This window comes from Pipistrellus hanaki (genome assembly GCF_964339955.1).
Source record: "Pipistrellus hanaki genome assembly, chromosome: 2".
Taxonomy (NCBI): Eukaryota; Metazoa; Chordata; class Mammalia; order Chiroptera; family Vespertilionidae; genus Pipistrellus; species Pipistrellus hanaki.
The window spans coordinates 164,770,709-164,881,755 of record NC_140504.1 but is presented as its reverse complement, the minus strand read 5'-3'; the positions used below and the strand labels follow the sequence as shown (position 1 = coordinate 164,881,755).

General features: G+C 40.5%; 3 protein-coding genes across 6 annotated transcripts; 2 read left to right on the top strand and 1 right to left on the bottom strand.

Annotated features, from left to right (window-relative positions):
- Positions 1-30,708: 30,708 nt before the first annotated feature.
- On the top strand, positions 30,709-70,486 carry EFCAB14 (EF-hand calcium binding domain 14). Of its 2 annotated transcripts, XM_084874306.1 has the most exons (10): positions 30,709-31,868; positions 34,091-34,239; positions 40,329-40,474; positions 50,212-50,310; positions 53,568-53,678; positions 54,709-54,813; positions 57,472-57,558; positions 59,536-59,647; positions 62,769-62,894; positions 67,082-70,486. In XM_084874306.1, the coding sequence occupies exons 1-10, from the start codon at positions 31,687-31,689 to the stop codon at positions 67,255-67,257; spliced, it is 1,293 nt and encodes a 430-aa protein (XP_084730432.1). In that variant the 5' UTR covers positions 30,709-31,686; the 3' UTR covers positions 67,258-70,486. The 2 variants fall into 2 exon arrangements, with proteins under 2 accessions (XP_084730432.1, XP_084730433.1); XM_084874307.1 differs by lacking the exon at positions 57,472-57,558 and having other exon boundaries at positions 30,722-31,868.
- Positions 70,487-73,227: 2,741 nt separating this feature from the next.
- On the bottom strand, positions 73,228-73,958 carry TEX38 (testis expressed 38; the record flags this gene model as incomplete). Its single annotated transcript, XM_084871799.1, has 1 exon — positions 73,228-73,958. Exon 1 carries the CDS (start codon positions 73,918-73,920, stop codon positions 73,228-73,230), a length of 693 nt encoding a protein of 230 aa, XP_084727925.1. The 5' UTR covers positions 73,921-73,958.
- Positions 73,959-77,823: 3,865 nt separating this feature from the next.
- Positions 77,824-106,225, top strand: ATPAF1 (ATP synthase mitochondrial F1 complex assembly factor 1). 3 transcript variants are annotated; one of them, XR_014793979.1, is made up of 10 exons: positions 77,824-78,255; positions 81,482-81,590; positions 84,898-84,948; positions 85,716-85,778; positions 89,792-89,842; positions 90,949-90,996; positions 94,599-94,694; positions 96,631-96,738; positions 103,382-105,362; positions 105,982-106,225. XR_014793979.1 is itself a non-coding variant. In XM_084872378.1 (9 exons), exons 1-9 carry the CDS (start codon positions 77,924-77,926, stop codon positions 103,574-103,576), a joined length of 1,053 nt encoding a protein of 350 aa, XP_084728504.1. In that variant the 5' UTR covers positions 77,824-77,923; the 3' UTR covers positions 103,577-106,225. The 3 variants fall into 3 exon arrangements, 2 of the variants coding, with proteins under 2 accessions (XP_084728504.1, XP_084728505.1); XM_084872378.1 differs by having other exon boundaries at positions 103,382-106,225; XM_084872379.1 differs by lacking the exon at positions 77,824-78,255 and adding an exon at positions 78,387-78,692 and having other exon boundaries at positions 103,382-106,225.
- Positions 106,226-111,047: the final 4,822 nt, after the last annotated feature.

The following is a 111,047-nucleotide window of genomic DNA, read 5'->3' as shown; positions in this document are numbered from 1 at the left end:
CCCCCCAACCCCCATTGTCCATGGCCACTGGCTAGGCCCATATGTATGCACACAAGTCCTTTGGTTGATCTCTTCCCCTTACCCCCATCCTCCCTTACTTTCCCTCTGAGGTTTGAGAGTCTGATTGCTGTTTCTCTTTCTCTGGGTCTGTTTGTGTTGTTCATTATTTCCTCTAGATGTGTGAGATCATGTGATCCAAGAAATACCCTTATAAGAACCTAAACTGCAACAAGCCATAATGGTTATGCTGAGAGGCAAATGAATCAGTCTATAGTGAGTTCCTTTCTGGGCCAACAGTTCTTTTGAGTCCCAATTTCAATGCCAGATAGTTCCTTATGTGTACATGCCAGCCATGATATTTCAGATCTGGTTGGTGGACAAATTGCGGTAATGCAGGTCCGCCCGTCTCTGGTTTGGTCCTGGGCATCCTTCAGCAACCCGCAGCTGCTGTCTGCTGGTATGCTGAGGCTTCGTCAGCATCTTTCATCTCTGAATTGTGTCTCTTCTGTCTTCATGGCTGGAGTGCTTCTGTCTATTCCTCTCTGTTACAGGATTCCAGATGGTCAAGGAGTTGTTTTCTGAAAATATACAAACATATTCTCGACCAAAAGTTAATAAAGGGATATTTTCTTTAAATTTGATTTGGGATTCTTTTCCATTCCCCCCCTCCCAAATGATTTTCCCCTGGCTTGTTTTGTCACCATGTGTGTATTTTCATGGGTATCTTGCTATTAGTGTTTCGAATGAAGGTTAATTTTCTAAAGCACAAATTTTTTAGATGTAAATTATTTTCAGGATATTTTTCCTTACATGATATTCTTCCACTGTCACTCCCTTTTTTACTTTAAATAATAGGAAACTTTTGGAAATTTTATACTGTAGTCTTGATAGCTTTTCCATTTTAACTTATTTGCACTACACTATGACTACTTTAAGTTCATAACATGTTGTGCAATTTTACCGTGGGACGCTCTGCCAATAAGAATTTTTGTTAACCCTTTAGGAACAGTTTTTTGAACAGTACAATCAGGTGTTGTTTTTTTTTTAAGAATATTTATTTCCATTAGCCACAGTACTTTCCTCTGAGAAATAGGCTACCATTCATCTGTCATACTCAACACTCTAACATCAATCTCATTTACCATGTGTGTATTAGTGGAGTTGATTATTTCCCTTCTTGAGAAGGGCCTGAGCATTCCTGCTGCTAGGCTGGACTTGGATATTAAAAACCCACTTGCCCACACCATGGGTATGAGACCTCTCAAATAAATCTTATTGCAGTGAGAGGGCAGTGGCTGTCAGCCAAGTCTCTGTCTGTTACCTGGGTCTAACTTTGAGCTGTGCATGGGAAGCGAAGCAGCCAAGGGGGCAGGAGACCTCCCTCAGAATAGGAGAAGGTTTAGGTGCCTGCCATGTTGCAAGGGGGGTTGGTAAGGGTCTGTGCCCCACCTCTGTTGACCCTCAAGTTCTCTCCTGATGGCCCCTCTGTGACTGTGCCTGTCTTAGGTTGTTCTTTCCTTGAGGAATCATACCCATCTCTGGCTAACCAGCCATCCTCCGGGGCCAAGCAGGGTGATGTGAGGTTTAGTTTTGTCTCCTTGGTAGCCTATGCCCCCATGGGCTCCATACCCAGCACCTGCCTCAGGAACCCCTCACCTGCTGGCGGGGCCCAGGCATTGATCTCATATTTTTGGGAACCCATGTTTGTTTTCCAGAGAGGACCCAGCTCCCCTCACTGGGTGGGCAAGAGATCCGTGGTACCAGCCACCATGGTGCTTCAGCCTTGGCATGAACTGAAAGGTCAGGCAACAATTGTGGGCACCTGGACCACAAGAAGAGGTTCATTTTTGGCCAAAAGGGCAAGATGGGCCAATATAGAATGCTCAGGTGCCTTCCCAGGGGGCCCTCTGTATAGTGGAAGGGATGAAGTCCTTTCATGTTGTTTTTAAATTGCTGCCAGACATTCAAAGGATTGGTTTGTATGTTTGTTTGAGAAAATTTTACAATGTGCTGTTGTAATTCTAAAATATCTAGAGCTGTGTTACCTTTGTCTCCAAGCACCATCTTGATTTTTTATTGATACCCCATGGTGCAAGGTACTATTATACTATTATAGGTAATGGGGATAACCCAGATGTGGGAAAAATTATAGTGACCTTGTGGAATAATATCATGTAAGGATATTCTTTGCTCTAGGCCACACATGTCAAACACAAGGCCCGCGGGCCAAATCCGGCCCGCCAGGCCTTGCAATGTGGCCCGCACCGCGCTGTCATCACTGCACTCCGCTGTGTTCCATCACAATGACACGCGGTGACATAGGAGGCTTGTGATCTCGCCGGCAGCTATACTTGCTATCTATTACGCATGCGCATAGATAACAAGTCACGCGAGATTCAGGAGGCGTGACCTATAGTCCAGCATCCGATGTGGTTGTGCGGGTGGCAGAGCAGAGGAGAGAGTGAGTGTGCGGGCATAAAAAATACACAGCAGAAGCTGCCAGTTCCTGGCATAAAGTGCAGGCATAAAAATCGCAACAGAATCTGCTATCTGTACCCAGCCAGGCATTTATTGACTGACTTTTTTTTTTCTCCACTCCATCTGCCAAATCAAGCTATCCCTGTGCAGTTTTCAACTTTTTCCTTCTAACGCAGATTTCCAATAAACTACATCTTTTACTGCCAATATTGATCCCAAAATGTCCAGGAAAAGAAAAGTTGACGGTGAAGGCAGACAATTTAATGACAAATGGGAAAATGAATACATGTTTGTGCTTAGAGAGGGCAAACCAGTGTGTATATTGTGTTATGAGACAGTGTCAGTGATGAAAGAGTACAATATACGTCGTCATTTTGTCACCAAACATAATGTTAAGTATGGCAAATATACTTTGGAAGAAAAGCATAAAATTGTTAAAGAACTAAAAGGCAAACTACAATCACAGCAGCAAATGTTTACAAAGGCTACAGCGAAAAATGATGCTGCAGTGAAAGCAAGCTTTATAGTGGCTGAAGAAATTGCCCGTACTTCAAGGTGTTTTTCAGAGGGTGCCTTTTTGAAGCAATGCATGCTAAAAGTGTGTGAGCAAGTATGCCCAGACCAGATACAGAGTTTTCAAAATGTCAGTTTGTCAAGAAACACCATTGCAGATAGAGTTCAAGAACTCTCAGGAAATCTATCATCACAGCTGGCTGAACAGGCATGCAGTTATCTCGCTTTTTCACTTGCTATCGATGAAAGCACAGACAACAATGATACAGCGCAGCTGTCCATCTTTATACGTGCTACGAAGACCGACCTCTCTGTCACTGAGGAACTTTTGGATGTAGCTGCCATGCATGGGACGACGACTGGTAGAGATATATTTGAGGCTGTGGAGAAATCTATAAATAATTTTAAATTACCCTGGGAAAAGTTGGTGGGGCTAACTACCGATGGCGCACCTTCAATGTGCAGAGAAAAGAAAGGCTTGGTTGGACTAATGAAGGAAAGAATGCAAAAAAGTCACTGCCACACACCCTTGATTACTTATCATTGCATTATCCACCAAGAGGCTATGTGTGGAAAAATTCTGGACATGAATGACATAATGACCACAGTCATTAAAACTATTAACTTTATACGGGCACGTGGCCTGAATCATCGCCAGTTCCAGCAGTTTTTACAGGAGGTGGGTGCAGAGCATGGAGACGTGCCATACCACACAGAAGTAAGATGGCTGAGCAAGAGCGCAGTCCTCAAAAGATTTTTTGAGCTCAGAGAACAAATTGCTCTTTTCATGGAAAGTAAAGGAAAGCCCTTGCCTGAACTGTTGGATCCCGCCTGGCTATATGATTTTGCTATGATGTGTGACATATGCGAGCATCTCGCCCAACTGAATCTGAAGCTGCAGGGACGCAAACAAGTCATCACGAAGATGTCTGACATGATCACAGCATTCCAGCGTAAACTTCAACTATGGAAGTCCCAACTGGAACAGGACAATCTTGCCCACTTTCCCGTTTGTTTGAGTATCTCAACCACTATTTCTGGTACTTTTCCTTGCAGTCGGCTGGCTACCAAAGTTAGCCGTTTACTAAGTGAATTTGAGCGGCGCTTCTCTGACTTTAGAACACAGCACTCAGGCTTTGACATCTTTGCCAATCCTTTTACAGTTGATGTCAACAATGTGCCCCATCACCTTCAGATGGAGATAATCGAGCTTCAGTCTGACAGTGGCCTGAAATCAAGGTTTCAGGATGTTGAAATTGAGGACTTCTACCCTCTACTGCCCCCTGACTCAATGCCAGAGCTCCGACTTCATGCTGCCCGTATTCTATCCATGTTCGAGAGCACCTATCTTTGTGAACAGATGTTTTCAATAATGAATCTGAACAAAAACAAGCACATCACGCATTACCAATGACAACCTCCATGCTGTTTTGCGGGTTGCTACAGCCCAAGAAATAAAACCGAACATTGACTCATTGATCCGGGGAAAACAGTGTCAGACATCTAGCCAGAAAACAAAACAATGAGCATTTTAGGTACATTCCAATATTACTGTTTTGCTTGATACCAATATTACTGTTTTGCTTGATAGCATGTGAGTTGGTTAACAGCGCTGTTAAGGAAAAGATTGTTCCACTCATTTTAAATTCACATTTCTGGTTAACATTGTCAGTTTATGACTGTTCAGTAAACCATTCGGCCCGTGATTTAGGCTGGATTTTAGATTTTGGCCCCTTATCTGATTGAGTTCGACACCCCTACTCTAGGCCATGGAAGTTCCATTTTAAACTGGCTATCAATTTCTTTTTGTATAGACAAGGTCTTTGTTTCATTTTCTACACCTCTCCCAGAAGGAAGGAGTGATGATCCCTTCCTTTGGTGTCCTCACCAGCTGGAAACCTCTGTTTAATTTTACACACAAAGGAACAGTGGTTTAATTTTGTGTCATACAGAAGGGGAGATAGGTGGTGACCCCTATGTAATTATACTTTTTTGTCCCACCTGTGGTCCTCCTGGATGACCAAGGTGTTTGGTGTCATCAGTGACTACTTTGGGCAGGAGGATCAGCCCAGGTAAGGGCTCCCACCAGTGAAGGATTAGGAGTTTAAGTCCAGAAATACTTACCCAATAGCCCTAGGTTATATTACCGTACAGCTGATGCCTGTTAGCATGGCAGTAAAGGCGTTTTCAGGTGTTCTTGGGGTTCTGGTTACTTCACACTTCTCTCTCTCTCTCTCTCTCTCTCTCTCTCTCTCTCTCTCTCTCTCTCTCTCTCTCTCTCTCTCTCTCTCTCTCTCTCTCTCTCTCTCTCAATAATATTATGTGTTCTTATCCCCCCCCTTATCCTCTACCCTTCACTCATACTCCACCCCCATGTTATCTGTGTAGGGGCAGGATCTTTGACCACATGGAGGCAGCCATCTTGTGTGTTGGAGTGACAGTCAATCTGCATATTGCTCTTTTATTAGATAGGATAGAGGCCTGGTGCACTGGTGGGGGCTGGCTGGTTTGCCCTGAAGGATGTCGCAGATCAGGGTGGGGGTTCCCTTGGGGTGTGGGGCTGCCTGAGCGAAAGGCCTGTGGTCTTTGCAGGCCAGCCACACCCCTTAGCGACCCAAGCAGAGGCCCTGGTATCTAGAATTTATTTACCTTCTACAATTGAAACTTTGTAGCCTGGAGCGAAGCAAAGCCTCATGCTTGCTCTGTGGCAGCAGCCATTTCTGTTTGGATTTGTTTACCTTCTATAATTGAAACTTTGTAGCCTTGAGTGCAGGCTTAGGCCAGCAAGGGCAGGCGGAAAGCTTGGCTTCCTCCATTGCCCGGGAAACGCCTCCCTCCTGCTCTCTGTGGCTGTAGCCATCTTGGTTGGGTTTATTTGCATACTTGCTGTGATTGGCTGGTGGGCGTGGCTGGTGGGCATGGCTTGTGGAGTTAAGTGATGGTTAATTTGATTATTAATCTTTTATTAGATAGGATTAATTAGGTAGGATTACATATGTACGTATCTTCCATTGCCACCTCACCCCACTCCAATACATGCCCTCACTCCCCAGTGTCTTGTGTCCATTGGTTATGCTTATATGCATGCATACAGTCCTTTATTTTTATTTTTTTAAATATATTTTATTGATTTTTTACAGAGAGGAAGAGAGGGATAGAGAATTAGAAACATCGATGAGAGAGAATCATCGATCAGCTGCCTCTTGCACACTCTCTACTAGGGATGTGCCCGCAACCAAGGTACATGCCCTTGCCTGGAATCGAACCTGGGAACCTTTCAGTCCACAGGCCGATGCTCTATCCACTGAGCCAAACCGGTTCCAGCCATACAGTCCTTTAGTTGATCTCTTATCTCCCCTACTGTTCTCTAAACTTCATGCTGTAATTTTACAGTCTGTTTGATGCTTTACTGCCTCTGTATCTATCTTTTTGTTCATCAGTTTGTAATGTTCTTTATTATCCACAAATGAGTGAGATCATGTGGTATTTTTATTTCATTGACTGGCTTATTTCACTTAGCATAATGCTGTCCAGTTCCATCCAGGTTGCTGCAAATGGTAAGAATTCCCTCTTTTTTAAAGCAGCATACTATTCCATTGTGTTGATGTACCATAATTTTCTGATCCAGTCATTTGCTAATGGGCACCTAGGCTATTTCCAAATCTCAGCTATTGTAAATTGTGCTGCTATGAACATAGGGATGCATATATCCTTTCTGATTGGTGTTTCTAGTTTCTTGGGATATATTCAAAGAAGTGTAATTGCTGGGTCAAATGGGAGTTCCATTTTTAGTTTTTTGAGGAAAGTCCATACTGTTCTCCACAGTGGCTGCACTAGTCTGCATTCCCACCAGCAGTGCACAACGGTTCCTTTTTCTCTGCATCCTCGCCAGCACTTGTCATTTGTTGATTTGTTGATGATAGCCATTCTGACAGGTGTGAGATGGTACCTCATTGTCGTTTTAATTTGCATCAATCGGATAACTAGTGACTTTGAGCATGTTTTCATGTATCTCTTGGCCTTCTTTTTATCTTCTTTCAAAAAGATTCTATTTAGGTCTTTTGCCCATTTTTTGATTGGATTGTTTATCTTCCTTTTGTTAAGTTGTATGAGTTCCCTGTAAATGTTGGAGATTAAACCCTAATCAAAGATAACATTGGCAAGTATGTTCTCCCATACATGGGGTTTCTTGTTTGTTGATGGTTTCTTTTGCTGTGAAAAAGCTTTTTATTTTTATGTAGTCCCATTTGTTTATTTTCTCTTTAGCTTCCATTGCCCTAGGAGCAGTATCAGTGAAGAAGTTCTTTCAGCATATATCTGAGATTTTGCTGCCTGTGGATTCCTCTAGTATTTTTATGGTTTTCCATTTTATGTTTAAGTCCTGTATCTATTTTGAATTAACTTTTGTGTATAGAATAAGTTGGTAGTCTAGTTTTATTTTTTTGCATGTATCTGTTCAATTTTCCCAACACAATTTATTGAAGAGACTCCATTGTATGTGCATGCCTCTTTTGTCAAATATTAATTGAGCATAGTGGTTTGGGTCAATATCTGGATTCTCTATTCTATTCCATTGGTCTATATGTCTATTCTTGTGCCAGTACCAGGCTGTTTTGAGAACAGTGGCTTTTTAATACAGCTTGAAATCTGGTATTGATCTCCAGCTACTTTATTCTTCTTTCTCAGGATTGCTGCGGCTATTCGGGGTCTTTTTTTTTTTATTCCAGATTAATTTTTGGAGAGTTCTATCTAGGTTTGTGAAATATGCCATTGGTATTTTAATGGGGAGTGCATATATATTTCTTTGGGTAGTATGGACATTTTAATGATGTTGATTCTACCAGTCCATGAACATGGTGTGTTCTTCCATCTGTTTACATCTTTCTTTATCTCTTTTTTTCAGTGTGCTGTAGTTTTCCGTGTATAGGTCTTTTAGCTCCTTCATTAAGTTTATTCCTAAGTATCATCAATTGATATGACTGTGTGATTTTTATCTCTCAATTTGTTTATGTGATGTATCACATTTATTGATTTGAAAATATTGTACCATCCTTGCATTCCTACTTGGTCATGGTGTATGATCTTTCTGATGTACTCCTGGAGCCAATTTGCTAGAATTTTGGCATCCATATTCATGAGGGATATTGGCCTATAATTCTCTTTCATTGTGTTGTCTTTATCTGATTTTGGTATTAGGGTGATGCTGGCTTCATAAAAGCAGCTTGGAAGTGTTCCTTCCTCTTAAAATTTTTGGAATAGTCTGAGGAAAATAGGTTTTAGTTCTTCCTTGAATGTTTGGTAAAACTCCCCTGTGAAGCGGTCTGGCCCCAGGCTTTTGTTTGCTGGAAGCTTTTTGATGACTGCTTCAATTTCTTCCATAGTTATTGACCTATTGAGCTGTTTAGATTCTTCCTGATTGAGTTTTGAAAGGTTATATTTTTCTAGGAATATGTCCATTTCCTCCAGGTTGTCCATTTTGTTGGAATAGAGTTGTTCATAGTATTTTGTAACAATCCTTTGTATTTCGGTGGGGTCTGTTGTTATTTCACATCTTTCATTCCTGATTTTGTTTATTTGGGTCCTCTCTCTTTGCTTCCTGATGAGGCTCGCTAGAGGTTCATCAATCTTGTTTATCCCTTCAAAGAACCAGCTCTTGGTTTTGTTGATCTTTTGTATTGTTTCTTTGGTCTCTATGTTGTTTATCTCTGCTCTGATTTTTATTATTTCCTTCCTTCTGCTTACACTGGGATTTTCTTATTGCTCTCTTTCTAACTCTTTGAGTTGTAGGGTTAGATAATTTATTACCATTGTTTCTTGTTGTTGTTGTTTTTTTCCAGTAGGCTCATAGAGCTATGAACTTCCCTCTCAAGGCTGCTTTTGCTGTGTCCCATAGAATTTCGATTGTTGTATTTACATTGTCATTTGTTGCCATGTTTTTTATTTCTTACTTGATCTCTCTGATAACCCAGTCATTGTTTAATTATATGCTATTTAGTCTCCATGTGTTTGATTTCTTTGAATTGTTTTTATTGTAGTAGATTTCCAGTTTTATGCCTCTGAGATCTGAGAAGATGCTTGATATGATTTCTATCTTCTTAAATTTGAAGAGACTTTGCCTATGACCCAAAATATGGTCTATCTTTGAAAATGACCCATGTGCACTTGAAAAGAATGTATATTCTGTGGCTTTGGGGTGAAATGTTCTGAAGATGTCAATTAATTCCATCTGGTCTAGTGCGTCATTTAGGATAGCTGTTTCTTTGCTGATTTTTTGTTTAGAGGGTTTGTCCAATGGTGATTGTGGGGTATTTAAGTCTCCTACTATGATTGTATTGCTGTCAATCTCTCCTTTATATCCTCCAGGAGACTTTATTTTGTTTTGTTTTGTTTTTTGTTTGTTTTTTTTTTTAATGTATTTGGGTGCTCCTGTGTTGGGTGTATATACATTTACCAGAGTTATTTCTTCTTGTTGGATTTCTCCCTTTAGTATTATGAAGTGGCCTTTTTTAGCTCTTGTTATGTCCCTCACTTTGATATTTGTCAGATATAAGTATTGTTAGCTCAGCTTTTTTAAAATTTATTTCCATTCACCTAAAAAATCTTTCCCCACCTTTTCATCCTCAGTCTTTGTGCATCTTTTTTTCTGAGTGGGTTTCTTATAGATAGCATATATATGGGTCATGTTTTTTCATCCAATCAGTTACCCTGTGTCTTTTGTTTGGGGCATTTAATCCATTTATAGTTATTATTGGTAGGTACTTATTTGTCACCATTTTTATTCTTTACCCTTGTGTTCCTTCTTCACTTCATTTTTTATTTTTATTTATTTATTTTTTTTTTACAGCAGATGCTTTAGCATTTTTTGCATTGCTGGTTTGGTGGTACTAAATTCCCTTCTTGGATTTGTGTGGGTTTTTTCTTCCTATATCAGGAAAGTTTTCTGTCATTATTTCTTCAAACAGGTTTTCTATTCCTTGCTCAGTTTCATCTCCTTCTGGAAACCCTATAATGCAGATGTTGTTTTGTTTCATGTTTTTCCAAAATTCCCTTAGTGTCTCCTCCTGCTTTTTAATTTTTTTCCCCCTAGAAGCTGCTTTATTTGGGTATTTTTTCCCGTCTTTTCTTCTAGCACACTGATGCTGTCCTCTGCTTCTTCTTGTCTACTCTTGATGCTTTCTATTGAGTTCTTTACAGCAGCAATGTCATTTTTCATTTCATCTTGGTTCTTCATTTTCTCTTGGTTTTTACTCATATTGTTGAATTTGTCTTCCATACTTTTCAGCCTTATGACCATTTCTCTGAATTCTTTCTCTGACAGGTTGCTTGCCTCCATTTCATTTACTTCCTTTTTGGTGATGCCTGTATTTCTTTCATATGCAGCTGTTTCTTTGTCTCCTCATGGTCTCTCTTATGTAGTTCTCTCTCTTATCCCAGGCAAAATCTGACCTTTCCATGGTGGAGTGTAGAGCTCCTCTGAATCTGCGTTTTTGTGCCAATTGGGGACCAGTGTTCTGGAGCTTGCAGCTGTTTGGTGGGTGCTGTAGTTGTAAATTTTCAGGCTTCTGATAACATTTACTTTCCCCTTCAAGATGGTGCAGTCTCTGCAGCCCAGCTGATGGCTCCAGGAAGGAACCCAGCAGTAGTGGGAGCTGCCTGGTCAGGAGAGCCTTGTCCAGCAGTCCTCCACCTTCTCCTGGAGTATAATTGTCCCTTAACTCACCAACAAACATTCTCCATGTGACCCTCAGCTGTTCTCTCTATCTGCTCTGGGACAAGGCTCGGGACATGTCTGTCTATTCTGCCACCATTTTTTTTCTCCATTCCAGTGTATTCTTGATGTCAAGTATGGAATTCTTTATTTATGACTGGTTTTTGTTCATAGTTTCTGTTTCCATTTTCATGCTATTGTAGTTACAGCTAAGATCCTTGTAATTCTCACTAAGTTCCTTTAGCATCCTTATAATTATTACTTTGAACTCTATATCTGATAAATTGCTTGCCTCCATTTCATTTAGCTCTTTTTCTGGAGAGTCCTCTTTTTCTTTCATATGGGATTGTTTCTTTGTCTTCCCCTTTTTGCTGTCTCTTTGTGTTTGTTTCCATGCATTAGATAGAGCTGCTATGCATCCCAGTTTTTGTGGGGTGGTCTTATGTAGTAACTGTCCTGTAGGGCCCAGTGGTGCAGTATCTTTGATCTTCTGAGATGGATGCTCTAGGAATGTCCCTTGGTGAGTAGGCTCCAGATGATTCTATTTGAGTAGCAAAGGACAAGGTGATCTCAGAGGCTAGAGGACTTTGAAGAACCCAAGGCAGTAATACCAGATCATCTATCTGACACTCCTCGTAGACAGTAAACTCACCACCCTCTGCCCTGGGCATTGGAAAACATTGGTAAATAAGTAACCTAGGGCAATTGGAAGTGTTCAGGGTTTGTTTCCATGGCATGCACATGGAATCTGATAAATGTGTAACATTTATGATACGTAAGGAAATCTTGCTACAAGAGAGGACACAGTAATTTCCAGGCTTGGGAACAAGCATCTGAAATTGACTTTGGGACTGACACAGACTTTTCTTGAGAAACCCAGAGCTAGTAATATTTCCTCCGTTATCAAAACCTCCAAACTACATCAGGCAATTAAAATCAGCACAGATAGATTAAAAAGTGAATCCCTCCATACCATGATTAATGTCTAATAATAAACCAATTAAATTATATGTATTACATATGTGAATGGAGATGACAAGACAAGGGCAAAAGATGTGAATCCAGTTCTGTCAAAAGAAGACAAAAAAAGAAAAGGAAAGAAAAAGGTATGGGGTTGTCATCTCCAGCTGTCTCTGAGGGCACTCCCTAGGGAAGATGCTGAGGATTCTGGCAGTAGATCATTCATCCCCTTCCTTGCAGCATGTGCTGAAGAGGAGGAATTACTTCTTCTTAACCAGTGCTTGCCACTTCTTAAGAAATGAAGCCCTAGAATAGAAAGGCACAGGTTGCCCCCCCTTATTCACAATATTGTTTTCCGAGGTTTTAGTTAACCACAGTTAATCAAGGTCCAAATATATTACATGAAAAATTCCAGAAATGAACTATTCATAAGTTTTAAATTACATGCCATTCTGAGAAGCATGATGAAATCTCACACCATTTCCTTTGTGTCCTGTCTGAGATATGAATCATCCCTTGTCCAGTGTATCCACACTGTATGTACAGTACAGTAATATATTTTCAGATGCCACATTTACATAATTTTATTATAGTATATTGTTACAATTATTCTGTTTTATCATTAGTTGTTGTTATTAATATTTTGCTTGCATAATTTATAAAGTAACCTTTATCATAAGTACGTATAAGAAAAAAAATAATTGTATATATAGGGTTTGGTATTATCCATGGTTTCAAGCATCCACTGGGGGGGGGGTCTTAGAACATGTACATGGGTATGGGGGGACTATTGTATTACCCACTCTCTGCACCTTCACTATCTGCTATTTCCAACCTCTTTCCTTCTCTTCTCTCATGATAAATGACATCAAAAGAGGGTGAGTAACGTGGGAGGCTAGAAGCTGTGCAGAGACTTTATAAAGACTGTGGACAGACCTTTGGAGAGGGAAGTTGCTGGGGAAGATGGAAGCAGGGAATGTGCCTCAAAGCTTATGACAAGACAGAACTTAAAGGCAGGGTCTTCCTCTGGCCATGCTAGGATGGAGTGGGAAATGTGCCTTTATTGTGGAAGGATGTCTGGAAGAAGGGGCTATCTGATCAGAGCAAGGACACTGAAGCTAGGTCATTCTTTATACAACTTTGCACAGTTTTCCTATAATCTCAGAGGAGACTAGAACAGCAGCAACCTGAAAGCATCAGCCTGAGCAGTTAAGCCATCTGAGATCAAGGTCATGCATTCTACAGACACCCACTAAGCTACTACTGTGTGCTGGGCCCAATGCGGAGTACTGGGACACAGAACAATCTCAGACATGGTTCCTGCTGTCCAGAAACTGTGAGACAAGTGAGAGAGAAAGAGACAAATCAAATTAGGATGGTCACGTGTTTTTGGTGTTGGAACCACAGGGAGGGGAGTGGAAAAAAGAATTTGTTCTAGCTAGAATGGAAAGCAAGGCCATGGAAACTTTCCCAGGGGAGTCATCACTAGAGCTGAGTCTGGAAGGAAATAATGTGGGTGGCTAAGGCCACTGAAATGGGGGACAGCTGGACAATTGTTGGAGAAAGCTTGGACACTGGGCAGGAGGTTGGGGATGATTGATGGAAGAAGATGGAAAGGGTTCCCAAGCCCAATTCATGCCCTAGAGGCCATGGGGAATGCTAGTTTTGAAGGAACTGAGGCATTGTCGGCAAGGCCCACTCTAGTTTTGATGTGAGGATTAATGTGGGGAGATAGAAAGGTCTGGTGGATGGGGGAGCAGGAGGAGGCTTATAATAGGGCAGTGACCATTAAGGGTCACCTGAATGTGGGACTATAGGGAAGGACAGAGGCCAGAGGTCAGGATCTAGTCTGATCAAATGTCCCAGATTCTAGTTCCCAGCTCTTGTTTTCTGTGTAAGCTTAGAATGGAAAAGAAGCATTAAAGATACCTTGAAAAAGAAGAGAGAGGGATACAGTTTGAAGAGAAACCAAGATGGCAGCATAGGTAAATACCTGAACTTGCCACCTCACACAACAACTTCAAAACTACAACTAAAAGACAAAATGGGCATCATCCAGAGCCACAGGAAGACTGGCTGAGTGGAAATTCTACAACTAGAAAGGGAGAGAAAAGCACACTGAGACTCAGAGGAGCTGTAGAAGTAAAGCTGCAGAGATATAGAGCTGTGTGCACGGATAGGGCTGGCAACTGAGTACGTGGCTGGCTTTTTTCAATCCCCAGGGAGACAAGCTCCCAACTGCTCTGACCTCCAGTTCTGGAGGCAAGAATCTAGGGACCCAGACTCATATGGGGAGAAACTGGACTGTCTGGAAGTGGGCAGAACTCGAGGGTGGCTTTCTCTCAGAGGTGCTTGCAGCGATTACTGCTGGAGACTGAGACCTGGGGATCTCATAGGGCAGGGATTACAGGAATCCATTTATATTTTCTCCGCTCTGAGACCCCACCCCAACCCAGCTGTGTGGAGAGGCTTTTGCATATGAGTAGCCTGGTCCTTTGAAATCTAAACTTACCTATCAAACTGCAGCTGAGTCAGAGAGACCCAGAACATCCAAAAGAGGGCCCAAGGCCCCACAGCAGCTTGCATTGCTTCACAGCTGGGCCTCATCTGGGCATCTCCAAAACCCAAACAAAGATAAGGAATCTGCAAATCTCTATGTAGTTCCTGCTGGGGGGGCCTTAGGCAGAAGCTAAATTAGCACCTCCTTGGAGATCCAAGAGCCAGTGAATTAAGGGGTCAGAGTAGGACCATCCAGATTACAACTTCTCAGATCCATAAGTTACACACTCAGAGAGCATACTCAGTGAGCACCAAAGCCCCACTGAAGCAAGTCTTGCCTCATAAAGATGTCTCCAGCACAGACATTCTCTCATCATAGACACAGATGATCCTCACAGCAAATTGGCCTGGAGGTCAATTCCTCCCAGTGATACCAACAACATTCAAGGCTTAACTACAACAAGACTGTGCATACAACCCACAAAGGGGTGCACCAAGAGTGTCCACCTCAGGTAACTAGGGAGGCTGAGCCACTGGGCCCTATAGGATACCTAGCACACAAAGCCACACTATCAACTCAGGGAAGCAGCCAAAATGTGGAGACAAAGAAATAGATTACAAATGAAAGAAATAGAAGAAAGCAAACTACTGGATATAGAGTTCAAAACCATGATTATAAGGTTATTCAAGAATATTCTAGAAAAGGCCAATAAATTAGTGAGACCCTTGATGATATGAAAAAGGATCAACTAGAAATTAAGCATACACTGACTGAAATTAAAAATAATATAAAGAGATCTAACAGCAGACTAGAGGATTGCAAGAATCAAATCAAAGATTTGAAATACAAAGTAGCAAAAACATCCAACCAGAAAAGAAAAAAGAAAAAAAAGAATAAAAAACTATGAAGATAGTGTAAGAAGCCTCTGGGACAACTTCAGGTTTACCAACATCAGAATTATAGGGATGCTAGAATAAGAGAGAGAGCAAGATACTTAAAACCTATTTGAAGAAATAATGACAGAAAATTTCCTCCACCTGGTGAAAGAAATAGACTTATAAATCCAGGAAGCACAAAGAACCCCAGACAAAAGGAATAAAAAATAATAATAATCCAAAGAGGACCACACCAAGACACATCATAATGAAAATGCAAGAGCAAAAGACAAAGAGAGAATATTTAAAGCAGCAAGAGAAAAACAGTTACCTACAAGGGAGCACCCATATGACTGTCAGCTGATTTCTCAACAAAAACTATGCAGGCCAGATGGGAGTGGCAAGAAATATTCTTGATGAATAGCAAGAATCTACAACCAAGATTATTCTACCCAGCAAAGCTATTATTCAGAACTGAAGGTCAGATAAAGAGCTTCACAGATAAGAAAAAGCTAAAGGAGTTCATCAACACCAAACCAGTATTATATGAAATGCTGAAAGGTGTTCTTTAAGAAGAGGAAGAAGAAGAAAAAGGTAAAGATAAAAATTATGAACAATAAATACATATCTATCAACAAGTGAATCTAAAAATCAAGTGACACAATAGAAAATGAACTTAAAGCAGTCATATTATAGTGCAAAAAAAATAAAATTTAGTAGCTATCAAGACTACATTATAAAATTTTCAAAAGCCTCCTAATATTTAAATCAAAAAGTGGGGAAAGTAGAAGAATATCATGTAAAGAAAATATCCTGTAAGTAAATTACATTTTTGAAAATTTGTACTTTAGAAAAATAATTTTAATGCTAAAAGCAAGACATCCATGAAAAACACACATGATGTCAAAACAAGCCAGAGGAAAAAACCATTTAGGCAAAAAAATGAAAAAGGATCCCAAGTCAAATTTATTGAAAATATTCCTTTATTAACTTTTGGTTGAGAATATGTTTGTATATTTTCAGAAAACAACTCTGAGACCATGTGGATTCTGGCAACAGAAAGGAATTGACAGGACTACTCCAGCCATGAAGACAGAAGAGAAGCAGTCCAGAGATGGAAGACGCTGATGACGCCTTGCCATAATAGCAGTCAGTAGCTGTGTATCACTACAGATTCCCCAGGACCAAACCAGAGAGGGTTGGACCTGCATTACCACCATTTGTCCACCATCCAAAACTGAAATATCATTGCTGACATACACACATAAGAAACTGTTTGACATTGAAATTGGGTCTCAAAAGAACTGTTGGCCCAGAAAGAAACTCACTACTGATTCATTTGCCTTTCAGCATAACCATCATTGCTTGTTTCATTTTCAATTCTTATAAGTATATTTCCAGTAGGAGATGATCTCACTCATCTACGGTAAATGGTGAACAATATAAACTGATGAATAAGAACAGACCCAAAGATAAGGAGCCATGAGTCAGACTGTTGTACCTCAAAGGGAGGGTGGGGATAAAAGGAAGAGATCAACCAAAGGACTTGTGTGCATACATATGAGCATAACCAGTGATCAAGGACAATATGGGGGTGGGGGCATGAGTGGGAAGGGGTGGAGGATTTGAATGGGGGGTTGAGGACAAATATGTGATACCTTAATCAATAAAGAAAATTTTTTTAAAAGACAAAAAAATAAAACAGATCAAAGCAAATAAAAAATAAAATCAAGTGAATAAATAACCTGATGAACAGAATAATCTGGTAAATATAATAGAATCAGGGGCATAGAAAGGGGGTAGACTGACAATCCTTGGGGTGGAGGGGGAAAGGGTGTGGGGTTTGCGGGAAGAGACTGGATAAAAATCATACACCTGTAGATGAGAACAGTGGGGGGTGAGGAAGGATATGGGGAGCCGTGAGGTGGGAACCGGGTGGAAGGCAGAAGAAAAAAAGAGAGAGAGAGAGAAGGCATTTGGGAGTCATCAGGTAGTAGCAGATTGAGAGGTAGTAGCCAGGATTAGCATGATTTCTTCCTTGAGCTGGGGATCTGCACTCAGCCCATGCAGTGTTGACTAGAGAAACACAATGGCTAGGAGGAGCAGGGTATCTGGGAAGCGGGGGGATTCTGCTTTGACTTCATTCAACAAGATCATTCAACAGACATTTGTGCTGGGCCTGCTAAGGTTGATGCACTAGTCCTTTGGGACCAGCAGACCTAGTTCAAATCCCAGGTATACCATTTACTAACTCCATGGCCTCAAGCAAGTGAGCCAGTTTCCTTAGCTGGGAAATAGAGATGGCCATCCCTCCCATGTCTAGTTGTTTTAAAGATTAGAAATAATAACATATATATAATTGTGGCACTTAACTGTAAATAGCAGTCATTATATTTGCTTAGAACTCTGCTGAGGTTTTAATGTAAAGTGGGAGTGGTCCCAAAGGAGTCCTAGGCTTCAGAAAGTTCTGTGTTTTGATGCTTCCCTCTGCTGGCCAAAATGGGAAGATTCCATTGAGAAGAAAAGCACAGCATGCTACTGGTAAGACCAGACAGAGATCCCTGTTTTCTCACTCATAAGTAGGAACCTTCCTATTCCGAGCGTCCCACATGAGAATCCCTCTAGAAGCTTCAAATAGGGTGTAGCATATAGAACCAGCCATTTACCAGCACCTCTCTGAGCCTCTATTTCCTTGGCTATAAAATGGGATGATGGTCCCTGGCATGTTTTGCAGAAGAGCTGTGAATCCCAAATGAAATCATACCTGTGGAAAACTTAGAAAACCTGAGCTATCCCACAAATGTTCATGGCCAAGCATGTTCTGATGCCCCTTCCCCACCACGCTGGGTGCTGGGAGCTCCAGGGTGACACAAGAAGCTGGCTCTGCCCTTGAGGAGCTCCATTCTTGCTGGGAGAAACAGTCATGCTTTAGGCAAATAGGGTGGGATGCGGACTGTATGTGCCTGGAGGACTCAAGGAAAGACCTGCTGTTATGTTAGGTTAGCCTATTCCAAGGACCCAGCTTTTCAGGCTTGAAAAGAAAAAGACTAAAACCAAGTCCAGAATAACCTGCAGGCTTCTAATCATCGCATCTCTTGGCATAATCCTTCTTTCTTTCTTTTTTAAAAAACTTTATTGTTTAAAGTATTACAAATAGTATTATAGTATATATGTTTCCTTTTTTCCCCCATTGACCTTTCCCCAGCCTCCCCTGCCCCCAGCCACATGCCTTCTCCTTCTCCCCCAGTGTCTTGCGACCATTGGTTATATTTATATCCATGCATACAAGTCCTTCGGTTGATCTCTTACCTCCCCTTCCCAATCCTCCCCAGCCTTCCTGCTATAGTTTGACAGTCTGATCAATGCTTCTCTGCCTCTGTGTCTATTTTTGTTCATCAATTTATAATGTTCTTTATTATCCAAAGATGAGTGAGATCATGTGTTATTTTTCTTTCACTGACTGGCTTATTTCACTTAGCATAATGCTCTCAAGTTCCATCCATGCTGTTGCAAATGGTAAGAATTGCTTCTTTTTTACAACAGCGTAGTATTCCATGTATAGATGTACCATAGTTTTCTAATCCATTCATCAGATGATGGGCAGTTAGGCTGTTTCCAATTCTTAGCAATTGTAAATTGTACTGCTATGAACATAGCAGTGCATATATCCTTTCTGATTGGTGTTTTTATTTTGGGGGGATATATTCCTAGAAGTGATATTACTGGGTCAAATGGCGGTTCCATTTTTAATTTTTTGAGGAAACGCCATACTGTTTTCCACAGTGGCTGCACCAGTCTGTATTCCCACCAGCAGTGAAGGAGGGTTCCTTTTTCTTCGAATCCTCTCCAACACTGTCATTTGTTGATGATAGCCATTCTATGGTACCTCATAGTTGTTTTGATTTGCATCTCTCAGATGATTAGTGACTTTGATCATGTTTTCATATGTCTCTTGGCTTTCTGAATGTCCTCTTTCAAAAAGTGTCTATTTAGGTCTTTTGCCCATTTTTTTAATTGGATTGTTTATCTTCCTTTTGTTAAGTTATATAAGTTCCCTGTAAATGTTGGAGATTAAACCCTAATCGGAGATAACATTGGCAAATATGTTCTCCCATGCAGTGGGCTTTCTTATTGTTTTGTTGATTATTTCTTTTGCTGAGCAAAAGCTTTTTATTTTTATGTAGTCCCATTTGTTTATTTTCTCTTTAGTTTCCATTGCCCTAGGAGCTGTATGAGTAAAGATATTGCTACAACAAATATCTGTTATTTTACTGCCAATGGCTTCTTTTAAGATTTTTATGGTTTCCCATCTTACGTTCAAGTTTTTTTATTTGTTTTGAGTTTATTTTTGTGTATGATGTAAGTTGTTGGTCTAGTTTCATTTTTTTGCAAGTGTCTGTCCAATTTCCCCAACACCATTTATTGAAGAGACTGTCTTGTCTCCATTGTATGCTCTTGCCAAATATTAATTGAGCATACTGGCTTGTGTCTATTTCTGGGTTCTCTGTTCCACTGGAACTATATGTCTGTTCTTGTGCCAGTACCAGGCAGTTTTGAGAACAGTGGCTTTGAAGTATAGCTTGATATCTGGTATTGTGATCCCTCCAACGTTGTTCTTCTTTCTCAAGATTGCTGCAGCTATCTGAGGTCTTTTTTTATTCCAGATTAATTTTTGGAGAATTTGTTCTAGGTCTTTGAAGTATACCTTTGGTATTTTAATGGGGATTGCATTGAATTCATAGATTGCTTTGGGTAGTATGGACATTTTAATGATGTTGGTTCTACCAATCCGTGGTATATTCTTCCATTTGTTCATGTCTTCCTGTATCTCTTTTTCAAGCACCCTAAAATTTTCCGAGTATGGATTTTATGTCTCCTTGGTTAAGTTTATTCCTAGGTATCTTAATTTTTTTGTTGCAATGGTACATGGGATTGCTTTTTTAATTGCTCTTTCTGTGAGAGAGAAATTATTGGTGCATAGAAAAGCCATAGACTTCTGGGGGTTTATTTTGTATCCTGCTACATTTCCATATTCATTTATTAAGTCTAGTAGTTTTTTGATGGAGTCTTTGGGATTTTCTATGTACAATATCATGTCATCTGCGAATAAGGATAGTTTTAATTCTTTTTTTTTCTTTCAATTTGGATGCCTTTTATTTCTTCTTCTTGTCCGATTGCTATGGCTAGTACTTCCAGGAGTTGTGAGAGTGGGCATCCCTGTCTTGTTCCTGTACTTAGGGGAAATGGTTTCAGTTTTTGCCAATTGAGTATGATGTGGGCTGTGGGTTTGTCATATACGGCTTTTGTTATGTTGAGGTATGATCCCTCTATTCCCACTTTGCTGAACATTTTTATCAAGGAAAACTATATAAATGAGTATTTTCCAAACTTAACTACCCAAAATACTAATTTTTTCTAAGATGTTAATAAATTTTATATGAAAAAGGATCTCCATGATCAATTAAATGTGAGAAACTCTGAGTAAAAGGAATTTTATTGCAAGATGTTTCTGAGCCTTCAATATTTAATGCCTTAGGAATTTGCAAACAGAATGTGGGTATAGTATATGCAGTACCTTTCAGGTTTCTTTGAAGGCACATTTATTAACACCTTATGGGTGGATTTCATGAAATAAAATGTTGATATCTATTGTGGTTCACCTTATGCTTTGGCTTCGAGGGAGCTCGGTGCTAGCCATAATGTTCATTTTTAATGTAGAATGTAGCTTAGATTTTTTTTTAAAAGAATTTTTGTGAGTTGATTTGAGCCAAACTGTCAACAATTGACAGGAAGCAGTACCTCAGTGGGTTGAAATAATGCTCCCAATGTAGCTTAGATTTGCGGTTTAATTATCTCCCCCAATAATATTTCAGGACTTCTGGATGAGACATACTTTTTCTATAGCAATATAAGACAGATGTTGCTATAGATGGGAAAACATTTCCTCTCACCTATGACTACCCTTAAGCTCTATACTATTTGAACTAATATGAGTCCCTGAATTTTAGGTTTGGCTACTACCAACCTGACAAAAGCTGCACAGCTTTAGGCTGAAGAGGCAACTTTAACTGGTCTTTTGTATCGTAAGGCTAGGATCTTAGGGTGGGCCCTTCAGGGTCTTCCTCCACCTCCAGGAATTCCCAGGCTGAAGGCTTACAGGGCATCTACTGTCATAGCTAGGTGGGGGAGAGTGGGCTGCTAGGGTAGATGGTGACCCAATAATCTCTGAGGAATCAGAGTTATCTGGTCACTTTGTGGTCCATAGAAAAGTCTTAGTTCATCTCTCAAATTGACTGAATAGGTAAGGTCTATCCAAAGATAGCAGCCCCTGTGTGATGGCCTTTAGCAAATTATTGATCCCTTAGCAAATTACTGCTCCCAAGCACAGCTGGAAGGGCCCCAAATGTAATATTGTCCTCATTATGGGTTTTTTTGGAGGGGAGAAGGATCACTGGGATTTTCTAAGGAAAGCTTGGTACTCAAACCTCTTCAAGGAAAGGGGGACCCCAGGAGATCTTTCTATAACTGGCCTCTCTAAACTCAATAAAAAAATATTTTAAATTATTTTTAAAGTGAAAAACATGAAATTGAGTCGATATTTTGTTCCATACACACACATACACACACACACACAATACATTTAAGGTGAACTAAGAACCAAAATGGATAACATAAAACTTTAAAGCACTTAATATAAAACATAGGTTAATACCTTTATAACTTTAACCTAGGAAATAATTTCTTGAACAATTTACCAAAAAAAGAGCTAAAAAAAATTGAATTATATTAAAATAATTGCCTCTGTTCATAGAAGACATTTTTAAAAATATAAACAATAATTTACATACTGGAGAAAAAGAAGTATAACAGATAGCTATCAAAGGATTTATACCAAGAATTTACAAGATGCCTATAATACTCAGAGAAAGAAAAGCAATTAAAAATGAACAAAAGTCATGATTAGGATTTTCACAGAAAAAGAAACTATATCTTCAGTAAACATTTTCTCAACCTCCTTAGAAATTAGGTAAATGAAAATAGAGACAACAATGATATCCCAATTACCCTTATTCATTTTACAAAGAATAAGAATTCTAACAATAGCAAATGTAAGAGAATGGGAGTCAATCTTTCTACTATACATTGTTGGTGGGAATGTAAATTGTGACAACCATTTTGAAAAACAATTTAGTATTATCTTGTAAAGTTGAATTTTCATATATTCTACAACCCAGAAATTACTCTTCAAGATATGTATATATGTGTATGTAAGTGTGAGTGTGTACAAGGAGACATGCACCAGAAGACATGTACAATACTATTTTATCAGTACTGTTCATAATAGGAAAATAATGGAAGCAACTCCAATGCCCACTGACAGGAAAATGGATAATAAATTGTGATATATTTGCACAAAAATATATTTTTATGTATAGCAGCAAAATTGAATTAGCCACAGCCCATATTACAATTTCGATGAAACATAGTAACATACTGAAAGAAAAAAAGCAAGTTTCAGAATATTGCATATAGAATGCTTTTTATAAATTAAAAACAAAATTTAAAAGCATGGCGTGTGTGTCTGTGTGTCTGTACGTGTGTGTGTGTGGGGGGGGTGCATGTGTGTGCACGCTTATGTTTCTTTAAAAACAAAAAAATAACAAATAAAAATTCAAAAATGGTGTTTACTGGGGATGGAAAATGGAAATAGACACTTAAATGTAATTTTTGTTGGTGTTCCTTCTTGGGATGAGTTGTAAGCTTATGAGAGAGAGAGGTGGGGGAGAATGAGAGAAGGAAGAAAGGGAAGAAGGGAGGGAGGGAAGTTGGTTTGTGCAAGGACAAATGATGACAGTGTCATAAGTCAAGATTATAGATAAGCCAATTTTGTGCAGCTGGTGTTAATTAAGAGGAAAAGGAAAAAGAAAAAGGAGGAGGAGGAACAGATAAGAAGTAAAAGAGGCTAGGGAAGGAGGGGGGAAGGAGAAGGAGGGGAAGAAAGAGCACTTAGGCAACCTGGGAGGAATCAGGGAAGGCTTTCCAGAACCAGGTACACCTAAGCTGAGCACTGAAGACCAATTAAAATGTATCCGGGTAAAAGAGACAAGAAAGAGCTTTTCAGAAAAAGTTAACATCAAAGACAAAAGGCCAGAACATTTGAATCTACAGGTTGCTAAGGGTATCTGCTGAGCAGAAGGCGAACTAGGCCACTATGAGAAATGAGACTAAGGAACTATACAGGTCCTGAGCCACCTCCAACAGCCTCAACAGCCTCAACCATAGAGGGAGGATGGGAACTAAGAAAGTGACTAAGTCAGGGCCCCCATTTCCTAGGTCTGAAACTGTTCTCAATCTGTTGGACCAGCAAGACTTCATCAAAGCAAATATGGCATTGGTGATCTGAACAGAGGTGGAGCCAGACATACTGTCCAAGACCATTTTTTATCAAAACCCCATGGTCTCTGATGTAGAAAAATTGCTCTAGTAGCACTGTGGGGATGGAATGGAGATTTGGGAGGGGTGAACCTGTAGTCAGGAAGTCTAGGGAGGAGGCAAGAGCAATCATGAGGCTACATCAGGGCTGATACTCTATCTGTGATTTTCCTGTCCTTGGGCTCCTGAAACCTGGAGTGTCAAAGTCTTCAGGAATTTGTCTGCAAAAAATTCCAACTGAGTCTTCCTGTCTTGGCCTGAATTATTCAAGTCTTTATCTGTGTTACTGATTTGTAGGTCCCTCACTCCACCTCTTGAAGGCACACCTGCACTCTCATCTCAGCTCTCAGGACTGGCACAGAATCAAGCCCAGCATCATTCCACACATGAGGATGCACAAGTGGAAATTTTATTAGGTGTTAAATATTGTGAATGTTCCATTGTTAAGAGTTTAAATTTTGTTTGCTCCTTTTAAAAAATATTGAAGTTTATTTTGTTTGGGCAAGCAAGTTAGTTACTTATGGATCAGTGTTGTTCTTTTTTAAAAGTTATTAAGGTACCCTTAGAGGAGCCTATATTATTATTATCCTTTTGAGGTCTCTATTGAATACCCCAGATATTAAACAACTTCTCTCCCCTCTAACCAGCTGGAGTATGAATGTCCCCCAACCAGGTCTAAACTCTGGAAATTACAGCTCTCTGGTAATTATTTGCCCATACTCAAGGTGTCTCAGCTTGTAAATGCACATCTTAGTATCTCTACAGAGACTCGCGGGAGACCCCTATAGAGGTGTCTGGAGCTCTCAGTCACTCTTTCCTCCCTGGTACTGTTCCTTGCAAATTCTAGTTTGTCCATCTTTTCAAATGTCAGTTTCTATCCTCAATCAAAAATACCCCTGTTTTCTCCATGTTCTTTGAGAAAGTGCCTTCAGGCCTAAAGTTAGAAGGATCATCGGGCTCATTTTGTTTGTCTTCCTTTTCCAGGAATCAAGTCCTATGTTAACTGTTGTCCAATGTCTGAATATTGTTTTATATAATTGCCAAGTTTTCTAGTTATTTATGCAGGAGGAAAAGTCCAGTACAATTCATTCATGTTCATCAGCTAAAATTCCTCTCCCTTGGGTCTTTACTCAAAGGTCACTTCAGAAGTCATAGTCACTCCACTACTCTGTCTCTTTTCTTGCTTTTTTTCTTACTACTCATCATCCAACACTATATATATAATTATCCATCTTATCAGTTTTTCCCTTCATTAGAATCTAAGCAGGGATTTTTCTGTATTTTGTTCCCTGTTATAGCTCTAGCACAAAAATTAGAGATTGGATTACATTAAATACCAAATAAAAATATGGATGGATGAATGGATGAAAACTTCATTTTTTTAAAATTGATTTCAGAGAGAAAGGGAGAGGGAGAAAGATAAAAACATCTATGGTGAGAGAGAATCATTAATTGGCTGCCTCCTGCATGCCCCACACTGGGGTGTTGAGCCAACAATCCAGGCATGTGCCCTTGACCATAATAGAACCTGGGATCCTTCAGTCCCCAGGCAGACGCTCTATCCACTGAGCAAAACCAGCTAGGGTAAAATTTACATTCTTTCAAAAACTTTTCCTGATGCCATCCCTACCCTTTCCCTATCTTGTATCATAATGTTGATTATATCTTTATTGTTTATATGTCTATTATTCTCTCTCTCTCTTTCTCTTAAACAGCGGGAATATAAGATTTTAATTTTGTCTATCTGTATATCCCCACTTTCCAACATAGGAGACTTATTTATGTGAATGGAAATTGTCCCCATCCAATACATGCAGTTGTCCAAAAACAACAGCAGAGGGCAGCACAAGCCCATGCATGTCTATATTGTCTCCCTCAAGCAAGTCTCAGGAAAGTAGACTCTAGTATCAGACAGAGCCTGAGCTACAGTCTTAGGCTGGTTTAGACACACAAAGCCGGTTACCTCAGAAAGAACTCAGAGGGCCCGGGTAGCCTCCTTTTTTTCCTACCCAATCCTCAGGTGGCCTTTCTGACTCAGCGTCTCCCACCAACACCAAATGTGTGTGTCCGAGTGCGTGCACACACATACACATACACACACCCCTTCTTCAGTGAGAAGAGCCTCTCCTCCACAATTCCATCAGCCTTCTCTTCCAGACTGTGCTGCTTACATTTAAATAAAATTCCCAGAGGTCCAGAGGTGCTTCCTGGTCAACCTGTTGACCCAATGCACTTAATAATTAGAGGGCTTTACCCTCTAATTCCCGCTATTTAAATGTAATCCTTACCACAGGCACCGCCAGGAAGTGAACATTTTTAGTTTTGATTTACACATGAGAAAATAGGCTCAGAGAGGAAAAGGAACTTGTCTTAAGGTCACACAGCTAGTAGGTTGAGACTCGAACCCAAATGTGCTGGTCCCAGAGCTCCTTCCATGTCCAGTTGCAGCCCTGTCTCTGGCTCAAGCCCCAGAGGAAGGTGGGCTGGAGGCCTCCTTGCAGCTTCTTTCCTCCCAGGATTATTGTTCTCATCCTAAAATAAACCCTGTCACTCCAGACTTGCTTTCTTATTTCTTCCAGTATAAACTCATCCTGTGGCATTTGCTCCCAGGAGCCATTGCCTGCTTCCTGGGAACTTTTGCAGGGCAAAGCCTGGATATTATTGGTGTGTTTCACAGCCTCACTCAGGGTAGAGACTCCCTCAAGGCAGGAGTGTTGGGTGGGTGGAAGGGTGGATGGATGGGGTCACCAAAATGAAGAACAATGCCTAGAAGCTCTTCAGGGTTTCCACTACTCTTCCTATAAGATAATTCAGCAAACAGTTCCCCAGCATAGGGCACTGTTCTGAGTGCTAAAGCACAGTGAATAGATAGGGAAGCTGAAGCTACTACACAGCTGAGGCACCAAAGCTTGCAGCAACTCGGAGGAGGCTGTGCCTGGGATAGGACAATCCCAGCGGTACAGCCCTCACCCCTGCCCACAATAATGCTGGGAACCACTTGCTACTTCCGGCTGCCTGGGACCCACTGGGAGAGGAACCATTGTTTAGCTTGGAGCTTAGCCCCTTTCCTACCACCCAATCCTTCCCCTCCCCATTGTCCTTAGTCCTCTCCTCAGGATGCAGCTGCCAGCACAACAGCAAAAGGAATGGGGAAGGGGCCTGGGGGAGCAGATGAGGCCATCCCAGAAGGAAGATTCTTCAGTTCCAGAAAAAGGCCCCAGACTGTGGGCTCCATCAGCATGGTGCAGGGCATTGAGCGCAGAACTCAGGCTTCAGAGGCAGACAGATTCCGACTCAAGCCCCAGCATCTGCCATTGATGTCCTGTGTGTCCCTGGGCAAGCCTCTTGCAATCTCTGAGCATCAATTTCCTCCTCAATTAGAGCAGGGATAAAACACTGGCCTCGCCCAAACCGGTTTGGTTCAGTGAATAGAGTGTCAGCCTGCGGACTGAAGGGTCCCAGGTTCGATTCAGGTCAAGGGCACGTACCTTGGTTATGGGCACATCCCCAGTGGGGGCTGTGCAAGAGGCAGCTGATCTGATCGATGATTCTCTCTTATCAATGTTTCTAATTCTCTATCCCTCTCTCTTCCTCTCTGTAAAAAATCAATAAAATATATTTTTTTAAAAACACTAACCTGGTGAAGATTAGCTTAGTGTAGTGAGGATTAACACCAAAATGCTTGATACCTAAGTATTTTAAAATGTTCATTCTCTTCCTTTCCCCCTCTTTAACCATAGCAAAACACCAAGAAAGATGATGACAGAGTTCTTAAAGCAAATAAAAGCAGTCTTTTCTATTAGGTAAATAAAGACATATCGTCAAAATTATATTTAATAAGTCTGTAATAAATCACATTTAGTAATTAATTGTATTAATAGGGGAGCTGACACTTATTGAGCACTAACTGTGAGTCAGGTACATTCCCTCTTCACAGCTACTCTGTGAGCTAGATATTGTCAGGGTCAGGGCCAGTGTGTGCGACCAGCACAGTTGCACAGAACCCCCCACTCAGAAGGGTGTCCCTGCATGAAGATTTAATGTTCTGTGGTTGCCATCTTGAATTTTGTAATAATTTTATTTTTGAATTTGTGTTTTGTAAATGAAGTCCATGAAACAATAGAGCATGCACTGGGGACCTGGAGTCTCAGCTCACAGGTCATTCTGTCTCTCATCACCTCCCCACCCTCCTCTCCCCAAAATGGGTTCTCACCTGCCTGTTTCCCTGTCCTTCTATCCGAGGAAGGGGCCTGGATGCAGGGAGGGGATGCACACCAAGTCAGAGGCCCCTGAGATGATCCCCATGCCCAAGGGAGCATAATATTCATTAGTGAATAATAAACAGCATGACAGGTTGAGTCAGGAATTACAAAAGAACGAGAAATATTTTTTCTGCTTTTTAACAAAGGGCCTTGCATTTTCCTTTGCGTTGGGCCCCATAAATTATGTAGCTAGTCTGGCAGAGAGGGCAGGATCTGGCGGACCAGAAGTCATTGCAGTTGGCCAATGCATCTGTGGCCTGCCTCACTCCTGTGGTTTCCTCAGCCCCTGGCTCCCTGTTGTAGTACAGTGGCCAGTAAGACAGAAGAACTCATTTAAACTTTTTTATTCAATGTCGATGAAGTTAAATGTAAATTTAATATAGTTAGTGGCAACTGTATTGTATTGCACAGCTCTAGAATCAAAAGGAGACAATAAAAGCAATAACTGCACCATGATTTGGGGCTTCAGAAGCACTTTCTCAGGCATCTTCTCATTTGTCTGTCCTGTGAAATAGATGTTATCCCTGTTTTGTGGTTTGTTTGTTTGTTTGTTTTCAGAGAAAAAACTGAAGCCCAGAAAATTTAAATGGTTTCCATGCTGACAGAGCTAATATTATAATAGGAAGCATGATTTAATTCCAGATCTCGTGATTCCAACTCCACTCATACTTCTGTACAACTCTGCTATCTTATGTAAGTATTCATCACATACTTATCAGTTCATTGTTACTAAATGCCTGCCTCTGGGCTAGACACAGAAAGATAAATAAGACACACTGGCTTTGGGTGTGTCTCCCTGAACAAACAGTACAAATGGCACAATAAGAAGGAGCAGGTAATTGCCATAAAAAAAAAAAATTACTTTAAGCCTGGCCTGCGTGGCTCAGTGGTTGAGTGTTGACCTATGAACCAGGAGGTCATGTTTTAATTCCTGGTCAGGGCACATGCTGGGGTTGTGGTCTTGATCCCCAGTGTAAGGCATGCAGGAGGCAGCCAATCAATGATTCGCTCTCATTATTGATGTTTCTATCTCTCTCTCTCTCTCTCCCTTCCACTCTGAAATCAATAAAAATATATTTTTAGCCCTAATTAGTTTGGCTCAGTGGATACAGCATCAGCCTGAGACTGAAAGGTCCCAGGTTTGATTCTGGTCAAAGGCATGTACCTTGGTTGCGGCATCTTCCCAGTAGGAGGTGTGCAGGAAGCAGCTGATCAATGTGTCTCTTCCATCAATGTTTCTAACTCTCTTTCCCTCTCTGTAAAAAATCAATAAAATATATTAAAAAAAAAAAAAAATATATATATATATATATATATATATATATATATACACATTTAAAGATTACTTTAAGTTACTTTCTTCCAATTAGTTCAAAGCACTTTGCTTTAAATACCATCTATATCTGATACTCTCAGGTTTATATTTCAGGCTCCAACCTCTGCACCAAATTCTAAATGGATATACCAAAAAAAAAAAAAGAGCCATTTGAATATTGAATTGGCCTCTCAAACTTGCCCCACACCTCCTCTTGATCATCTCAGTAAATGGCAATTCCCTTCTTCCAGTTGTTCCACACTCAAACTCTGAAGTCCTCCATTACTCCTCTTTCTTCACACCTTTCATCTAATCCATGAGTAAATATTATTAGCTCTACCTTCAAGAAGCATCCAGAATGCTCACCATCTCATTATTGGCACCCTAGTCATCATCATCTCTATCTGGACTGGTTTCCTTTGTCCCTCCCCTTCTCCCAATTCTCTTTTCCACTCAGTATGCCAGAGTGATCTTTTAAAAATCTGAACCAAAGTATGCCTCCTTTCAGCTTAAAGCACTAATGCTTTTCCAAAGTCCACACCACCATGCATAAGGCCCCTCACAATCTGGCCCCTGATCTCATTTTCCACCTCTCTCCTCTTTGCTCTTCAGGTCCAGCCACACCAGGTTTTCCAGGTCACTCCTTCCTCCCCGCCATTGCATAACTCATTCTTCCATTTCCTCCCAGTTTTAACCCAATGTCCCCTTATCACAGAGGCACTTCCCACCCTTTTATGTTTCAATTTTTTCATAACTCTTACCATCTCCCGACATTTAATATGCATGTCTGTTGTTGCTCTCCTCCCATCAGAATATTAGCTGCAGAAATAGGATTAGCAGATAAATACAGGATACCAATTAAATTTGAATTTCAGATAAAAAACTAAGTTTTCAGTTTGAAGATGTCCCAGAAACTGTATGGGACACACACTAAAAAAAACTATTCGTTTTTTTTTTTTTCAAACCTTACTGAGTGTCCTGTATGTATTTTTAGGGGGGACAGTAGTTGTTTTGCTCATCGCTGTATCTCCAGCGCCAGAATTGCTCATGACACATGGCAATATTTATGAAATGAATAACTGTGTTCAATCAGGTCACAAACAGCCCGTGAGTCAGAGGTGCGTTGCCACCAGACTAAGTTCATAAGTTCAGTTCCATAAACTTAAAAAAAAAATACATTTTTATTGATTTCAGAGAGGAAGGGAGAGAGAGATAGAAACATCAATAATGAGAGAGGATCATTGGCCTACTGCCTCCTGCACGCCCCCTACTAGGGATCGAGCCCGCAACCCGGGCATATAGCTCGAACCCGGGACCCTTCAGTTCGCAGGCCTAACCCTCTATCCACGGAACCAAACGGGCTGGAGCAGCTGAATAAACTTCCCACGCAAGTCAAGCACCAGGTGCTCCTGCAGACCCCACGCCCAGCCCTCAGGAAACAACACTCCCTCCCTTGACCAAGTGGGCTCACGCCCCTGTGGGGGCGGGGCCTCCCCATCAGGGGGCGGGGCTTCCCCACCGGGGGCGGGGCCTCCCCACCGGGGAGCGGCCCACCCCTCGCAGGTGTCCAGGGCCCTTTAACACCCCGCCTCCCATCTCTACTAGCTCCTGTGGTGTGACGTCACCAGGAAGACGGCCAATGGAAACGCGGCTTACTGGCAGGCGGCGCTGGCAGTTGCTGCCAAGAGGAAGTGAGCTGGAGCCGGAGCGATGGCCCTGGGCTGGAACCCGCGGCAGCCTCCGCCGCCACCTGTGCGTCGGGAGCAGCCGCGGCCGCAGCCGGAGCGGGGGCCGGAGTCGCGGACGGAGCGAAGGAGGCGCTTGTGAGCTGCCAAGAGTCGCCGGGGCCGGAACACCTCACACTCCGGGCGGGAGCTCTTCAGGTGGGCAGAGCCGCTGTCGCCCTTGCACCGCACCGTGCCCCCAGGCCCAGACAGCGGGCTGGGTCTCCGGGGCGCTGGGCTGGCTCCTCTCAGGCCGCGCCCTCCGAATCGGCCTCTGGGTTTTCCTCGGCCTTGGACTTCCTTGAAACTAAGGCCAGAGGCTGGAGGACAGTGAGCACCGTCGACCCGGACATTTGCTTGTCTCCCCGACTGTCCGGACTGTAGCAACTGGGAGCCCCCCCCTGCTGCCCTCTCTCCAGCTAAGGAAGGACGAGCGCGTTCCCGCTGTCTGGTTGTGCGCCTCTCCCTTCTCTCCCATTCAAGAACAAGTTTCTCTTCTCTCTTCATTGGAAATCCTGCCCGGAAGCCCAAAGCGCCCGTCTGTGTGCCCTTCCCCAGCTCTTGGAGCACCCTTAGAAGAAACATTATCTACTTGTCAGGGCTGAGTCTCGCTCGTTCTTGACTTGGTTTTTATCCTCTTGACTGACACTTCATGCCCAGGACCTTTTGGATCTCCAGCTCCCTGGCCATATCCATGTGACTTACCCCCACCCATCAGTTCCAATTTCCTCTGGGCTACAATCCCCAGCTCCCCTCCCGGCGGATCTGGTCAGTCCCACCCTTGGGTGGGAGTGACCAGGGGGCTCTGGCCCAGGATCCCCCACCCTGGAAGGCAGCTCCAAGGTACCAAGAGAGCTGGGCCTCGGGTATGAACCTGGCAGCTCAGGAGTGGGTGCTCCACTCACCCCACACAAGAAGATGAAAAAGCGCAAAGAGCTCAATGCATTGATTGGCTTGTCTGGGGATAGCCGGAGGAAGAAGCCCAAGAAAGGCTCAGGCCACCGCCTGCTTCGCACTGAACCTCCTGCTTCAGACTCCGAGTCCAGCTCCGAGGAGGAAGAGGAATTTGATGTAGATGGAAATCGCTCTTGCTTTGTCAAGTGAGTGATGCAGTGGTGAGGGGTGGGATGGCGGAAAGACCCAGGGAGCATATTGAAGAGAAGGAGAGGGGAGTTCTTGGGGGGGGGGGGGGGGGAATCAATCGGTGTAGTCCTTGCAAGGCAAAGAGGGAGAAAGTTGTTTCTTCAGGTTCTCAATGAAGGACAAGTTAGAGAGCTGTCTGTGTACAAGGAAAAGTGCTCTAAATCTAGGGTGGAAGTGTGGATGTGGGGAATATGCTAGGAGCCCAGGAACAACAAGTCAGGAGTAGCAAAGAAGCTAAGAATAGGAACATAGGAGCAGACAAGCTTTTGGAAGTAGCCTTTTTTAAAGGTCTCCAGAAATGGGCACCTTAAGACTGTAAATTAATATATATATATATATATATATATATATATATATAGTAATTTACACTCTTGATGAGTCTAAATCTTGGTGATGGAAGAATTTGTTGAGGGACATACTGTATGAGCCTTGAGAGTAATGGAACATGGAGGACAACATGAAGAAGCAGCTTTTTCCCAAACCACTTTCAAATGGTGCAGCCATTAGACCAGTGGTCAGCAAACTCATTAGTCAACAGAGCCAAATATCAACAGTACAACGATTGAAATTTCTTTTGAGAGCCCAAATTTTTTTTTTTAAAGATTTTCTGTTTCTTTTTTCTTAATATATTTTATTGATTTTACACAGAGAGGAATTGAGAGGGACAGAGTTAGAAACGTCGATGAGAGAGAAACATAGACCAGCTGCCTCTTGCACACCCCCCACTGGGGATGTGCCCGCAACCAAGGTACATGCCCTTGACCGGAATCGAACCCGGGACCTTTCAGTCCGCAGGCCGACGCTCTATCCACTGAGCCAAACCGGTCCCGGCTTGAGAGCCACATTTTTTAAACTTAAACTATGTAAGTAGGTACATTGTTATTTATTTTTTTAAAGACTTTTTTTTTAATTTTGATTTTTTATAGAAAGAAAGAGAGAGGGATAGAGAATTAGAAACATGGATGAGAGAAAAATCCATCAGCTGCCTCTTGCACACCCCCTACTGGGGATGTGCCCGCAACCAAAGTATATGCCCTTGACCAGAATCGAACCCGGGACCTTTCAGTCTGCAGGCCTACGCTCTATCCACTGAGCCAAACCGGTTTCGGCAAGGTACATTGTTATTAACTTAATTAGTGTACATGGTATTTTGTGGAAGAGCCACACTCAAGGGCCAAAGAGCCGCATGTGGCTCGCGAGCCGAGGTTTGCCGACCACTGCACTAGTCGAACCCAGTAGTGAGTACTGAGGACATTGGGAATTAGGACTCAGGGTTGGGAGAGGGCTGGAGGGAACCTAGAAGGTGCCTTGGACCCTCTCAGGGACTACATTAAAAGAAAAGATATTCTGCTGAGCATGTGGAAGCAAGGGCTAGGCAGAAGGTTGGGGTGTTAAAAGAGTCCTTTGAGTTTGTTTAGAGTTTCTTTGTCCTATTTTGTGAAAGGAAGGATTTGCCTTCTAATGAGCTTTGCCAGGTTAGGTATTTAAGGACAACCCTATGTTTGGGTTGTGAAGATCTGATGAAATGGAATAGCTCAACTGTAATAGTACCCTTTGGGTTAGTTTAGACCTAAGTGTTGGTTGAAATTTGGTGTGAAATCTACTCCTTTCTATGCTTCCTTCTAAGCCAATAGCTAGAGTGTACCAGGTGTCCACTTCACCCTACAATTCCTGTTTCTTTCATTCCATTTGCACTAAAACTTGCTCAAAAGTTTATGAAGTTTCAATAAACTAAAACAGGGTCCCCTGGAGTGAGCATGTATTATATTTGACAGAGACAGGTAGGTAAATTACAGTGCAATGATGGAATTGCAGAGAAGCCCAGGTTTAGGCACTTTCCTAACCTGAGATTGTTTCCAAAGGCTTGAATTCGTAGTGATTGCAATGAGCTGCAGCTCCCACAGGTGCTTCCTGAGGCCCCGAGGCCCCCGGGAAGTCCCTCTGTTTCATGTGAAGTTTTAAACCTTTGTACCGAATAGAAGACCTCTTCATAGGTCATATTACTTAGTTATTTTCAACTTGCTATTCAGATTTAACTATGTTACTTGGTAGTCCCTGGTAAATCAACTGCTTATTCATTTAAAAACGTACTTGCATAGCAATACAGGAATGCTATTTCTAATAAAGCTGTGCTCATAATCACCCTTGTACTCCTGGTTGAATTTGTTCTTGTGATCAGGGGAGACTATTTACGATGCTGCAAGATCTGTTATCCCCTCTGTGCTTTTGTCATCCTTGCCGCCTGTGTCGTGGCCTGCGTGGGCTTGGTGTGGATGCAAGTTGCTCTGAAGGAGGATCTGGATACCCTCAAGGAAAAATTTAGAACAAGTAAGTGGTCGCATATTTCAGAGTATAATCTTGGATTCTTTTCTGGGATCTAGGACAAAGTGGATCATGCTGAATTAAGGGTTTGCCCACTGGTAAAGCAATTATACATTATACATTTTTCCCCCAGTATTTTTCTATTCTTTCTTAGATGTCAGCTTCAATATAGTAACAGTTATTTGTCTTAAACACAAACAAAAAACAGTGCTTGTACACCATCAGCACAAATAGTATCTGAAAAATGGCATTTTAATCAACACTTAGGGCACAAAAGGGAAGCTAAGGTCCAGTAGTCTAGAAGGTTGGTTAACCTCCACCTGTTGCCACTTTATACTTTCTCAGTGCACTGGGCTATTTCCTTCTTCCTCATAAGCCCTTGAGAAAAATTTCCTCCTTAAAAATGACATAAGAACATAGGAATGGGCAATAACAACAGCCAACATTTATGAAGTGCTTACTGTGTACCAAGTCACAAATAAATATTTCTCATGAGTGGGTTTCAAAGTGTAAGAGACTTTCTTAAGTTATGGAGTTTTATATATTCTAAATTATAAAGTTGTATTTTGCATATGCAAAGTACTTTTTCTGAAAGATGGGTTTGCATGCTGGCTTCTACCAGATTTAACTTAAATATCTTCCTTTACCAACACTGAGATCTTCATTTCTCAGTTTCAAAGATTAATTTTCTAAGCTAAGGAATCAGTTCCAAGTTAATCACAAATTCACTAACCTTAGCAGCATTCGTACATCAGGACACTGACCACCAGGCTTTCCTAAGATCTTAAAGAAATCTGGCCCCAGAACTGGAATTAGAGATGCTAACTTACTTTCCATATTAAGCCTTAGGAAATCACAACATCCTAGTTTTCCTTCACTCCAACTTCTCTTGGCTGCTGCAGTTATTGAAGTTCTGAACCTGATCTAGGAACAACTAATCCTTAGTGCGTTGATGACATTCCTAGTGATGTTGCTTGAAAAAAAAAAAAAGGCTCAACTACTAACTTTGGTTTTCTTAAAAGTTTCTGATTTAAGGAATGGCCTTGGTAAGTCATTCTCTGCCAGAATCATCCTGACTTACATGTTTTATCAACTAGTGAAATCAGTATAGTGTAAAAAAGAATGAGATTTGTATTCTAGTTGTTGTTCCTCCTTAATAGTTGTCCTTAGCCGAATTGCAAGGTGTTTCTAAGGCCAGTGTTTTCTTTGTAAGGAGTAATCATTACTTGGAAATGAAGTTTTCAGAAACAGTGTTTAGCTGTAAACAGCCCATGAAGACACCTGCCTGTACCATCATCTCCTTAATTAGTTGGACTTCTTGGGTTTGTGCTACAGCTTGTTTTGATCACATGTAGCAGTTGTTTATTTATACATTTCAAAACATTGCTCAATTCTACCTCTCCAGTTCTTTCTCTGACTCCTCTGTGCCTGTGTTTAGAGAACATCCAAGTAATTTATGCCTTTGTCAGCGAATTTCTTTGTCTAGAAATACAGTTAAAGTTTATGTGTAATAGACCTGGCAATCAACAAGTCAACAAATATTTATTGAGCACTTGTTAATCCCAATTCCTGGAAATATTATATTCAGGAGAGTCCAAGAATTGTACCCTGGACTATGAGACACAATTTATATAATTGAGCAACATTCCCCTGAGACCCTGACTACATTTATCAGGCCCCTAAATAAAGCAGATTTAGAATTGTCAGTCCAACTGCATTGTTGACTTTGGTTTGCTACAATAGAAATGCCAGCACCTATAATGTCTAAAGCAGGACTTTCTGAGGGATAGGGGCTTGTCAGTCTATGGGCATGTTGTCAGTCTATGGGCTAAGCCAATGTGAACCACTTGCCCAAGAATTTTTGTTGTTATTTTGTTTTGTTTTAATCATCACCCAAGGATATTTTTTCCATTGATTTTTAGAGGAAGAGACAAAATACCGATATAAAAGAAACACATTGCCAAAACCGGTTTGGCTCAGCTGTAGAGGGTCGGTCTGTGGACTGAAGGGTCCCAGGTTCGATTTCGGTCAAGGGCATGTACATTGGTTGCGGGCACATCCCTGGTAATGGGGTGTGCAAGAGGCAGCTTGTCCATGTTTCTCTCTCATTGACGTTTCTAGCTCTCTATCTCTCTCCCTTCTTCTCTGTAAGAAAAATCAATAAAATATACTTAAAAGAAAGAAACATTGATTGATTGCCTCCTGCACACACCCGGAGTAGGGCCCGGGCCCAGCCCCTGGGCCCTGGGCTGGGAAGGAGCCTGCAACTGAGGTATGTGCCCTTGACCAGAATCGAACCTGGGACCCTTTGGTCCTCAGGCCGATGCTCTATCCACTGAGCCAAACTGGCTAGGGTCTGAGAGTTTTTTTGTGAAAACATACCTTGAGGTCAATGAGGTCAATCTTGTAAAGCTTAAATAATCTTTCCTGAATTCTGCTTTAAATATATTTCAACAAGTTAATTTATACCTCTTGTGTTTCAGGAAAACAGTGAAGTCATTGACTTAAATAAGATCATCTGCTTTAATACTTTTCTGAAAAATTCAGAGCCCATTGTTCTTTATTTCAATAAATTTTCCAAGATGCTTGTGAGGAAAGGAGGTAAGGTTGCTGAAATAGAAAGCAAAGCAGAGAGGCTTCGTTGTTTTTTATCTTGTATTCAAGGAGTAACTTGATCCTTAAGCTGAAAGTACTGGCTGTCCTTAACTCTTAGCTCAGTATTCCAGGTACTCCAGAAGACCTCCACAGTTATTCTAAGGAACATCTATTCCTAACCATCCCTCTTTGTCACTCAACTATGGAACACTAGAATAATAGAAAAAAGAATTAGGAAAAGAAGGAAAGTATTAATGAATTAAGCATCTCCTCTTTCAGGCAGAATAGCAGTGTGGTCATTTAATACAGAACCTAAAAAAATGATCTTGTGATGAGGGTATTAAGATGTACATATTTATGGTAGCTGGAGTATACTAGAAAGAGTGCTGGTACTAGGAGTAAAAGGTTTGACTGTTGAATCCTGGCTTGCTCATTACTAATTGTTAAAAACTTGGACAAGTCACTTATTCTTTCTGAGCCTTCACTTTCCATCCATAAAACATTTTTTTTTAAATATATTTTATTGATTTTCTTACAGAGAGGAAGGGAGAGAGATAGAGAGCTAGAAACATCGATGAGAGAGAAACATCGACCAGCTGCCTCTTGCACACCCCCAATTGGGGATGTGCCCGCAACCAATGTACATGCCTCTGGCTGGAATCGAACCTGGGACCTTTCAGTCCACAGACCGACGCTCTATTGCTGAGCCAAACCGGTTTCGGCCCATAAAACATTTTTAAAGTATATGTGTAATAGACCTGGCAGTCAAGTCAACAAACAAGATGTATTTGTGCTATCAAAGCACTTTGAGCATTCCTCTGTCATAGCGTATGTAACACCATATAGTAACTGTGACAGTGCCTCATGCCTCACTTCCTGCTGAACTGAGAACTTCATGGTCTTTTTATGCACTAGCACTGAGTGCAAGGCTGGGCACATGGTAGGCACTCAATAGCAAGTTTAATAGTTACATAAAAGTTTATTGCAAACTATAAAGATATAAAAAATTGCTATCAGCTTTATATGTTCTGTCTGAAGGGTGTTTGCAGAAATCTCCATTTTTTTATCTTGAAGATCTCAGGAAGAGAGCTAAGTAAGTTTGAGTCTTAATATACTAAATTTTAAATGAGTGTTTTCCATGTTGAAAGTACATGAATAAGTAATCATTAGTTGTTTGCTACTCTTCCTCCTATTTGTGGAGTTAGAGTGCCTTGACTTTACTTGTTTCTCCTACAGGGCCCCAAATCAGATAGTGTATATGATCCCTTCTCGGCTCATACAGTCCTCAGCATCCAGAGTGTGTTCAGGGCTTATCAGTTTTATATGTTTATTAGTTAATAATTGTAACCCGATTTATTTATGTGTTTATCTTCCACTTCTGCCTTCTACTTAATTTGTATAGACTGCAGGAAAGAGAGACTCCCCCTCTCCCTTCTTCACACACACACTCTTGGGATGTTGGACCACTTGAGAATGGCAGAAAGTAACTCAGGATGAGTTACCTCACTGAAAATGTAAACTAAATTTACTGAAATGCTAAGTGTTGCATAATTTAGACTGGTAAAATGTCTTTATTGTATGAGATGGATGTGTAGTCCTACAAACCATGTGTAAACCAAATGTTACATTAAAAGATTTTAGAGAAATATACACACACACACACACACACACACACACACACATATATATATATAAATTCTTCGGTGTATATTTTGAAAGATGAATAAAATACTGATTTCTTTTAATAATTCTGAATTTTCATATAGTAGGGACACCACTAGCCAGTTTTTCTCTTCTTATTTGTGTTCTTTATGATTTTTAGTTGTTGTGTTTGTTTGTTGAGTTTTCTTTGTTTGACTTAATAGGCTAGCATTATCTCCATTTCATACCCTACAATTATTTTACTGGAAAAGTATCTAAGTTCTGTGTACTTGGCACTGCTGGGCCCTGGGAATATATGACTAATATAATTTGGTCCCTGTCCTCTTCCAGCTCTCTCAGTCTGTATACTTGTATAGCTATATACTTGTCTGTCTCAGTCAGGAGACAGACAAGTATATAGCTACAGCACAGTGTATATTAAATGCTAGGAATGATAAAAGGTGGCTGTAGTCCAAGGTGGGGAGTGCAGCTATTTGTGCTGAATCTTGAAAGTAATTAACTAGGCTAGGGTGGCAGAAATGAAAAAGGGGCAAGCTAAAGGCATCTAGGCAGAAAGAATAGAGTGTGCAGGGTCATTGAGACTTAAAGAGGTTGATATATCAGGAAAATCTGCGAGGCTAAGAAGTAGATTAAAGAGATAGGTAAAGTAGTGAGAAGTGTGGTTGGGGAGGTAAGCAAAGGCCAGATTTATTCAGTAATACTGAGTGCCTGGTATATTCTAAGTGCTAACCATGCAGAATGTCTTAGTACTTACATTTTATTAAATTGTCTTATATCTTTCCTGCGTGCCAGTTTTTTGTTTCAAAGAAAGTATATACCCTGTTTCCCCGAAAATAAGACAGTGTCTTATATTAATTTTTTCTCCCAAAGTTGCGCTAGGTCTTATTTTCAGGGGTGTCTTATCTTTTCATGCGCTGTGTCTTATTTTCGGGGAAACACGGTAATAACTAATTTGGCACTGTGTGCTTTAAAAAAAAAAAAAAAGTAGGTTTTATTCTGGAGAACCAGTCATTATCAATATTTTCCATGTAAAGGAAAAGTACTCTTCAAAATAACAAGAGAAAGCACTCTTGCAAGCCTCTGCCTTCAAGCTGATAAATCTCTAAACCATTCAGGAGATATTATTTCCCAAAGGAAAGGCCAAATATCAGCTATACTTAGCTAACATGTTCCTTTATCTTCCTTTACTTTTACTTTGAGTTTTTGGGTGGATTTAAGAAAACACCTTGCTGTTTATGAAAAAGATGTAAAAATCTTAGTCCTTGTAACAGTACTTTAAAGGGGGTAAGAACCTACCTTGCATTTGACCAATATGAAATAGAGAAAAGTAGACTTAAGCACTTAGAGTTATAACTTATGATGTCACCTGAAGCATGAATGGAGTAAAGGTGGTCAGTATTTAACATTTATCACTTACTGTATGCCTGGCCAGCTGTGTTTAGTACTTTACAGCCATTCTTTCAATTGATTGTAAAAATCCTGTAAAGTATATTTTACAGATGAGGAAACGGAGCTCAAAAAAGTTGAGTAATTTTCTCTAGATCACAGTAAGTTACAGAGCTGTGATTCAAATCTAACTCTTACTGCTGATAGTCATTACTATCATTTTTAGCCATCTGACTTTTAAAAGTTGTATTTCCAGTCGTGAATAGCCCCAGTTAAAAGCTTTAGTATTAAAAATGTACATTTAAATAAATAAAAGGATATAAATTTAGTTATTATCCTCCTAGGGTTAACGTGTTGATTTATCTTCTTTCCTACCATATATGATTTTTTTTTTCTTGGAGCCATGAGGGAACTTTATGGCTATTTATGATTATTCTTATTTTTGCTTTTAGTGGAATCTAATCAGAAAAGTTCATTCCAAGAAATTCCCAAACTTAATGAAGAACTACTCAGCAAACAAAGAGAACTTGAGAAGATTGAATCTGGAGAGCTGGGCTTGAGCAAGGTCTGGATAAACATCACCGAAATGAATAAGCAGGTAGCAAAAGTGTGATTTTATTTCTTTGTAAGCTCTGAATATTTAGTCCTATTGGGTCTGAATCTGTAGGTATAAGTAACTCCAAATTGTTTTACTTTTTGTTATGGTTTTTGCAAACTATGATTCCAACACATTAAATTCAGGTAAAACAAGTAATAGTATGCATTTACCAAATAATTAAACTTTTCTTCAAAGGATAATTTTACAAAGTAGAGTATAATTTAGAGCGAATTGGAAATACTTGAGTCAGTTCTCATAAAGAGCAGTTGTTTTTGGAAAGAGTGCCATCTAACCCCCAAGAAAAAGGATAGCATATTTTTATTAGATAATAAGAGCTTATTTTGTTTAAGAGTATACAAACTCACAGACACAATCTTGAGGTATATACTATATACTATACCAAAATCAATCTGGAAACCATTCACAGCTAATGATAGTTATTCTAGCATAGCATAGGAGGAAGTGGCAGAGTTGGTTAAATACCTTGGCCAGGCAAGCATGCCTAGAGGAAAAACTTTCCAATCCCTAAAAGGTTTTTGATCAAGGATCTTGTATTTATATAGTTGCTGCTAGGTAACTGTAGCCCTTGTCCTCAGTTTTTGCAGTTTAATTAGGAAAAATGTGCATTAAAAAAAAAACCTCAAGTAGCAAATGAATGGTACACCTGCAAAGTGCTTAAAAATAGATGTGCCATTCTTGTTAGCATTAATAGGATATTCTCTTCTTCAGAATGGAGTCACAAAGTTCAGAATAAGCCAGTGGCAAGGAGCAGCACTGTGCTAGGATAAAGGGCTTACACATAGGCTGAGTGGCCAGATTATTATGACCTCTGAACACATAATAATCTGGGCCCTCAGTGTGTGTGTGTTATTTATTTATTTATTTATTTATTTATTTATTTATGGCCCGGGGCATGGATGGGGTCCGGCCAGCCTGGCCAAGGGGAGGGGACATGGGCAGTTGGCCGGCCTGCCTACTGGTCGAACTCTTGGTTAAGTGGACAGTTTGCATATTAGCCTTTTATTATATAAAATGTACACTGAGTGGCCAGATTATTATGCATTCAGAGATCATAATAATCTGGCCACTCAGTGTATTTCTGAAGTTCCCCCACAACCTTTCAGCAGTAGTGCAGAAGCTGGGCAATTCATCAGTTAAGACCAGAGATCAATGGCCTGGTGCTGCAGCTTTAAAACGTTTGCCTACAGTAAGAAATATTTTACATCATCCTATGTAATAAAGAATGAATATGCTAACTGACCCTCATGCTGTTGCAAAGATGGTGGCGCCCATAGCCAATAAGGAGAGAATATGCTAATTGCTGCCCTGCCCTCAAAGATGGTGGCACCCACAGCCAACAAGGAGGAAATATGCTAATTGACTGTCACACCCTCAAAGGTGGCAGTGTCCACAGACACAAGATGGCAGTGCCCAGTCCCCACAGCCCTGTCAGGGTGGCAGACACACAGCAAGGCCACTCCACGCACCTGCCTCCAGAGTTCCCCAGTCCTCTCAGCCCCTGGCCACCCAGAGCTGGCCCGAGGTACAGGCAAGCCTCAGATGGCAGCTACCCAGCCTCCCAGGGGTGCCCGAGACTTAGATAATCAGGGCTGGTTGAGGCTTGCACTGCCAGCAGTGGCAGTAGCAGAGGTGTGATGGGGTGTCGCCTTCCCCTGATCACTGGTTCAACTTCTGCCCCTGAGGGCTCCCAGACTGTGAGAGGGGGCAGGCCAGGCTGAGGCCCCCCGCTTCCAGTGCATAAATTTTCATGCACCAGACCTCTAGTTATCTAATAAACATATACATATATGTAGCAAATAAAAGTTTCTGAAAATATTAGCTTACCCTTATGATGCCTTATGATATTTTATTTTCTATTCTGTTCTATTTCATTTTTTTTAGTCATTTGTGAAATAATTGATCAGTTGTAGTATTTACTCATTATGTATTATCCTTGGACTCTTAGTATTTAGGAAAAAACAAGTATTCACTCCTTTTTCTGTAAAAAGAACAGGATAAGACTGGCCTTGTATTCACAGAGCAAATGAGCAGTTTGACCAGAGATTACATCAAGTGAAAATCAACCACAGTGAAGCACTGAGAGATAATTAACATCTCTCACTAGGGCAAACCAGAGATTCCATTTAGATAGTCATGGAGCTTACAGTTCTGGGCCAAGGTGAAATCTTTCAGGATGAAGAGCCAGCAATATCAGCTACATTCCTATCTCCTTGTCAAGCAGCACAGGATAAGAGTCAAAGGGGAAGTGTGTACTTGGTGTGAGGGCACAGTTTTCAACCCTTTCCTATATGTTTTGGTTTCACAGTTCTCTTGGAATCTAGAAACAAAGTAATCATTTTATTCTTCTCCTGGCTGTTATTTTTAGTAACAAAAAGCACCTGGGAAAGAAGATAAATGGGAAAGTTTACTTCAGTCCTAGAGCTTCATATATAAAAGTAGGAGAGATTGAACTTAAACCCTTTCCATTTTACCTTCAGTAGATCTTCAAAGTTGATGGGACTGACTGATGAAACTAACCTGAGGTAGAGAAATTCTCAGCTGGCATGGGTACAGAAGGACGGGTGGTGGTAACCTAGAGCTTTAGGCTGGTCCAGAGCAAGCATGTCAAAATCACGGCCCGCAGGCTGCATGCGGCCCACAATGAATATTTTTGTGGCCCAGCCAATATAATAGTATGTAAAAAACGTTTTAATAAAAATTTCATAACTTAATTTTACAATATCCTGTTATACATAATTGTTAATAACGAACTACAACATTCCATAATGACTGATTACTATAATCATGTTGCATTCGCTTCCCTTACACACCTTATGTGCAGGCGCACCATTTCTCCACTAATACTAGCAGTGAATATTTTAGCAGCCAGTTGCCATGTCATCAGTCTTGGACTGACTTGTTTGGTGTGCACAACAGGTTTATTTGCATTATGCTTATTAATTTGTGTAGTTGTTCAGTGTCTGGTAAGTTAGTATTTAAGACAAATATTAATTTTTATTAAAATGTTCTATTATTTTATGTTAACGATTACTCATTTATTTCAACCTTTTGTATTCAGCATGTCTCTATCGAAATAAATCTACATTTCTATGAAAATTGAAGCTCTTGTTTTTTTGCGGCCTACATAAACTTAAACCTTGTTTATTTGGCCTGTGTTAGCCTTTGAGTTTGAAATACTTGGTCCAGAGGGAGTTCATCATTCTCTGAATGATTTTCTAAAACTGCTATACATTTCTTATAGAAAGACATTTGTCCAAAACCAAAATAGTTACAAAAATAAAATTAATATTTAACCATGTTTCTATATCTCAGGGTAACCCTGTCAATTAGATTCTTTTAGTGACAAAATTTTTTTTAAAGAAATCTAAAGTGGCTTAAACAATAAAAAATGTATATCAGTTAACAAGGACTGTCCTAATCACAATATGAATTGAAGTTAATGTAGCCTGAAAAAAAAAGTTTGAAATAAGTTAAAATCAAATTTTGTATTGAAAAGTCTTTTAAAAAGTATTAAAATCAATTTATTTTTCTGTGTTATTTATGAAACTTCTAATTTCATACCCATGTCCATTCTCAACATTATAGGGAGTCTACTCCCATTCTTTGAAGACTATTAATTCAACAAATGTTTAATGAGCTGCTTTTATGGAGTTAGGCCTTGGATTCCCACCCTCAAGGCTCTTACCATCAAATGGAGGAAAAATAGAAAAGTAAATAGTTATAAAACAGCCTAATAAGCAATATGAAGCTGGTCTATATGAGCACTGTGGGGGCATTTTTTAGGTATGTTTCTAACCCAGACTGGCTGGATTCAAGCCAAGCTTCTCATATATCTTGAGCTGAGTCTTGAAGGGCTAATAGGAGTTGGCTAAATAAATCCTCTAGGGTATCCTCATTAATACACTTGATCTTCATCATTTGCAGATTTCCATATTTGAAAATTCACCTACTAGCTAAAATTTGTAACCTAAAAATCTGTACGTGTGGTGCTTTTGCAGTCAGTCACTGGCAAGCATACAGTGGTGAAAAATTAGTCACCCAATAGGAACGTTTCCAGTTGAAGTCAAACAAGGCCACACATTGCCTTGTTTCAGCTCATAGTGTAAACAAGTTTTCTTTTCATTGTATTGTATTGTATTGTAATATATTTAGTGCCATGGTTTGTGTGTGTGTGATTCTGCTTCTTAAAATGTACAACTATCATGTGCTTAAGTCTTATCTAATATTGCAAAGTTCAAGAATGCTGTGTTATGACTTACAGTGAAATACATGTGTTGGATAAGCTGCATTCAGGCACGAGTTAACAATATACATTAAATAAGATGTCTGTAAAAGAAATACACATAAAACAAATATGTATTTGTATCGTATGTATTGTATCGATCAGTTGACAAAAATGTTGTGACCAGGGGACTCTTGAAACCTAACTCTCTACTTCCCTTAGGGGCAATCATTCATTCAGTGTTTGCTCTGAATTTCCAGAAAAGTGATTTTCAACCCTTTTCATCATGGCACACATAAACTAATTAGTAAAATTCTGCAGCACACCAAAAAATACATTTTTTTTTGCCAATTTGACCAAAAATATAGGTATAATTTTGATTCATTTATACCAGATAGCCATTTTGTGTTAGCTGTTGTCATTTTTTTATTTTGTCAGTGCCCTCAACTAAATAGTCAGGTATTGCATATTTTAAAAATTCTTGCAGCATACTGATTGAAAATCTATTCTAGAACACAAATATGGTGAATTGTGAGAATTGAGTATATGTGCAAAAGCACAGACAAATGAAAAACAGTGTGTTCAGGGGATTTTTGTATTGTATTATAGCATAGTTTGGTGGAAAGAGGCCAGAAGTAAGGAAGGATATGTCAGCAAGAGTCATCAAGGACCTTGAGGGCATCATTTTCTATAGTATGTTCTATGTATATTTTTTGGCACTTGGTCCAGATATCTTATGATGTGACTAGAGGCCTGGTACACGAATTTGTGCACATTGAAAGGAAATTAATTAGAAGGTGGCCAGCAGGGCAGGACTGGGCCAGACATGCCCTGGAGCCAACCTCCCGCTATCTCTCCTGGCCAGCTGCACCTGCGGTGGCACCAGGGCTCAAAGAACGTCTGCAGAATGGGTGGGGTCCCTTGGCCTGGCCTGCAGGGAACCGAAAGTCCAACATCTCCCCCCCCCCCCCCCCCCCCCCCCCCCGCCAGGGGTCCTGGAGTGTGAGAGGGAACTCTGCAAAGTTGCTGTTGCTCCGCAGCTTCTGCAATGAGCGTCTGCCCCCTGGTGGTCAGTGAGTGTCACACCTATCAGTTGTTCAGTAGGCCACTTAGCCTTTTATATATATATATAGAAGATAGTCACAGTAGTCCCTTCTTATCCAAGACCTCCAGTGAAACCGCCAATAGTGCCAAACCTTCTATATACTATGTCTTTTCTATGCATACACGCCTGTGATCAAGTTTCATTTATAAACTAGGCACAGTAAGAGATTAACAGTAACAATGAAATAGAACAACTAAATGTACTGTAATAAAAGTTATGTAACCCCAGTAATTTTTACATTTTTTAATTCAGATCTACTCCTGAATCTGTCTAACCATCTCTTTCTTTCAAGAAATGGCTGGGTGTTACTCGTTTCAGGGAACACCTTGCTAAAGTTTTCGTGGAGGCTCAGTGCTTTCTGGCATACCATGTTACCATCAATCAGAGCACACTTTGTGTTCTTGTCTCCCATCCACAAATTTAATGCCATTTCCATCTTAACTAAGCATTTAACACACACTGTGGCCATAACTATTGCAGTTTGAGGTACAACAGCAAAACTAGCACAAATTTCTTTTCCTTCACAATTTCACAAATAGATTTGTTCTTACCATAGATCTTAACAACCTCAGCATTTGATTTTTTTTCTTTCCTTATTAAGTGGAGAACTTTCACTTTTTCACCTAAAGGAAGTACTTATAGCTTCTCTGGCATATCCCAATTGCCAGCATCAGTATTTTTGAGCTTTGGGGCCATTATTAAATAAATTAAGGATTACTTGAACACAAGCACTGCATGACAATCATCTGATACCAAGACAGCTACTTAGTGACTAATGGGCGGGTGGAGTATACATCCTGGATATATTAGGCAAAAGGATGAATCATGTTGTGGTGGGATGGGTCAGGATAACAGATTTCATTACACTACACAGAAGGGCATACAATTTAAAACTTATGAATTAGTTTATTTCTTAAATTTCCCCTTTAATATTTTTGGACCACAATTGACCACAGTAACAAACCACAGAAAGCAAAACTCAGTATAATGGGGGACTACTGTATTTGTGTGTGCATCTAATTACACTAGAAGGTTGTACATGGAACTCTGTGCTTTAGGGTGATAACTGCCGTTCATTAAATGCTTTCTTTATGCAACAAAGAAAGGCCTCTATTAGAAGTACTACATATGAAATCTTTTTTTCTCCTGTAGACCTATGAAGTAGGAGTGGTATCTCCATTTTACCAACAAGAAAACAGATTCCGAGGAGTAGTTGGCCCAAGGTCGCACAGCTGTGTAGCAGTGCTAACGTTAAAATATTCAGGTGCTAGGAGCCTGTCTTTCCCAGTTTTCCTTTCTGCCTTTCATCTTTATATCCACTATAAAATGCAGTAGGTGCTCAGTAGATGAAGTTGAAAGGGTGTGATGTCAGGTTCCTACTAGAGTTCATATTCATCATTGATGGTTGCCTGTTTTAGTAACTTTTTTGCTTACTATGTAAAGAACACTTCCCCAGCCGGTGTAGCTCAGTAGTTGAGCATTGACCTATGAACCAGGAGGTCACACTTTGATTTCCTATAGGGGCACATGCCCCAGTTGCAGTTGCAGGCTCAATCTCCAGTAAAGGGGGTGCGGGGTGCAGGAGAGCCAATCATTAATTCTTATCATTGATGTTTCTATCTCTCCCTCCCTTCCTCTCTGAAATCAATAAAAATATTTTTAAAAAGAAAGAACACACTTAATTTTAACCCCAAAGCAAAAAAAAATAAAAATGAAAAACAAACAAAAAAACACACCAGCATTTCAGATATCATAGTATAAAATTGTCTACAGTAGCTATTTTTAATTTTGCTAATGAAAAGTGTAATATGCATAAATGTCATCACTCATTTTTTGGCTGAAATTTTGGGTTTTTATCTTAATGGTTTCTACTTAATGCAACTTTTTTTAGACTCTTTGAGTCAGAGATAAGTTCTGTAATGCTTGAATCCAATCTGACATCCTAGAGCAGTCCCAGTGATAATGGAGGGAGACCCTTGTCTCTCCATTCTAGTTACCCATGTAGCTTTGCTGCAGTTTTCCATAGATTTTGGCATTATTCCACTCAAAAGAAAGAAATGTTGAGAGATGAAATCCAGCTTTGCAGTTTATGGGAATATAGCTGAATGCAAGAAAGTGTGATCCAGGTCTTATAAGTGAGTAAGAAGTCCTAGGTGATGTTTGGTAATTAGAGCATTAATGGTCAGCTCTCCAGAGTAAACTCTTTGAGTGAGGCAGCTGATACCCAACCAAGCCTAGAGAGTTTGGGGCATGGGGAGAAGTGAAACAGTACCTCACCTTATCCTGCTAGCATCAGCTTTCAGCTGCTCCTCTGGTTTGGGGAGAAATAGTAACTGCCAGCCAGCCACACTGGCCATTTGTAAGGCCATTACTATTCCTGAGAAACTTAACAAATAATTACACAAGTAAATAAATCATCATCACTTTGAGAATTGCCATGCAGAAAAAGTTTTCCTGGGCCTATTAATGTTGTTGCTCCCTACCTATTACCCAATTCCACACTCACCCTTCTAACCTAAAAAGAATACCTGTTTTATTTTTATATATAAAATCTTTACATCAGACTCTAATTGGAGTCCTACTTCCATGAATTCTGTCCAGTTCAGCACGCACTGATGTTCTTTTCTTAGAACTTTATTATCACATTTAGTACTTAATTTATTTAATGTTAGTTCCCTTCCATAGAGGGATAGATCCTCTACCTCCCTGCCTCCACCTCTTCCTTCCCTCCCCCTTTCTCACTCATATTTTGTGCCTCTGCCGCCAGCCTTTTTTCTGTTCTTCAAGATATGCCAAGCTCTTTCCTGCACTGGGGCCTTTACCCCAGCAGTTCCCTCTATCCTCAAATGCACTTCATTCAATTTATGCCTGATTAATTTCTTATTATTTAGATCTGTTTAAATGCCATCTCTTTATAGAGGCTTTTTCTAATCATCCAATATAAAGTCGCTACCCAGTCACTCATCAAGTTGCCTTATTTTCATTTTTTCCTAACACATACCACTATCTCATATAACATTGTCTGTGTCCTTGCACTAAAATGTAAATTCCAAAAGATCACTGATATCTGGTATAAAATAGGGCTCAATAAATATTTATTGCAGTAATGAATGAGTAAAAGTAGCTTGGTATCCCTGAACATTTTCCTTCCAAAGGGAAAGAAGAAAAAGAGAATCTAAGTTCCCAGGTTCCTCACTGGACTCCTTGTTCAGAGTACACTGCTGCTCACCCCGGAGTTCTGCTTAATTTCTTTACATAGACCTTATTATCTGATACTTTCCTTCTTTGTTTTCTCTCACCTACTATGATGGGTGCTCCATGAAAGCAAAACTTCATGGTCTTGTTTGCCACTATCTCTACAGTGCCTGCAGCAGAACCTGACACGGAGATGCCAAACGTTTGTTGAAGTAAAGAGTAGGGGTTCAGGTTTACTTTGTTTTTATGGAATAAATGCCCAGAAACTTTAGTGGCTATTCTGTGACCCTCTGAATATAATTGCTGTTGGTATATTTGTGTCCTCATTCTCGCTTTTGGGATAGGAAAGCAGTATGGAACCAGGAGTCTTCCAAGAATGTTTGAGCCACACTGCAAGGTTGTTAGAATATGATCTATGCAGCCTGAAATTGAGTATTATACAGGCTCCCCCAGCCCCCATATAAGAGAGAAGTCCAGCTGTGTAGAATTCTACCCCTAATAGTAAAAGGGAAGACATTTTATTTTGATTCAATTCCTATTTTAATACATTCAGTACATCAGTCCACAAGTCACTGGGTATTTATTGAGAACCTTCAGGGTACAAAGTAGTGCTTTGGTTGAGCTATTGAGTTTGAAATATTAATCACATTGTTAAACCAAAACTAAATTCCCAAGTAGTTGAAAGTGCTGTTCAAGTTGGCAGGGTACAGTTTCTATAGACTGTATTTTGTGATGATGGGCTTTTACTTTATATGTTCCCACTTGGGCAGGAACAAAAGTTCAGTAAATAACTAAGGTTTTATTTTTTTACTGAAATGAAATCCTTCAGGGATCTTTGATCATTAGCTTTCTTTCTGTCCTTTTGTTGAAGGATTGTGTTGTAATCACTATTACAATCATCTTTTGGGTACTTTAAGATTTTTACATTTTGTAGCTGCCAGGAGTTAGAGTAAAGAATAATTGCCTTTCTCTCTTTGGCACTAGTGTTTAAATTGGGCAGGGAAAGAAGGGGTATTATCGCTGCCTCCCCAGTCTCCAATCTGTTCAAGAATGAGCTGAATAAGGTGAAATGTCTGGATTACAGAAGTGCATAAAATCGAAGGGTGCCTTGACATCAGCATCAAATGTAGAGACTGTGAAGGAAGAATCCACTGTGCAAATTCTGTTTTCATTGTTTGTTCCTCTTCCTTTCAGATTTCTCTGTTGAATTCTGCGGTAAACCACCTCAAAGCCAACATTAAATCAGCAGCAGATTTAATTAGTCTGCCTGCTACTGTAGAGGGACTTCAGAAGGTAAGTACTATGTATAGACACTGAGATTACCCAACTGCTGTAATTCTAGCTTCTTAGATGTTTTCTTTGAAAACCCAACATTTGAAATCATCTGCTTCAGGAGGGCAGTAATAGAGCATATCACTGTGCCCTAAAGATTTTAAAGTATCTTTTTTGGTCTGATTAGTTGGGCATTTAATTTGCAACAGGTGACTTTAGGTCTGGTTTATGTGACTTTGCACCTTTTTATTTGGTTCTCCAAGTCCCAGGATTGCTATGCTGGGACTCCTATGTTAACATATGTGGGTTCTTTTTTCATCATTTGCCTTTTCGATTCATCATCCACTTTGTCTTCATGAAAGCAGACCAGTTGTATATAAGAGTTGCTCTAAATTGTTAACTTTCATATTACCATTTTTTAGAAAGATAATTTGAAGAACTGCAAACATTTAAAATTCAGGATTTGATAAGTGTTAGCAAAGAAAACTGCTGGGAATAAAAATGGTAAAAATCATTTTGGTAAACAATGTATGTTGTTTTATAAAAGTAAAGGTGCACATCCTCTAAGCCAGGGTAGGGTACCTTTTTTCTGCCAAGGGCTATTTGGATATTTATAACATCATTTGAGGGCCATACAAAATTATCAACTTAAAAATTAGCCTACTATATTTGGGCAGACACCTAATTAACTCACCCCTAATGCCTTGGCAAGGCCAGACCAAATGATTTCTTGGGGCTTATATGGTCCGAGGGCAGGATGTTTCCCGCCCCTGCTCTAGGCAGTTTATTCAATATATGCCTTAGGCAAACAATAATTTGGAATGTCTGGGTTTTTTTGATCCCTAAGATTCAGGCCTAGAGCAGAAGGCAGTGACCAAGCAGATGGGTAATACATAGGGATCTTTAGAGCTGGGTGGGGAGAGTGGATAGGAAGAAGAATGGGCCTACTTGGAACACAAGCAACATCAGCCCCTCCAGCAGGAAATATAAGAATGGATTCTGGAGCAAGGGAGTCAAATCTAGTCTATAACTTTTCAAATTTAGTATGTGATAACTTTGATTACATGCCAGGCTCTATAAATATATAAATTTTCTCCACAAAGGAGAACTTCCTAAGCCAAAAACAGAAACAAAACTTGCCATTTTATAGTCACTCCACTTGTGAGCTCGGTCTCCATAGTTTGCTATTTGTCCAATAATGTCATCTGTTTATAACTTTAAATACAAAAGTAGGGACAACTTTGATGAGGCCAAATACTTCTTGCCATTGTTTCCAGGTGCCAAGTGGGAAAAAGATAGGCCTCTGTAGCCTTTAGCACAAAAGCGACTCTGGGAGTCTAGCATTAGTGAAGGAAACTGGTTTATTCTTGCATTCATCAATTCAGTAAACGTTTGTGGAGCTTCTTCCAGAGCCAGGCACTTTGCAGTTATCGAGAATACCAAACAAGAACTTAATATCTTCTTGCACCCTGATGGGATCATACATACAGCCAGTTAGGAGTCTGTAATAACAGAGCTTGCATAGATAACATTCCAGCTCAGAGACTTCTACCCAATGTGTTGGTGTCTCTTTGCAAATTTGTGCGTTAATAATGTCAGACACTACTTCTGTTACAAGTGGCTCTGTTTTGAAGTGGTAGTTCATCTCAAATATCTAACCTCAGTATACTCAGGCACATAAGGGAAGGCACACAGGGGAAGTGTTCCCAGGAGAAGCACCCTGCTGCAGCTGTGCTCACTGGCATGAGCCCAGTGTCTGGCAACCATCTTATCAGCTGAGCTGAGCTGCACTGCTGCTGTGGGAGCGCCCTGACCACCAGGGGGCGGCTCCTGCATTGAGTGTCTGCTCCCTGGTAGTCAGTGTGCATCATAGCAACCAGTCAGTTGTCTGGTCATGAGATAGCTTTGACTTTTATATATAGAGATTTCCCCTTAGGCAATATATGCCTTAGGCAAACAATAATTTGGAATGTCTGGGTTTTTTTGAAATTCATAGTTTGAAAATATTTGAAATAATTAAAAACACTGACCTTCATTTATTGGTGTTTAATGTAAAATGAAATCAATGATATATACACTCCCATTAGAATGGCTAAAATTGCAGATACCAGTGTTGAGGGTATGAAGTAATTAGAATTTTCATACACTGCTACTGGGAATACAAAATGGTATAACATTTTAGAACACAGTTTGGCAGTTTTTTAAAAGTTAAGTATACATCTACCATGTGATCTGCCATTTACCTTCTAGGTATTGTGATTATAAGCATACTAGAAGCCCGGTGCATGAATTTGTGCACTGCTGGAGTCCCTCAGCTTGGCCAGCGATTGGGGCCAATAGGGACCAGCTGGAAGGAGGGACCTCGGGATGTTGACCAACTGCAGGAGGTTGGCTGTGGGAGTACACTGACCACCAAGGTGCACTCCTGCATTGAGCGTCTTCCCCCTGGTGGTCAGTGTACATCATAGCTACCAACTAGTCATAACAGTCACTTAGGCTTTTATATATAGATATAGATATAGATATAGATATAGATATAGATATAGATATATAGATACCCACATAAAGACATGGACACAAATGTTTATTCGAGCTTTATGTGTAATAACCAAACACTGAAAACAAACTAAATGCCCATCAACAGGGAAATGAACTACAATATATCCATACAACAGAATGCCACCCAGCTATATGCTGAGTAGCTACAGCATAGGTAAGTTTTAAAATAATTGTACTAAGTGAAAGAAGTTATCGTTTTTAAAAAGTGCATACTGCTTCTCTCTATGAAATTTATTTTCTTATTTTTTTTCTAAATATATTTTTATTGATTTTTTTACAGAGAGGAAGGGAGAAGGATAGAAAGTTAGAAACATCAATGAGGGAAAGAAACATCAACCAGCTGCCTCTTGCACACCCCCTATTGGCGATGTGCCCACAACCAAGATACATGCCCTTGATCGGAATCAAACCTGGGACCCTTCAGTCTGAGGCTGATGCTCTATCCACTGAGCCAAACCAGTTAGGGCTCTATGAAATTTAGAAAATGCAAATTGATATGTAGTGATAGAAAGTAGATCAGTGGTTGACTAGGGACAGGGATAACTTGGGGGTGATGGATGTGTATTATCTTGATTGTGTTAATACTTTCACAGGTATATGTATGTCAAAAGTTACATTTTGAACATGTGCAGTTATTGTATATCAGGTACCTCTTAATAAAACTAATACAAATTTTTAAAAAGGAAAAAACACTAACCTTACTACATGTTTATGTTCAGAGCGTGGCTTCCATTGGCAATACTTTAAACAGTGTCCATCTCGCTGTGGAGGCAATACAGAAAACTGTGGATGAACACAAGAAAGCCATGGAGTTACTACAGAGGGACCTGGTAAGGAAATCTACGAGCACTATGGAAAGTCAGCACTCTCCTGCCTCCTCTTTTCTGAGCAGTAATAGTAGAGATACCCACTTTCCATTTGTCTAAACAGACCCTACTATGCACCTTTAAAAAAAATACAGTAAGCAGTGTTTATTGTTATTTTTACAATCTGTAAAATAAGCAGTTAAGGTGGATAGAATTAAGAGCCTCAGTCTTTTGCAAATGTGCTGCAGGAGACACTGAAATAAGATACCTGAGGATGGAATGGGAAGAAGGAAAATGGAAAAGAATGAAAGGAAAGTGGGGAGGTGTCTCCATTGTTTATTGCTACATAACTAATCACACCACAACTTAGGGCTTAAATCAGCACTTTATTATTTCTCACTTTTCTGTGGGCCCAGAATTTGTCAGGGCTCTTAGACTAGGGAATGGTAAGAGGCCATGTGAAGGGGGCTCCAGAGGATGAAAGGCCATCTTGGATGTTCATGCTCCCAATAGAATGCAGCCATTTGTGTGACCTCAGCCTACAACATGTGAAACAGAATATCCCCACCCTGCTGAGCCTACACAACCCACAGAATACTGAGAAAGAATAAATTACAGTTCTTTTAAGCCACAAAATTTTGGGATGATTTGTTACACAACACAGATAAGTGAAACAAACAACCCCTGCAGTGCTCAGGGGTTGATTTCAAATGTCTCTCCACACTGTGCAGATGTAAGCTGTCTGCAGTTATTTGGAGGCCTGAGTTCATCTCCTAATGGGTATTCGGCTCCATTCAGGATTTATGAAGGCTGAAAAGGATAGCACAATCTCTGCTGTCATGCTGTGGAGATGAGTTATATGTACTTGAAATTGGGACTATTCAAGGTGTACAAAAGCTCCCTAGCTTCTCCACTCATTCCTAGATCTGTCCCCCATGTTGATGAATCTGTGGAAGCCCCAGTGAGAAGCTAGAATGTTCTGAGATCATGGCAGATGGCTAAGTAGGCTTAGTAATTACTTATTGCCTATACTAATCTCCATTCCTGTTAACAGAGTCAGTACTCTATGAAGGAGACCAGTAGAAGCGGCCAGATTATTCCATCACCTTCAGCTCCATCAGAACTTGACAATAAATCCCACAGCAAGAATATGAAACAGGTACTTTTTGTATCTGGCTTACCTTCCTGTGACCACAGTAGATTCTGGAGCAATCAGAGTAGTTTGTGCTTCGTGTTGTGGTTCCTCAGCTGACATCTCATGCATATTTGTGCCTGTGTGAGAGCTGACCAGAGAGGGGTTGGATAGGGATCCAAGATGCTGTCCTATCTCTTGTTTAGTAATCTGTGTTTTTTCCCCCTGCATGTCAATCAGTGGAGTAAGTTTATTTTCACATCTTGAAAGATTGAAAGACATAGAATGACCAGAATATCCTGAAACTCTTTATGAAAAACAGCAATCTGAGCAAGTTAAAGATGGATGGATAGCAGATTAACTCAGAGTGATGGCTGTTTTGAGTCACAGTAAATTCTAATAATGTTAAAAAGCATATCCTTACAAAGTTAAGATTCTCAAAAGACTAAAACAAAGAAGAAAAGGGATATTGAGTTCAGAATCATATTGAAGAAAATAAAGGAAATCTTCACTAAGAATAATTCCTGTCCTGAGTCTAATGCCCTTTAAAACCTATAGTCATCATTTCTATTTAAGTAGTAATCAGTAACTAAAGGATGTCAATAAAAATAATTGAGTCTTGTACTAAATAATGCACTACTTGTTATAGTTTTGCTACATGAGCCAATTCAGTAATTGGTATTGTTCCTAAGGTAGTTTTTTTCTGACAAATCAGGCAAATAGATGTTTCAGTTAATAACCCAGCAAGCTTTCCTGCCAGCAGGTGAGGTAAACATTGGGAAATCAATTCCCAACCTCTCAGCTTCCTGGGACCAGAGAGTGAATCATGTAGGTAGTCCTCTTCTCTTTCCCCCTCCTGTCTAGCTGAGGCCGAACAATTCCAGAGGGAGTAAACTGAGAGCAATTTAGAGTAGAGGGACAAAGCAGAGACAGACAATCAATGGTCTAAACCAGGAAAAGGAGTTTACTTCCGTAACTTGACATAATAATGGTTGTTCAGTGCTGCTGGCCTGCTTGTCTAGCATACATCTTTAGCTGGATTCCACAACTTAATTTATTTCCACTCCAGAATATCCTGTACCTCCACAACTCTTTAGAGGAGATAAACAGTGCCCTCGTGGGGTACCAGAGGCAGAATGACCTTAAATTTGAGGGGATGAATGAGACTGTCAGTAATCTTACCCAGAGAGTCAACTTGGTAGAAAGAGATTTGGTTGCTATGAGCAAGCGAACCTGTCCGTCAGCATCATAAATCTTTTCAGATCTTTTGTGACGTGTCTGTGTCGCAATGTCTTTTGTCTGTACGTGGCTGACATTACACCACCTTTTGGCATATTTGAGAGGCTACACATTTGTATTATATTTAATCCTCTAATCCTACACTAGCTCTGTGATGTGCGTGGCACAGTCGGTGTTGGTCCTGATTAGGAACGGAAATGTAGAGAGGTTTAGTTGCTTGCCCAAGGCTCACCACAAGTTGTTGGCAGAGATAACAAGCCTCCTATTATGTTACACGTGACCCATCTGGTAGGGAAGCTCTGGCACATGTTTCTAAGTGAGGTCTTCTTGATATTTTTTAAGTTGTTAAAGGGTAGGAGCAAAGTCAGTGGCAATAACTGAAGAATTTTTTGTCATTTCACTAAGCCAGAACTTGGCTTTCAGATTTACCCTGCTCCATCTGCACTTATACTTTTGCATATAAGATCAGGAAAGCCATTTAAAACAGATCAGAACTGGCCAGCTCCTCAATTTAAGAGATCATTGAATCCAGCTTCTCATTTTACATGTGAGGAAACTGGATGACCTACTAAGTCACCAATGCTAGCTGTCCACGTGGTTTACTAGTTTTCACATTATTCTGTGTTTCTTTAATCAACTTTCCTTTTGCTGGGATCCATGTGGATTTTTTTTAATAGTTGCAAGCCTCACCTTTAAAGATTTCATACAGCAAAGATATAGGCATATATAAAGAAATGGAAACCAAGTATAGGAAATTATACTGTGAATTTAAATAACCACCAAAGCTAGAAAAAACCCACAAATATAGTCAAATTCTGGCACATGGAAAGCAGTGTTTGAACTGGCTCTGTCATACTGGATCGTTGGCAGGTTGCCTGGAGGCTTGGAGGGTGGAGTAAGACTGTCCCTCTTCTGTTTTACAGGGATATGTAATTGACTACAAATCTGCAAAGATTAATTACTGCAAAAGGGAGTCTTGCTTTGAACTCTGCTTAACTAAACAGGGGCTAGGAATTTTGGATGATTTGTTGAGTAAAAGGCCTCTAAGGTTTTCGAGGCTTTTGTGAAAATTTACTATCCCAAACTTCCCCTATTCTTCCTCTCCTCCCCACTTTATTTTTCTCCAGAACAGAAAATTGTTAATAGTAAGGTCTGTCTTACTGCTTCTTCTACTAGTATCTCAACATGCTTCTAGATTAAAATTCTCTCGCTTTTTATACTTCAAAGTTTTAAAGTTTGAATGAATCAACTAGACTAAGCACCATTTTCAGCTTTGTATCTTGGTGGCCTTTCTCCCCCTCTTCTCTCATTCTTCTTCTGGTATTTCCACTGAAAGTGTTGTGAGATTTTTAAAATAAGTTTGACCAAATTGCTTAAAAAGTGCTAGATATTGTGTAAGTTTTAATGTTTGCCTTTAATCTTCTCTTGTTCTTTTTACCCTTTAAGATAGGTGATAGAGCTGCCACTTTGAAAAGAGAGTCTTTGCATCAGGTGACCAGCAGAATAGATACATTAAAAACCCAAAGCATAAAGGTAAATAACAGGAAGCTTGCTCTGACATAAAGATAAACGCATCTGCATCTTTGTGCTTTTGAACTGCTGCTGCTTTCTCAAAGGAAGCACTTTAGTCTAATTTGCTAAAACTTCAAGACAATTAGTATATTGAATAAGTGAAGAGTTTATCAGGCACCTGCCTTGTGCCAAGCACTCTGCCAGGAGCTGGGGTGACCATTCTGAGTAGGCTAGACACATGAACCCTCTTCTGGTGGAGCTCAAAGTCCATTAGTCAGAAAATCATTAACATGTAATTGAACAGATAATTAATCATGAGTGTGATAAATGCTAGACAGGAAAAGTATAAGATATGATGAGGGCATTAGCAGAGATGAGAAAGGCTTTTCTAAGGAAATTACTTTTAAGCTAAGACAGGAAGTTAAATGTACTAATGATGGGGAACAGTGGCTTAGATAACTTAAAAACATTGTCTAACCTAAAAATTATTTTTTATTTTTAAACTAGAGGACTGGTGCACAAAATTTATGCACTGGTGGGTCCCGAGGCCTGGCCAGCAATCTGGGCCAATCAGCTTTCCCACCTCCCTGCCTCCATGCCTCCTCCTTCCTTCTCTCTCTCAGCACCCCACTGCCATTGCCGCTGATGACCCGCTATGTTCCGTGCCACCCCCTGGTGGTCAGTGCACATCATAGCGAGCAATTGAACTCCTGGTCCCCCAGTCGAACTCCCAAGGGGACCCTTTGAATGTTAGCCTTTTATATATATATATATATATATATAGATTGCAGTCTCAGAACATGTATAATCCATTTAAGCCTCAGCCAGTTCCCTTCTCCTTGTACCTTTCTGTTTTATTGTTCATCCCAGACATATTTACAAGATAAGCAATTTGTGATATACTCTGATATCCCAGAAAAGAAAGTCTTAGGGTATCAGAATAAAATACAGCTAGTACACATTTTTACCTAAATTTATTAGCTTTACTTTTAGATCCTTTGTTTTTTTTAATTATCTCAATATGAATCCCTTTCTGCCGCCTCATCTAAGCATCCTAACCACATACCATTTCTCTTAGCATAAATTCTTCAAGCAGTTAGGACCTAGTTTTAGGTATATATGCCCATATATTAGCTTCCTAAATAAACCAAGAGTGATCTATATACTAACAGTATAGAAATAAAGGCAACAGAGAAATAATTAAATATATATTGAACAAAACAAACATGTAATGAGTTGATATTCTAATTAAGCACAGGATCAGGACCTTTCACCCTAGTTAGAAACAGGCCTCATAGAAACCAGACTTCTCTCTTTTTATAATTAAATTTATTTTTATATGCCACTCTAGATCATCCTGGAGATGAGGCAGGGTATAAGGTAAAAATTTTTTTAAAAAGATAATAAATAAGACTTTGAATTAGAAGTATTAGAGCTTCTTCTTCGTGTTCATACAGTTCCTGCCACTAGTTGAATGATCACCATGAGTGGAGAGAAGGAAGATCAGGGGAATATTTGTGGTTTGGTTGCTTTTTTTTTTTATGTGATAAGAGCATAAAACTCTACCTAAAGTGGTCTAGTCAAAAGGTGAAGTAATATATTCAGGAAAATTATTTAGTTAGTGTGAAATCATTCCTAGAAACCAATATGCTACTCATTTAGGAAATAGGTGTCGTAGAGGCACCTGAGCAAGGGGGCATTTCCTTTACTGCTGACACAGGCATGCCTTCCCCCATCAGCCAAATGTTCATAGTGAATCAGATCATCTCTAGCATAATGTTCCCTTAATGGTCTAGGCTCAAATCCAGCTAGGCCCTCATCAACACTGAGTACCGAAGATATCTCTAGTATTTGTTGATTCATTCCTTCATTGCCTGTACTGATAGGGAACCTCCTGGGGGTCAAACACTACATGCTAAATAGGCGTTGGGAATATAATAAAGAATCAAATGAAGTCTTGCTTCCGCGTTAAACCTCTGTGATCTTTATTTTGGACAGAAAGAAGATAGTTCAGATTCTCAGGTATCCAAGGTAAGGGAGAAACTACAGCTGATCAGTGCTCTCTCCAACAAGCCTGAGAGCAACAGGCCTCCAGAGACCACCCATGAAGGTGAGATATTCAGGGCTGGCTTCTGAATATTTCACGCAGGCTTGAGCAGCTTGCCTCCCACATGGAGTGGAAAGGTGTTTCGGCAGGACTGATCGAACCCAGTGAATGATGCCTGAGCGCACCGAGATGAAGCTGATACACTTTGCTTTCATTTAGCAAAAGCCCATTTGGTACATGATTTGTACTCCAGTCTATTAAGGGAAGAGGGTAATGTTTAGCTGGAAATAGACTTCTCCATGCTGTCTGCATCCAATTATAGGCAAAAAAACAACAAAAACATTACTGTCATAGCATGTATTAAAGCAGCTAAATGTTTATGGAAGTCTTTTCAATTTTTAAGTGCATAAAATTTACTTTAAAATAATTATTAGTCCTTCTGAAATACCATTAACAAATGATGATGGGATCATTGAATTGGAAAGGCCCTTGGCTTTAGGTAGGGACATACCTACTCAATATTGGCAAATATATCAACCTCCACTGGTTTAAGCTCTAGGAGGACATAATCCTAAGGCAATCTTAAGGTAGGTGGCTTTGACACCTACCTTCCACAAGTATTTTTTATTTTTGAGAAAGCAATACAACCTCTCTGTTCTCTTTAGGGTGGGATACAGACTACAGGAGGCCTTGTCCTAGCAGTCTGCTACACAACTGTATCGTAGCAATCTTTTAGCACCAGCTCATCTGGTGGCATATACCCCTGATCTGCTCATAGCACAGCTCTCAGGATATCAAATATCCAATGCTGTTTTCACTTGCAGCTTAAACTCTTAACATCTTAAACATGTGCTGGTGCTATAAGACCACAGGTCCTACTGAGCCATGCCAGAGACCACAGTTTTAAACCTTAATGTATAATATTGATTGATGTTCACTTAGCCCTAAACATGTTGAGTTTATGCCTTTAACTCATTCAGTCACTGTGCTACTTAATTCTCTGTTTTTATTTTATTTTTATTTATTTATTTATTTATTTAATATATTTTATTGATTTTATACAGAGAGAAAGGGAGAGAGATAGAGAGTTAGAAACATCGATGAGAGTCATCAATCAGCTGCCTCTTGCACACCCCCTACTGGGGATATGCCCGCAACCAAGGTACATGCCCTTGACCGGAATCGAACCCGGGACCCTTCAGTCCCCAAGCCGACGCTCTATCCATTGAGCTAAACCAGTCCCGACTTATTTTATTTTTTAATTACAGTTGGCATTCAATGCTACATTAATTTCAGATGTACAATATAGTGGTTAGACAACCATGTAATTTACATATATTTCAAGTACCCACCTGGCACTATACATAGTTATTACAATATTATTCACTGTGTTCTCTATGCTGAACTTATATTCCCATGACTGTTTTTGTAATTACCAATTTGTACTTCTTAATCCCTTCACCTTTTTCAGCCACCTCTCCAACCCCCCTCTCTTCTGGCAATCTTTTTTGTTTTCTCTATGAGTCTGTTTCTGCTTTGTTTGTTCATTTACTTTGTTCTTTAGATTTCGCATATAAGTGAAATCATATATTTCTCTTCCTATGCCTGACTTATTTCACAGCATAATACCCTCTATGTCAGTGATTTTTCAACCATTTTCATTTCATAGCACACTTAAACTAATTACACTAATTTTAGTAATCTTAATTACTAAAATTCTGCAACACAACAAAAAATATTTTTTGCCAATCTGACCAAAAAATAGATATAATTTTGATTTATTTACATAATCCTCTAATAAAAGAGAAACATGCAAATTGACCACTAGCCAATCAGGGTGAGTATGCAAATTAACCCAACCAAGAAGGCAGTTAATTTGCATATCCAGGCCAGAGCAGAGACAAAAGTGAAAGAAGTCAAGTGTTGCAAAAGGGAGTGAAGCTGCAGAGAAGCAAGCAAGTGGGGCAGTGGAGAAGGAAGGGAAGCAGGTGGAGTGAAGAGAAGGGAGAGAAGCCTGCAGGGCTGCAGAGACCGCAGCAGGAAACCCTATTGCAGGAATCTTCCTGCAAGGGGCCTCTAGTAATAATAATAATAATAATAGTTGCCTATTCTTTTTACTCCAAAGTGATTTTTAAAAAAACTAGGTGCCTATACTTGTATATAAAGATTTCTGGTATCACTAATTAACTAATCAACCTTATTATGTGATGTGACCAGTAAGGTGCAACTCTACTAGTACATGACCTACATATTCATGGTTCAAGCAGGGCATCCACACCAGACAGCTATTATTGTGTTGGCTGTTTTCATTTTGTTTTTAATTTTATAATTTAAGGGAGAAGAGATCGGTGCCCCTCACTAAATGGTCAGGTATTTCATGTTTTAAAATTTTTTTGCAGCACACCAGTTGAAAATCACTGCTCTAGGTCCAACTGCGACATTACTAGATTTCATTATTTTTATGGCCTAGTAGTATTTCATTGTATATATGTACCACAACTTTTTTATCCAGTCTTGTATTGATGGGCACTTGGGTTGCTTCCATATCTTGGCTATTAAAAATAACACTGTAATGAACATGGGGGTGCATATATCTTCTCAAATCAGTGTTTTGGGTTTTTTTTTTTGTTTTGTTTTTTGGATATATACCCAGAAGTGGAATTGCTGGGCCCATTTTTAATTTCTTGAGGAATCTCCATACTGTTTTCCATAATGGCTACAGCAATCTGCAATTCCACCAACAATGCAAAAGTTTTCCTTTTCCCCACATCCTTACCAACACTTGTTTTTTGTTGATTTATTCATGATAGCCATTCTGACAGGTGTGAGGTGATATCTCATTGTGATTTTAATTTGCATTTCTCTGATGATTAGTGATATTGAGCATCTTTTCATATGTCTATTGGCCATCTATATGTCCTCTTTGGAAAAGTGTCTATTAAGGCCCTCTACCCATTTTTTAAATTAGATTGTTAGGTTTTTTTGGTGTTAAGTTGTATAACCTCTTTGCAAATTTTGGATGTTAACCTCTTACCAGATGTATCTTCTTTCATTCAGTAGGTATTTTTGGCACAATTTTTCTTAAATTAAGTATATATGCATTTATCCTAAGAGATAAACTTCAATGCTGGTTTAACTTGGTGTCAGACTTGCTAATAACTAAAACCATGTGTATTTGTTACAGAACAGGTACAGAGTTTCACATCAAAGCCATCAGCACTTCCAGAATTTCCACAATCTCCTGGAGATGACATTGAGAAAACAACCCAGCTAAGATCTGTCTCCATACCAGGAATTGCTAGCATCAAAGGTAAATTTGTATACCATGGAGTAATAAGGGAAATGTTTAAAGTTATAAATTCCTAATTTTTTTAACTTGCAATAAAAAGAAATATATATAAATCTGGGCCAATATTTGATATACATTTGTATTATATAATTCTGAATAACAATCCAGGGAACATAAATATTCATGTATGATATTCATTTTACTAATAGGGAAACTGCCTAAGTCCACACAGCAAATAATTAATTGAGGCAAAATTCATACCAAGGCAGTCTGACACCAAAGTTTATACTCTTAACCAATGCACTATATTATCTCTCTGGTAATGTTTTTAGAGTTTTCATTCATTCATTGAATACCTAATTATACCCAGTGCTAAGCAATAACAATACAGTATAAGGAAGAGTCTCACATTCCTCACAGATATAAAAGTCTAGTGGAGAAGGCAAACAAGAAAACATAATAAATACTGTAAGATTAGGAAAAAAAGTAAAAGTTGACCCTATTTGTCAGGGCCCTCCAAAAATGAGGAGTCCTTTAGCTGAAAAGCAGTAAGATAAACATTAGTAAAAAGAATATGATTCTTAGAAAAGTATTACCTTACTCCCAACAGTGAATATTCTGTCCCTCACTGTGATATTTGGGTCTCCTGATTTTGCATTTGCTAACAGCCTGGAAAAATCACCCCATTCCTGTTCATTGCCTTTGCCTAGCTCCTCACCTCAGCTTAGATACCATTCCTCCAGGGAACATTTCCTTACCTCGCAGGACCAGATAAGGTTCCTTCTGTATATGACCTCTTCTGTTTAATACCTATCACTCTGTTGTAATTTCCTCGGGAGACATAAAATTTAACTTCACTCCTAGCCCTTAGCATAGTGGCTGGTACACATGAATATTTGTTAAGTGAATGAGTTCTCTACAGGCTACAGTTGAAGCATAGAAGACCTAAATTTATTTTGCCATTTAAATGCAATTATTTTTTTCCCATTGCAATTTTTTTCTTTCTGTTTTCTGGGGAGATGGGAGAATGTTAAGTTGTGTTTATTGTCAATACAAGTTGCCTTCTACTCTCCATTATTACTTCAAGAATTGATGAAAACGAATGGAGTTGAAAATCTGTTAAGAGCAGATTAAAAACAAGCCATCTTAACATTTGTACCTAACATAGATTTTACATGCTTTTGAATGGCTACACTTTTGAAATGATCTGGAACAGCAATTAGATTTTTATTGAAGTACTTCTACCAAGTACATAGCACATTTTATTAACTTATGCTTCATATACTAGTACACACACAATAAAAGGTTTTTCAGCTAGCCACTTGGTGGCAGGCATTGAGGACAAGCATCACACCTGCTTTTCTAGTTTTCAAGACTTTTATTTAGCTGCTTTGCTAAGACTATCTTAAGAGTGAAACTAGGCCCTTATTCAGAAGCTTGTCTACAACTCCTTGAAGGACTAGACCTGCACTGCAACTGTTTCTCCCCTTCAAATTATTACTATTCTTCTTAAGTACCAAACAGCCAGAGGCCTATTGAATCTAAGTGTGAAGTTGCATAAATGAAGAAAGGAAAGGAATTTAGGAAGATTTTTTATAGAAACATAAGCCTCATTGACTATCTTCTGATAGTAGAGACTAAATCTACTAAGTCATTCAATAGGGACATAATCAAGACCAAGTCTTTTTTATTTCATTTTTTGGTTAATCCTTACCCAAGGATGTTTTTCCCATTGCTTTTCAGAGAGAGTGGAAGGGAAGGGGGAATGGGGACAAAAAAAGAGAAACATCGATGTGAGAGAGTACATCGATTGATTGTCTCCTGCCTCAGTCCTGGCCAGGAGCTGGGGTTCAAACCTACAATCCAGGCACATTCCCTTGACAAGGAACTCAAGACCTTTTGGTGTACAGGCCAATGCTCTCATCATTGAGCCACACCAGTCAGGGGTCAGGTCCTTTTTAATGTTATGTAAATAATTGGCCCTCCTATTTGGAAACAGCTTAAGTGCCCATCAACAGATGAGTGGATTAGAAAACTGTGGTACATTTACACAATGAAATACTACACTGCTGTAAAACAGAAAGAACTCTTATATTTATAAATAGCATAGAAGGACATGGGGAGCATTATGCTAAGTTAAATAAGCCAGTTGAAAAAGATAAATATCACATGACCTCACTCATTTGTGGAATATAATGAACATAAACTGATGAACAGAAATAGATCCAGAGACATAGAAGCATTGAATAGACGGTCAAGCCTCAGGGAAGGCAGGGAAGGGGGTGTGAGTAAGAGATCAAGCAAAGGATTTGTATGCATGCATATAAGCATAACCAATGGACACAGACAGTAGTGGCGGGTGGTGAGAGCATGTTCTGGGGGGTGGGAGCATCCAGGGAGAGATCAGTGGGGGAAAAAGGAAACATATGTAATACTTTGGACATAGCTGAGGAAAGAATCAATGAGCATGAAGATATGTCATTAGTAATTTCCAAAATAAAATGCAAAAAATTAAATTAAAAAAAATAATAATTTTTAAATTATTAATTAAATGAGTGTTTTTTATGGGGTCCTTGAGAAAATACGAGAAGAAACTGTTGATAGACATTCTCCCACCTTATTGGCCCAAATGCTATCTTAGAAATAAAAAAGTAGATATAGCCCTGGCCAGTGTAGTTCAGTGGTTAGAGTATCAGCTTGTGCACCAGAGGGTCAGGGGTTTGATTCCTGGTCAAGAGTATGTACCTGCGTTGCAGGTTCAATCCCCTATCTGGGGTCAGGGTGCATGCAGAAGGCAACCAATCGATGCATCTATCTCAGATCAATGTTTTTCTTTCTTCTCCCATACCTCCTCCCTTCCATTCTTTCTAAAAATCAATGAAAAAAATATCCTCACTCAGGTATTATTGCTCTCTCTCTCTTAGCTGGAATAGATGTAGCTTTGAAGAGATATACAGAGAGGGTAAAAACATATTTGTGAGTACATGACACAGTTTATTACTGTATTAATTCTTTATTATTTTACTAGAGGCCCAATGCATGAAATTTGTACAATAGTAGGCCTTCCTTCAAGCAGGCACCTGGAACCCAGGCTTCCCTTGCAGCACCAACTTCCTCCAGAAGGTCTTCCAGAAGGACTTTCAGTCTAATTAGCATATTACGCTTTTATTATTATAGATTTGCCATACAAACAACTGTAAACCTACTTTTGCCCCTGGTTGTTTTTAGTTGAGAAATAATTCACATACCATATTATTCATTCTTTTAAAATGTATAATTCAATGTGCTTTTTTTTAGTATATTCACAAATTTGTGTAGCCATCACACTAATTCTAGAACATTTTTATCATCCCCAAAAGGACTCTGTACCCATTGAACAGTCATTCCCTTTTTTCTCTTCCCCCAGCCCTGACAACTAATCTCTCAACCACTGTCTCTTTGGATTTGCCTGTTTTGTATATTTCACATATAAATGGAATCATACAATATATGACCTTATATATACTTTTTTCTTGCATTATATTCCTTTCATTTAGCATAATGTTATCAATGTTCATCCATGGTTCATCCATGTTTTAGCATGTAATATATTTCATTCCTTTTCATCACTGAATAATATTCCATTGTATGAATACACTTAGTATTCCCATTCATCAATTGATTGCCATTTGGGTTGTTTCTACTTTTAGGCTCTTAGGAATAATGTAGCTATGAACATTTGTATACAAGTTTTTGTGTAGACATATGTTTTCATTTCTCTTGAATATATACCTAGTAATGTAATTGCTGGGTCACATGATAACTCTGTTTAACTGACAAAATGCCAGAGTCTATTTTACAAACAAAGCTTCTGACAATTATCTCTTTAAGCCTGTATAGTCCTTTTCACCCCTTCAACAGAAGAATAAAATCTGAAAATTCCTAAAGGAAGGCCCTGGACAGAGAAAAGGCCTGTCTATTTTATTCTCCTGCGATTATCTATCACTTCTTCTATTTTAGGAGGATAGTGCCATACAGTATTTCTCTCAAGGATCAAGAAAGAATTAGTCTTTCTGATTTAGTGATACTCTAATCTTTACCTTTTGGAATCAGAGTCTGCAAAATGGCTTTCTTTTAATGCTTTACATTCAGTTGAGGCTATTTTTTAAACTGTTAACTAAATTTAGCTATATTTATAGACATATACACTTTTTGCAATTTTTTAACAGATCTTCAGGATTTATTCCACAAGACTGGCCAGAACATGGATGGGGAGCTAACCTACCAGGAAATTTGGAACTTGTTAGGCTCTACTATGCCAGCACCAGAGAGTTTGAGAGAATTTGATGCTGATGGAGATGGAAGATACTCATTCCTGGAGCTAAGAGCAGCTGTAGGTGTCTAGTCTCATTGGACATATTTAGAAATGGATATATACCCTGGGCTACCTAATTACTACTCGCATAACAGAAACACCCCTTCTATTTATCTATCAGTCCTCCAATCCTCCAAACTATTGTAGCAGACACATTGCAATCTTTTAACTTGTTTGAAAAAGCTATATAAAAGTTATTTTTTTTAAGAAAGATCATTTTACTTATGATACTCAGAAATCTATGATTTCCTGAAACCAGTAAGATCTTAATTCTAAAATTGCTAGAATAAAAGTCAATCCCTTTTTTCTTTCTCTTTCCTTTTTTGAGGGAAGGAAACTATCTTTTAGAACTAGAAAATGTATATATAGTGAGAATAAGCCACCTTTTATATGTCACATAAATTTGCCTTAAATTAGCTGCACTTTATTCAGACTCAGAAAAATGTCTCTCCTTTAAAAGATAGGCTTTTTCTGTTTATAAATATTTAAAATGAAAGAAGAGTTCTGCATATTTTGTGGGAAGTTAGGAGGAATGGTTCGAAACAGGACATGAGCAAATGGCTTGTCAAAAATCGCTAATTTGATCTGGTAGCGACTAAAACTAGGCCCATGTCTCCTTCAGGCATCTCCTTTAGGTGCTACCGTGGGGTTTTGCCTGGTGGCCAGAGGAATATATTTAGGGAGTAGATATTGAGAACAGCATAGCCTCCAGGTGCAGGATAGTAAGATCTATCTCTTTGTTTCTGTCCTCTTAGCTAATTTCAACCAGTGACCAGAGAAGTATTCTTGGCATTTTTATTATTTTTTTATCCTATTTCAGGGTTTATGGACATAAAAAGTTATCCAGTGGGGAGCTATATTTCCCTCCCTGAGTGAGCAGGATTATCACACACACACTCTAGTCTCTCTTTAAGCTGTGGCTGACTTCCACCTCTGGATGGCAGGGCTGAAGTCCCTGGCCACTGGCTCAGTCTGGCTTCCCAGGAGCTTTAGAAGAGAGCTGTGCCTCTAACTCTGACCCAGGAAACTCTGAGATTTCACATGGGGGCTAACCAAGAACCTAATATGTTCCTCTGGGGGATAAGGCCATAAAAGTTGGGAACATACTAAGTTTCTTCATGGTTATCAGGTCAGAAGTAGCTGGAAGCTTTATGTCCAGAGGATGCCAAACATAGCAGACAGGCCTGGGACATTGAGCTTTACATGATGGAGCAAGTGTTTTCCGACCTAATGCAAGCAAGTGCAATACTTTTCCCTTTAAGTACTTCTATAGCCTGGGACTACAGGACCCTGAACTGAAAGGAATTATACCTCCATGCTATCTGTGCTGTGTTGTTCTCAGAAGGAGTCTCTGAACAACACAAAAGGAAAAAAACTTTGCAAAACTTAACTGTGCTGTAGGCCACGTCAGGGAGAAACTAGAGAAGCTTTCGTGGACCAACTTCTTTAGTGGAGCTCATTTCCATTTTAATTTTGTCCAAGTAGCCCATTTAGCCGTGGATGCAGCCAAACATCCTTAACTATTTAAGGGCTGGTTTTGTTTTGCTTTTTCTTTATATGATATTCAGCTTGGTGTAGGCTAGCCTTGATTTTTTTTTCCCTAGAAATATTAAAATTTAGTTAAAGCAAGATGAAGTCTTTTCCCATGAATGTGTCTGCTTACCTCATATGGCTTATGCTTCTCTTTGTTTTAAAAAGAAATTTTTTTTTTCCTTGCCCATCCAAGCTATTTCACTTTCTTGGAAAGGTTAAAATATAATATAAAATTAGCACTTTGGGTAACTTGAAGAGTACTCTTCTGGCTGCCTTCCATGCCCCCCCCCCCTTTTTTAATATATATACCCTAACGGATTTTGTAACAACCAAATAACACTCTAGCAATAAATTGAATTATTCTGCTATATTTGTATATACTGTACCATAAATAGTATGTCTACCTGGAAGGTATTTTTTTGAGAACTGATTTATATGAAATATACTTGGGGTTAATGTAGCTTGTCCTTTTTAGTTTCAAATTCTTATTCATAGGCATATACTTTGAGGACACCTTAACTCTTTGTTGTATGTACTTTCCTTTTGCATCAGAGAGCTATCATGGAGGAATCATTTTTTAATTTAGTTTAGTTTAATTTATCATCCATTTTCACCTCAAGTGTGTCTGGCTGGCATCATCCCTGAGCCAGGTATATAGTGCCATCCTCTCCCCCTACCCAATTTGGCAGAGGTGTTCCAGTTACCCGCTCAGACTTAAGACTACCCTTGTCACACAGCCTGGGGAAGTGCCCTATCTCCCAGGCAGAACTAGGGCACCTTGAACTCCTTTGTTCTAAGTTAAGCAGATTCATTGGTCTAAGAAGAGCCTCAGAAACCTATTGTTCAGTGTTTATTTGGCGTTTTTATTTGTAAATTGTCTTAAACTATAATCAAGCCTCACCTGCTGCCTCTCAGCTCTGAAAGAAAGGTCAACAGTAGTGATGAGTTGGGTTTGGGTTTTGGTTTCAGTTACTTGGCCCTTTCCACTCTGGCAGCTCCTAATGCTGCCTTTCCCAAGTTACCCAGAGCACTGATTCTGGTCCTTTTTTTGTCTTGTACATTCTGATATAATGTTTACTTAAAGGGCAAAAGTGTTTTGCAGGAAGAAAAGAACCAAAAGCAGAGAGAATCGGCTTAGAGCTGACTGTGATGTTATCTTAAGGGTGGAGAGGGGCCTGGCACTTAGGAATGTGCCTCAAACAGCAAAGCTGAAGAACACACACTCTTCACCTACTGGCTACTGTCCCTCCCACTGGTGTTTCCTCACTTTATGTTGCTGGACAGAACACTGTCGCCGCCCCCGCTGGTCTTGCCGGTCACAGTTGAAGATTCTGGCTGTGATGGGCTCATACTCATAATGGCCTGCTGTTGAGTTGTTTTTAGTGACAGCTTTCGTTTGCTACACACCTCATTGGCTTGCTTACCAACACCAGCTAGATGCAGTCCCTGCTTTCATATCCAAACCAGAACACATTTGGGTATTCCTGAGACTTTATAGAGCGTGTATTGTTTGTTATATGAACCTAACCTACCTTGTTGTTTTTTCACATTAAGAAATGTCAATCTACTTTGCTTTAGTGGAGCTATTTTGGTAATGTATAAGCAGTTTTGGTTCTGTTTGGGGAGTGAATTCAAGGTTTCCATGGCTTGATTTGAACTTTGCTTATTTCATATCAGTAAACAACCATCTTAATTTATCTAAATAAAACATTTCCTTTTTCTCCCACTGTGTCTATGACTAAGATCCCCATCCCTGGTTACTAAAGAAAAAACATATCTGCTTTGAAACCTAGTTTTATGGACTCCCCTCCTCTTGAAAGCAAAGACAGATTGTGGGCACAGTGTTCAATTGAAGACTACCTGACAAATGCAGAATTTGGACTGAAGGAGTGAAGGCTGCTTCTTTGGCATCTGTAGGTTGGGAGGGGAGAAGGGGAAGTTATGAGTGAGCCCCTGTTCCTGTATCAACCACAGAAGCTCTACCTAGGGCTGTTTTATATGTTGAGGTTCAGTGTAAGAACATGTTTAAAAGAAATGTTCCACTGTCTTAAAGGGTGTGGCCTTGAAATCCATCGCAAGAAAGTGGTCAGATAGGGGCTGGAGCTCTTTTGCACAGAAAAATATTAGAAAAATTAGCTCTACGTGGTTGCTAGATTCTAGGATTTCACACCCACATTGTGGGTGGCCTTCCCCCTCATGGAAGACTACATAAAGCTTATCTCATTTGAGCATCTTACCAAATATGATAAGACTAGAAGCACAGTGCACGAAATTCGTGCATGGGGCGGAAGGAGGGTCTTCTCAGCCCAGCCTGCACCCTCTCCAATCTGGGACCCCTTGGGGGATATCTGATTGCTGGTTTAAACCTGATCCTGGGGTTCAGGTCTAAACTGGCAGTCAGACATCCTACTCCTGGACCACTGGTTCTTAATCGTTCACCTGCCTGCCTGCCTGTTTTTCCCTAACTGCTCTCCCCTGCCAACCTGATCATCCCTAACTGCCCCCTCCCCCTGCTAGCCTGGTCGGCCCTAACTGCCCCCACCCCCGCCTGCCTCGCTTCTTACTGCTCCCCCTGCCAACCGCCCTCCCCCCAACTGCCCCCCTCTATTGGCCTGGTCGCCCTCAGCTGCCCCCCCTCCCGCCAGCCTTGTCACACCTCATGGCACCCCTGCCAACCTGGTCAGCCCATGCAGCCTGCTTATTCAGTTGTTTGGTCTCCCCCAACTCTTCTCCCTCCCCGCTCCCCCCCCCCCCCCGCTGGCCTATTCACCCATCACTGCCCCCCCCCGCCAGCCTAATCACCACCACAGCCTAACCCCCCCCCCCCCACTGGCCTGGTTGCCCCCAACTGCACCCCCTGCCAGCCTGGTCACCCCTAACTGCCCATCCACCAGCCTGGTTGCCTCTTACTGTTCCCCCCCCCCCCCCACCCCGGCCTGGTTGTCCCCAACTGACCCCCCTCCACTGGCCTGGTTGCCCCACACAGCCTGCTTCTTCAGTCATCTGGTTGCCCTCACTAACCCTCCTGCCAACCTGGTTGTAGGCAGCCATCCTGTGAGGGCATAAAGGTCAATTTGCATATTAACTCTTTATTATATAGGATGATTTCCTTATATCCAAAGTGAAAGAAAAAAATGTATATTCTGGGGCAGACCTGAGCTTTCTTACCTTTTATCTGGCACAAAATAGCTAGTATTATCTTCAGGGGTTTTTTAGGATCGTTTTCAGAAAAGTACAAAATTTCTCTCCTATAGTGGATCTTACCTTTTGGAAGGGCCATAAATCCCTTTAGGAAAGATCTTTTTTAAAAACTGGACATATTACGCCAAAACAGGTTTGGCTCAGTGGTAGAGCATTGGCTTGCGGACTGAAAGGTCCCAGGTTCGATTCTGGTCAAGGGCATGTACCTTGGTTGCGGGCACATCCCCAGTGGGGGGTGTGTAGGAGGCAACTGTTCGATGATTCTCTCTCATCGATGTTTCTAACTCTCTATCCCTCTCTCTTCCTCTCTGTAAAAAAATCAATAAAATATATTTTAAAATAAATAAATACTTTAATAATTTCCTTTAAAAAATAAAATAAAAACTGGACATATTTTTATATATTATTTTAGGGGCTTCACTGACCAGCCCTTCCCCCAAGCCACTCCATGGACCAACTTCATTCCACCCTACACACATACAAATCATTTGCCAAGTGTATTCTAACCAGGCATATCATTAAGGAAGGGACATCAGGGTGGATGGTTGGAAAATTAACTTTGAAGCCAGTCAGATGTAAATTTGAGACCTTGCTCTGCAATATAACAATATGGCAAATGCCCTTGAGAACTTTCTCTTCATCTGTAGGTGGAGGGTCACTGGCAATGTTCTTATATCAGAAACAATGTAGAGACAACCCCAACTCAGTACACATACATGTTAACAAAAGAATGTGATTGAGCCAGCAGTGCAGTGTAGCTCCTGGATCTCTGACCTGTTTTGCCTGTGACCTACCACTATGAATTGCCCAAAGCTATCACTTTGTGGCAGCTTTGCTTAATGTCCCACAGAATGGCAGTGCCTTTGGGTACCTATCCCAGAACCTAGCATACATTTTTGGTCTTAAGTAAAAATTGGGTAGAGGACTACCCAGAACCTAGCATACATTTTTGGCCTTAAGTAAAAACTGGGTAGAGGACTGTTGAGCCCATCACAAGTACTAGTTCAGTGTGTTTTCCCACAACCAACCCTCCAATTTCCATTTGTGTTGGTGATTCTCAGTGACCTTCAATTTGGTTTGCAGATTGTCCCTATCAAACAGGAGAAGGACTTTGCCCTCCTAACAACAAATGAGACACCAGGGAGCCTGGGACATTTTTTTTAATCTTTCATAATTTGACATCCAGATGTGCCCTAGCCTGTCAATACCTCCTCCGAAGTTAGCTCTGTCCCAGTACCTCCAACTTCCACACTCAGTGAAAGGAGACTACAATTCTGAAGCAAAGGGCTTGGCATTGAAGCAGTGGTCCCCATGGGCCAGTGTGGGGAGGGAAGGGGAGTGGAGGTTTCTTTCAGGACAAAGAGCCAAAGGGTAGGAGACGGAGTGGTTCAGCAGTGGAGGTAGGTTACACAGGGCGAGAGCAGAGGGCACCTCCTGAAAGATGGGAATCGTGAGTGGGGAGCTCTTCTGGGGCCGAGGCCTTGGGGAAGCTAGGGGAGGCTGTGGGACCAGCTCCAGTGCAGGTTGCGGGGGCACAGGGGTCTCCACCTTGGGGCTACTTTGTTGAGCAACATAGCTCCTACTCTCAGTGCTGTCCAACTCCCACAGAGCATCTGAAGTCTGGACCTCGGTATCAGTCGTGGAGACAGTCGGGGAAGGGCCCATGTTGATGGCTGTGTTCATGCCATAGTGCCTTCGCTTGTTAATCCAGTACAACAGTGGGCTGTAGGTGAATGTAGTGGCTCTCATCACCTCTCCCCACTCCTGGGCACGCTGTTTCCGCCGCAGGTTCTTCCTCCAGTGCAGAAAGAGGATGCAGCCACCAGTTAGCACTGAACACAGCCCCAGGAATCCAAAGTACAGCGCGATCCACACTAAGGCAATAAGAAGGGGAAAAGAGAAACTGGCTGATAGCTCTAACTTGGGGCCTGAGTTGTTTCTTCTTCTTAACCCATTCATTGGTCATTCCATCCACGTAACCATGCTCTTCATTCCTTCCCTCCCTCCTCATTGATTTCATCATTCTCTTAGTCAAAGTTAGATTTCCAGGGACCTTCAGAGGCCCCCTAGCCCTTTATAGATGAAGAAAGCTGGAGGTTGGAGTGGAGCATGGCCTATCCGGGCTTAGTCAGGCCTCTGGTTCTCAACCCTGGACCCATCCAATCCACCAGATGGAGAACCACACTAAAGGCAAGGCTTATCAAGGAAGTGAGAGTTTAACAGTTGACAGGGACACCAGTGTCCCATCCCATTCTACCCATTCAGTTGTGGTGGTCCTAGTGTATTCATAGCACCCCTCTGCACTCAAAAAGTCCTTAATTTTCTAGAGGAAACCATAGCTTAACTGCTTAGCACTCCTCCATGCAGGACCCACCACACACACCATCCATGCTAAAGGTCCTCCCAAGCTAAGGGCACCAAGCAAGGGTCAGGAATAGGAGGGTCATTTACCAGCAGGGATACTCAGGTCCTTCGGTTGGGAATCCATAAGGTCCAGCTCTGGTACCTTGCCAGTGGCCCTGGAGAGAGGGAGCTTACCTACCCATCTCTCCAGTTACTATGAGTCCTTGAAATGCCCAGGCCCCATTGTTTCCTAAACATGAGGTCACTGGATTCTGAGCATTGAGCATTCTGGAGGGCGGAGCTTGTGAAGTCTTGGGTTAATGATAGGGACTTCATCTAATGGTGTTGTACTATATGTCTACCACTTGAATCAGGGACTGACCCAGCCACTGAATTGTCTGTCCCCTACCCCTTATGGTGAACCCACGGAACAGCCCCAACCCCAGGAAAGGGCCCCAGTCCCTCAGGGACTTATCCATGTTGCTGGGCATTAAGGAACCATTGATGGAGACCTGTTCTCAGTGGGAAGTGTGGCAGGGAGCACACACAGCTTTGGGCAGCCCTGCCCTCAAGATGTGTGTGATCCAGCTGTCAGAAGAAAACCTGCTCAAGAGAACTAAGTGAATAAGGCCTCCTATCTTGTCTCTTAACAATCTTATTTTTGTTTCGTTACCTTTCTTCAACAAGTGGCGTTCATAGGGCACCACGTCCTGTGGGAGCTCCCTATTTTCATCTTTTCATCTTTTCCAGCCTCACCTTCCTCCCCATCCTTCACTTACCTCTCCCTTCTGATTAGGCCAGAATTCTTAGCACAGCCTGCTTACATTTCTGGAGTTTTGCTCATACTGCCTCTACTTGAGTGCCCCTCCCCACTGAACACCTGCTTATCCTTCAAAGCTCAGCTCAACTCCCATACACTATGACAAATAGTTGTTTCAGTTGGTTTCCCAGAATGCTATCATCTCCAGTTTGAAGAGGTTTTGAGGATTATCTAGTACCAAATCCATCAGATGCTTGAGGCCTGGAGGTAAATATCCCCTACCCAGCAACTCAGCTCCTGGGACTTGCTTGAGTCAGGGACTTACTTGCTTACATCTCCTGAGGCAACTTGATCCATTTATGGGTTGCTCAGTTAGAAAGCCCTTCCCTAATTAAGCTCAAGTCAGCCTCCCTGTACTACCCCTGGGCCTAGCTCAGCTTTTTGGCACCATTTAATTACTTTCCTCTCTGTGGCCCCCCAGCATGTGACTTGGGCACTATTCTGCATAGATTTCTTTCCAGGTTTACTTAACCTAACCCTCAGCTTGCCTCATACCTCACTGGCTCCTGCTTTGCAGTCTCCTTGGCTAGTTTCTCTTTTTCCCTGACCATTAAATGTTAGCATGCCCTCAGTCCTTAGCCCTCTATCTATAATATATTCACTCCCTCGGTGATCTCATTCAGACTAAGAGAGTTTTTTTTTTTCCTTTTTATTGAATTTATTAAGGGGACACTGGTTAACAAAATTATACAAGTTTCAGGTGCACAATTCTACAACATATCATCTGTACTCTGTATTGTGTGTTCACCACTGCAAGTCAAGTCTCTGTCCATCACCATTTGTCCTCCCTAAACCCTCCTTAACCTCTCTACATCCCTCCCGTCAGACTCATAGTTTTAAATATCATATATACACCTATATATACCGATAACTAATGGCTTTTTATCTCCAGCCCAGACTGTTCCTCAGAACTCTAAACTCATTCACACAACAGTCCAGTTGATGTCCCTACTTGTCAGTCTATTAAGTGATCTTAAACTAACATGACCAAAACTAAACTCCTGGTCATCCACCCTCTAACCTACTCCAGCCTTTCTCCTCTCCGTACATGGCAACTCTCTCCTTTCAGTTGTTCAAGCCAAAGCCTATAAGTCATTCTCAACTCCTTTATTCTCTCACAAATTCACTGCATTAGCAAATGCTTTAGGCTTGCTTTCAAAGCCATGTTCCTGTCACTATCACCTTATTCTAAACATTACCATCTCTCACTTGCATTATTAGTCTTCCCATAGGGTGACCAATCATCCTAGTTGGCCTGCAACTGAGGAGGTTTTCAGGACATAGGACTTTCAGTGTTAAAACCAGGAAAGTCCCAAGTAAACCAGGACAAACTGGTCACCCTTAGGAGAGCTTCTATCCTTGTGTACCCCCCCCCCCACCCCATGCCCCACATTCCACAAGCAGACAGAATGCTTTTAAAAATAGATCATTTTCTCTGCTCAAAACCTAGAGTGACTTCCCATTTCACTCAGATTCAAAACCAAAGCCTTCAAAACCCTGAGCAATCTAACTACCCTTCTCCGTACTTCTTCACACAATAACCTCCTTGGTGACCACAAGCAGGGCAAGCATATTTCTGCATCAGAGCATCTGCTTGTCATTTCCTTTATCTGGAAGGCTCTTGCTCTAGATATCCGTACAGCTCATGCCCTCATTTCCTTCAGGTCTCTGCTCAAGTATCCATATCTCTATTCTGCTTTTTTTTAATATATATAATTTAAATTCTTTATTATTTAAAGTATTACATATGTCTCCTTTTCCCCCCATTGACCTCTCCCTGGCTGCTCCCACTCCCAGCACATGCCTCACCCCCTATTGTTTGTGTCCATTGGTTATGCTTTTATGCATGCATACAAATCCTTTGGTTGATCTCTTAACGACCCCTTCCTGCCCCCCTGCAAACACACACTTTCCTTCTGGGGTTTAATGGTCTGCTCGATGCTTCTATGTCATTGAATCTATTTTTGTTCAGTTTATGTTGTTCATTATGTTCCATAAATGAGTGAGATCATGTGATATTTATTTCTCTCTGACTGGCTTATGTCACTTAGCAGAATGTTCTCCAGGCCCATCCATACTGTTGTGAATGCTAATAGTTCTTTCTTTTTATGGCAGCGTAGCATTATTCCACTGTGTAGATGCACCAGAGTTTTCTAATTCACTCATCTGCTGATGGGCACTCAGGCTGTAAATTGTGCTGCTATGAACATAGGGGTGCCTATACTCTTTCTGGTTGGAGTCTTTTATTTCTTGGGATATATTCCTAGAAGTGGAATTACTGGGTCAAGTGGGAGTTCCATTTTTAATTTTTTGAGGAAACTCCATACTATTTTTCCACAGTGGCTGCACCAGTCTGCATTCCCACCAGCAGTGCACGAGGGTTCCTATTTTAACGAATGGCATCTATCATCACCTAACATGATATATGTATTTATTGTGTCTCACAATACTCGGTGATTACAACCCATTAAAGGACCTTCGATGCTGAAGGACAACTACTACAGCAAGTGCCAGGAGACTTTAAAAGGGAGCAAGCTCCGGCGAGCACCAGCAGACTCGAGTAACTTTCCAGAGGAGACCTGGAGAGCAGAGGCTGCTGGTACCCACCCGGCGGGCGTAAATCGGGCGGGCTCCAGGGAGGAGGCGGGCAGTGGAGGGATGTGCAGAGCCCGTGGACCGGCGGGGCCTGGAGACCCTAACTCCCGCCCCGCCCCTTTCGCCCGGCCGGCCAGGCTCCCGGAACCTTGAGCGCACGGAACCTCGAGGCCGGGGCGCTGGCGCCGCGGACCCGGAGCGCCAATGGAGCGGGCGCGCGGCCCGCGGGCCGAGGCCGGGGCGCCCGAGGACACCGAGGAGGAAGAGGAGGTGGGGGCCGCGATGGCTGCCGTGGTGGCGGCTGCGGGCGGCGCGGGACCGGCGGTCCTGCAGGTGGCCGGCCTCTACCGGGGCTTGTGCGCGGTGCGCAGCCGTGCCCTGGGCCTGGGGCTCGTGTCACCCGCGCAGCTGCGCGTGTTCCCTGTGCGCGGCGCCTCCGGCCAGCCCGCGGGGGGCGATGGCGGCGGGGTCGGGGCCGAGCTCGAGGCCAACCCTTTCTACGACCGGTACCGCGACAAGATCCAGCAGCTGCGCAGGTGCGGGCTCCCGCGGGACTGGGGGGGGGGGGGGGGGGGGGAGGGGAAGGGGGAAGGGGCGGGCCGGAGGGCGGGGAGGAGGGGTCGGCGGGCCCGCGGTTCCGGTGTGCCTGTCGCTTCCTGTAGCCCTGCAAGGTGGGCACTGCCTCTGTCCGCACCCAGGGGAAGTACCAGGCTCTGAAAGGCAAGATCACTGCCTCAGGTCCCACAGCTACTGTTAGAGCTGAGAGTCTCTGCAAAGCCTTAGCTGTTTCTCCGTGGCCTACCTTTGTGTTTTAGTTTCCTAAGCAGGCAGCTCCAAGACACCTGTCCTTAAAGAAATGGGGAAATGGAGCCTTCCAGAGAAGGCACTTGACTTGCTCGAGGTCGCATACTGACTCAGCTGAGGCCTGGTAGTCATGTCCCAGTTGGATCATCCATTGAACCCTCTCATTAAGGTGAGAAAGCTGAGGATCAGAGAGAGTAAGAGGCCTGCCCGTGATCACACAGCTGGTTGGCATTCTTCTGCTTCCAGATGAAAGGACTTGGGGCTTAGAGGAAGTTTGTGGGGGCCATGGTAGGGTCTGAAGAGTTTCAAGTGGAGGAGCTAAAGGAGATCAAAGGTGAAAAGTAAAGGGGCTTAGGAGAGAATTTGGCAGGGTGAGCAGACAGTTGTCTTATGGAAGGAAACCAAAGACCCAATACTGTAACTTCTTTGAGTTTGGTCTCATCTCTCATTCCACGATCTTAATTTAATCCGCCATCATCTTCACCTAGACTCTCTCTGTCATCCTCTAGCTAGTCTTCCCCACTCGTCTTGGACCCCTCCATCCCAGTCCATCTCATTGCAACTATGGTGACTTTTCTTCTCTTTTTGAAAGAATGATGGAATAAATGAATGTCTATTTTTTGCTCTTCTTTCAACATCATTCAAATATACTCACATATTTGTCTTCTTAAAAAACCTTTTCTTGGCCTGCATTTCCCTTCAGCTTTTTCTCATTGATCTCTTTCACAAACAGCATATCAGGAGAGTTGTCTACTCATACTCTGAATATTTCACAACTATTCTTCATTCTCACCCACGAACAAATGAGTGACTGGTCTTAACTCTCCTCCACTAAATCATTCCCATCGACATTTACTTTCTGCTATGTTGAACTTGCCGCTGACCTCTGGATAATGTCCATATTCCCTCGAGTTCCTCACAAGGCTCTTATGCTGTGAGCTTTGCCGCCCTAGCTTTATTACCAAAACTCCCTATGAGCACTGTGGGTTAACACAAAGGAATACAGGAATGGGATTGGGGGAGAATATTCCAGGTAAGGGGAGCAGCAGCAAAGGTACAGGAGCATGAAACCACCTCAAACTATTTGGGAATGTTTGAGTAAAATTGCATCATACATCCGTAGCATTTTACTATACTTAGTTACTTGTCTGTCCCTCTTACTAGATAGAAGCTCCTTGAGGTGGGGAGTCTTTCTTCATTATTTTTGTATCATAGAGCCCAGAAAGGTAAACAGCAAGCAAGGGATAACAAAGTTTGTTGAATGAATGAAAAAGGGTAAGTTCTAGAAGCAGCTGAGAGACCCAGTCAGGGAGATGGAGGGAAAGCTGTGTGGATTCAAAAAGGAAAAGACCATGAGGTAGAGGTAGATGAAAAGGGGTATGAAAGCAGGGCCAAAAAAAGGGTCAGTAGAACCTGGGCCAAGTTAAGGGAAGAGGCAAAATAGAGCCTGGCCTTGGGACCCAGGACCAAACACGTAGAAGGATATTATGAGATTTTTTAAAGGGACTTACAGTCCTGATTGGTTCGTGCTGAGTCATACTCACAAAACCCTGGGCTAGTAGAGTATCAGCCACAGGTGTGATGTGAGCCAACAGAAGGACAAGTCTGTGTGCCCTGTTGACTCCAGTCCAGCCCAGAATCTGGGTTTTACATCACACTCTGCATGAGTGAATTGGGAGGATTTGATCTAGCTCCAGGCCCACTGTCTCTTAGAGTGTGGACAGACTGGAGTGTGTCCAGAGAGCAGGTCCACAGTGAAGAAAGATTCACAAGTCACTTATAGGAAAAGGGGTCTCAAAAAACTGAAGAAATTTTACCTAGAAAAGATGAATTTAAATGGTGACATAATAATGATTTTCACTCATATAAAAGGAATTAGACATTTTTCTCTTATTCCTGGGGATGAAAGATAACAGATAAATTTAGGCTCAAATCATTTTACTAATGACACCCTCATAATAATGAGTGCTTTCCACCCTCAACCCCAGGTGTGGCCTCCCTAGTTTTGGTACTTGTGGCCCTGGCCGGCAGTTGCCACACCCCACTGGGCAGGACCTTTGGAGCCACTCTGTACGCAGGAGCTGGCCTACTACAGAGGGAAACGTATACTCAGGTCATGGCAGTGAGGGGAGTGGTGTTTAATATTGCCTCTGGAAAGGAGTTTTATGGAAGAGACTTCCCTACAGTGCCTTGACCAGCCAGGATTCCACCAGAGAGGTGAGCAAGACATGCTTGGATATTATAGATATCATCCATGACACTACAGGTCTCATGGCTGAGGAGCTGGAGTATTCATCAAATATCATTAGCTGCACAGCCTGAAGAATTATTAGCAAGTATGACAGCCCCATCCTGGATTCAGGCCTGAAGACCAGCCCCATTTTGACATAAAGGAAAAATTCTGACGTTCCATCCGAAGGGGCAGGTTTTTTTTTAGAAAGATGGTCAGGGAGATACTCAGGTGCTAAATCTGCAAAATAGGTTGGCCAAAGCCTCTGAATCACCTGCATCTGAAGAAACAGATGTTTAACCTGAGGAGAAGATGCCAAGAACTAGATGTGTTCAAGTAAAAGCCTGACACCTGGTAGGAATGTTTTTAAATTTCTGCCTGAGGAGGTGACCAGCAAGATGGCCTCAAAGTCCCCTTCCCAACTTGAGAATTTGAATTCCAAGTACCCAAAGTCTAAGTACCTGAGAGGCCAAACTCTTCGTCACCCTGGGAAATATTCTGCAGGAGAAAAAGGTTACACCGGCCTCTTGAGGATTAACAATAGTTGAATAACTAGACAATTTTGTCCACTTTTTGATTTGTAGGCATGTGCTCAGGTCTAACTAACTGAAGGCAAATCCTTCAGCCTCTGAATACCTGTGTCCCTTCTCTGTAGAAATGGAACATGTTGCTAGTCCTTTCCAAATCTGAAAAGGCCCCAGTGGTTTAACTGGTTTATCTTTGATCAGGTCTGACCCAGCTGCTTTTGAGTCTCGACTAGAGAAGCGCAGTGAGTTTCGGAAGCAGCCCTTGGGGCACTCCAGGCAAGGTGATTTCATCAAATGTGTGGAACAGAAGGTAAGACCTGTCCCTTTTGGGGTAATTGGCTCACCAGTGCTCTCCACCCTCAACCCCAACCTGTATCCTGGAATTGGTCTTATTAATGGGTCAGCTGGATGAACGGAATAGAGCCTCTCTCTACTCAGCTCAGAAAATTGGGATTTGACATTGTATTTTGAAATGAGAGATGTTTCTTTTACTTGGAGAAAAACTCTTTTTTTGCTTTGGGTATCCTAAGTTTTAAGCGAATCCACCCATTCTTTTAATAAGTGATTAATTAGAATTAGAGCAGTAGTCAGTGGGTTAATCATTGTAAGGTTGGGGAATAAATTCAAACATAATTTATAGCTTTATGTGAAGCTATGACAAACATAATTTATAGCTTTATGTGAACAACACTACTACAAATACTTTAACAAATGTAATTTACCATAATAAACGTATAGTGCCAATAACAGTTCTTTACTGTATTATCAACTTTCAATATTATATGGGAAAGCTCTTTGCCCATTTTTATAGACAGATTTAGAAATTCAACTTTATGATAAGATGCAAAATAAGATTTCATTATATTATGGCAACTCTTAGGGTAAATATTTACTTACAGTCTTTCTTATCTAGTTACTCAGAGGAAGGCTGATTAATGGCTAATCACTCCATTTCCAACGCCTAGTCTTTTCTTTGAGTCATTGGTTTCTGTCACATGAGAAACCAACATCCTCTTTTGCAATGATTTTTTATTAAAAATGTTCCCTTTTCTACCCTGAAATAAAATGTAGACAATATAATCCATCTACACACACACAGTTTCAGAGGGGAAAATGTCAATATAGTGCCCTATGAAATAAAGGAAAGTATTTTTAAATAAAATTCATATTTTAATATGTGAATTCTTGGGCACAACTGTGATCTCAACAGTTATCAGATGCTTTCACCTATATGTGAAATCACTGTGAATAATATAAGTAGCAAAAGCTGACTGGTGCAGGGGAATTATGTTGGTAATTATAAAAACTTCCAAACTATGAGCAGTGTTGTAATCAGTGACCCTCATAGATTCCACAATATAGTCTTCTTTCGAGTTACATAGTAATCGCATTTCTGAAAAATTTAGTGTTTATTAAAGCCGTGCTTAAAAAAAAATAGAGAAAGAGAAAGAAAAGTGCCAGGGTTCTTTTCCCAACCTTACAAAGGGTTCAGCATTCTGGAGAGAGAGGCTGCGTGTAGATGATTAAGAAGGAGTCCAAGAATGAAAGATAAATTTTGAAAGGCATTGGGGATCAGAGGAGCTTCAGCTAAAAGGAACTGAAGACTTTTTCCTTGACCAAGGACCCTTGCTTTTATTCAACACAATTTATCCTAAGGCAAGGTAGAAATATACATTTCAAAGGGTATTGTCAGATTGATGAATAGCCAACAGCTGTTCAGGTGTTCGGCCAATAGGAGGCAATAAAATGCCCTGAGCTGTCTGACAGTTAACAATCCTATTCAGGTTTGGTGGAAGTGCCATTTAGCCGTTTCCAACAGGTAAATTACATATGTGGCTCACCCTTATTGAGCCACCCAAGTCCCATCAACCTTTTGATGGAACCCTTGTAATGATTACATGCTGAAATTGTTTCTCGGCAGAAAGAGGAAAGGAAATAAAACAGTTAGATTTCAGGTCCAGGTAATAGAAGGAAGGAAGGAAAAGAAGAAAGGTAAAAAGGAGGGAGAGTAAAGGGGGAGGAAGAGATGGAGGGAAGGAAGGAAGGGAGGGAGGAAGGAAGAGAGGGAGGAAGGAAGGGAGGGAGGGGGAAAGGAGGGAAGGAAAGAAACAGTTAGATTTTAGGCCCAGGTCTTTATAAAAAAGATGTTTCACTTACAAGGATGTCTAGCTAGACATTGAGAAGTTGTCCAGGATGAGGGAAAGTGCTTCATTAACTCATCTATAAAATTGCAGCTCATTTAGCATCCCTGTCCCTCCATAAATGCAGGTGTCACCATCCAGTCAATTATTGTGCTAAAAAAAGTTCTCTCCACAGATTTCAAAAGCATCTGTAGGGGAGTAGTAATGTACTCATTTAAATTTCTTATTAAGTGCTCTTAAAACTTGGGCACATAGTTTCAATTGTAATTTTAATTACTATATTTCACTGTTTTTTTAAGTTCTCATTTTTTTCACATTTTAATATCTTTGAAATTGCCTTAAAATTGATAATGAAATATAAGTAGTGTTATTGTTTAATTGGCATCATTTTCTAATACATCATAAAATAATGGTGCTTCTTAAAATCTGTGGTGTTCTTGATTAGATAAATTGCAGTAAGTTTAAATTTTTTATTTCTGTAAATATGGAAATAAATGAATTGGAGAGACATTGTTGAAAAAGAATATACCAGGCTTAGTCATTGAAAAGTGAAGGCGGTGTGCAAATGGAGGGTTTTGTTTCTTTTGTTTTCACAATACACCTAAAGGTGAGTGGTAAGAAAATGAAATCACTTCTCTTTGGTATGCTGTCAGTGTATAGGATCTGACCAAAAAGGTCAGGGTGTATCCAAATAGATTTTCCATTCTTTTGTCTAACTTGTGGTTATGAGTTCTATGGGCATAATTTAAGTAAGGTTTAGATATATTAAAGCACAGAGTAATGAAAGGCAGATTTTTATGCAGAAAGTGTTTTTCACCTTCAAATCCCAGATGTAGCTTGTACTCCTTCCCTCTGAAAGGCTTGATCTTGAACTGAGAAACTGAGTGGAAGACTCACTCAGAATAACCCATGCCCACTCCCAGAAACAATCAAAATTGGATTTCCCGACTCTGGCCTTTATCAGAGATAGTGGATTAAAAGAGAAAATAATCACCTGCAGTTGTTTTTTGCTTTTTTTGAGGGGAAGTCTAATTTGATGGAAGGAACATTAAGACTGAGTACTAAAAAGACTTTACAGTTTGCTGAGGATGTCTGCCATCAGAAGTACTGTCACAGATAAGAAACAGCCTAGGAAAATAGATCTTTCCATTCCTTGCCTCCTCTGTGGCTCGCTGTGGAGCAGAACATAGAAAACCCAATCAGCCCTCAATCTGGGAAGGAGCCCCTTATATCCATAAAAATAAGGATGCACTCTCTGTACTAGTAAATGCTGTATCTCATCTCTGTATCTCAGAAGCTATGAAAAAAAAGTTCTCACAAATAACTCTTAAGAACAGTATGTACAGTTACTATATGGAGTCGAGAGAAGTAAGTTCTTAGGTACAAAATTACTAAATGAGATACAGGGCACCTCACTACCTCAGTGATCTTTTTCTGAGTGAAGTATAGATTCATGTCTTGTCTATCATATTTTAGGAAAACACTTTGGGGAAACAGCCTATGAGCAGAGGATTCACTAAGGACAAGGTAGGTTTCTAATTAAATACCCAGTTTTGAACATGTAACATCTATAATAATAAAAATATAATATGCTAATTAGACTGGACAGCCAAACAACCTTCCGGACATCCTTCGGGATGAGCTTCCAGACAAAGCTGGGGTGGCGAGGGTCGGGGCAAGCCACCATAGCTGTGAGGGCCAAGCCCCTTGCACGAATTGTGTGCATCAGGCCTCTAGTCTATAATAAGAGACTGCAAATATGAACATGTTTACTGTGGTTCAGTGATTTTGTGATTTACCAACTGTGGTGATGAGAACTATTCTATGAATTTTTGTGTCCTTGATGTGACACCTATCATAGTGTGGATCCTGGGGATGTTAGAGGAAATATAGTGATACCCTTTTCCCCCATAGGAATATGTTTTTAAAAATCAAATAAGAACATGTTTACTCTGTTATTTAACTTGCAATTAAGGAGCAACCCCTGGCAGAATGGCAGTTAAATTAAAGATAAGCAAATTTTCTCCTCTTACCAGTTGCAAAGTGCTGCAGTGCTGGTTGTGAGGGTGAAGGATTTAGAAAGTACCTGTACCCCCCAAGACTAGAACTGCAAAAACCTGCCTGGGTTTGGGGGCTCACTTCTTTGCAAATAGGAGTTTTCTTACACTCTTCTCTACTTATTGAGGATTTGGTACACTGTACTGTCATGTTGCTTCCCGCAAAGCTTACAGATAAAGTTAAGCTGCTTTGTTTTTTAAATTGTGGTGTTAATTTCCTTTTATTTTCCCTTTCAGACTCTCAGTTCAATCTTTAACATTGAGATGGTGAAAGACAAAACTGCAGAAGAAATAAAGCAGGTATTGAATGAAAATGGGTGGATGTACTTTATGAAAATGTGTGCTCTGTGAACCAAATCTGAAAGTAGAACAGACCATAGATTTCCTAACACCTCTTTCTAGCCAAAAGGAAAAGTGGCCATGGATAGAAAAGTGATGAATTACATGAAAAATAGTGGCATAAGAAAACTTATCTTTCTTGGTCTCACTTCTGCACATCTAATCAACTCACATTTCCCCTTTTCTCTTCATTCCTATTGTCCACATCTTATTTTAAATTGTTGCTGCCCTATACCTGGATTACTGTACTACCTTTCTAAATAAGTTTTCCTGCTCTTATTTCTCCCACTCCTCCTACCATATCCTCATCAGTTGAATCCTCTTAAAGTTCTGCTCTGGAGAAGCATAATATATTGATTAAGAACTAAGACTCTAGAACCAAGCTGCCTATTTTAAATCCTAGCTCTGCCCACTTACTAGCTGAATGACTTGGATAAGTTAGTTAACCCCTTGGAGCCTTAGTTTCCCTATCTGTAAAGTGGAGATAGTAATAGTACTTACCTTATAGAGTTATTTGGGAAATTAAATGAGTTAATATTTGTAAAGCACTTTAAACAGTTCCTGGCACAGAGTAAATGCTATATTTGTGTTTTAATTTTTTAAAATTTATTTTTAAATATATTTTCATTGATTTCAAAGAGGAAGGGAGAGGGAGAGAGTGATAGAAACATCACTGATGGTAAAGAATCACTGATCGGCTGCTTCGTGCATGCCCCATACTGGAGATTGAGCCCTTAACACAGTCATGTGCCCTGACCAGGAATTGAACCATGACCTTCTGGTTCAGAGCTCTACACTTGACCACTGAGCCACACCAGCTGGGCCTTCAAAGCACTCTTGATCTGTCCTGCCTCTGGTTATTTCACTGTTATTTAAATGTTCATGTTTATGATTCTTTTCTCTAATCCTATATTAATAAATAGGTAATATGCAAATTGACCGTCACTCCAACACACAAGATGGCTACCCTGTGTGGACACAAGATGACCACCACAAGATGGCCAGCAGGGGAGGGCAATTGTGGGCAATCAGTCCAGCAGGGGAGGGCAGTTGGGAGGGACCAGGCCTGCAAGTTGGGGGTGATCAGGCCAGCAGGGGAGAACAATTAGGGGTGACTGGGCCGGCAGAGGAGGGCAGTTGAGAGGGACCAGGCCTGCAGGGGAGAGTCGTTAGGGGTGACTGGGCCAGCAGAGGATGGCGGTTGGGGGAGACCAGGTCTGCAAGAGAGGGCAGTTTGGGGTGACCAGATTTGCAGGGGAGGGCAGTTGGGGGCAACCAGGCCTGCAGGAGAGGGCAGTTGGGGGTGACCAGGCCTGCAGGGGAGGGCAGTTGGGGGCGACCAGGCCTGCAGGGGAGGGAGGTTGGGGGGGACCAGACCTGCAGGGGAGGGCAGTTGGGGGTGACCAGGCCTGCAGGGGAGGGCAGTTGGGAGTGACCAGGCCTGCTGGGAGGCGGTTGGGGGTGACCAGGCCTGCAGGGGAGGGAGGTTGGGGTGGACCAGACCTGCAGGGAAGGGCAGTTGGGAGTGTCCAGGCCTGCTGGGGAGGGCAGTTGGGGGTGACCAGGCCTGCAGGGGAGGGCAGTTAGGAACAATCAAGCTGGCAGGGGAGCTGTTAGGCATCGATCAGGCTGGCAGGGGAGTGGTTTGGGGGTGATCAGGCTGGCAGGCAGAAGCGGTTAGAGGCAATCAGACAGGCAGGCAGGTGAACAGTTGGGAGCCAGCAGTCCTGGAATGTGAGAGGGATGTCTGACTGCCTGTTTAAATGGGCAGTCGGACATCCCTTAAGGGGTCCCAGATTGGAGAGGGTGCAGGCTGGACTGAGGAACACACACCTCCCCCCAACCCTGTGCACAAATTTCGTACACCAGGCCTCTAGATAGATTATAATATGCTATTTATTGGCATTCCTTATAGTTCCATGAGTTGTGTTTTAGGTATATTGAGAGAATCAGAATAATAAAAACAGTATATGTGTCAGATACTGTTCATGCTTCATATGCACTATTTCATTAACTACTTTGTAAAGTAGGTGCTATAATTCCAAATTTACACTGAGGAAACTGTAGCTTAATGAGATTAAGTAACTTAGTAAGTGGTAGAGCTAGAGTTATTTGGGGAATTGAACATGAGACTCAAATCCATGTCCATTTCACTCTGCATTGTATTCCTTTATGGGAAGTTGTGCCAATTGCCATGGTTTCTTTTGGGTGCTACATCATTCATTTTTAGCAAACATTTATTGCATACCTATTAAATGTCAGTCTCTGTGCCAGACATAGAAATAAATGAGAGAATCCCCTACTCTCAGGGAGTTTTAACCTTATGGAAGGATAGACACAGAAATAAGGACAGTACAGGATTTTAACCTCTGTTAATAGAGGCTTATGCAGAGTCTCAAGGAGACCTCAAACTGACTTTGGGAAGAAGTGCCAATGGAAAGTAGACACCAACTATGTCCTTTAGTGGGGAGAGAAGCCAGGCCTGAGACTCCTTATCATATGACAAATATCATTTAGACTTACAATTTTATATACAAATTTGTGTTCGTTAAAATAATTTTGAGTGACCAAAGTCAACTATGTTAGGAATTATCTATCAATCTCGTGTATTTCAGTGTTGATTCATAAACTAACTACTAATATAAATTAAATAAAAATAAGCAAGATATACTATCCTTAAAATGAGAAGGCAGTGTTCTGACATGAAAAATAAAAGCAAAGCAACCTTAGGCTGCACTGATAGAGTGATTTGCCCAAGTCCTAGGAAGTAACAGTCCTTCTGTGCTCTGTGTTGGCTAGATCACACTTTGATTAGTATCTTAGTTGGGAATTAGTAACAGTCCCAATTTTAATGGGAATGTTAACGAAGAGCAGCTTTAAACGAGGGAGGTCCATTCTTCAGCACCAGTTCAGATGTCACTTTGGCTCTGATGTCTTCCTCTGCTCCTATGTCTTTGCTAATGTTATCATTCTCTGCTTGGAATGTTCTCTGATCTTCTTCCTTACCTCTATGTCTTCCCAGACTCCCTGTTCACCTGGCTAACTCCTGATCATTTTTTAAGATACAGCTCAAGTGTCCTCTCCTCTGGCACTCATTCCCTAACTTGGGTTAATGGCTATTTGTTGCCCTCATAGCACTTTGGCTCTGGGTTGCATTGTAATTCTGTTTGCTGAGCACAAACCTAAATTATTTCAGCTCATCTTCACAACAATCCTGTGAGGGTGATACTATTGCTGTTTTACTGATGGTTATATAGATATTATTTTGTTATTTTTCAGTAACTTGCCTAAAGTAGCATAGCTAGCAAATGATTGAAGCTGGGGTTTGTATCCAGACCTGCCTGACTCTAAACTCTGGGTTTTGAGTGACTAATGTCCTACTTTATAAGAAGGCCCACAGTTGGCTAGGGCAGTGGTTGCCATACTGCAGCTCACAAGCCACATGCGGCTCTTTGGCCCTTGAGTGTGGCTCTTTCACAGAATACCACATGCGGGCATGCACATACAGTGCGATTGAAACTTCGTGGCCTACGCGCAGAAGTCGGTTTTCAGCTCTCAAAAGAAATTTCAATCATTGTACTGTTGATATTTGGCTCTGTTGACTAATGAGTTTGCTGACCACTGGGCTAGGGAGTTTGGGTTTGGGGAAGGAAGAGAGAAGATATGAAAATGAAAAAAAAAGAGCTTGTCTATTATATACAAGGCACGTCTTGAGAGAAATGATTAACAAGGTCATAGACTCCATTTCTCTGACAGGAATTTGTTATTAAGAGTTACAGTTTAATTATCTAGAAGAGTAGATGGTATTAAATCTTTTTGTAATCATATACTAGAAATAAAAGAATTACTTTGGGTTTTCCTCTCTGTTATCAAATTGTATGTTACTGTGAGTAATGAAAGCTGTCATCATTCCTTGGTGCAGGTTGAAAAGATTACCCACATGTCATAGACATACTCTTTTTTTTTTTGTACAGATTTGGCAGCAGTATTTTGCAGCAAAAGATACAGTCTACGCAGTTATTCCTGTAAGTAGTTTGGAGGGGAAAATGAAAGTGTTATAGCATGAAGGTCAGGTCTCTAACCTTAGCAGGCATTTCCCTTTACTTTTCCTATGTTTATTGCCTCTTGAGATCTTACACTTATAGCTCTGAGGGTTTTTATTATGCCCTGAGTACCAAAGATTGGAAGCTCCATATGGTATATTTATAGCTCTTGTTTTCCCATATTCTGGTTTAGAAATGTCTCTTTGAGTCAAGTCTCTGACCAGGGAGCATGGTGTAAGTTCATGTTGCTGAGCAATTTCCAAGTCTTTTATTTCTTTCTAGTGTTTCCCAAGCTATTGGAATTTAACATAGGGCCTCTAGCATAGGTTTCTTCCTTTCTTGTGAGCTGCCTTGGAGCCTCTTCCTAATGTTTTTCTGACATTTCCTCTTACCAAGTGGCATTTTCTTATGGGGTGTTTTATTTCTTTCCTTCTTAAAATTGCTGTCATAGAGATTGTTACTCTCTGGCCACTGCTTGACCATGAAGCATCATTTGATGTACTGGGGTATCAGCTAGTTCTTTAATTGTTTTTCTTCCCAGAAGAGGAAATAGCCTAGGTTAAGTTTATATCAAGCAATATACACCAAGCTTACATGTGTAATTGTAAGATTAAAGAGAAAAACTTATAAATGGAAAATAAAGCCTGGCCTTTTGGTTGTTGTAAGAGTATTGTTATTTTTTTTCTACCTCTTATACATGTATACCCTTCCCCTTCAAAAGTTCAAAAGCCAAGGAATCTGTACTTCTATGATATTTAGATCTCTGATACTGGCTTGCTGTTTGGAACTTTTTAAGCCTTCCCTCAGACAGACTTAGTGACCTGATGTCTCAGACCCGTAGCAGAGTCCCCTGGAGAGTTTGGAGCATTTAGAGTATACACTGTTCACAGCACATTCTGATACTGACCAGCAAAGAATACATCTGGTTTTTCCTCTCTGTCATAAGAGGCATTTGTAAATGATGAAACTTAGATTGTTTTAGTTATATTTTAGTTCTGGAGTTCAGTCTTGGTGAATTAAGTGTCATTGTAGCTTTTTATGGGGTTTTATTTGTTTGTTTGTGACTTTTAGTCCTTTCTCACCTACAGGAAGAGAAGTTTGATTTGATCTGGAACCGGGCTCAGTCCTGTCCAACAGTAAGTTTCTGAATTGCTTATCCATGTTGCAAATAAGGATGTTTTCTAACCAATCTCTTCATGCTCCATGCTAGTTTATGTTATAGTTCTGTTTACTTAAGAAAGATGCTTATATGTTGATTGTACTGTTTAGCCTTATGAAATCATGTGAGTTTGGCACAGTAAGTCTCTGGCTTTTTCTGAGCCCGTTCTGATCGGTTCTCAATCAACAGTATAAGTAAATGTTGGACATAGAACCTGAGACCATAATATTTTCAACTTCCCTTAAGTGTCTGTTTTATTATCAATTTTCTTTTCAGTTTTGGCTATGCTATCTTGATTAGATGTAGCTAAAAGGAATTATGAGATTATTGCTGTAATAATGATCTAGGGAAGGGAATAGGTAAGGTGGGGCAGCTGACTTGGTGTTGATAATCATTTCTAGGATTCTAAAAAAAATTTTCCAAACATTGCCAAGAGAAAATAAAAAAACAACCTCGAAGTAAATGAGAGATATATCATGTTCATGGACTGGATGACTCCATATTATTGTCATTTTTCCACAAATTGGTCTATAGAATATAATCCCAATCAAAATACCAATAGGTCTTTCTTTTAAAGAAGTTGACAAGTTGATTTAAAAAATTTATTTGGATATCCAAAGGACATAGAATAACAAAACAATTTTGAAACAGAACAAAGTTAGTGGACTAACATTATCTTATGAAGACATTATAAGCTGTAGTTATGAATACAGTATGATATTGGCATAAAAATAGACCTATAAATCAATGGAACAGAGTAGAGAATCCAGAAATAGACCAACATATATGTGGTCACTTGTTTTTCAGCAAAGTGACCATGGTAATTAAATGGGGGAAAGGACAATCTTATTCTAACCTCACCCCATAGTCAACAATTAACTCAAAGTAGGATCTTATTGATCTTGGGTTTAGCAAAGATTTCTTAAATACATCACAAAAAGCACAAACTATTTAAAAAATTGATAAATTAATTTCATTAAAATTTTCAATTCTATACCCATGTTCATAGCAGCATTAGTTGTAATAGCCAAAAGGTGGAAGTAGCCCAAGTTGATAAATGAGTGGATAAAAAAAATGTAATGTGTATGTGTATAAAATAGAATATTATTCAGCTTTAAAAAAGGAAGGATATTCTGATACATGCTACAACATGGATGAACTTTGAAGATATTATGCTAAGTGAAATAAGCCAGTCACAAAAAGAAAAATACTATATGATTCCACATATGAGATACTTAGTGTAGTCAAATTTATAGACAGAAAGTAGAATGCAGTTGCTAGGGACTGGGGTGAAAATGGATAGGGAATTATTGTTTAATGAATATAGCATTTCAGCTTGAGAAGATTAAGAAAGTTCTGGAGATGAGTGATAGTAATGGTTACACAACATTGTGAATGTACTTAATGACATTTAATTGTACACTTAAATATAATTAAAATAAGTTTCGTGTAATGTTATTTTACCACAATAAAAAATTAAAATTTTCTACTTTTCAAAAGATCTTGTTATCAAAATGAAAAGATAAGTCACAGACTGGGAGAAAATATTTGCAAGACATATATTGACAAATGACTGGTATCCAGAATATATTAAAAACTCTTACAACTTAATAAGAGGACAGGCCACCCAATTAACAAATGGCAAATGATTCAGACAGTTGACAAATGAAGTAGAATGTCAGATAAGCACCTAAAAAAGTGCTCAACATCATTAGCCATAATGGGACTGCAAATTAAAGCCACAGTAAGATACCACTAATGTGACTAAAATTAAAAAGACTGACCATACCAAGTGTTGGTGAGGATATGGAACTCTCATGTATTCTTGATGAAAATGTAAAATGATACAACCACTTTGAAAACAGTGTGGCAGTTTCTATAAAAGGTAAGCATGTACCTGCCATACTACCCACCCATTCTACTTCTAGGTATTTTCCCAAGAGAACTGAAAGCACATGTACATTCAATGACTATACACAAATGTTCATAGTAGCTTTATTTGTAATGACAAAATACTGAAAATATCCAAATCTACCACAGTTGAATGAATAAAAGAATTGTGGTGTGTGTACATGTACACAATGGAATAATATTCAAGAATTAGAAGGAATGAGCTATTGATATATACAACAACATGGATAATTATGGAGAGAAGCCAAACCAAAAAAGAAGTATAGATTGAGTGGTTGCTTAGGGAATGTTGAGGAAAAGGTATGAATTACAAAGGGACTTTTTGGAGAAGATGTTCATTATGTTGTCCAAGGGACCAGCTATTAGATAGGCATTGAGGTTATCTCATCTATAGTAATAATAGAGGAATATACAAATTGTCCAGGATGCATCATAGTAACAGTAATGACTGAACAGCAGGCTATGTGGGGCAACCAGGCTGACAGAGGGGTTAGTGAGGGACAACGAAACGACTGAACTGCTGGCTATGTGGGGTGACCAGGTCAGCAGGGGGGTGGGGGCAGCTGAGGTCAACCAGGCTGGTGGGGGGAAGGAGGTTGGGCAGGGGGCAACCAGGCTGGCAGGGGTGCAGTTGGTGACCAGGCTGGCGGGAGGGGGCGGGGGCAGTAAGGGGCAACCAGGCAGGCAGGCAGGTGAGCAGTTAGGAGCCAGCAGTCCCGGATTGTGAGAGGGATGTCACAGATTGGAGAGGGTGCAGGCTGGGCGGAGGGCCCCCACGCCATGCATGAATTTCATGCACCGGGCCTCTAGTTTAATAATAAAGAAACAGCTTGTGTTGTTGGCAATACTGAGACAGTTTCATGACTGATGCATATTGGATTGATTATGCTTTATGTTCTGGCATCATTCTCTCCTCCACCACTCATCCCCAATTCTAAACATCTCAAGCATAAAACTAATTATCTCTTGGTGTTTAGAACTACAATATTAGCCTCAGATGATAAAGTATAAAGTGATTATAGTAAATGGAACAAAAATTAATTTAGCAGCATTAGGAAGTTTATAAAGTGAAAAAGATCCAAATGTTTATCAATGGAAGAATAGATAAATTGTGGTAAATTTCTATAGTAGAATTCCATACAACAGTGAAAATTAATGAATTAGAGTTATAGTTATCAATTTGGATAAATCTTAGAAGTATAATAAGAAATGAAAAAGCAAGTTGCAAAAGTTTATACATAGTTTGATATGATTTATGTTCAAAGCATGCAAACGGCACTGTTCCTTGTTTATGGATATGCACATACACATTAAAAGTATTAAAACTTGATTTGGTAACTGCTGTGCCATTTTGTTTTTAAATATATGTCCATGATGAAGGATTCATTGCCTATTGAAAGGGAATGGCAGTCAGCAAATGCAGTGGGATTGGAATGGGTTACAGGGAGCTTCAGTTGGATATCTAATGCTTCTTTCTTGGGTGGGTTGGGAAGTGTATATACATGCCTAAATGTTATATTATTATGGATGAATTTCATAATTTCAAAAAAATGTTTTCAACCAAAATATGGGATAAATGGAGTGAATGATACAGGTAACCACATAGAGGGACATAGAGGGAATGATTTTATTTATTCATCTACCTCCTTGTGTATTTGTTTCCCACAGTTTCTATGTGCACTACCAAGAAGGGAAGGCTATGAGTTCTTTGTAGGACAGTGGTCAGGCACTGAACTCCACTTCACTGCACTTATAAATATCCAGGTAGGTGGCTTCTGCTCATCTGCTAGAGGAAAGAGGCCTACCCCTTTGTGGGATCCCAAGCCCTTGCTGAGGCTTGAGAACACAGAATATATACAGACCCCCTAGCAGTATTTGCTGTGACACTGATGAATTGTCATACTTGATATGTTGGGCTAGCTTTCCAGGCCCTATACAATACCTAGAAATTGGAAAAGACCCCAAAACATGTTCTCTGACTACTTCGGGCTCTCTCCTGTGTCTTCCCCAGATCTCTAAAACATTTACTGCATGTGCCTCATTTAACAAACATGGGTAAGTTATAATGGTAGTCTGAAGGCAGGCTCCATGTCTTATTTGAGTTTTATTAATCAAGTCAGTCCTTCCCAAGGTGCTATGTAGTAGTTTCTACTCCATAGATGTTTTTTGGTTTGCTTTCCTCCTCTTTTTAAAAATTCCCAAATATTAGATTTAGTTTGATCCAAGAATTTGAAGCTTTTTTTTTTTTTTTTAATATGTTTTTATTGATTTCAGAGAGGAAGGGAGAGGGAAAGAGAGATAGAAACATCAATGATGAGAATCATTGATTGGCTGCCACTTGCACACCCACACTGAGGATCGAGCCTACAACCTAGGCATGTGCCCCTACCAGGAATTGAACCATGGCTTCCTGGTTCATAGGTCGATGCTCAACCACTGAGCTAGACTAGCTGGGCTGAAGCTTTTAAAATAAGTCAGTATTTCATATTAGATCATAACTAAGGTTGACATTCTATATTTAGAGGCCAAATCTGACGAAAACAAGCATGTATGATTTTGAAGTTGGGGTAAAGGGAGTGCAAAATAGAATGAGGGGGCAGCTTTCACTTTGTTATTTTTAAATTCTTCTAACAATCATTTATTGGGCACATAACTATAATAACAAACATTTAATATACTTAGTATGTTATGTGCCACTTATCGTTTAGTCCTCACAATTATTCCGTGAGATATTATTTCTGTTTATTCACTGCTAGTAAGTGGTATAGCTGGGTTTGACTGACTCCAGGTAAATGACTCAATAGTCTATGAAGTTATTTATTATGCTGTTGTGTTGGAAACTATGCTAGAACCTAGGTACCTATGAGCCAAAGTCCCTGCCCTCATGAAGCTCATATTTGATATGTTGGGCTAGAAAAAAAATCCAGAAATGGAATTATAATCGAAATGACCAGCATAGTAGAAGTATGTTCAAGAGAACTGAGAGGCTAACCTATTAAAAGTACCCTAGCAATACTTAGGTATTGATAATTAAAAGGACTCTTGTTGGAATTTTAGAGAGGAAACCCAGAGATCTTTTTTGAATGTACAGTCCTCCAGCACTATATGGGGGCTTTAGCTTTGAACCCAGCTTTTCTTCCTAGTCTGGATTAAGGTCTGATTACTATCCTGTTCATTGTTCATGAAATTATGGTATTCTCATGCTTTTCTACCTACCTCCCACTCAGCTTTTATTTTAAAACTGCACATTGCAAATCTGGCCCATGTGCCAACTCTCCAGCTGTTTGCAACAGCTTAAAAGAGCTCAGTCTTCAGAGCCAGCCAAGGGGAGTAGTGTGAAATGCACTAGTTCATAAAAGTGGCAATTACACAGGCATATTGCTTTTTTTAGAACTTCATTTGGTAGTTGCTTGTGCCATTTTGTTTTTAAATATATGGCTATGATGAAGGATTCACTGCCTGTAGTAAACATTTTCTGGGAAAAGAGCCAAACATTTTTCAGTTGAATACACAAATAATGCTGTGCAAACTGTCACTTCACTGTGCCTTGGCAAGCCTAACCATCCCCCCACTCACCAGTCACTAGACACCCAAGGGGCTGGTAAGAGCCAGAATTTCCTCCAGACTCTCTCTTACTCCGAAATTGCAGTTTTGTTGTGGTGATACCTTATTGTGCCTTGATAAGTGTTCTTTCTTACAGACCCGAGGGGAAGCTGCAGCCAGCCAGCTGATTTTATATCACTACCCTGAACTTAAGGAAGAAAAGGGCATAGTACTGATGACAGCAGAAATGGATTCTACATTTCTGGTAAGAATCAATTGTACCTCTGTGGATTTACCTGGTAGCCCTTGAAAGTAATATTCTTCAGTGAAATTCAGGAGAAGCAAAATTTAAGATACCTACATGTATTTATTTCTTACTTCAAGTTGACAATAACAGGTCTTGTTCAATCTCTTCTAAGTTGAAGTTAGTACAGATCCTCAATCACTTCTTCACAATTTTCAAATCCAAACGCTCTGAAAGCATTCTGCACCTTTCTAAAATTCTGAATTAAAAACACATCAGGCTCTAGGTCTCCCCCCGCCCCCTTATTACATATTTTTTATTTATTTTTTTATTGTTTACAGCATTATATATAGTAATACATATATCTCCTTTTCTCCCTCCACCATTGACTTTCCCCCAGCCTCCCCTTCCTCCTGTCGCATGTCCTCATCCCACCCCGTAATGTCTTGTGTCCATTAGGCCCTAGGGGTTTTAGGTAAGAAACTGGACACGTAAATGGCTTCTTAAGAGTAGGGAAGAGTTCCAAGTCTAGAACAGTGCTCGATCTTTTATCTTCCACACTGTTTGCACACACATTCCTCACACATAGTGATTTCCCTTGCCCCTTTTCCATTCCCTAGCCTAGATAGAGCATCGACCATATGCCCATAGGTAATGATATCATTGTGTTTGTTCTCCCCACGTGTCTAGGAACAGGAGCAGTTTTATGATTACTGTACAGCCTGTTTGTCTAACCTTTGCTCATTTTAATCTCATTTATCTGATGGCATTTAAGTTCAGGATGTCCTCAAGATACTGGCCACTCTCATGCCTCTTTTCCATGAGATTTTTCATTGCAATGCCCACTTATATTTCCCTTCTCTCTTACCAGCTGCATACAGGGAAGAAAGTGGTATAAGTTCCTTAGCTAATATTGGCACTTGGCTAGTATTTCAGCTGTATTGCAATAGCAGTGAGTCCCAAGTCTTGGGCACAGTTGGGATTCTACTTCCCTGTCCATTATCCCTGAAACTGTTTAGCGGAGATGAGGAAGTACCAACAAAAATTACTTAAAAGGAACAATTCAGTGACATAGGCAGAAAACTAAGATAATAGAATTTCCTGGAAGCTGAGATAACATGTTTCAAGAAACAGGGAGTGTTCAGCTGGCCAAATCTCACTTTCTGGTAGGGAAAATGAGATGAGGGCTGAGAATTTAGTACATTTCGCAAAATGGAAGTCATGGGGTACCTTTATAAGGGACATTTCAAACAGAGCAGTAGGATAAACACATAATTGGAGTGCATTTAAGAGAGTATGGAAAGAAGTTAGAATAAGCATAAATAAGTCTTTGAAAGGGTTTTCTGTGAGGGGAAGGAGAGAATGGGGTAATAGCTGGGGATGGGAGTGGGGAGAAGTGGAAGTGAGAGTGTTTTTTTGTAGTGTTTTAAATATGGGAGAAATAATAACTTGTATGCTGATGGAAAGATCCAGTAGGAAGGGAAATATTGGTAATGTGGACAAAGAGGAGTGAAATACTGAAGTGAGATTTTTGAGTCGGTAAGTCTGGGAATGAGGAAAATATAAAAACAGGAGAGAGGCCAGGATATAAGGACGGAGTTAAATGGATAGAGGTGGTAGTAGCCTGCAGAAATTCTTTCTAGTTTGTTTAGTGAAAAGAAAAGCCTGTCATTCGTTAGAAGTAAGGATGGAAAAATAGGTATTGGACATTAGAGTGGAAAAGAGAAAGTCTGAAATTATTGTCCTGGACAGGAGTCAGCACACTGTACCCTATGGACCAAATCCAGTCCACTGTCTGCTTTTAGAAGGCCCATAAGTTAAGAATGTTCTACATCTTTAAATGGTTGGTAAGGGGTAAGGGAGCCTAAAGAAGATGAATGTTTTCTGACCTGTGAAAAGTATAAAATTCAAATTTCAGTGTCTGTAAAAGAGTTTTATTGGAATACAATAAATAGCCGTAGTTATCACTTACTAGTACCTATTAACTGTGGCTATTGTAGCTCTGCAACAAAGAATTGAGTAATTGCAACTAAGACTATAGAACCCATAGAGCCTAAAATAATAACTGCCTATCCCTTTACAGAACGTGTATGCCTGCCTATGGTCTAGGAAAATGGAAGAGAGAATACCTGTGTGGGTACAGGCACAGAAAGAGAGGGCTGAGAGTTTCATTTAACTAGGGTTATGGTTTAGCCAGGTTGTATAATGAAGTAAAGTAGGAACCCAGAAGTTGAATGTAAGGCAAAGGACTGATTATAATTGTTGGCCATGCAATATAAACTGCATAAAGAGGGAAGTGAAAACAAGGGAGGTTAGAGACAGAATTGTGAGTCCTAGTGGAGTTAAAAGATTTTTGAAGTTGGGAGTGAGCTTAAAAGATAGGAAATAGTAGACCAAGTGTGTTGAGGTGCTTCAAATTGAAATTTGGAGGGGATATAGTTACCAATAATGACAAAGTTTAAGATTTGACCTGAGGAGTAAGTGACAGAGATTGCACTTTATTTTCTGGTCTTCAGCGAAGCACAGCCTCTAAACATTAAAAGTGCACTCGAGCTCTAACCGGTTTGGCTCAGTAGCTAGAGCATCGCCTGCGGACTGAAGGGTCCCGGGTTTGATTCCAGTCAGGGGCATGTAGCTTGGTTGCGGGCACATCCCCTGTGAGAGATGTGCAGGAGGCAGCTGATCCCCAGTAGGAGGTGTGCAGGAGGCAGCTGACCCCAAGTAGAGGGTGTGCAGTAGGCAGCTGATCGATGTTTCTCTCTCATTGATGTTTCTAACTGTCTTATTCCTCTCTCTTCCTTTCTGTAAAAAATAAAATATATATATATATATATTTTTAAAGTGCATTCGAGAGGTCAGAGGAGGTACCCTTCTACTTGGGCATCTTGACTGCCTCACTTTGGTGGTCTCAAAACTGATACAGTTCCCACCATCATTAAAATTTGCCTCCTGGCCTTATAACATTCCTCAGCATACCAGACAATAAATACAGGGTGGGGCAAAAGGTTTGCCGTTGTTCATATGGAAAATAATACAATAATTAATAAATAATACAAGAATAAATTATGTTTTATGTACTCACAACTGTAAATCTACTTTTACTCCACTCTCTATATATTTTTTAATATATTTTATTGATTTTTTACAGAGAGGAAGAGAGTGGGATAGAGAGTAAGAAACATCTATTAGAGAGAATCATTGATCAGCTGCCTCTTGCACCCCCCCCACTGGGGGATATGCCCGCAACCAAGGTACATGCCCTTGACCAGAATCGAACCTGGGACCTTTCAGTTCGCAAGCCGACGCTCTATCCACTGAGCCAAACCGGTTTTGGCTCTACTCTATATTCGCCTTGCATAAATCAACTTGACTGACTGTCACATGTAGTATACAGTAAGTCCTCACTTTGTCATTGATAGGTTCTTAGAACTGTGGCAAAATGGTATAACAAAACCAACTTTACCATAGGCAACTTGATATTCACAGCAGTTAAGTTCCTACAATATCTCTCCAGTGTTACAACAAAACAACATTGAATGAATGATATTACTCGAGGAGCTACTGTACAGAAATAGACATGTTAGAAATTACTATAGAGGTGCATGATTCAGAAATGGGAAACCAAGAATGTACAGTAGGTCCTCAGGTTACATCGAAGATCCATTCCTATGGTGTGATGTAAGGCGATTTTCGCCGTAAGTCGGAACCCACCACCTACATAAGCACCTACGTCACTCACATGGAGCACATACACAGCAGTAATGAAACAATAAAAACAATTTAAAAGAAAGATAACAATTGCTGACCTTTACTTGTGGTGAATAAATAATAAAAAACATAAAGCAGATATATGTACCTACGTTGAAATGACGGGACTTTTTTTTTTTAATAAATAAGTGGGAGATGGCGATGTAACCACGAAACAATATAAGTTGAGTCCGACGTAACTGAGGACTGCCTGTAATATAAATATATGGTCACCTGCATAGTCCCACATGAGTTTGTACTTTAGGCATAGTATTTCCAAATACAGTAAAGCAGATAAATAGAAATACATGGAAATTAAAGGTTTCTTCTTAAGTAATTAACTTTAATGCTGAAAATTTAGTAGCATATTAGAAAACCTTATCTGGTTCCATATGTCTATCAATAAAAGCTTTAATTGGAATGCAGTAAGTGCTAGGATAAAAACATGCACAGCATTCTGGGGGGTGAGGTTCCACAATTCAGAAGGAGGAAGGTGACTTCCTAGAAATGACACCTGTGCTGAACTTTCAGAGATGAGCCAGAGTTTTGCCAGGTAAAGAAAGGTGGGAGCGAGAGAGGCATGTTCCAGACAGAGCCAACAGCATAAGTAAATACTAGGAGGCATAAAAGGACTTGCGGTATAACAAAGAATTTGGTATCACTGATATATAAAAAAGGATTGGTGAGTTATATTTAGAGGTTTGGCTTTATCCTAAAGACACAAAAGAATCATTGGAGGAGAGATAATGACCCCAAAAATATATAGGAAGTAAATTGATCATAGCTATGAAAATTAAAAGAGGAGAAATCAGGTTTGTTAATATATCTCCTTATTGAGCAACATGGGGCGTTAATATGTTTATCTTCTCGGATCTTGGAAAGAGGAGGCTACTGCTTCATGTTGAGAATTAAGAAAACAAAAGGCAGGGGGTGAATAATCCTCGAGAGACAGATGCACATAGCTACCTGTATCTTACCTCCCTACCCACCACACTAGTGGTCTTCAAACTAGTAGGAGGAATCCTGGATCCAAACAAAATCTTACTATGTAAATCCTAGGATAAAACAGCTGAAACAGAAGTGCAGGGTCCTGAGGCACCTCTTCAGAGCCCTAGGATTCTGTTGTTGGGTCGGCACTATTCTAGAGTGAACACAGCTGAGGTAATCCCTGCCTCCACGATCCTAAGCCTCAAATAAGAATTGGTTGTCAGAGGCCCTTCAGTTCAGGAATTCAGAAAACAGTGATATTTGCCTAGGATTGTGGCATGCACTTGCTTTAGAAATGGTTTACTCTTAAGGCATGTTTAAGTATAAAAAAAGGTAAAATGGATGAAGCAGAGTTAACAACCTTGATTGATTTTAATTATCTCCCCCCACAGTGTCAGGGTGAAGTGGAGAGAGGGCCAGCCTAGGAGTCCAGAGGTCTGGTCCTGCCTCTGCTACTCTCTAGCCACATACCTTGGGCCTATCCCTGGATTTCATCTGCTTTGGTTTCCTGGCTTAGTAAATGAGGACTGGGTGATCTCGGAGGCTCCTTCCAGCTCTGAAATTCCATTAATTTGAAAAAACCAGCATTTTGGAAAAAGGCTTTAGATTAAAGATCTAGTCTCAGAGATTAGTGCCTGCTTGTGTTCAGAGATTAATGACCTGAAAACCCACAGGAGAGAATGGAGACAAAGCAGCCTAGGGTATTTATAAACCCATCCTCATCATTCTATAACTAGACATAGCACCCTCCTGACAGTTTTACGGGGAATTTTCCATTATCCTTTGGGGTTAGCTTTGGCCATAGAAACACAATGATAATGAATAAGTGCCTCTGACTAGTTAGAACTGGAGATTGACAAGATAGTAAAAATAAGAGTTGTTTGAAGTAACTTCTTTTGTAAGGTTTCAAAAGTACAGCATATGTCCTGACCCTACCTCTGTTACGTAGAGTCTTCTGGCCAGCATTTCTCTGCCTCTGAGCTTTCGCCTGGGGCTTTGCTGGTGCCTTTGTTATTAGTTAGAAATGGCTGCATAGCAAATACCCCAAACTTAGTGGCTTAAAACAAAAATTGGTTACCTCATAGTGTCTGTGGGTCAGGAATTCAAGAGCAGCATAGCTGGGAGGGTCCAGCTCAGTCTCGTGAAGTTGCTGTCAGGATGTTGGCCAGCACTACAGCCACCTGAAGGCTGATTGAGCTTGAGGATCTACCTCTGACCCTACTCTCATGGCTGTTGGCAGAAGACCTCGTTTCCTTGCCATATTGACTTCTCTGTAGGGCTTGAATGTCTTCATCACATGGCAACTGGCTTTTCCAGAGCAAGTGATTCAGGAGAGAGCAAGTTAGAAACTACTATGTCTTTTGTGACTTAATAGCAGAAGTCATTCTTCATCATCCCACTGTAGTTTGCTTATTAGAAACAACAGTAAATATAGTCTACACTCAAAGAAAGGGTTAATCAGAAGCCTAGTACTCACCAGCTAGAACTTGGAGCTGGATAACTATTTTTATTCTCCCCCCCAACCCCCCCAAAAAAATACACACACACACACACACACACAGTTATAAAGGAACTAAATGGAAGAGGGAGATATTGAGCATATGTATTAATTTATTCAAACATTCACCAGATAGTCACTATGTGCAAGGGTGTAAAACAAGCACACATACTTTGAGGAATTGATACTAGGGAAGATAGACAAAAAAAGAAAAGAAAGGACAAATACAATAAGTATGATAAATACGACAATAGAGGTAAGCATGGGGTAATTTGGGTACACAGAGAGGAGGCACCTGGCTAAGACTTGGGAGATCAGAGAGTTGGGGAAGTTTCCTGAAGCAGAGACTCCTGAGTGAGGGCCCACTTGCCACAAGACACAGCTTTTCAGTCCTGGGCAGACAGAGAGCTCACTATTCTTTTTACCTTCCAGAATGTTGCCGAGGCACAGTGCATTGCCAATCAAGTTCAGCTCTTCTATGCCACTGATCGGAAGGAGACCTACGGGTTAGTGGAGACTTTTAACTTCAGACCAAATGACTTCAAATATATGTCTGTCATCGCTGAATTGGAGCAAAGTGGACTTGGAGCGGAACTGAAATGTGTCCAGAACCAGGAGCAGACTTAGAGCTGCAAGGGTTGGCTCCTTTACAGCATCTGCTCAGCCCACACACACCCCACCCTTGAACTCAGGAGCTCAGCATCTATAATGCAGTCTCTTAAGGAGTTGCCCTGTGTGCTTATGTAAGAAATACTAATGGAGATGAGCCTTATTACTTGATAGTCAGGAACAGAGGTAGCCAAAATTCTGATAATTATCTCTCAGCACACTTGAGGTTTCCTTTTTAAGTGTTTCAGTTCATTATCAGAGCTAGCCAAAGATCAGCAGGATGGTTGCCTTGATTTTACACACTGTTGAAAGTGCATATGCATTCTGGCATTTTGATGGTACAACTCCCAAATGAGTATAGTTTCTCATCTTTCTAAACTTGTGACAAGATAGCTTGAAGACCTGCTATAGTTAGATGTGGGCTTTAGATACTCTTCACATGTGCCAGTTAGCTTGCCAAAATATAACCCAAATATCCTGTTTAGATTCTAGAACAACCGGGTATTGCAATCAGGATAAAGACTTTATCTAGATGCTCCCAGAGTTGCTTTTAGTGTAGCTGGTTTGAAGCATCAGTAGATGTCAGGTATACTTAAAACACACAGGTACAGTCCCTGCATGTTTTTAAACCATGGTTTGTGGCTCCTCCTCTTCTAACTTTGTCTTTTAGAATTTGTGTATTTGGAGGGGGTGAATCAGTGCAATGTAAATAAATCAACTTTTTATAAGGAAGGAACAATCTAGATTTGTATGTTTTTATGTTGTTTTTTAACAACTCTAAGCCGTGCTACTATTACATGAAAAAGTGGGTGGAAGCAAATGTTCCCAGGTTGGGTGTGGAGAAAGTATAGCAATAAAATAAGCTTTGGCTTACAGTCTTTGTTATATTCAGCAGTGAACTCTAAGCTATATGCTATCCTTAGTGTCAGTGCTTTGAGCTGATTTGATCAAAATTCATCTTTGGGCTTAGTAATTGCTTGAAACACCAAAAAATGAGAAAGGAGCTCTCCAGTTCTAAAAACTCTCATATGGTTTTAGAGTCACTGTTATGGCTCAAAGCTCAGTGATAGAGGAAGGTGGTAGTTACACACCAGTCTTCTGAACCTGAGTCCTCCCCGCCACCTTTCCCCCCATTGTTGTCAGCTGCCTCTACTACGCCTTTCCTTTTCTTGCTCTGACATGCTTCACTTTGTCTGCTGCTGCCCGAGATCTGGTGGTATGACACTGAACATGGTCAGTGGGAATGAAACCAGTAGTTACAGTTCCTGTGTATGTTTGTTTTCTTCATTACTGGTTGGGCCTGTCCCCAAGCTCTTTAAATGGGGTTGGACTTCCTATTATTTTTTGAGTTGAGTCCTTTTTGTTATACCTCTGAGTTTGTATATAGAAAGAGACAGATAGTGTTTGTTTAACTTGGAAAAGCTGCTAGCTAGTTTTTCACAATTTCTCTAAAGACAGGGTTATTTCCTGATGCAAATTCTGGACCTACCTCTGGTCCTGACAGTTCATTTTTTGAGAAACTTGAGAATCTGGATGTTTTGAGTCCCAGGAATCTTTAGCATTAGTCAGAGCTGTAGTGTGGGTATCCGGTTATGTTTGCTTTTCAGTCCAGATGGACCCAGCCATAGGACATTTCCTAGCCATAGGACATTTTCATAGCACCTCCACCAGAGGGTGAGAAAATGATGGGAAAAGAAATAAGAATTGGCTGCTCATTTATTGCTCTTCCCAGCTTTGCCCTAAACCACAAGGAAGACTATGTCCATGGACAGTTACACTGGAAAGATCAAAGCACCATCTGGCTGTTCCTTATATTTACCTAGGAAGATCTGGCAAAGAACTAAAAGAACATTGTAACATTGGTCAGTAAATTTGTCTGCTGGTGCAACATGGTGTTATAGAAAGTGGACAGGCTTTGGAGTTAAATGAATCTAGATTCAGCTGTTGGTGTTGCAATTCATTAGCTCTATAATATTGAACAAATTACTTAAGCTCTAAATCTGTTTATTCATCTGTAAAATGGGGATAATACTATCTACCTCATAGGATTATTATGAAAATTAATTTATAGACTACAGTAGAGCTTAATAAATGTCAACTCCCTTCCTCTTCTCTACCTCCCTGCCTGTCATTAAACGTCAATGCAAATTAACATTTCAGGTGTGCAGATCATTCTTTATTCCAGTTGAACAAGCAAACCTTATCTCACATGTTCTCAAACTTTAAGTGGAAGTAAAATTATTTTGAGCACTTCAAAATGCAGATTCCCAAGTCCCAAACCTCAGCCTGCTGAATCATAATCTTTGTAGAAATTCCTGGGACTCTGCATTTTAATATGTGCTCCAGATGATTCTAATGATGGTAAGTCACCAGCCACACTTTGAGAACCATTGCCTTATGAGTTCTTCACAAAAAAATGCCAGGTCTTCCTTTCCTATGGACATTAACCATAGAATTGGGTTCAATCTCCTGTCCTTTGCCTCCTATAGTGGTCCCCTGTGCCTATATTATATTTATGTATTTATGTATCTTTTGCCCACAATAGACTGTGAGCTCCTTGAGGGCCAGGCTTTAATCTCCATTTCTAGTGTCAAGGATATGGTCTGGAACATGTAAGATACTGAATTGTTTATTGAATAAATAAGTGACATGATTTTAGCCAAAACATCATGTTGTGTATGCCTATATTTAAATGCTCTGAATTTAAGAGAATCATTTAGATTGAGAATTTACTGAAGAGGAATATTTGTAATCCCAGGTACCAGATTATATACAAAGTCTCTGTAAATCACCAATCTTCTGGGCTGCCTGCTCAGTGCAATCCAGTAGTCCTCACAGAGCACCTAATCTGCCACCGCCATGTTAGGTGCAGACACGGAAAATGCATAGGAACCCTATTCTCAAGCTCTGTTCCAGCCACTGCCTATGTCTCTCTGGCCTCTGAATCTGTGCCCTACATCTAGCACCTGGTCATCATTTTCCTTATCTTGTTCTCAGGAGTATATGCTGCTGTTTCTCTCTTCTCCTCCAACCAGTTTGGAAGCAGTAGTCACATGTATGCTTTTTCTTTTTCTTTTCTTTTTTTTCTTTGCAGTCTCCATAATAACTGACCTTTTGTTCAATTTTGGAGAAGAGGTAAAAATGCCCATTTTTCCAGTCCTTTGATTTAGCAATGACTCGGCATTTATTAATATTTAGTGAGCACCTGTTAGATGTCAAGTACAGATATAGGAAGCTGGTGAATAAAGCAGAGATCAGGACAAATAAGGCCCTTGTTGTCATGGAATTTATATGCTTCTGAAGAAGACAAATGAATAACATTATTTCAAATACTGGTAGTGCTATGAAAATAAAAAATAATAATGTGATAGAATGCAGAGTGGAGGCAATAGCTTAATGGTCAGAAGAGCTATCTCTGCAGCGGTGACAGCTGATACTGGAGTTGAAGAAAACTTCCCAGTAAAGAGAAGAGCCAGGGCTGAGGCCTTAAAGTAGGGCCAAGCTCAGCATGCTTATTTCTGGGGCCCAAATTTAAAGGATCATTCCTTGCCTTTGAGCTCACAGTTCAGCAAGGGAGACACTAACATGAATAATTACAATATGGGCAAACTGACAGTGCCATTCTCAGAAGAGGGCCTTGGAGGGTTAAAGAATGCCAGGGAAGCCCTTGCCAGTGTGGCTCATTTGGTTGGGCAACATCCCATACACCAAAAGGTTGCCACTTTGATTCCTGGTCAGGACATGCCCAAGTTGATCCCCAGTAGGGGGTGTGTGCAAGAGGCAATCCATCAATGTTTCTCTCCCTCTCTTTCTAAATATTAATAATAATACTCAATATTTGATAAAGGAGGCATGAACATACAATGAAGTCAAGACAATCTCTTCAATAAATGGTGTTGGGAAAGTTGGACAGATATATGCAAAAAATTAAACTAGACCACCAACTTACACTATACAAAAAAGAAAAATAAACTCAAAATGGATAAAGGACTTAAACATAAGACAGGAAACCATAAAAATACTAGAAGAATACACAGGCAGAGAAAACTCAGACATGTCGAAGCAATTTCTTCACCAATACCCCTCCTAAGGCAATGGATACTAAAGAGAAAATAAACAAATGAGACTACATCAAAATAAAAAGCTTTTGCACAGCAAAAGAAACCAACAAAACAAGAAAGCCCACTGTATGGGAGAACATATTTGCCAATGTTATCACTGATAAAGGTTTAATCTCCAACATTTATAGGGAACTCATACAACTTAATAAAAGGAAGATAAATGACCCAATAAAAAAATGGGCAACGGACCTAAATAGATACTTTTCTAAAGAAGACAAAAGGAAGGCCAAAAGACATGGAAATATGCTCAAAGTCACTAATTATCCGAGAGATGCAAATCAAAAAGACAATGTAGTATCATCTCACACCTGTCAGAATGGATATAATCAACAAATCAACAAGTGCTGGCAAGGATGTAGAGAAAAAGGAACCCTCGTGCACTGCTGGTGGGAATGCAGACTGGTGCAGCCACTGTGGAGAACAGTATGGAGTTTCCTCAAAAAACTAAAAATGGAACTATTTGACCCAGCAATTACACTTCTAGGAATATATCCCAAGAAACTAGAAATACCAATCAGAAAGGATATATGCCCCCCTATGTTCAGAGCAGCACAATTCACCATAGCTAACGTTTGGAAACAACCTAAATGCCCATTGTCTGATGAATGGATTAGAACACTATGGTACATATATATTATGGAATACTACGCTGCTATAAAAAAAGAAGGAATTCTTACCATTTGCAGCAGCATGAATGGAACTGGAGAGCATTATGTTAAGTGAAATAAGCCAGGCAATGAAAGAAAAATACCACATGATCTCACTCATTTATGGGAAATAAAAAGCATTATAACCTGATGAACAAAAAGATAGATACAGAGGCAGTAAAGCATTGAACAGACTGTCAAATTACAGCGGGAAGGCTGGGGAGTGTCGGGGAGGGGAGAAAAGAGATCAACCAAAGGACTTGTACGCATGCATATAAGCAAAACAAATGGACACAAGTTACTGGGGCGGGAGGGGGCGCGGATTAGGACACACAACGGGGTAGGGGAGGCTGGGGGAAGGCCAATGGGGGAGTGGGGGAGGAGATATATGTACTACTATATGTAATATGTTAAGCTATAAAAAATTAAAAAATAAAAATATGTAAAAATAACACTACTGGGTACTGTGGAGGATGCAAATCTTACCAGTCTATAATACCTGGCATGAAATGCTTGAGGAAATTAGACTGTGAGAGCCACCCCTCCCTGACCTGTAGCTCTTTAACAATCATCTGCAATCTCAGTCTGAGGAGCTGTGAAGTGGGACACCTGGTTCTGGGGAAAGTTCTTCAAAAGACTGGGACTGTTGTTATCACCCACAATGCAAGGGCAAGGTCTGTACCTAACCCAGATATAGTGCCTGACATCTAATGAGTTCTCAGTAAATATTTATGTAATTAATGGATGGATAAATGAATGAATGAGTCCAATGTGCTGGTTCCACCCTTCCATGCTATCTCTCTAAGATGATAAAAACTCTATTGGTTTACTACTATTTTTAGAAGACATCACCCCAGCCCTCAGGGAGGTCCTCACCCCACAAGTAATATGGGGACCAGGAAGAGGTTGCCTTAATTTATTCAGGTTGCTATGACAAAATAACATAGATGGGTGACATACACAACAGAAATTTATTTTTCACATTTCTAGAGGCTGGAAAGTCCAAGATCGAGTCACCTACAGGTTTGGTGTCTGGTTCATAGAAGGCCATCTCCTAGCTCTGTGCTCAAATGGTAGAAAGGGAAGGGAGCTCTCTGAGGTCTGTTTTATAAGATCACCATTCCCATCACCTTCCAAAGACCCTACCTCCAAATACCATTGCACAGAGGATTAAGTTTCAACATATGAATTTAGGGGACACAAATATTCAGTCTACAGTAGAGATACCCAAATCTTAGTTTTCTGTATAAATATCACTAGGGACCTTGCTTAACCAGAAGCTTCCTGTACCCACCCCAAAGATACTGAAGCAAAATATCTATAAGAGAGGCCTACCTTTTCTGTTTCCTTTTTTATTATTGAAATTTTCAAACATACTAAAGTAAAACCATAGTATAATGAACCCCAAGACCCTGTTACCCAACACAAAAAAATGTTCAACACATGACAATCTAGTTTCATTTAGATCCCCACCCACTTTCTCTCCAAATCCCAGGTATTATATTGTTTAATCCATACATACCTCTGCTTATATTTCTAAAGGATAAATACATTTAAAACACAAAACATTTCTAACTTAATTAACCATAATTCCTTAATACTATCAAATGTGTAGTCATATTCAAATTTTCCCAATTATCCCATAATTTTTTATAGCTTTGCTCCAGTCTGGATCCAAACAAGGTCATATCTTGCAACTAGATATATCTAAGTCATTTTTTAACTTTTTAAATAATTTTAGGCTCACATAGCAGTTGCAAAAATAATAGCGTTCCTACATACCCTTCACTCAGCTTTCCTCAATGTAACATATAATAACCAGAATGATCAAAACCATGAAATTGACATGCACACAATATAAATACAGACTTTATTTTGGATCTCACCAGCTTTTATATGCACTCATTCTTTACTTTTTCCTTTTGTTTATAGTCCTGTGAAATTTTAGGTTTGTGGAACCACAGTCAGGATCCTATCACCCAGAGAAGAAAGTCCCTCGTGCTATGTATGCCTTCATAGTCAAACTTTCCTTCTCAGTCCTAACTCCTGGCAACCACTGATCTGCTCTCCATCACTATAATTTTGTCATTTTGAGAATGTATATAATAAAATCACATAGTATGCAATCTTTTAAGATTAAATTTTTTCACTCAGCACAATGCCTTTGAAATCTATCCAAGTTGCTACAACTCTCAATACCAGTTTGTTTTATTGCTGAGTGGTATTCCATATTAAGGCACTTTTAACTTACAGGTTTCCCCCCACCTCTTTTGTTTTCTTGACATTTATGTGTTAAGAATCTGTCCTATAGAATTTTTGTCATTCTGGATTTTGCTTATTTCCTTTATTCCCAGTCCCTCCTGTAACGGAGAGACCTCAGATGGTCTTCCTTACAGAAGACCATCTGATTCTGACCAAGCGAAATATCTATAAGGCTTGGTCAGAATCAGATGGTCTTCTGTAAGGAACCCCCATCCCCACTGGCAACGCTAAGGCGGGTATTACTGAAAACACTGGGAGAAAGGAAGCTGAGAGGAGGGAAGAAAGGGCCATGGGGGCTGTGGTAGTCTGAGGAAGGTTTGAATTGGGGTTATTCTCTAGGCAGGCAGCCCCAGAGGCTGAAAGGGAGGCACCACAGTGGCAGAGGAAGTAGGCTTGGACAGAACTTCCTGTGCAGGCTTCATGGTGGGTTCCATGGAAGGCTGAGCCTGGGACACTGGC

Coding starts and splice junctions, on each gene's coding strand:
- EFCAB14 (XM_084874306.1), top strand. CDS start 31,687: ATGAAAAAGCGCAAAGAGCTCAATGCATTGATTGGCTTGTCTGGGGAT. Junction 57,559..59,535: donor TAAAAACCCAAAGCATAAAG/GTAAATAACAGG, acceptor TATTTTGGACAG/AAAGAAGATAGTTCAGATTC. Junction 59,648..62,768: donor TCCAGAGACCACCCATGAAG/GTGAGATATTCA, acceptor TATTTGTTACAG/AACAGGTACAGAGTTTCACA.
- ATPAF1 (XM_084872378.1), top strand. CDS start 77,924: ATGGAGCGGGCGCGCGGCCCGCGGGCCGAGGCCGGGGCGCCCGAGGAC. Junction 84,949..85,715: donor GAGGATTCACTAAGGACAAG/GTAGGTTTCTAA, acceptor TTTCCCTTTCAG/ACTCTCAGTTCAATCTTTAA. Junction 85,779..89,791: donor CTGCAGAAGAAATAAAGCAG/GTATTGAATGAA, acceptor TTTTTTGTACAG/ATTTGGCAGCAGTATTTTGC.